The sequence below is a fragment of the Saccostrea cucullata genome, unplaced genomic scaffold, assembly GCF_032062105.1.
Source record: "Saccostrea cucullata isolate Sc308-1 unplaced genomic scaffold, CSIRO_AGI_Scuc_v1 ctg131, whole genome shotgun sequence".
NCBI classification, from domain to species: Eukaryota; Metazoa; Mollusca; class Bivalvia; order Ostreida; family Ostreidae; genus Saccostrea; species Saccostrea cuccullata.
In genome coordinates, this window is record NW_026930457.1 from 270,600 (window position 1) to 409,397 (window position 138,798).

The 138,798-nt window shown below is 34.0% G+C and overlaps 3 protein-coding genes across 5 annotated transcripts; all 3 read left to right on the top strand.

Moving 5' to 3' along the window:
- Positions 1–29,475: 29,475 nt before the first annotated feature.
- Positions 29,476–51,231, top strand: LOC134228667 (ski oncogene-like). Its single transcript, XM_062710348.1, has 7 exons — positions 29,476–30,466; positions 36,396–36,574; positions 37,225–37,314; positions 38,900–39,084; positions 39,514–39,707; positions 39,816–40,001; positions 46,623–51,231. The coding sequence occupies exons 1-7, from the start codon at positions 29,579–29,581 to the stop codon at positions 46,887–46,889; spliced, it is 1,989 nt and encodes a 662-aa protein (XP_062566332.1). The 5' UTR covers positions 29,476–29,578; the 3' UTR covers positions 46,890–51,231.
- Positions 51,232–59,008: 7,777 nt separating this feature from the next.
- Positions 59,009–86,276, top strand: LOC134228659 (nuclear pore complex protein Nup214-like). Its single transcript, XM_062710336.1, has 12 exons — positions 59,009–59,545; positions 59,742–59,927; positions 60,084–60,161; positions 62,018–62,086; positions 66,921–67,185; positions 70,213–70,313; positions 81,173–81,302; positions 81,442–81,549; positions 83,201–83,324; positions 83,443–83,862; positions 83,968–85,848; positions 86,137–86,276. Exons 1-12 carry the CDS (start codon positions 59,055–59,057, stop codon positions 86,274–86,276), a joined length of 3,993 nt encoding a protein of 1,330 aa, XP_062566320.1. The 5' UTR covers positions 59,009–59,054.
- Positions 86,277–89,915: 3,639 nt separating this feature from the next.
- Positions 89,916–100,887, top strand: LOC134228670 (uncharacterized). Of its 3 annotated transcripts, none has more exons than XM_062710352.1 (5): positions 89,916–90,350; positions 90,544–90,693; positions 95,474–96,472; positions 97,613–97,802; positions 98,405–100,887. In XM_062710352.1, exons 3-5 carry the CDS (start codon positions 95,720–95,722, stop codon positions 100,282–100,284), a joined length of 2,823 nt encoding a protein of 940 aa, XP_062566336.1. In that variant the 5' UTR covers positions 89,916–90,350; positions 90,544–90,693; positions 95,474–95,719; the 3' UTR covers positions 100,285–100,887. The 3 variants fall into 3 exon arrangements, with proteins under 3 accessions (XP_062566336.1, XP_062566334.1, XP_062566335.1); XM_062710350.1 differs by having other exon boundaries at positions 90,544–90,618; XM_062710351.1 differs by having other exon boundaries at positions 89,916–90,076; positions 90,544–90,618.
- The last annotated feature ends 37,911 nt before the right edge of the window (positions 100,888–138,798 follow it).

Consider the following 138,798-nt stretch of genomic DNA (forward strand, 5'->3'; position numbering starts at 1 on the left):
AATTCTATTTAACGTCACGTTTTGATAACCACTGACATTTAAAACAAATATTTTGTTTGTCTGTTTGCTTATAATTTTTTTTTATTTCTCACATAGTCAAAACTGTCTAGTGCGACACCAGTTCAGTCTGTTACAATGTGAATTCCAACGTGAAATTCCTTTCCCTTTTTACCATTTTCCCAGTTTTTACACTGTACAATCTAACACCCTGTCTTTATTCGACAGAACATTTGTCTCCTTACTTGTCGGATAATTAAGACAGGTTTCACTTTATTCAGACACCATTTTTCTCCGGTAAAGGACTGCAAATTTGGACCTGTACTCTGTACTCAGAGTTGAAAGGGATCTTTTTCATGTCAGCACCTATTGCGGCAATGGACATCGGTTTCCTCTGAAGGAGTGGTATCCATGCCAAGGGGTCATTTTGAAAGAAATTTCAAAATATTCACTTCCGAGGTTTTAAACAATATCTCAGATCTAAAGAATTTAGAATAATATTTTGAATGATTCAAATTAGAATGCTTAAAAGTTTTCTAGAGGTAGTTTAAATAAAACATCTACTTATAATTGTAATTGATAAAGTTAGATTATAAACTACCCTAAAATACTGTATAATAATAGGTTTGTGCTCAATAAAGTGTAAAATGTGTTAAATGAGATCTGTATTTTTGATATCATTTTTCATTACATTGAAACAGACATTAATAATTTCTACTTTTTCACTTTGATTCGTAAGAAATTACATAAAGGCATTCCTAAGAAATTTTTCTTTTTCAGGCAATAGCAAAATTAAACATCAGCCAAGTCCAGAAAACACTTTTTCTAAGTGTTTAGAGCTTCCTTAATATATGAGAGATGTGTAAGCAAATGTACGTTGAATATTTCATATAGTCATAAAGCAAACAGGAATTTTCCCCTAATTCTTTGTAAATTATGTAATTGAGAGGTCACATAATTAAAAAAATTAATAAATGTTTTAAGGTACAAAACAAAAATGCTTTCATAGAACTGTTGATTATGTAAAGATTTAAGAATAAACACCACCTCGTGTTTCTCTACAGAATCTTTTTTATAATTATTTATTATAGGAAATGCGTAATAAAACATTTATTACTATTTAAACTATTGGTCGCATCTACAAAATACAATTAAGTATATACATGTTAAATTATATTGGGCGTTTCTCATTATCAAAAGGATGTTAGGAAATTATTTTTGTCTCATTTTAAATTATCAAGTTTCATCAAATCAAAAGTCAAAATCAAATTAGTTCAAAAGGTCTGCCTTTTGAGTGCAGTTAAGATAAAATTGTTTTAGGTTTTACCTAGTACATGTGAAGTATAAGATATGACTTACTTCTAGTCAGGGTCCCTGCGTTATAAAGTATGTTTCCCTTTATAATCAAAATAAATTTACCTGTTCTCTATTTTTCATGATGGTATATTTCTGCCACTTACATGAAAGAAAATTATGTTAAGAAAAGTATGACAGCATGCAAGATGATTCTACCTATATCTTTAATAAAGATTTTTACATACAAGCTACAAATCTCTTTAGGAAACTTATTTTAATGTTGGTAAAATTACTTACTAAAGCCAGAATACGATATCATACAATCAAATTGTGACATAATTATGTTGACTTGCGACTTATGTATGTTAACGTGTAAGATAATTATTTAAAGAATATTGGACTTCGTCATTGACAACTTCTATGTAGCCTTTGGAGTCCAAGTCAGCTGTTGGAATCACGATGGAAACTAATTGTGCCCCACTGTTAGCCAGTCCTGTTCTTATATTTCTATGAAACTGTAGGCTTCAAATGTTGACATACATAAGTTGGATGTTGACATGAATAAGTTGCATGTTAACATAAAAAGGTAGCATGTCGGCATAATTATTTTGCATTTTGTTTGTGTGATGTCATCTACCGGCATTAGTTAGTAAGTTTACTGACATTAAAATAAGAGTTTTAAAAATGATTGCCAACTTACGCGTCAACATAATACCTATGCAAGTAGTCATAATTACCTTGCATGTTAACATTTTTTTAATTCTAATATGATTTGAAACATAATTTATCTTGCATGTAGAGGGGGAGGGGCAGAAATATGCCACCATAAGTTTCATGTTTTGCAGTGTCCAATTTCCTTAATTGTAAAATAATATTTCACTATTACCTTGCGTTTTAGTCTTCTAATTCATTCGATAATCAGGAGCAGGAATGGAGAATGGCAGTTGATTTTTAAAGCAAGGCTGATAAGTTATGTTATAAGGATTTAAACAACCACGTTTAAAGACAGCATTTCGTAAAATCTAAGGTGGTTTTATATATTGACCATAGATTATAAAAAAGTGAACTTGAATAGTTCTTTTTCCCTGTTGCTGCAACAAATAAATAACAGTATCTTAAAGTTTCCCGGCATCTTCAACACGTAAACAAATCATTGCATGAAAGCAAACGAACAAATTCCTCTACTTATGTACAGAGTGCAGAGGATGAGTTGAACATGCATGTCATGCTCAATAGTTTTACATAATATGTCACCAACCATCATTCATCACGGCAGTAAAATGAAATTTATAATGTATAAGTAGTTCGTTAAGAACCAGAGATAAGAAATGAAAGGTTGCTGATTGATGTTTGGATATTTCCCACAATTTTAAAGTAAACCCGTTATTCTATGTAGACCTATACAGCTGTATATACCATTATGTAGATTATCACTCACAAATAAAGGGCTTATATACATATGGAAACAAGCACATATTACACCTATTTTGAAAAAACAAATAACATTATAATTACAGACCACTTGTCTTGTTCTATATCTAAGCTAATGGGGAAAAAATACTTTTTAAATATATATGTTTAATCATATTAAGGAATATGACTTATTATATGAATACAACTTTATGTTCTTGACAACTTGCTTGAAATCTATGATAATATTATGTCAAACCTTAACAGAGGCAGAGATACTGTAGTATACGCTTTATATTTTGGGACATTTCTCAAGCTTTTGATGAGATACTCAGTATGTAAGGCTCATTGACAGCTGATTTTTTGTTATTTCTCGACCATGACAAGGAACACACGGCGGGTGACCGGTCGGCAGGGGATGCTCACTCCTCCATGGCAACTGATCCCACCACTGATGTTTTGGAGGTCCGTGTTTGCTCTGCTCTTATTTTGTATATTTTTATGGACTTTTGATCTTGAATACTGTTCGTCATCTCCATATGTTTCATTGTGTGAAGGATATGGAGATAACGAACAGTATTCAATATCAAATTCCATAAAACAATACAAACAAAATAGGAGCAGAGCAAACAAGGTGGGATCAGGTGCTATGGAAGAGTGAGCATCCCCTGCTTACCGCTCATTGTCATGATCGTGAAATAACGGAAAAATCCGTCGTCAATTCAGTGTATAAATAATGGACTAACAATTGGTATGAAAACCTCAGTCAGCATTTGACTCAATGATGAAGTGTATATGCTGACAAGGTCATAGTATCGACCATAGAACTTACGAAATGATGACTCTAAACGAGACTGCTGATATTCTTGTTTCGTCAATTTACTTGTCAATAATTTACCTCGTTTTAGAAAACTGTTCGTACGTAGAGCATGCTCTTGCGTATCGAATCAACTGAGATATATACATTCCGTATGCAGGTGATGAAGGTATATTGCTGCATAAGTAAGGGAAGATGACGATAGAAAAGTTAAAGTCGTCACGTTTATCATATACTAGTAACTTGGTTGTTAGGTTACCATTAACGTCTTTTTCAAGTAAAATATCTAAGTATGAAACAGATGTGTCAGAGTCTGTGGTATCTTTTATCTCAAGCTCTCCTGGATATATCGTATCGACGTAGGAATGGAAATTACCATTGTTGGCAATTGACTATAGGTAGTCGATATATCTGAAGGTCGAGTTGAAGGCCACAGCAAGTGTTTTCTTCTTTTCACGCATAAGATTTTGCATAAATTCTGCTTCATGAGAATACAGAAAAGGTCTGCTAATAACGGAGCGCAATTGGTTCCCATGCGAATTCCAATAGATTGTTGGAAGACCTGGTCTCCAAAAACCACATAGATATTGTCAATCAGAAACTCAAGCTTCTTCTGGATGTCAACTTTAGAGTACATGTGTGTGCAATCAGAATCTTTTTTAACAAAGTAATTTTGCAAATGACCAATGACCAGGTAAGTAAATTTACGAGTTCCATTTTTATTGAAAAAGCAGCTGTCCGTGATATCAAAAAGCCTGAATTTTAATTTATTGTGGGGAATGGTTGTGTATAAAGTTGAAAAGTCGTAAGTTTTTAAGCTGTTGATTTTGGTAAAATCTTGTGATTTCTAATTGTCCAAAAGTTCCTTGGAATTTTTTAGCATTCACATCTGATTCACACCACTTCTTGAATATATAGTTGCACAGTACTCTTGAAGTTGCTCCTTCTCTACTGTCAATATCTTAGTGAGGAGTAACGAAAGAGGCTTGGTTGAACATTTACTGGAACACGCAATGTACGAGGGTTGATCCAAAAGTAATGTCACTGTGTCAATATCCTTAATATTTGGCGTCATATTATCAAATATTTTATACCAAAAGATGCATAAAAAAAAAATCTAATCAAACTTGAAAGTTTCATTGAATAATGTTTAATTAAATTAATTTTATAGACGTTTAAAATATTAAACATAAGGGGTGTCGCCGCGTCACAAGTAAACGTCACGTTTTAAAGTGTAAATTCTTAGAATGAGAAAAGACAAACGCATTAAAAAGCATCTATAAAAGCATCTAATCGCCCAATATTTTTAAAAACCAAACTTTTTCGACATTTTCTAGCATTAAGTTAAAAATAAAATGACGTCATTGCTTTTTGATAATAAACATTGTTGTTTTAATCTGATGTATTGAACAAAGGAGATGTCGAAATGGAGAATAACCGCTGAAACGAGCTGTGATGCATTTGTGCTACAAAATGGGGAAATCGCCCGTAGAAACAGTTACGATGACTAATCAGACATACAGAGGAGATAATACAAATAAAAGACTTGTTTATAAATGGTTTCAGCGATTTTAGCGGGTCATGGGTCACTGAATGATCAGCAAAGGACAGAAAGACCGAATAAGGGAGGTCGGACGGAAACGTTCACTTGTGTCTGGCGGTGTCCAAAAATAAAGACGGTTAGACAGTTACAGCGATATGAGAAACTTTAAGTTTGTCTTATGGTACTATTCAAAAATTTTGACAGAAGACTAAATTATATATAGAATTAGTGTACAATGGGTGCCAATAATTCTTATGAAAAGATGTGTGAATGTGTTCATAAAGCTCAAATATTTGTATACGAAACAAAGGGTAAGCGTTCAAGTGTATGACGGCGCGTATCTGTCAAATGACGTTATTTAGGTGCGGCGACTACCGTAATTGCACTTTGTATATAATTCAATATTTTAAAAAGTATAAATCATTTTAATTTGAATTTTTCAAGACTGATTTGTTATAAATGTAGCTTCGATCATATATAATTTCGTTGATTTACGTCGTCTAGTAGAAATTTTATCGAAGTTGTGACATTACTTTTGGATCAACCCTCGTATCTTTGTTTGTAAGGATTCTTATGAAGTTTCAAAATCCAATATATATAAGATAGTTCAAATTCATTTTGGCTCTGTGGAATATTAAAATATTCAAAACTGACGTATGATTTTGAAGAATTCCTTCCTTAGAAAGGGAAGTATGAGTATAAGTAGGATTACCACTTGTAGAATTAAATCCAAGTCTTCTAGAATACAATTTATATAATGAGCCTTACAAACAAAGACAATGTTATTACCTGCTTTGTCTGCAGGGACCAGTACGTAATGATCATATAATCTATCTAATTCTTTTTTCACTTCTGGTTTATTGAACACAGAAGGATAGATGGTTTTCATATTGCCCCTCAATCTTTTAATAAGTGACTTTAACATGGATCTGATACTTTTAATCCATTCTGACAATATGTCAACGTCTTCCTTTTCATATCTGGCCCATCGTCTGGCGTAATTTTCAACAGAATCCATAATATTAATGAAATTCTGACGCCAGTTGAAGGATCGGGTTCCCTATATTTAGGACCTTTTAAAATAAGTGATATAAGGTCCTCATTATTATCTATATTTACGTCACTTGTAAAAACGTGTCCAGTTATAGTTATAGGGTGAAGAAGAACATGAATAGAGGATTATGTTTCAGATGCTCCGAATCCAGGCCATGTAAAGCTTTTACGTAATTGAAAAGTTTGGAAGCAATGTTCGATGTGTATTTGTAGGAAATACAAGGTGTATTCATTAACTTGAAATATGGTGGAATACAAGGCCGTAACTAGACCCAAAATTTTAGTGAGGCAAGGGTGCTGGGCATTCCTAGTCCCAGACGGGGCAAGGGTAGTACGTGATGGCCAGTGATGGGGATTTCCTCCACGGGGAGGGGATTCTGAAACCTTGGTGTTAGAAAATAAAAGATTCAATCTTATGCCCTGTTCACACGACGAGTTTAATTCGCAGTAAATTAATGCGAAGTAAACTAATGCGAATCAAAATAATGAGAATTAAATTGCGTTCACACGACAGCTGATGCGAAGTAAACTAATGCGAATTAAAATTCTACTTCTACGGCCAGGCGGCAGTAAGGCTATTATGACGTCCTTTGCAAATCACGTCACCTTATGCAGGAGCAGATGCATTTGACATAATGTTACAGTGTCTATACACACATTTTAGTGATTGACACAATTTTCCTTAGTTTTTCACTCAAAAATAGCACAAATAATTCAAGCTGACCACGGACATGTGTCATTTGACCTAATTTTGCCATTACGAATGCCTCAAAATTTAATTCGAATTAGCTTCGCTTAGCGTTCACACGGAGCTAATGCGAAGTAATTTAATGCGCAGTAAACTAATTCGAATTAAACTAATTCGCATTAAATTCTCCGTGTGAACGCTAAGCGAAGCTAATTCGCAGTAACTTTACGTTTAATTCGAATTAAACTCTCCGTGTGAACAGGGCATTAGAAAGGTTTTACATTTTGAATTGTAGCCCGCATGGCACAGTAGATAGAGCGTATGCTCTTAAATAGCGAAGTAAGGAGTCAATCCTTCACGTCGCGGGTTCGAATCCCACTGCAGGATATAGAGACCGATCCTTCAGATGAGACCGTAAAAAATGAGGTCCTATAAAGAATAAATGGTACACAAAAAGAACTATCTTCCGTGACCCTGAAAGCTCAGTACGGATTAAAAACTTGCAGCCTCCACTGGCAAGTACTGCTGTCTCAATATGAATGAGAAATTTTTAGAAGGGATATTAAACAATCAAACAATTTACAAAACAAACAATTTGATTTATATTTTACAGGCGTTCTTAACGAAAATGGGGCACCTACTGAGATGAAGCATTTACAGAAATTGAAACAAAAGTTAAAATATTACTTTAGCATGAAGACACTCATAATTCATAGATAGATTCGTAAAACGTTTTCACTTTTCAGAAAACTCTCAAAATTTAGTGAGGCATTTGCCTCACTTGCCTCAATGGTAGTTACGGCCTTGGAATACAAGGTTGGACCCTTTTGTAATTAAGAATATTACTTATATTAACCCCGTCAATTCCTTTAATGGCATATTGAAGTTTAAGGAAAAGGCGGATTGTTTTAGCTACATTTTCTTCTGCAAAACGTGCAGGTTTAAAAAGCCTGTGATATGCAATATCCACAATCCTACATCCGGGTCTATATTCTGGTGTCGAGAAATCAAAAATTGGACTTTCCTTGGCCTTTTCAAGAAGACTATTTAAAAATATCAAAGGAACAGAGTAAAGTTTAGTGCGAATATGATGTAGACCTAACTGTTGAATTACATAAGGTAGTAATGAATCAAAAGAGACGTCGTGTATTGCAGGTTTATTGTAAGACCGATGCCCATGACTTCGCTTACGTCTCTGTGTATGGTTAAAAAGTCCCATCATATTTACATTATTACATTGTGGACTGGAAAGATTTCGAACACTATCGACATTCTCATTACAACCATAGGGAAAGGCTGTCCCTAGTTTTGTAATCCAAAATTCGTCGCATTGTCTACGGGAAGGTGTACTCAGCGACGGACTTTTTGTGTGGTTATAAATCTTTTCGAGAATTCTAACATTCATAGACAAAATAGAATGATCAGGTAAATTAAAGTGTTTGCATGAAAGCTGCTGACCACCATGCTTTATTTGAAATCGATGACCTGATATTCTTCTATTAAGTGATCCCTTGATTTCACCAACATAAACAAGTTCACACATATTACATTCTATTCCATAGACAACATTAGCAGATTTGCAGTTCAGATTTTCGCAAGTTTGGTATAGAAGCTCTGTCCAGTAAGATTACTGGTGAAAGAAGTGTTAGTTATCAAAATGTCACAGGTTTTACAGTTTTTCACAAAACATTTTGAAAACAGAAGACATGGGATCGGAAAAGGAATTATCAAATATATGTGTAATGGAAACCTTACATTCTTTCAATTTTTTGTATGATGTATTGGTTTTATACCAAAACTGGGCAACTGAAGACTGTACATATGACATACGTTGAATATCCCTTATTCGAGGGGCACCAAATGAACTCCTTCAGTCTGTGTCCCTTATAGACTCAAAGGAGTGAAGCCTTTTTATACTGGGCGACGCGCCTGCCAGTATCGTTTCGTTATTCTGTGTACTCATGAATGAATCGGTACCTAACGACAAGTATACTCGGGGACAGACTGTCCACCAGCAGAGATGCATGTTCGGTGGTTAAAAGATGGATATGGAGATAACGAACAGTATTCAATATCAAAGTCCATAAAACAAAACAAAATAGGAGCAGAGCAAACACGTAACCTTGATCTACGTGATCATTCTATATCGATATAATAAATTATATTTTAGAAGAACTTGTTTTTAATTCTGCAAGTGGTAATCCAACTTATACTCATAGTTCCCTTTCTAAGGAAGACATTCTTCAAAATTACATGTCAGTTTTGAATATTTTTTTATATCCCAAACAACCAAAATGAATTTGAATTACCATATCTAAACTGGATTCCGAAACTTCATAAAAAAATCCTTATAAACAAAGATACAAAGCAAGTTCCAGTAAATGTTCAACCAAGCCACTTTCTGTACTCTTCACTAAGATATTAACAGTAGTGAAGGAGAAAATTTAAGAGAATAGATGTAAATCAGATGTTGATACGTAAAAATTCAAAGGAACTTCTGGAAAATTTGAAATCACAAGATTCTACAAAAATCAGCAGCTTAAAGACTTGCGACTTTTTAACTTTATATACACATCCATTCCCCAAGATAAATTAAAGTCTAGGCTTTTTTTTATATCATTGACATCTGCGTTTTCAATTAAAATTAGGAACTCGTAAATTTACGTACATTGTCATTGGTATTCTATAAAATTATTTTGTTAAAACATATTCTGATTGCACACACACATACTCTGAAGTTGGCACCAAAAAGATGCTTGAGTTTCTTATCGGCAATATTTATGTGGTTTTTATTTTAGAGCAACGTCTTCCAACAGACGTTATTTTGTTTCATATGAAGCAGAATTTGTCCATAATCTTATACGTGAAAGAAAATAACACTTCCTGTGGCCTTCATCTCGACATATAGATATATGGACGATATATTGTCCATTAACAATGGTTAATTTCCATTCTTTTGTCGATGTGATATATCCCAGTGCGCTTGAGATGAAAGACACAGAGTTTGACACATCTTTTTCGTATTTGGATATTTTACTAGAAAAAGACGTTAAAGGTAATCTTACAAACAAGCTATGTGATAAATGTGATGACTTGAACTTTTCAATCGTCAACTTCCCTTACTTATGCAGCAATATACCTTCATTACCTGCATACGGAGTTTATGTCTCAGCTGATTCGATACGCAAGAGCATGCTCAACGTATGAACAATTTCTAAACGAGGTAAATTAGAGACAAACAATTTGATGAAACAAGAATATCAGCATTCTCGTTTACAGTCCCCATTTTGTAAGTTCTATGGTCGATACAATGACCTTGTCAGCAAATACAATTTATCATTGAGTCAAATGCTAACTGGCGTTTTTCATACTAATTGTTAGTCCATTATTTATATACTGAATTGACGACTGACTTTTCCGTTATTCCCCGATCATAACAAGGAGCACACGAAGGACGTGACTGGTCGGCAAGAGATGCTCACTCCTCAATGGCACCTGATCCTTACTCTGATGTTTTGGAGGTCCGTGTTTGCTCTGCTCCTATTTTGTATTGTTTTATGGACTTTTGATCTTGAATACTGTTCGTCATCTCCATATGTTTCAGATAAAAGATACCACAGACTCTGACACATCTGTTTCATATTTAGATATTTTACTTGAAAAAGAAGTTAATGGTAATCTAACAACCAAACTCTATGATAAATGTGATGACTTTAACTTTTCAATCGTCAGCTTTCCTTATTTATGCAGCAATATACCTTCTTCATCACCTGCATACGAAGTTTTTCATCAGCATATAAAACTTAAGATACAGATACTGAGTCTGTATTAGGTCCCTTTTTATTTTTGTTAAACGTAAGTGCTAAAGCTAAAGATATATCAAGTAAAATTCGATTGTCTGCTAGTTATACTTCTTTTTTATATTACATGTATAGACTATGATATTATCAATTCAACAATGTCCCTTACTCAAGATACTGAAAAAATAAGAAAATGGTCCAAAGCTTGAAATATAGGTCTTAATAGTAAAAAATGTTGAGTTTAGAAGAAAATACATGTTATCCTGGCATTCAATTTGGATATGGAGGTAGGATTACAATTCCAAGCAGATGATTCTTGGATAAATCTTATGTTAAATATACATGTGTCTTTCACTAATTAACAATTTTCAATAGTCAATGAGTACATGACTAATTAAGTGATATCTCCCTTTCCTTGTTTGGCCTAAGGCGCTTCTTATCCTACTGGCTAGCAGTTGATAAGGGGAAATAACCTGAATTTGAAGAAAACAAAGATTAATGAAGGTTTACGACGTCCGTGCGGTTTTATTGCATATAGAAAAGTGTACAAAACAAAGCATTAATAAACTAGATATGGCTCAAGGCCCTTACAACAATGTCCCTAACCAACGTTATATAATCAAGATAAGAATAAAAAAAAACTTATTTTGAAAATAATTAAATTATAAATTAAATATTAAAAACAATTATATCTAACTTTGTAAATTTGTATGAAATATCAAACAAACCAAAAATTAAAAATCATTAAAAATTTGCATTATTACATAATCAAATTTTTTTCATGAACTTTAAAGATAGAGTGCAATAAGTACGGAACCTAATTTAACACAAAACGTATTTACAAAGAATTACAATCGGGTGTCCTCTACTGACAGACGCGCACCTGGCGCACATGACGAATATGTATAGATCTCGTGATTATAACGGATCTGAAATCTGACAGTTAAATTAAACAAAACTTGAATATCAAAAGTATATAATCGTGAGCTTACATGCACTTCAGACATAGTTAACATCAGCTATGATTAACAATCGATGCCTACAGTCTGCCGATAACAACTTTAGTAAACAAGTTAATACAAATTTAAAGCACACCGAGCCCGAGCGTAATTAACACTTAAAAAGACAAAAATTACTAATACATGACCATTACATTTAAAACTTAAATTTTATAAACAAAATGATTAAAAAGCAACATTTTTACAAAACCTACATAATAAAATGATTGACTCTTATGCCTATCTGAACATTATTACATAACTTCTTAATTTTACCTGATTTTGGTATTTTAACAACAGCAATAATTAATTTCATCAAAAAGAGCAAAATACACACAATCACTTTAAAATGCATATATCTTAATTTTGACAATTTCTTAAATCATACTTAATTACATTTTTAAATACTAAAGTTGTTAAAATAATAAAGTAAATATATTTACCTGAATTTGAAGAAAACAAAGATTAATGAAGGTTTACGACGTCCGTGCGGTTTTATTGCGTATAGAAAAGTGACCGACACGGGGACGCGTACCCTTAATCGTAAAAGTTCCGATTTATTTAAATGACCAATCAAATTGCGTTTTGTTAATTGATCTATTATTTTAATGTGCTAAAATTCGTAGTCCAGATGTGGCCATGCCATGTTCCTTTGATGATAGATAATTGCTGACATAATAATTGAGTAAAAGATTAACTTAATAGAAAGTCCTCTGCAAGGCTTAATCCCTAAACAAAAGACTATGGGTTTTGAGCAATAAAATGTAAACATGGACACTTACTTTTTCACCTGAGCAATTAACTAAAAGATTTGATGTAAATACAATTACTTACAATGAACAATAGGTGACATTCAATTCAATTCTTTATTGCAAAAGACATACGTCTTATAGCATTTATACAATATAAACAAAAGAAATAAAGGAAATAATGGCTGGTCAGTCTTGTAAACCCTTATGAAACATGCACATATATACATATAAACTCATTTTAACAGTCTTTACAGTTCATATGGAGAATGACATGTAATAAAGCAGATAAAATCATATCAATCATATAATAATATAGGAGTAACAAATCAGCAAATGACACACCATTACATTATTAAATCATTTCTAAGCGCGAGGGCTTTATAGATAAACTTCCCTAAATTACATAATTCTTTTACATTATTCACACTTAGCAACTGTATTAATTTGTACATAGATGGCCTATACCAATAATATTTTTTCAAAAACTTTGTACGCAATGTTGAATAAATTGGGCAAACAAGTAAAAAATGGTATTCATCTTCAATTTCTGTAGTACATATTTTACAGAATCTTTTGTCTCTTGTTATATTTTTATATGCCTACCAGTTTCAATAAACAGATTATGCGAAGACAACCTCATTTTAGAAATACATTTTTTGTACACCTTTGGTATCGATTTTTCTAAATAATATTGCAAGCAAAAATTGTCAATTAAATGTTTATAAATATAACATTTTGATTCTATTTGCATTTTTCTATATAGGGTCTGTATAGAGTGATCATTAAGTCTTTGACGAATGATTGGCAGACAGATCCGACTATTCAGATTCCTTTGGTCGTTCCACATATACCCAAGGCCCAAACAATGTAATTGCTCCTTGATAAATTTTGCCCAACTTTGATAATTTTGCTTATCATTTTCACAACTACAATAAGACCAATCATAAGCAGCTCTTAATATACAATTTTCAGACTGTAATAATTTAAACCAGAATTTAAACATTCGATAAATACGAATAAGGTACATGGGTAGACGTCCTGTCTCAAAGTACAACATGGACGTGTTTGTAGTTTTACGGACACCGAGTACATATCGTATAAACTCAAGATGAACCTTTTCAATGTCTTGGCCTTTGTGGGATCCCCAAACTTCACATCCATAGTTTAAGATACTACATACATAGGTATCAAAAATAGAAAACAAAGTACAATGATTTAAATAAAGCTGCTTCATTGTTGATTTAAGAGCGAACATAGCCTTGCGACCTTGTGCCGCTAATTGTTTTTGGGCATTAAGGAATTTACAGTTATAGTTAAACACAATGCCTAAATAGACAAACTGGTCCACTATTTCTATATTTTCACCATTATAAGTCCATTTTTCATTTGCGCGGACTTTCCCACCATTTCTAAAAACAACAACTTTAGTTTTTGATACATTTACATCTAGACCCCACTCGTGCGTATATATCTCTAGTGTATTTAACATGCTCTGTAATTCATCAATTGATTCTGAAAACAATACCATATCATCTGCATACATTAAAAGATAAAGGCTTAATAGCTGCAAATCAGTAGGCGTGTTACCCTGCTTTATGAACTCATTCTCAAGATCATTAACATATAATACAAACAGCATGGGCGATAAAACTTCCCCTTGTAAAAGACCAACATGACTTTCAAAAAAATTTGATATACGATCAGAGGATTTTACACAGCTTCTAATTCTAGAGTACATGGAACGAATAATTGTAAGAAGTTTCCCTTGTATACCATAATACTTCAGTTTTCTATATAATTTTTCCCTAATGATGGAGTCAAAAGCCTTCTTATAATCAACAAAACAACAATAAAACCGTTTTTTAGTTTGGATTGCTTTTGATACAAGACAATGTAGAGCAAATATTGCTTCTGTAGTACCTAACATAGGTTGAAAACCAAACTGTGCATCTGTAATAACACTATTAGATGATGCCCATGATATAAGCCTTCTATTCAGTATTGAGGTGAACAATTTACAAAAGCAACTAATAAGACTTATACCTCGATAATTATTGGGATCGTCTGGATCACCCTTCTTAAAAACTGGCACAATAATTGCATCAGACCATTGTGTTGGAAAATAACCAGATGTTAATACACGATTAAATATAATATGCAAACATGGTAAAAAAATACCCTTGAATTCTATAAAGTATTCATTCAAAATATAATCAAGGCCATGAGATTTTTCTCGTTTAAGACAATCTATAGCATCCGATATTTCTTTTTATGACATGAACATAAAAGAAAACCAATGTTAGAAGATGGAAAGGTGCTAAATATTTCCATTTGACAATTGTGAAATTCCGAAATTCAACTAAAACGAGAGTTTAGTTAATGTAAATATTTCCTACCAAAAACAGAAATTTTTATTTATTAAAATCAATTTTTTTAAAAAAAATAATTTATAAATGTTAAAAAAAAATTACTATCTTAATTTTTTTTTTTATATTTAATTAAAATAATTCTTAATGTAATTTGAAAACAAGTTTTCCTCATGACACATGAAAAAGCATGTAAAAGATTACTTAGGTTATTGAAACATAATATAGATAGTAATTCACTAATAAAATTTTACTTTTCTTTCATAAGACTATTTTTTTTTAGAATATTTAGACATTGTGTAGAATAATTGTACCTAAAGTAATTCAGAATTGCATGAAAAGTTCAGATAAAAGCTGCCAGAATTATTACTGGAATTAGAGCTAATTATTCCAGTATTTTCTTGTATAGTGAACTAAGATGGGAACCATTATATCTAATAAGAGAAAAACAAAACTTCCATTGATGTATAAAATGATAAAAGGTTCTGCACCATGATTATTTGTATGAATTGATTCAAACGTTTTTTTTTTTTCATTTCAACAAACATACAACCTAAGGCTAGGATATAAAAACTTGTGTTTACCAGTTTGTAAAACAATGTTGTACTATAACAGTTTTATTCCCTCGGCCATAAAACTTTCGAACAATCTAAGTAAGGATGTCAAAATACCTTCATTATAATTTTTCTTTAAGGACAGATGATACAAACAAACTTTTGTCAAAAATTTAAAAAAAAACAACTAGGGTCATGTTTTAATGAATAAAATGAATAAAGCATACCGCTTATTTTTTTTAATATTTTATTCAAAGTTCCACAAAAATGGAATTTGAAGTGAAAATATATGTCTAGAATAATAAGGATGGTTTCTGAAGGGTAGAATTTTGAAGGTCACAGAAGGTTTACAATTTCTTTATACTAGTGTTCTGGAAATTTATAATTTGCATCATTTGCAATAAAACTAGGTCAAAAATATATACCAATCCAGTCATTCATATTTTGTTTGTATAATCTGCCCTTAAAGCAAAGTTGAAAATTGGGGAACAACTAATAAATCTTAAAGGTATTTTAACTTTGGCAATAGAAAAGAAAATATTTTACATTATCAGTTGCAATACAAAGCTAGCAATCTTAATACATATTTTTTTTTTTTAAAAAAATCATTTTTATCAGATGTTCAATCATGCCAAAAATGTGGTTTTATACTGAGGACACTGGATATTAATCACCTTATCAACTGTCCATTGGCATCACATGTTGTTGAAAGAAACTTATTGGTAAAAAGAATGAATGATGTTGAAATTGTTTTTTGATACTCTAATAAGAACAAAATGTCAATACCCTGTATTCCTATCAAGCAAACTGTAAAATAAATATTTTCATATGTACATGAATTAATAAATCTACTAAGAGACTTAATTAAGAATACTGTAATATTAATTCTCTATTAGATTTTTATTTTTCTCTCAATATTTGTATTAAAGCTGAAACTGTATGTAATTAATTTGTATATAATTAGGGAGGCTGTCATCTTATTTTATAACACTTTTGATTAATACTTGATTGTGGATCTTTATTTTTCATTATTAGCTTATTGATTATCTTAAGGTATTCAATGTATAACGACTATATTTTGTATCTAATAAATGAATGATCTGATATTTTTAATCATGGTAGCATTTTGAAGATGTTATCAAATAAAAATGCTCCACCAAAAGAATTTACAAAATTTTGATTATTGTCCAATTAATTGCACCTTGAATTATACATTGAATTCTATGGGCAGCACATGTTTTTACCACATATTGAAAAAAGTAATTTGAATTTCAAACAAATCTCTTGGTGAAAATATGCATAAACCCTCTCTTTATTAAATTATGAAATAAAATGAATTATTTACTGCAGAAATTTTGAGAAATCAAAAATTTTCTTCTTTTCATCCAGGGCAGATAACTCTTCAAAAACTTTTAAAGTGCTAAATGTTCTGTCTCCTGACATGCTACCAGTCTTGTGAATTTGGTTCATTTCACTTGTATCGTTATCTAGCAATGTGTTTTTAACTAATTTAAAATTATTTAAAATCGTTCAAAATCCCTTCATTATACATTGAATACCTTAAACATGTATTATTATATAAAATAGCCCTTTGATGAGGTCGATCCATAAATATATCGACTTCACAGAAAAGCATATCAACCGAGCACGAAGTGCGAGGTCAATATGCTTTTCTGTGAAGTCGATTTATCTATGCATTGACCGAATTAAAGGGTTACATTTGTTATATTATTTTTTACATAGATTGACAAAACAAAATTTGAAAAAAATGGGAACAAGGCACATGTTTTCTCTCTTTAACACTTAGAGACTAGAGAACAAAACAAATTAAGCTGTTTAATGTTAATGTGTTTCCTTTATATTGATGGAGCAATTTAGAGGATTTACTTATTCAAAATACTTAATTAATTTGATGCTGTTTTGTATCAATTTTTGACAAACATATCCGACACGTTTTCATAAGAGTAGATTGGAATTCAAACCTTCAAGGTATTATTACGTCTCATCAGGAAAAAAATATTAATACACGTAGTAATTTTTTTTTTCAGAAACATCAAGTTATACTTTGTATTTAATTTTAATTGTGAAATCATTACTTTATTTGTTTTACAGAAAATTATCTCCATTTTAAGTACAGAAAATTAACTCCATTTTAAGAAACATCAAGTCGATATGCATTTCAGATTCTATAAATAGTAAATCCAGTCTTTATGCCGTTATATACTTAATCATGTGATCAAGTTTGAGCCAATCAGAGAGCTTGGAATAAATGATTAAAATAATATTAGTTAATATCTGTATCTTGGCCTATTTTACAAGGAGAGGGTGTGCCTAGGCATTGCCTGTTGTCCAATCCTTATTGGATTATTCAATAAAACATGTTTCAAAAAAAGGTTGTTGACATTGAATCAGTGTGGTTTTATGTGTATAAATTAGAACCTTCTTAGGAAATTTCTTATCAAAAATGGTAATAGAATGAAAAATAAATATTGGTTTACATTTCCAGGAGAAAAGGGATTGGACAAAAGGTAAAATTACTTATTCAAATCCTCATCCGACCTATCAAATTGCGTATATAAATTATAGCAGAATGTTGATATCTACTTCAGAAATAATACTGATATATTTTGAAAATATACTCGGACAGTTAAGTAATAAAACGTATTTCTTTTTTTCCTTTCATTTCAACTTTTTGTATGTTTCATTTACAAAATTTATAAATGTACAGTATCAAATATTTATATTTATAAAAATCATAAAACTAACATCAACTTCTTATTTCTTATGAAAACTACTTTTTTCTAATCACTTAAATCTGTTTACCTAAAACTAGTTATAATCAGATTTTCAAGACCTAGGCCTCCTATAGGAAGATTCCTCGGCACACGTTTAATATTGCAGTCCTTGAAGAAAAAAGTTGATCCAATAAAAGTTAAATACGTTTTATTTCCCTACCCATTTAATTAATCAGTCATTTGTTTTCTTGTTGTTTTTTTTCTTAATTTAAAGGACAAGTCAACCTTTTTTATTTTTAATTTTAAAAACAATCTCTATTTTTATAATAAATAACTATTATTTAAGTCTTGGGTCATTAAATAATATGATTCCAATCTCCTTTTTTTAAAGAAGCTATTTATATTTCCAAACCATTTTTAACATCATATAAATATGAAAAATAATCGACAAAAAAACGAAAACATTCATCGGAAGTACTTCAGCTGTAAACCGGAAGAAGTTAAAAAAATTATTAAGCTTTTTCTCTTAAATCTTTTGAAATGCTATTTTATGTGCAAATGTGTATGAGGCAAGGTGATGCCTTTTTGGAGTTTTTGCCTTCCGACCTCAATCGAATTTGACGTCTTTTAAAACAGTAGGAAATGTCCAAATCAAAACCGAAAGTTGTGAAACCTTTTATTGTGTCATTTTCAAGATTTTATTTTTTTTTTAGATTATAATCTCAAAAAATATTATTTTTTATGTCTGTTGGAAGAGCTAGACTGTAATTTTTTGTTTTGCAACGAGTATTCTTCCCTTTTTAAGTTTAAGCATAGTTTGTAATTTAGTATACCGATTTTATTTTTAGGAAACAATTGAATATTTCCAAAGCTTAGCTTCACTGTCCTTAAAATCACTGTTGGTCTTCTTTTTTTTTTTTTACATTCAACATTTTCTACAGACACCTTGATTTATTTAAAATATACAGTTTTTTAAGAGGAAATGAATTGTTTTGAATTAAGAATTTGAAACTAACATGCATATTGATAATAAGCAATAAAAGCAAAAATATTTCCGATGTAAAAATGATGCAGTCGAAAAATGAAGTTTACTAGTAATTCTTTAATATGATAATACACTCTGGTTAAAATCAGATCCTTTGATCCGCTTATTCTAACAATACCTAAATTTAGCTTAATTCCGAAAAATCATCCAAAAACAGTTTCGATTCTAACACTTCTGGGCGATAAGAAATCACTTCTGGTTCTGGCTACCTTGTGTAGCGATCTCGTGTGAGCGGTTCAAAGAGTCTGATTTTAATCAGATTGATAAGAATGCAAAGTATAATTTTAATTTGAGAAATAAAAGTTGGGTTTCATGTCCTACTATGTCAACCAGAAGTGATTTCTTATCGCCAAGAGGTGTTCTTCCTTTTTTTTTTTTTGCATTGTAGATTTATTTGTTGTTCATCACGTGTATATAAATGTGTTTTTCTTTGTTTGTGTTGGAGAGGACATTCTAAGTTGGAAAAACTTGTGTCTGATCCAATTGATTATATCAATAAAATATGTTTAAATGAAAAATGAATCGAAACCAGACGTTGTCTGAAAAGAATGCTTTTGAATGATCTTTTCTACATTACTTTCTACGTCCGCCGCAGGATCTACTTGTTTCTTTGCAATTAGCTCTCTTCTAGTTATTTTTTCTTACCAATTTTGTTCTAGTTCTCGTTGTTTTTGATTTTTGACTCTTAGGTCTCTCTAGATTATTTGCAGATGATACATCTGTGTCTAATATAAAAACTTGCAGGACTTAGAAAGAACTAACTATGATCTAGAACAGATTAATGAATGGTCAAAAAATTGGGTTGTAAAATTTAATCCTGATAAAACCAAAATATTAATATTTGGTTGTAAAGAAGACGAAGTATCCAATCTACGATTTAAGTTTGACAATCAAGAAATAGTCCCATCGTCTACTCATTGTCATCTTGGACTTACCTTTTCAAATTCTGGGGAGTGGACAAACCATATTGACAACATTATTAAAAAAACCTCAAAAGAAATTGCTGTTCTTCGGAAACTGAAATTAACGTTAAATCGTGACTTTTTAAATAAGATGTATATTACTTTTACAATATAGACCCCTATTTGAATATGCATCAGAAGTATGGGATAATATTACCGCAGCTGACTGTGATAGGCTGGAGAAATTACAATTAGAAGCTGCGCGTATTGTCACAGACCTTCCTATTTATGCTTCTCGTAAATCTCTATATTTCGAAATGGGATGGGAAACTCTTGCTTGTAGACGGGAAAGGAGAAAATTATGTTTAATGTATAAAATAAAACATGGCTCGCACCAGAAATCTATTACCCCCTGAAGTCTCTCAAACTACCCATTATGATCTACGAAATAGTAATAATATTGTTATTCCCCAATGTAGAACAAATTTATTAAAAAACTCATTTTTTCCATCTACAATATCAGCATGGAATGCATTGTCTACTGAGACTAGAAACCTTGACACTATAAATGCTTTTAAAAAGAGACTCTCTAAAGGTGATCCTCCCCCAAAATATCTTTCTTATGGCGACAAAAAACTGAATTCAATTTTAACCAGAATGAGACACAGTGTAAGCCTCCTTAAGTCAGATCTTTTTAAGTTTAGACTTTCAGACAATACCCAGTGTTCTTGTGGATATATCAATGAAAACACTGAGCATTTCATACTCTATTGTAAAAATTATACTGAAATAAGAAGAGAATTATTCCATACTATAAAAAATAACAAAGGAGAAATAGACCTTGATATAATTCTTTTTGGGGACCCAAACTTGGGTCAACAAAATAATATCAATATTGTTAAAGCCGTACATAAGTATATTAAAAATTCGAAAAGATTTTTTGAACAGTAAGCGTAACCATTCTGTATCCTTTACATCTCCTTCCTTCTTTCATCTTTCTTTGCACTCCTATTCCCTACCTTTCTTATCTCTCTGCACCCTTTTCTTCCTTTTTTTTTTTTTTTTTTTTTGCATTGTAGATTTATTTGTTGTTCATCACGTGTATATAAATTTGTTTTTCTTTGTGTTGGAGAGGACATTCTAAGTTGGAAAAACTTGTGTCTGATCCAATTGATTATATCAATAAAATATGTTTAAATGAAAAATGAATCGAAACCAGACGTTTTCTGAAAAGAATGCTTTTGAATGATCTCTTCTACATTACTTTCTACGTCCGCCGCAGGATCTACTTGTTTTTTTGCATTTAGCTCTCTTCTAGTTATTTTTTCTTACCAATTTTGTTCTAGTTCTCGTTGTTTTTGATTTTTGTTAAAAATTTTTATCCATGAAATAAACAGAGATCGGAGTATCGGAGCTCCATCAAACAATACAAACTGGAGCAGGGCAATTACGGACCTCCAAAAAATCAGAGGTAGGATCAGGTCCCATGAAGGAATGATCATCCCCTGACGACCGGTCACACCCGCGGTGCGCTCCTTTTTATGATCGTAAAATAACGGACAATTCAGTGTGTAATATATAAATATGAAAACCGTCAGTCAACATATTACTCAATGATAAATTGTATTTGCTGACAAGGCCCTCCTATCGACCATAGAACTTACAAAATAATGAATTTAAACTAGACTGATGATATTCTTGTCTCAACAACTTGCTTGCCAATAATTTGCCTCGTTTTAGAAATTGTACATATAGAACTTGATTTGGTGCATCGAATAAACTGAAAGATACAAATCCTGTGTGCTGTAAAGAAGGTATATTGCTCCATAAGTAAGGGAGGTTGACGATTGAACTGTTAAAGTCATCACATTTATCATAAAGCTTGGTTGTTAGATTATCATTAATGTCTTTCTGAAGTAAATATCCAAATAGATTGTCAGACTTAGTGATACCTTTTTTTTCAAGTTCACCGGGATATATTTATATCGTATCGACATAAGAATGGGAAAAACAATTGTTACAAGTAACAAATCGTCGATATTATTTTATGTATCAAAATGTCGAGTTGAAGGCTATAGCAAGTGTTTTTTTTACGTATAAGATTTTGGAAAAATTATGCTTCATATGAATACGAAAATAGGTGATAATCCTTCCTTAACCCTAATTCTCTCCGTGCCAGGAGGCACACAATTGGATTTTCTCCCTAATTTTTAATAATTATGTTATTTATTGTTTACGGATAGGCCTGAACATCAGTCTGTCTTCCAATGGGGCCGGTCTGAGGCTGTGCTGCGTTCCTTGTTCCAAGAGTTCCTGTCTGTATTATTTCGCTCTACGTCCACCATTTGTCACCATATTGTCTTTGGGCGGCCTCGCTTACTTCTCCCCTCGGGTGTCCACCCGACAACCACAACACAGTCATCTGGTGGATCCTTTGTAAGTACATGGCCGATGCCAACGCCTCCTCCTCACCTCGCCAGTGATGCTTTCTACTTCTGCCATCTCCAGGATTGTCTTGTTTGGGATAAGTTGTTGCCATCTGACCTTAACAATCCTTCTGAGGCACTGGATCAGAAATGAATCGATCTTCTTATCCTCTGTGTCGGCAAGCTTCCAAGTCTCACATCCGTATAACAATACAGAGAGAACAAGACTCCTGAAGAGGGACACTCTTATCTTTCTACTAATACTTGTGGTGTTCCAGATGTTAACTAGCTTCCAGAATGATGCACTGGTCATTGGTCTTCCTGATGTCAGCGGTACCTCCTCCATCCTTGGTGACGTCGCCGAGGTACGTGAAGATGTCCACCTCGCTAACTTCACTGTCTCAGACTTTCAAGCTTGCTTCACTCTTGCCGTGTTTCTTCATTACTGTGCACTTCTTGACATTCAGCTTTTGTTGAGTTTTCTGCTAGTCTTGTTGTTTTGGAATGAAGATCGTTCTGATAATAACGGGACAAAATTGGTACACATTGGAATTTCAAATAGGTTGTTAGACGACCTGGTCTCCAAAAACCACATAGATAATGTCAATCAGATTTTAAACTCGCACATCTTTTTATTAACAAATTCAGAGTACTTGTGTGTACAATTAAAATGTTTAACAAAATAATATAATTTTACAAAAGACCAATGACAAGTTCAGTAAATTTACGAGCTGTAAATGTCAGATATCAAAAATCCTGCATGCGTTTCTGCTGATTTTTAGTTCGTTCAACTTAATTGGATGAATGTTTTGGTTGTAACAGATTTAATTGTATATTTCCAATTTTACGAGCTGTAAATGTCAGATATTAATGTTCGGCGGTCTTAATTTTCTCCCCTAATTTTTAATAATTATGTTATTTATTGTTTACGGATAGGTAGAATTTGTGACAAATCGTATTAAAATCTAGAAAACGCGTACATGCATGCACATGTGCTTATGTCTGACTGGTTAATATTCAAACGGTTATACAGTGTACTGGGTTTTTTTTTCGATAAATAGTGTACATACTAGTACCAAATATAAAATTACCCGTTTTGCCTGGTTTAATGAGGATTGAATGGAATCGGGTACTACAATTACAAGTGAGTATAGGGTCATTTTGAGAACATCTGCTCCCGTTGCAATATAAAGACTTGTTTTTAATTATGTAAAATGTCAACTATGTTTACAAGTCAACCATTCTGAGTATGCAGGTATGTATCATTCGCCCACTCACAATATTGAATGATAAAGATAAAAAATATCATTAAATGGCATGTCTCTAATAGATGTCTGACTGTTGAACAAATCAGCTTAGAACCTAACCCGCTTTTTCCTCCAATCAGCAGCTGCTAAATTTTCTATTAAGTTGATCACTTAATTGTTAAGATTTTATGTCTATGCAGTAACACCGCGCGCTGACTTATTAGCCAATGAAAATAGGTTCTAAGTAAGTTATATCATATTAAGTAAAATTTTAGTGGTTAAGAAGGGCTCGGTCGCTTCGCTCCCTCCGCCCCTTCTTAACCACTAAAATTTTACTTAATATGATCTAACTATTACATAGAGGCTGATAATTAATACCATCTATAAATTTGCTTGATATTCAAAATGTCACAGTGAATCACTTCAAAATTTGACTTCAACCGACTTGGCCACAAAATGCAAGAAAAGAAGCAAAGTAAGTTATCGTGATATGTTGCGCCTTGCTGTTTTCGTCATTTAAAATTGTTGACTTTTCTTTGTCTTTGGTTTTGATGAACGGATATACAAGTACTTGATTGCATCGATATTATCAGTTAGTATGATATTGATATGCAACTGACTTCAGACACTCTTTTGAGCTATCGTGCATTAACCAATCTTTATTTTCTTTCCTTCCTTGTATGTTATTAGAATTTTTTAAAAATCATATTTTTATTCATTTATTCTTTTATTTTATTTGCTTCACATCAGTTAGGTATTTTTGAACAACAAAAGCGTTAATAAATTGTGCAATAAGGTGAGGTTCCAGCCCTTTGATTTATTTGTTGAAAACTGTATTTTTCTTTAGAATGAAAAAAAGTTTCTTTTGTATGGGGCACAATCATTACGGCAAAATGGGATGTAGCATCATGTAGGTCAAATTTGGTTCCTTTTTTATCATAATTGAACATTTACCTAGATTGACATATTAGGCCTATATTAATGTGCACTGTGCGACCTGTGATCTCCTGTCAGTTCGCCGTGGTTAAGAGGGTTATTGTATATCATCGAAAAATTAAGCAAGTTCACAGTGTGGTTGAATTCCCCACTTCGCGGAATATTGGAATAATCTGATCGTGACGAGACAGGTAGCGGGGCGTATGTTTCCATTCAAGTGTAGAATTACTATAGTCTGTATCATAAACTTAACGCTTCTGAGAAATTCTATCATCTAGAAAAAATATTCCTCTATTAATTATTTGAGTGCATTTCATGGATCTTTTCATATTTGGGTAAATCGATCATCATTTGAGCATCTATCTATACATGCATTTGCTGCCCAAACTTTGTAATTATAGCTGAAGTCGACCGGATCCATTGAGTGATATTAAAATAAAAATTTATGTTACTCAAACGAACTTGTAACAAGGTTTAACCGAGAAATACACAACAATTTGGGAAAAATGGAGTTTTGAGATACAACATATACTGGGTTGAATTATTCTCAAAAATATGAACAAAAATCATTGCAGACAACATATCTCTCACAAATTTGATCATTGACTTATAAAATATTGATACAAAAGAATAACGGCAATAAAGGCAAACTGTGGTTATAGATAAGAAAAAAATTCTGTTCAGATTTTTGTGATATGGGATTAAGAATATGTTAAAATTTATTTTAAAAATAAAATACAGGAGAAATTCGGAGTGCAATAATTGATAAGTTAATAACTCAAAGTCTCATTGTTTGTAACCGCAAAACCATTCCTTTTACATGATAATATTTCCTTGTTAAAAGAGTTTTTATTGCGTATTATATTTTGTTGATAAAAATGGATATGAAAAAAAAATTAAGATATTTTGCGTGAAATACTTAGGGGCAACTACATGTATGGCATGAAAAGTAGATCCATGCAGTAAATCACAAGTCGTTAATAAACTAGGTGTTCGTCCATCTTATCGGCGGGATTCTTTTGCATCTGAGAAAAGGTCATCTTTAAGTCTTTATCAACATGAAATAAATCAAAGCTGAAATTTTACTCAAGGTGTCTAGTCCCTACGAGAATTTTTTTCAACTTATATTGAAATGACATACTTGCCTGTGGGTCTGCATATTGAATCTTGTACACGTCACTCAAGCATTGCAGTAAAGGATCTTTTTCGTGCCAGCATCTACTGCAACAGTCGGGACTCGGTTTAAAATCGGTCTCATCCACAGGCCGGTCTACATGTTCCTCAATGGGGTTTGAACCACGACGTGAAGATCAACTCCTTACTCCAGGAATCAAGCAAACGACTTATCTCTGCGCCTCGTGGCTTCTTTTCCTGAAGCTGCTCTCTAGTTAAGAAAATTAGGACAGAAAAAAAGAGAGCTACAGATCAAAGCCTTATTTTTGTTTGTCCTATACTCAGTACATGTACTTACGGCCATTGAGTAGCGAGGGATCTTTTTCGTGCCAGGACCTTCTGCGACACGGGACTTCGGTTTATGCGGTCTCATCCGAAGGACTGGTCTCCTTGTCCCACGGTGGGATTCGAACCCGCGACCACAGGCACTTGTTTCGGTAATAATTTTTTAAACCATAGTATAATAATAGAGCATTATTATTATTATTCTATGGGTTAAAATTCTATTACCAAAACATCTCAAATCTATTGTCTTTGCCCACGACGTACATGTAAGGATCAACTCCTTTCTTTGATCGCGACTCTATATAGCAGACGCTCTAACCACTGCGCCACGCGGGCGACTCCAAGCCTTTGTTTTTGTTTGTTTGTTTGTTATTGTTTGCTTTGTTTTTGTTCATTTGTTTTTGGCTTTACTTCTTGTATTATATGCGTTCCCCTGTCGCCCGCGTGGCACAGTGTTCAGAGCGTCTGCTCTAGAATCGCAAAGTAAAAAGTCGATTCTTACGTCGCGGGTTCGAATCCCACTGTGGGACGTGGAGACCGGTCTTTCGGATGAGACAGTATTTAAGCAGAGGTCCCATGTCCCGGTAGGTGCTGGCACGAAATTTAAGATCCCTCGTTGCTCAACGCCCAGAGTGCCGAGTATAGGACAAAATTTGTAGCTCTCCACCGGCAAGTGGTGGTGTCTCCATATGAGTGAAAAATTCTCGAGAGGGACATCATACAATCAATCAATCAATCTCTGCTTTGTCTGTCCGAATTTTCTCAACCAGAGAGGTACAGGTGTGCAGCTACCCCTTTGATTTTATTAATCTAAAATAAAACTAAATTTAATATCTGTCACGTCAGTTGACACCAATTAAGACCCCGATTTTCACCAGCTGGTATGTTATATTGCATATATATCAATGGGCAATTTTAAAAATTTTAGCATTAAAAACTCATTATGAAATGCCATCCTCTTGGATAAAACCAAAAATATAATTGTGATGACCTATTTAGGATGTTGTCTATTCGGACGTAGAAAGTGCTCAGATATGTTGTCTATATGGATCCGAACAAACCAAACCGTGTGAGATAAACGTATATGTACAAAGCTTAGTACTAAGGGTGCAAGTAATGGCAAATAATGACTCTACATGTAATGAGCCTTCATTTTGACCTAAAATTTGTGTTTGATAATTTATTAGAAACGAACTAATTTTTTAATATTTCATAATTGATATAAATAGATAGTATTCTAGGTTTCTTATTTTTCATATTGGTCCAGTGTTCTTTCTTCCTTTAATTGTTTTTTATAATAATAATTATTATTTTTTAGCTATTTTTATTTTATTTTTTTTCACATCTCTGTATACAATATTATACATTGAATTAATACATGATGTATTTTTTTAATAGAAAGAGGTAGAAAGAGGAATAAAGCAGAGTGAGAGAAAAGAGAGGGGAGAGAGAGAGAGGGAGAGAGAGAGAGAGTTTAAGAAAAAGTTGGTTCCAACTGTTCCACTGGGCATCAAATTTTTCTTTTCCACTATTTCTGTAAGAGATAAATTTGTGTGTTTCGTAATAAAACTTCATTTGTGATATTGCAGCACATAAATTCAAAGGTTTCTTAGTACATCTTGATGTGTAAACATAATATTTCAGCCAAAGGATAATAGTATTTTGAATATCAGTATTATTCTCGATGTAACCTAAAATAAAAGTTCTCTTCGTAATATTGATGACTAGACTAGTCTTATCTTCAAGAAAAAGTACAAATTCCTCTAGAAATGATTGTGTATATTCACATTCCCATAAAAAGTGTTCTATTGTTTCTTCTTCCGAGTGGCAAAAATTACAGTACTTAGAGTCATTTTTGTTAATTTTGAATAAAAATAAATTTGTTGCTAATATTCTGTTTATAATTCTATACTGAAACCATTAGAGTTTACTGTCTTTTGTCACTCTGAAGGGTATTTTGTGGAATTTTTTCCATTCTTTATTGTCAACCTGTAAAATATCTCACTCCACTTTGTTTTATCTATTGACACAGAAGAGTTTTGATTAAGACTTTCATAAAAACATTTGGATTTGTGACATTTCATCACCTTTAAATATTTCTCATAATTAATGGGTTTTCTAGCTTTTTGATAGATATATCAGGGCCAGAATTCTTTATCCAAGACTTGATAGCATGAATAATACTACTATATTCTAAAAAAAATTGATCTTAATCATGGGATAAGTATTACAAAATGATTCAAAACTTGAAAAAGAACCATCTTCGTTCATGATATCATTAACCCGTCTAATGTTGCTGTCAAACATTTGTTTATTATAAAAAGATTTCCCCCAATACGAAGAATTGGGTTATAAAACAAAGGTGAGTCGCCAGCAACTTCAGACGCTATCTCTTGATTTTGTAGTGTTATCCAGGATTTGAAAACGTCTATCCAAAATTTATTTTTCAAAGTTTTCAGATAAGTTGCGACATAGTCAATTCCACAGTTTAATAATTTGTCTAAGTTAAAATTTGGGATGAGATGTTCCATATCCCTATTTGTAAAAATGAGCTAGCTTATCCAAAATAATTTCATAGAAGATATAAAAGACTTTAGGTTTAACATTTTCAACCCCCCATCTTCATAATTTTTAACAATAATTTTAACCCTATGAATTGAATTACTCCATAGAAATGAGAAGAATATATTTTCTAATTCTTTGCAGTATAATTCAGTGGGATTTGGTATTGACATTAAAATGTGATTTAATAAAGGTAAAACTAATGTCTTAATGACTGTAATTTTCCCTATTGGAGTTAGGTACCTTTTCTCCCATTGTTTAAGTATTGATTTAATCAGTACTAGCTTTTTAGGTATTTTTAAATTAGTATGTTTATTTTCATTATCTGTCTTGTTGCTGTTGTTATCAGTTATTTTTATTCAATAATCTGGATATTTAAAAAATGCTTATTCATTGATTAATTTGTTTAAAAATTGATATAGACTATAGTCTAATAAATATAGACACCGTGACGTTGCCTGTGACGTCACAGTCGTCTCGACAAGTATCCGAGAGAACATACTCCGGTAAACGTCTCTATAAATCCTGGTGCATATCCAGAGAGAAAAACAGTCAAGAAACAAATTAAATAATCAGTAAAATAATGTTGAGAAAATAATCCTGATTCGAAGAGCAAGAATTTTTAACGACTAATTTATAGTGAGGGCAGACAGTTTACTGGGGAGGTTAATACACTGGCGACATGAAACCCAAATATACATGGATTGGTCTAGACGGAAGACTCCATTTATTTTCGTATTTTGGTGTAAAGTTTTTAATATATTTGTCAAAATGCATAAATATGAATTAAAATATGACAATTTCATTAAACTGTGTCGATTAATTCATAAAATTTTATCTTTGAGCAATATTTGACGTTGTATTTTTTTTTGCAGAGCAATTGATAGAACAGCCAAGTATTTTCCCCTAACAGTATGCTGATAGACGCGATACACAACGGAGCGAAAACACGTGAATGTTGGGACAACGGAACCCGAGGGAGATTCTGTTTTCATGGAACATCTTAGTATACAGGGGGGTAACCCTCATCTCCAAAGGGTCTTGAAAAGCTATCAGACTGCTGCTATGAGAAGTTTGCAAGGACCAGGGCCTACTGTTTTTCCTACATTACTCTCCGACATGGCCGAGTTAGAGCGATATAGAAAGGCATTGGTTAAAAAACTGCCGACTGTAGACAAAATGGAATTTGGAGCTTTACGCGCCCCTCCGCCGTTTCCTATTCAGCATTTCGGACCTGTATTTACTCCTATGGACTCTGGTAAAAGTGAAAAATTGGACACTTTCCTAGAGGAAGAGAGGATAGCTTGCTTTAGTGTTGGGGGAGAGAAACGGTTGTGCTTACCCCAGATATTAAACACAGTGTTGAGAGAGTTTAGTTTGCAACAAATAAACGCAGTGTGCGACGAGTTGCATATTTTCTGCTCTAGATGCAATCCAGAGCAGCTAGAATTATTAAAAGTGACTGGTATTTTACCCCTCAGTGCACCCAGTTGTGGCTTGATCACAAAAACTGATGCTGAACGCCTGTGTAATGCATTACTTCACAGGTCTCCTGAGAGATACTCAAAACCACCTTCTCGTGAAAGTTTCAAAGTGTATCATGAATGCTTTGGAAAATGTAAGGGTATTTTTTACCCGGAGAACTACATGTCTGCAAATGACAAGTGCATTCTGTGTTGTGACTGTTCAGGACTTTTTAGTCCACAGAAGTTTGTGCGACACTCACACAAGGCAGAGAATAATGTATGTCACTGGGGGTTCGACTCCTCCAAATGGAGGTCCTATCTCCTCCTAGCAAAAGATCAGGAGGAGAAAGACAAGTTACAGAAGGAACTTGAGAAAATGAAAGCAAAATTCGATACAAATCGCAAGAGGAAACAGGTAACTACTTTTTCAGTATCTTAATTAAATGCAGTATTTTACAATTAAAATTACACAATATATTGCAATTAATGTTAGAATGTAGTGTTTTTGCATGCATTGTAAAGTATGGAATTATGTTATAGGCCTACATATCTTGGAGTGTTTTGTAAAAGTGGAAAGTTTGTTTCATAAATGTCTCATGAAATAAATGAGTCTTTCACCTGTCTGTCAGAGTAACATCAAACAAATGACTATTTGACTGCATGTTAAAGGAGAATTTCGAAATACCAACTGGTATGCATTATGAAAGGCACACAAATGTGAAACACTTGCATGTTAATACACATAAATGTTTCAGTGAACTTATTTTGATGCATTCCTTTTTTATCCTTTTCAAAATTTTATTATATGTTATAGTACTGCTACACTAGTGAAACGTTGTACATTTTGATCTGATCATGTTCAATCAAAGGTTTTATTACATCCTAATGCTAATTAGGCATCTCTCTGCTGAATATCTGATTAGGATATATGTATGTTTTGTCATTGAGTTAACACTATCAGGTGAATGACACTGGTCTTTTGATTTCGTGGAAAGTGACCATTACATTTCCTTGTCAGGATGGTCTTTATGAGGCATTCACCTCTACTCTGACCAGGAGCAAAAACTGTGTCTATAATAAAAAGTATAAACTCATGTGTCATCTAGGCTAGTATCAAATTATTTTCCATATGTACTAAATTGAAGTTAAGGGAGTCTAAAAATAAACTGCAATTTGAATAGATATTTGTCTGCTTCCAACGCCTAGATTGGAATTATAAACAGTTTACAATGTGGAGGAAGTATTTTGTAATGTTCAGGAATGGGAAGTTTCAGAGGATCAGTTCAAAAGAGAGAGAGAATGTTGTCCGTTGGAAAAGAGTTTAACATGTGCAAACTTTTTGTCTATTTATTAATCACTTTAGAAATATTTTATCTTAATTGATTAAATATTTAATAATTGTATTCAACATTGAACATGTGCATACAAAATTATCTGAGTACTATCAACTTTTTTCGATATTATGTGTAGTACATTTATCATCTAGTTTATATGGAAAACTTTCAAAAGTACTTACCGGTATATATTTTGTTGGTTTTATGATAAAAGGATGTGTTAATGAACTTTTTAACAGGTTATCTTTAATATTTACTGATGTGCATGACATAAAATGTGAATTAAGAGATTAAGAGCAGAGAACATGTGCAGCATGCATGTAACATATATTTATGTGGTCCTATAAATGTTCACTAAATAAAATTCCCGAAAATGTTTTTTTTTTTTAAAAGTCGTAATTGCATGAATTTCAATTTGATGTTTTTAAAAAGAAATTATTCTTTAAAAGTTTTGTTGTTATCTTGTAGCCTCCAAATTCAGCTTTATTTTTTATAAAAATTGAAATGTGGATTAGTAAAATAGGTTTTCTTTAGTTTTTGTTCATATACTCTTAAATTTGGCAATAACTTTTTAGCCATAAGGCAGATGAGGGTTAAACTTCAAGTTGAAGACAAAATGACCACTACCACAGAGAAGTTATGTCACCCAAAACAATGAGGTACCTCAACCCATGATCAAAGCAATCAGACAGTGTGGTTCTAGTCTTACAAAATGTTTGTGTATTGAAAGAGAGTACAGGATTACAGCTATTCTAAGATATAAAAAGCTTTCGAAAGATGTACCTGTTTTTGAAAGTATCAATGTACATAGTGTAAAGGGCAACTCCTTTTGCGTACAATTCCAACATTCATAGTTGTGCAAGATAGTTATACTTGCAAGTTAATGCAATCTTAAACAGTACCATCTCCAGTTCATCGGGTATTTGAAAATTTACAAAGTCTGCAAGGCCTTCAACAGGATTAGAAACAGGTGATATTGCAAGGTCTTTTACAAAATATTATGTGGAAGCAATTTCAAAATTGTTTTTTTTCTCCATCAAATTTTTTGACCAGTTCAGTCATGAATTCAGTCAGGTAAAGGTACAGAGTACTGACATATTTTGAAAGGTCCAAGTGCGTAACTATGATATATATGTGATAAACGTATAATTTGTACTTCTTCTGCATAACACAAAACAAGACACAAAATTTGAAGATTTTCTTAGCAAATGAAAAAAAATGATGGAGCTTTTGCAATGTTTGAACTAAAAATAACTGCAGAGACCAGCAGGAAAACAGAATCTTGCCTTTAAGTTGTGCATAAATTTGGAATTTAAAACCACACAGCTGTATGCAATTAAAATGCACACCTGTCCTGGGCTATCAAGCATGGAACTCTTCAGACAAGTTTTAACAGACAAGAATGTTATCCTCATGTACATATGCTTAACTTCAAGATTATTTAATATTTTTTTGGTGCAAGTACATGATAATACCAATGTGCTTATTGCAGCCACAAGTACTTGGTACGACCAAAGCTACAGCCTGCCGCCCTTTCCCAGTCAGTGACTGCAGTTTATTGACTGGTTTAGCTGTAAAGGTCAGATTGACTGTCCAATTAGGATGGAAGATGGTCATTGAATCTTGGTCTAGTTACATAATAGTTAATACAGGCAAGGTGTTAAGGGAGAATTATAGATTGTAAAACTGTCTGCCAGGTATTATTATGTGTGTGGTAGGAGCCTTAGGTAAAAATTTGCAAAAACTCGGTCAGCCAGATTACATTGGCATTCAGCCAAATCAATAGTAGATCTAGTATACTGTGTACTGGAGTAGCGGGAGAAAAAAAACTGTTTATATAGTCTTTTGGACTTTAAAGGATTGCATTGACTAGGGGGGGTCACAATGCTTTGGGCTTACAATTGACATATTTGATGTTTAAGCTGTATAAAATCTTTATTAAGCACAGGAAAAACTGATTATGTAGACTTAGAGACAGAATTGATCCAATATTTTGCAATATCCTATCCATGGTATTGTTATATATATATTCATATGTCTATACGACTACTGTATATGTATGGGACATTGGTCAAATTTCTGGGTTTTATGTTCTACATATTTGATAAGATTCATCGTTCTGTATAAATTACTTCCTTTACCATACAAGTTTAATTAAAAAATTCTTACCTATTTGGATTGCTGAAAAAATAATATAATACTATCAACAATTAATATACCCTGCAAGGTTTGTTTCTAAAAAAAGACAAGGGACATTAAAAAAGTATAAGGGGCTCACTCCCGGCTCAGGGGTTCCTCCATTAAAAGGGTGTTGTTGGTGAATGCCAGAATAACCGAGAGATTATGTTATTATAGTTGGGTATTGGGTAAAGTCCCTGACCCCCTGGGTCCTAGGGACAACAATGACCCTGATGACAAAGGTGATCCATAATATGTATATTAATAAAGATTTTTATGATATATTTGAATAAATGTAGAAAACAAGAATTATTTTAGTGACATTGATCTAGAATTCCTGGTTATAAGGCCACACCAAAAAAATTTTTTTGTTCGTCGAACCACGCGCTCCTATTCAAACTAAACTAAACAAATAATATTAATTTGAAATTCCCGCACCATGGGAATTCTGTGCTGTTTTTTGTTCCATTTCCCCTCTATTTATCATACTTTCAATCTATTTACTTTGCAAAGCAGAAAAAATATAATTTTCTGCTCAAATTTTTTCACGCCCGCCTAAACATTTGCCCACAAAAAAGTAATATTATTATTATTTAACCGCTAGCCCGCTCATACTTTTTTCATCAAATGTCCGACGAACAAGAAATTAAATTGGTGTGGCCTAAATTGAATATTTAGAGACAGTATATTCATTTGGCAGTAAAATATTTTAGTTTGAAGATATTTTGTCTTAGTTCCAGATGAGCATGAAATTAAATTTCAGAGAACACAGTTGTGCAACAGATCTGATCATCAAAATAGTTTTTCTTTCAAGAAATAAAGTAACAATTTTTAATTTAGTTCAAAGGTTGGGTTGGTTTATTATAATATTTAACCAACTGGTTATATACTCTCTGGAGTATAAATTAAAAAACAATGTTTTTTGAAATTATCTTTTCATCTTTTCATAAGAATACCACCAATTCAATTTCGTAAAATAATTGTGAAACTTAAAAATATAAAGCAACTATATTTTCATTCTACTATTTTATTTGGTATGGCATTGCATACATGTATTTATAATTTTGAAATAAATGATATTTCATGGTAATTTAAAAATAGTTAAAATTTTTAATAGATTATGGTTTTTACATGTACAGTATGATGCTATATACATGCATTTTATTGTGCTAGTTTCAACCATGTAGTTCTATTATTAAGATTTTTATATAACAAATATATTTATGACCACCTGTCTAATTTAGGTGAATGATCATTGCATAATTGAACTCTTGAACTTTATACACTCTTGGGGTAACTAAAGGTCATGCATATTATATCAAGTTTATATGTATCCTGAGGCACAACATGGCATATTATGTACTAGAATATTTAGGAGTGTTGCATAATCACATCAAATATAGGTCACATGCAAGGTTATTAGCCCAAATACACAACTGGTAATCATACTCCATGTTAAAGTCTTGATCACATATGACGCAATGTTATGTAATATGATAATCACGTGTGTATGATATGAATGTGTGAACTTAAGATTATCCCCACCCAGTATCATGGCCAAACAAGTTCAATGTTTAGCACCAGGTGTTAATGATCATTGTCAAAATTTTTATTTTACACCAAATAAGAAAAGAGTTCATAAACTACATCCTCTCTGTAAGCCTGTGCATTGTTATCTGGGGCTAAATATAGAATCTTGTCATTTGTGAGGAAAGGGGGGCATGCTGAGATTGAACAACAACATTCCTCCTTGCACTAAGCAACCTTGAACATGTTTACAAAGCTGGCTCGGCTAAATGAACTTGAAATTGGATCTTATCTTTTGTACAACTAGAAATTGTGTCATGATGTTTAAAAGTTCTATTGATTTTTTGAAAGACGTACATTCTGTTTCAAGATGGCCATAAAATTGTTTTCAAGTCTCTCTCCCCTGATTTGATAAGGTGTCTGTCGTGTCCCACTTTTTAACTCTTGGAATTTTTTTTGAGCAGTGAATTTTTTTCCCAAAACTTTTAGCTACTTTTATTATGACATTCTAGTTTTTAACTGAATTAATCATTGAAGTGCCTAATGAATTTTTAGAGATGTATGAACTAGGTAGGGCTGTATGAAAGAAATCGGTAATGTGTGTGATGTCCCGGTTCACATGAAAACGTTCCCACCAGTAGGGAAGAGAAGAATCCTGTCTATTTTAGTGTGAGCTGCATGTAGTTTGGGTTAAATTTGTTAAAAGTAATTCTTGGCACAGACAGTAGAATAATGATTGTCGTAATTGCTCACAAAGTCTACCGTCGAACCACTGTGGGGGTGATATTTTCTGGGTGTCCAATCTTTGATCTGAAAATTGTAAAGTTACTTTGATGTTATGCATATGGTCTTTATACAGTTATCAAAGCCGTTTATGAGCATGATTTCAAAAGGTTCCATTGATTTTTATTTCGAAGAATAGTTTAGTCTCGGGACACAATAAGGTTGATATGTATATATAAGGCTTTGGATTTGAAATAAGGAGAAAAATGCAGCTCATTATTTTGTGGAAGGAATTCTTGAAGCAAATTTAAGTATGCTAACAGTGATAACAAGCAAAGGGCAAATTAGTACTGTTACAATGATCAAACAGTAATGATCCTATCTTAAACTTTGAGTAACGGTTATGTCTTTTAAAGTTGGGATATCTTTTAATTTATTGTCAAAGGTATCTGGTCATGAAATCTTTGACAATTGGAATAAGATGTCATAGAGGGGATTAGTTTCGTCACAGACTCTGTGCAAGTTAATCCACTGCATTATTATGTCGGGTTTAAGAAGATTAAAATCTCATCTTTTTTGTAGGTTACTGACTCCTTGAGTGATCTGAAGAGGTCAAAGAGTGAGGATGGGGACTACAGCTCCTGGGGTGAGGCCTCAAGGCAGGGAGGGGGTTCAGCATTCAGACCCTGGTCTCCGGGAATGATCAGTGCGATGAAGGACAGCAAAGGGCTTCCCGAGCCTCCCTCAATCATGAGAGATGTGTAGGTGTCACTGCTTGTTGTAAAAATAACCCCAAGTGACAAAAGGGCTTTGTTAAAATTCAGTGCAGAAAAGAGAATGTTGTGGGCCTTGTGGTTGAAGTTGTTTGTAGAACAGTTTTAAACACAAGCACTTCATATACAGAATTCCTCTTTCTATTGTCCAGACACAAATAGTTTGGGTAAACTTAAAAAATATATTGCAGTACCATTGAATTATACACAAAAGTACACTGCCTTGAAAATGAAAGGTCAGAATCCTCTGTGGAAGGTCTGCGGAGTTGTGTAAGGTGATGATTAGCAAGAGAGGAGCCAGGAATTAATTAACTGGTGTCAAAATTTTCTCACAACTGTTATTACTTTGGTTTTTTGACCAGTCATTGCTAAACATTTGTCTGATCACAGTTTTGTGGTCATGCATTAGTTGTTTGACACTTTAGCACTTGCATATATATATAACTACAGGTAAAGTTTTCTGCAAGCTTGAAATGAAATAATTGCCTAGAGAAACATATGGAACAAATTAAATAAAAAGAATTTCATTATAGTTTTTTCCTTCAAGATTTATTAGAAATCATATCATTGTTCAATATGTGACTTTGTAGCTATAGATATTCATTATTGATTAGCTATTTATTGTTTTATTTTTGTAGGTCTAGTGAGGCCACACCTTCTTATTTACACAGGGGTCCTCCAGTACTGCTCAACCCAGAAAGAGTTGTCACAGATGCCGATACAAAATCGTAAGAGAAATTTCACTTCTTATTCATATAGTCGGTGTTAGAATTCTCATACAATCCGAGGCTGAATGGAAAATGTTTGATTTTTAAATGTTTTGTTTCTTTTGATTGATGATTAAGCATTTTATAAAGGGTGTAAGTAAGTCGGCACAGGTGACGAGAAAATTTTTTGATATTACTCATACCAAGGCTTCCTAATAATTCACTCTAATACAAAACAGACAAGCCACGGAGAGAAGTATTGTCAGCCCTTCATTATCAGCCGTTTATAAGATATCACCTTTCTGCTTATTGTTCCACCCAATTTACTCAATGTTTTAATTGCTGTCAGTCTGTAAGCAAAAATTTTGTTTGACAATAGCAGTGCTTTCTCTGATCTTGAGCCCTTGAATTGAAGTGTCTGAGTAGGTAAAGGCTAGGGGGTGAAAGTATACCATTTCACATGTCACGACGGGTATAGTCCTCTGGCCTGCACTGAGTAGATCAAATACCGCACCCCTAATCATACTCTCAATAGCAAAAACAGTAATGAACATTATTTCTGAAGGTGGGACACACAGGCAGATAATCCCCGTATCCTTTATTTAAGTAGAAGACAGTTGTGTTCTCAAAGGAGGGTCAATGAATACACGTATTGTGTAACAGAGCTGTTTTGTGTCGGGAACCTGATAAAAGCTTGACCCCTAACCCTCGTCAATTGTTTAAAGGAGTACTAGATTACAGTGATATAGCTGCACGACATGGCAGACGTTCAAGGTCAGGGCCCTGCTTTACTTAGAGTTTGTGTAACTTGTAAATACAGAACCGCACCAGATCTGGGAGATTCCAGTCTTAATAGGCCCCTGATTAGATAAATAAATAGCAGCAGACCCCTGTCTGTCATTACATAAATATGATTTGTCTGCCAGACTCGGCTAATCAAGATCCTTTCTTTGATACCAAACTATTTCCAAATACAAACATTTCTATTTTTAATTTCTTTTTTCTCTAATGCACAGACACAATGTGCATTCCTGTGTGCCATTTAATGCCTCGGTACGTGAAGGTTGTCATCATCTGTTGACATTTGTCATAGTCTGATGCACATTTCATTGGCCCCTTATAAATACAAAATCATTAATGTGGCGCCACAAAGCACTTTGAAAATATAAATGCATATGTAGTAAGTCGCACACTTTTTTCAACTGCAAAAACAGATTTTAAATGGAAGTTTAATACTGCATAGATTAGAATATGGATCACATGACTAATAATTGCCATTATAAACAGATGTATTGTGTTGCACATATTGCAGTCACTTAGTACACGAAGGGCAATATCCTGAGCGCTGCACTAAGCATTTTTACAAAAAAAGATAGATAAGGAACATTAATTACATAAAACATGTGGAACGATTTTACAACAGTAAAATAGATCTATTATAAGATCTCCCCCTGCAGTTTCCTTAAAGGCATTGAACTTAATGCAAAAATTCTCAGGACAATTTTTACTTATTGTTATTAATTTGTTTAATTTATTTATAAAGATCTGTTAATTATATTCCCTTTTTAAAATGAATTCTATAGTTTTGATTTTTTAATATTAATAGGTATGAGAGAGGTTTTGCCCCCAATGTATCCCTGGCACCCCATCAGCCTAAAATTAACGTGGATGACATCAGTGAGGATGAGGGGGATATTGAGCCTATTTCTCCTGTGGCCAGCTGCAGTAAGCCGGAGTACAAGGAATGGGACCTGCCCAGTGAATCGGATGACTCATCTCAAACCTCTGATGGTAGGCCAGCTTATTTATGGAGTACTACTGAATGTTTATAGGTCCTCTGGGTGCCATATCTGATTTCAGACATGTAGATAGCCAGACATTTATATATGGACTGATTTTGAATAGATATATAGATAATAAGTCATGTTTTTGGCTTGGGTTATGAATGTAGAGTTGGCATTTTATGTAAAAATGCAATATTTTGTCAATAGAGAGAAGACAAAGTAAAGATTTAAAATGTAGAAATTTGAAGGAAAAAAATCCAAACTTTTCTTTTTTAAAAATATATAATTTTTGTAATTCTCATTATGTGAGATTGTGATCTATGAAGTAGGCGATCCAGTTGGTCATGTACATGTGTACTGACATTGACATAGTATCCAGCTATAATTAGGAAATTCAGAAGACATTTTATTTGAAATTCTTAATTGTTCTAATTAGGTGAAGAGTCTAAATCACAGGAGACATTCTGTACACTGGAAAAGGAAATTGAGCTGATTCACAAAGCATTAGATGGAAAGGTGGGCTCATCAAAGGAAGAAAAAGACGCATTCCTTCATGAGTTTTCCAGACTTCGTGTTACAAGTCAAGAACAGCTCAATACAGCCCAGCAAGAGAAAAGAAGACTCAAGCAGGTACATACTGTCTTTAAAGCAAAGTCCTACCAAGAAGTTTTTTTAAAAAAAATGTTGGTAAGGGACTTCAATTTTCAATTAATTTTTTTTATGTCTTTGCAATGGCAGGAACTTGCCTCATTGAAAGCTTCTAGTAAAGAAAAGATGCAGAAGTTGACGGAGCAGTGTGCTAGTCTGGAAAAAGATGTGGAGCGAGTGCGGATTGAGTCTGAGTGTCGGCTGGAGGAAGCGCTCGAGGACAAAGACACGCTCCGCAAGGAAATCAAACGCCTACAAGACCAGGAAGAAGCAGAGGTAAACAAAGAATGTCTGAGCTATAAATGACAAAGATCTTTCGGTGCATGTACTCATTGTTGGAGCTGTGTTGTTAGTATTGTGATTGTTGTCCTCTGTATCAAGTTCTGTCACTAATTGTTAATAATTGATAAATTGTTGGCAGGGAAAGGTCACAGTTTCTTCCAGTGTTTTCGAGATTGTGGGACACTGATAGGGAAGACATTGATTTTTTATGCCCCCCTTCGAAGAAGGGAGGGCATATTGCTTTGCTGCTGTCTGTCGGTCGGTCTGTCGGTCCGTCGGTCTGTCGGTCCACTTAGTTTCCATTCATTTTCTTCGCAACCGTTGCACATACTGAAATGAAATTTGGTATACAGATATATCACATGAATATCTAGGCCAAGTTTTGTTTTGGGTACGATCGCACCATTTTTGACAGAGTTATGCCCCTTGGACTTAGAAAAATTTCATTATTTGCAGTTTCCGTTCATTTTCTTTACAACCGTTGCACATACTTAGATAAAATTTAGTATGCAGATATATCACATGAATATCTAGGTCAAGTTCTGTTTTGGTTATGATCGCGCCATTTTTGACAGAGTTATGCCCCTTGGACTTAGAAAAATTTCAATTATTTGCAGTTTCCGTTCATTTTCTTTGCAACCGTTGTACATACTGAAATGAAATTTTTCATACAGATATATCACATAAAAATCTAGGTCAAGTTCTGGTTTAGGCATGATTGCACCATTTTTGACAGAGTTATACCCCTTGAACTTAGAAAAATTCCATTTATTTGCAGTTTCCGTTCATTTTCTTCACAACTGTGCACATGCTGAGATGAAATGTAGTATACAGATTTATCAGATGAATATCTAGGTAAAATTCTTTTATGGGTACAATTGTGCCATTTTTGACAGAGTTTTGCCCCTTGGAATTGGAAAAATTCCAATTTGGGGGGAGGGGGGCATAAGTGTTTTACAAACATCTCTTGTTTTCTTTTAAGTCTTTAGAACAAAAGTAGCGAAAATGGAGGGTATAAATATGCACACAATGAGTTCTCGAGCTCAATGAACATAAGCAGTTTCCTTCTTAAGTTGTGAGAACAATGGATATGTTTTAAATGCAGTCCAAGGAAATATCTTGCACATCGGCAGAAATGTTCAGAATTAAAGGCAGGAATATTTTTACAAGTTATAGTGTGATATTCTTCATATGTACTAAGATATGCATTAGTTCTATCCAAAATTTAATAGAACTTTGAGAATGACCAAACATATTGTAAACTTAAGGCAGGACTGGGTTCAGAAAATAGCATTCTCTTTTTTACAACCTCTCTGACAAACACACACATATACTTCAATGAAAAAAAAAATTATATGGAGTCGTCGGACAACTGAGTATGAAATAATTTGCTTCCAGGATTCTTTAAGTGGGAACTAGTTACTTCAAATCATTGCTCATTTTCTTCTAAAATAGCTGCCAAATTTTTAGATGGAGATGATGAAGTTTCTTGGCCAATTTGAAAGAATTCTTGAGAGAGAAAAAAGTATAATTTCCCATTGGAATGTTTGTTGCTTGATTCATTGCCAAAAATGTCACTTTCTCCAGAGCTTGCATTAGTGTCAGTTCCGCAGAAAATCAAGGTCAATGCAGCCACAGAAAAATAGCTTAGAAAAGAGCTTACTGAACTCTTAATGCAGGGGGAGAAAAGACCTCAAATTGGCGTCAGTTTTAAATGCTAGCTTTTGCATGAAATACCCAACATGTCTACGCTAATCTTGATTTGCTCATTTAATATTTGTATTCATTCACAACAGTTAATCTTGCAGTATGAGAACTGAATGACCAATCCCTAAATTTTCTTTTTTTACATTTGAGAAATGGTTAAATAGCATAAGGACATCTTGACCTCAGGTAAAAACTCTTGGTTGAATTCATCAGTTTTAACATGTCTCATATTTAAATGTCACCAAGACTTATTAAAGGTCTGGGCAGGGAAGAACTAATCCAACCTAATTAAAGAAAAATTGCATTTTTTGTTTTGGCATGAACAAAATCTCTCTATAATATGATGACCTGTTTTCTGGACTGCAAATACAATCACAGTAATATAGGTTCAGATTTCTGGTGTACACTATTTCCAAATTTCTTCAAACATACGTGTATTTTCCATTTCATTTTATGCTAGGCTGAGTTTAAAGTAAAAAAAAAAAATTCATTGTTTATTTATCTAGTAAGTTTTACCTATGAATTTTGTTTAAAGGTACTATCTTTGATGTACTTTGGATTAAACTGTCTTGATGTTATATAATACATAGAAATGGGATGGAACTATGAAAAATATTTTTTCTGCCATTTTCATTTCTTTCAGTCATTAAATGGCAAGATAGATGATTTAGGTGAATTGAGCAGATTTGGTTTAATGTTGTTTCTTCATTAATCATTTCTGGTTTTGTAATCCCAGTTTACTAAATAAGAGGGGTGTTATAATTGACCATTTGATTTATCTTTTTAACTATTTGCCTCCAAATATTGAACTCATGAAATATTCATGATATGTTAAGACCCAAAAAATGAAAAATTCATGATTTACTTTATATATATATATATATGTTTTCAGCAGCCTTATGAAATAGATCCTGGGATTGGGAATTTTATAGTTTATGTTTTTTTTATTTATTTTTTTTTTTTGAATACTAGTATTTCAACATATTCACAAACACTGCCCTAATTATTATTTAAATGAGGAGATTGAGGTATGACCCATTTCACTTATTGAGAAAACATTCCTGTCCCTCAGCTGCATAATAACTGGAGAGATCAGACTGACCATGTATCTGGATGTCAGTCTAGTCGGCTAGTTTGGCTGTCTGCCAAGTCTGTATTTGTTGGTTTTATTTACTCAGTAATGTCCAGCTTGGTGTGTAGACTGTCAGAATTAACATTATATGGTCACTAGCCAAGATGGGGCCCCAGAAGGGGAAATCCTAGGTTAAACCATTTTTAGCTAAATTCTTATTTAGAATTAATGCTTCTGTTTTCACAATTAACAGCATAGGAATTTAAAAATAATAAAATTAAGGGCAGTGATTTATTTTCTTAGTCAATACTCAAAAGGAAATGATTTCCATGAAGAACCCCCTTTTTGCTCTCCTAAGAGCCTTCCATTCATTACACTGAGAAATGTCATTTTAGCCTGACCCAGCATGAATTACTGGCTATAAGCTTGTAACTAAGGTCTGTTGACTCCCAGTTGGAAAAATCGCCAGTACTGTTCTTGGCAGGTTCTAATTCAGATCAAAATCAATACTCATTTTACCAAATGCCTTTCCAGAGAAACAATTTTAAGACATTGAATGTACAATAAATTCTTGCAGAGCTTGCTCACCATTAGAACATAATTCTTTATCCTGTAGAAATTTATGTCATAAAAAATCCTTTTCATTTCGCTCTTGAAGCAAGAATGTTTTTTTCTTGGATTATGCAACAAAGTAATGGAGGCATCTTCTTTTCCCAAATAGAAAAATGGTGGTTCTTTGTAGATAATCTTGACATCAGAATTGCCTCAGTACATACTGGAAGTGTTAAAAGATTTATTAAAGCATTTCATCCTGCATCAGGTGGGAGGGTTGGTTCTTTTTATATACTAAAGTACAAACAAAATTTTGTACTATGGAAATCCCTTCATCTCTTGATTGCCGCTCTGTTTTCTTTGGGGTCTGCCCTTGGATCAAATATTTCCTAAGTGGGCTCAGAAATATCACCTGGCTTTAGGGGAAATTAATGTGTCTGGTTCATCTCGTCCATAATTCTTTGGTTGGAAATGGAAAGTACAAAAAAAAAAAAATTGTAAATGGAGCAGTATAAGTCAAAGCAGTATTTAATTACTTACAGCCTATACTAGTGATAAAGGTCACCCATCACCTTACCTCTTACCCCCCCCCCCCCCCCCTTTCAAAAAAAGGTGTACTTGATGAGCTGTATTGCCATTAGGGAGTGTCTAGATATCATCATTCAAGGTCTGTCATTTGTAAATATATTTAGTGCTAATTGCTGTCTGGAGCATTATCTGGAGTGGAAATGGTTGTCTCCTGAGTACCAAAAAAATCTAGAACTTTTTTTTTAAAGATAATGGATGGTTTTACAGAAAATATTTGAAGAGTTCAGAAATTTTTTTGAGACAGATAGGAGTCATTAGAAAATTCAGAAGATGTAGAGAGATGATTTGTAGCAATTTTTACTGTGATTGCACTAATTCCATCATACTGTAAGTCGTTTTAATTCCACAGTGTTAAAATTTCACGATATCTCAAAAAGTACCAATTGCGATGGTTTTAATTTCACGCTGCAAGAAATTAATTTAAAATTTCGTATAATCATTTAAACGGTTTAAAAACAAATAATAAAATTTACGATGGGTTTAAATTCGCGGAAAATTAATAAATCACGAACATAGCGAAATTAAAACCATTGTGAATATTTGCCAATCTACAGTACCTACTACGTGACAAAATGTATATCTCAAATTCTCCTTGTCACCCCCACCCATCCCACCCCTCCAGGGTCTCTCCCTCTCTCTCTCTTTCTTTCAGTCTCACACAGAAGTAAAGTACTGAGTTTTGCAGAAAACCTATTTTAATTACTAATTCTGCTTGAAGATTGTTAGACATGTATGTATGTCTAGAGCATAAACCACAGGCCAGAACACTGTGGAGAAGACGATGACTATCTGTTGTGCAGTGGCGACTGGAAGCAATGTTTTAGGGCGACTCCTTGTCTGATACTGCTAGCAAATAAGTTCAAAGCAGTTTTAAGCAGAAAACATCAGTCCTCCACTCTGTTATTACATGCAATAATACCAGAGCCAGCCCTCACATTTTTTTTTTCTTTGCTGCATTTGTATAGAAGATATTGGATTTTACCAAGGAGTAGCAATGCTATTTGTTTTTTTATTTTGAGTCTTTAATGAAAAATTGTGTCTGCTTTCAAACGGGAAGAAAACTTACAGGATGAGGAGATTTACGGCTGCAGTATCTTTCTCTTTGAATTAATTACGGATCACAGAATAAATATTCTTTGGAAACCCTATACTCTCAGGATAACACATGTAGACTATCTCTCTAAATTAACAGGCAATTATCTTGGCAAGCTAAAAATAGCATCAAAACGTGAGAATGTTCTGTACCAATGTTATATACAGAAAAGAATATTTATGGGCAGCCAAATGCAAACAGGTAGTGGATAAAAATTATCTCTATATAATAACATTCTGTGATAAATTCAAAGACTGGTCAGATTTCCTGGGGAAGGAAATGTGTGGGATCAGGGAAGCATGCTTACAAGTTGTGTGTCCTTCTAGGCAGTGGCACAGACTGGGTGCCAAAGTCATATTAATTGTACCAGATGACAGAGTTAGTCATTGGCCTGGCCTCAAGACCATGAACAGAGGACAGACTGATGTCAAAACTTAGTCTGAACCAATATTATATATATGTATAACTTAGGAAATAAAATTTTGATCTTTAGTTTGAATTTTAAATGTTATTAATACAAAATTGTTAATGTTATAAGCAAATACATTAAATCAAACTCAAAATATTAAAAAAAAAAAATCAAAATGTTGACTAAAGTCTCAACATCTAACTTTATGGTCATGAGGCCTGGAAGCTCTATAAAGCTTAATTGACAAGTACTGGTTACTTCTTGTGAACTTCTCAGCTGTTATCCTAACAAGACAATCATCATATGTACATCCCAATTCCATTTGTAAGTCTGCACGAGTTAAATGTTTAATTTTATCTTTAGTTTATTTTATTTTCAATGGCACTACATGTATATCAAAGTTATTTTTACTTATCTACAAAATGGACAGTGCTAGTCAAGATTTAACCATGGGAGTGGTTGTTATGAGCGGTAATTTTAAGTAATGCTGCTGTATATAAACTGTATATATACAAAAAAGTTCATGATCAGGAAGGTGAGTACTCTGTCAGTGGCACTGGCCATGAACTGTTACAACACACAAACAGCAGCACTGTTACAGGGGGGTCAATGTCTGCATACCGGGGGATTAGAGGGAATGATGCAAGCCAGGCAGACAAGGGCCATATACACATCTGTTATCTTCCCCCCCCCAATAATCCACAGTGATACTACTGACTCTGTGGCATTTTGAGAATAATTCTACATCACGACATGTATGACTTAAAAATGCCTTACTTTTCAACAGAAATTGATTTAAGTGTGTGGTTAAAGCTCAGTGAATTTTATGCGATTCTGTCAATTTTTGATTGTATCTATGATTTTTTTTTAAATGTGCCATTAAAGAATTATATGGATATTTCAATAAGATACAGAGAAAACAAATCACTTTGATATCCTCAGTTTATTTCAATGTAGTTATGATGTTGTTTACTACTGGTGAATAAATATCACTGGGTGGTCTAAATGTATACATGTTTGTTCAGTTGTTAAATGTATCAAAGCATTTGAACGATAAAGACTAATAAACCTGCTCCTTAGTAAACACATTTGATCTACAATTTTATGCACATGATTTAATCTGAAGAATGCTTTTCATACTTGATGCAGGCTTGTTATCATCCAAGCATTAATGATAGAACTCGTATGTTGTAGGCATCCAAGTACCTGACAGTGAATCGCGAACTTCAAACACGCCTCCGGCAGTACGAAGTGGCGTACGAACAGCTGTACTATGACTGCTTGTACTTCCAAGAGGAGCTAAAAAGAAACAGTATCATCATTCCTGATGTCATGGCCAAAAAGTTCAATGAACAGTTAGCACCGCTCTCAAAAGTGGCCCCCCAGTACTCACCCTCCCAAAGGAACTCACTTTCTCCTGAGGGCAGGACAGGTGGAATCAAGAAGGAAAGAGACACGTAGCAGAATTGTTTTAATGCTACATCTTTATTTTGAAAATAAACGACTGCCAGAATTAAAGCAACTTCAGAAGAAGAAATGGGTACAGTTATCTAAAAGATATATTTCTTATCCTTGCATGGAGCATTTGTTTTGCTTAGATATTGATTTGGAGACTGTGGCCCAAATTTCATTAAAGGCAAATCAGACGAGGAGAAACTAACATTTTTAAAGCTATAATTGTTTCTTGTTGGAAGTTTCTAGTTTTAATTTGATTATAGATTAGATACCATGCTCATTGCCAAACCTAAAATGAAATCAAATTCGATTAACTGTCGCCGCTCACTGTGGTAGAGACAGCAAGGTTCCCTATGTCTTTGTGGGTGTTTGCAGAATTTCGCATTACATAATCTTTTTTTAATTGATTTTTCTGGGATGGTTCTTTCTTCAAGGCATTTTTCTTCCCGCAATTGCATTATATGAATCATCCAGTGTTATTTCTTTCGATTCATGGCTGATTACTTTATTTCCATATCAAGTAAATAGTCTCAATTCTGTAGGGGTAAATATTTTGTAAAAATTGCAGTTTCTTCTCTGGCATTTTAGCATATTTTCCATCAGTTGTAACTTTGTTGTTAATGGTGACATATTAATTTTATTTTTTTCAACTGATCAGAGGGTGTTAAACAGAAAGTTAATGTTTTCTTTTTCTTTTTTTCAAATTGTGCTTAAATCAGTTTTAGTGCTTTTAGTGATTAGTTGATTTTTTTTAAAATCATGTTTGAATTTTTATTCAAGTGCTATATTTATGCTGAATGGAAAAAGATGGATTTTTTCATTGATGAAAAGGAAGTTGTTTTAACTCTGGACAAGAATAGACAACCATAATGTGTAGTGCTGTAAAAGTGTAATAATGATAACTGTGTATCAGTATTGCTAAAAATGGGATCACATAAATAGGTCAAGGACACCTTTGGATGTCAAGGCTACACTGTCACTGATAAGAGATGAAAATGTATATAAATATGTGTGTGTTTGTTATGGCATATACTGTATTCTTATGGAAAAGGGTTGCATTATTTCTGATAAGAAAATCTGCCAAAAAACACATCTCATCCAGTGTTATGTGAAATATACGTGTTGAAAACATCTGATTAGCTAGTGCTTTGGCATATATATTTATGATTCCCAAACTAACTGCCATGTTTAAACATGCATATTGTGCATCATAAATGCTTTTTTTTTTGTTGTGAAGATGTAGTTTCTTCACAGGTAAAGGGGTTCAAATACCCCTTTAATTGTATGGTACAATATGTATGTAATATATTTATTAATTGATGTAATTGACATTTTTAATGCACTTACTTAAGTTTTCCTTTTTTCCCTTCCTGAAATAATCTTATCATTAATTATATGTAGTAATGTTACATATTTCATTGGCATTGACTAATTTACATTCTATGTAAATGATTCATAAGTAGGGAGAGCTCAAGATTTTATTTTCAGAGTGAAGGGAAAATAAGAAACTTAATTTGGCGTATTATTAAACGAAAAAGATAAATGGCAATTGGCGACCTCTATTTTATTGAGCTGACTATTGTAAATCTATTGTGTTTGTACATTACGGGTCCCCTTATATCTTTGTAGTTGTCAAGCTTTTTTTGTGGTGCTATCATTCAACTACACATTTTCATTAAAAAAATACATTTCCAATACACAATAACATGAAATAAGGGCTGTAGCTGAGCAGGGTTTTTATAAGGTATTCATTTTAGGCGGGTATTGACTGATTATATGTACAATTATATATTTTAATTTTTTTTGTGCAACGCATTTGAGATCTATTGGTAGATCAGTGGTCAATGGTTGTCGGGTACCGGTGATATGTGTCAGAGATGTAAGCAGTGTTGTCATTGGACAGATTTGTGACCCTGTGCAATCCCTTTAGGTCTGGCTGTGTTGTCTTCCACCCCTGTAAATCAAAATATCATCAATTCAATTGCATACATTTTTAAATCATTTTTTGTTTCCTCTCAAAGCTATCATTGTATCAAAATATATCAGAAACTCATCTTTAACACACTGCATTCACGAGCCTTCATACATTGTCTATTGGTGTCATTATTCTTAATGTGACAAAAAACAGAATTATAACAGGAAGTACAGGAGTTAACTCCCTTTTGGCAGCAGCAACTAAGGCAAATTAATGCTCCTTCCAATAGAGGCAGCATATATTATCTGCTGTAAAATCAGAAGACAAGAAATATATACACAGGAAGAGCTGCATTTATTATTCAGATGTTTTGTATATATTGGAGAAAAACTACATCTTTGATAAATGGTTCATTCTGTGATGTGCATCATCCTAGATTTCCTTTATGGAATTATAGCTGATGTTGATCACATGATGAAATATTTAACATCAAAAGGTGCTCATCAAAGTGCAATCTGACTTTTAGGAGTGACTTAGGTTCTCCTCTAAGTTAGACAGAGGCCTGTACTACACTAAGGGCAACAACTCTTGTGATATATAGATATTTCATCAGTGGTTAGTTTGCTCATCTCTTCATTAGTCTATTTTTTGAATTGTAAAAGTACTTCATATTTGTGGAATGTAGAGTGGTTGTATGTATATTTGTACACTTTGTCACATCTTTTGATGATTGAATCTTTGCTTACGTATGAATATGTAGAGGGTATTGAAGAATGAACTCTGGCCAGTACTGAAACTCTCTTATCAATGAAGCATGTAAAAGTCAATATTCAAATCCCTGGGTACAGAAATTATGTATATTTTTTGTGAAAATATCAATTTATCTTGTATTACATGATCCAATATTTAGTTAACAAAATTTTATTTGCTGTTAACTTTTCAATGTTGTCTTAGGATGTACAAGTTGTACTCTCTCTCTCTGTTGTCAAGTGATTATGGTAACCACTGCTATATCTTAAATATTTTCTTTAAATCTGTATCTTATAAAGTAGAAATGATGTCATTGCTGATACACAGCATATGTCTTTTTTTTGTTTTTCACAACAGTATATTGTTTACGTTGACATAGCCTGTGTATTCTTACGTGTGTGTTTAAGGTATCTGAGCATTTATTCAGTAGATAGAAAATCACTGTTCTGTACAGCTACAAGACCCCCCTATTTTTCTGGGGGGAGTTAAGTCACTATGTATTATTATTATTATACTTATGTTATTTACTCTCCCTTTGTTTCCCGTGCTGTAATTGGCCAGTGTACTCTATGAACAAAGAAACGGGATCTCTGTTCAGTTGTTATATGATACAGAGAACCTTATTTTGATGACTATTTGGCTGTGTACACTTGCTGCAGCTCTGCAGTTGGAAGTGATTTTTTGCTTCATTAATTTTCTTTTTTGTACATATACAAAAACTATTACCATATCACACTTTAGGGGGCATTTCATAATGGCATACCTCATCAAGTTGTATATAGTATTAGAACATGAAATTTGTCTTCATTTTACATAACATTTTCTGAAGTACTGAAAGAAAGATTTTTTTTTCACGTCAATCAGTAGCTCATTGACTGAGTGCAAGGTTGTGATTTTGATCAAATGTCATTCAAACATGAGGCAGATTCTGGCAGAAAAGACCTTGTGTTATAGAAGCACTATTTTCTATATCTAGGCTGCAGTTATGTTGTAAAAATTGTCTGCGCTGTTATAATGCGGAATAATACAAGGTGTGCACTGAATTTTTTTCTTTGTTCCAATCTGTTGTGAAGACTAAGCATAGGGTTTTCCCTAATTTTTTTTTAATAGGAAATGAAACACTGTTAATGGCTTTTTGTTTTCCCGGTGTAAAACATAATAATGGCAAACAGTACAAGGATAGGCTTGTATTTTCTTTCTTTCAAACATTTCTGAGACTACTTTTAGAAGTTTTACCTCATTCAAAGTTCAAGCTGCAATAATGTAGCCCTTTCTAATTTTTTCATCTATATCTTCTGGAGACAAAAAAGGGGAGAGGGCTACATTATGACAGCTAACAAAGTTCAAAAGTTGTGCAAGGAAAAATTGTTCATTTATAAACTTTGATTCAGTAGCTTACAACTTTTTACATGGTTTTAGAAGCATTAAGGCTAATTATTTATTTTTTTAAATATATGTATCAGTGGTCTTCTGTGTTTATTAATTGTTTAGGGCAGATTTTGAATGTAATTTCTTCTAGAGCATGTTGACTTTGGTGTATCTGATTATACTACAATGTTATATTAGTTGTTCAGACCTGCCTTTTGCTTTTTAGAGGAGCACTACTCTTGTTCACCAGGTTTTTATTTTTGTTGACAGTTCATTACCATGACTGAGCAATTAAAATGTCTGTTATATTGTGAATACTGTGTTTTTGTTTTTAATTTTATTCAGGGAAATTCTGGTTAATGAGTGCTAAGGCACAACAGGAAGCGACGACCCAGAAGTAATATATCAAGAGAGATAACTCAAGGGTTCAAATGTATGAAATGAATTTACTGAAATGTAGTGGTGTTAGCATATAAACTTACCTAGTTGACGTTTATTTCTGAAAAATGACGTTGCCTGACTTTTTTTCCTCAAAACTGACGAAAACATATGAAACTTGGAGTTAATCAATTTTAGAGATAGCAAGTTGAAACATTCAGACATGCATTGGGACAAACAGAAGAATTGAAATCTTGGTACTTTATAATTAATAGCTGAAGAAGTCCGTATAGATACGGCAAAAATGTTTGCATCAAAAACACCTAAATTCCTTTGTTTTTTTTTTTAACGGCACTTGCAGGCACATACACATGTATCTTTGTAGTCATTTTTTAGCGAAGTTCTCGACTATTTTTTTCTGGTCGTCCCAATCAAATACATGTACGATACTACATATGTCAGATTTTCATGCGATTAACATTTTTGGACAAGGGGCATCAAAATTTAAGGTTTAATCGTGAATATTTTTAACACATATTATCCTGTTCATTTGCAAACGTCGTCAGAATCCCACGTTTAAAATAGAATACATGTACACTTATCAAAATGTGCACAATCCTTGGTCACCAAGTGATATGAGGAAATTGCAGATCTTTGTGGTTTAGAAGTGAAGTTTAAGAAAGAATTCACGTGTATCCATGTAACACAATATTTCATACCATCGCATTTTTTACGGATTCTCGCCATGTTGTGCAAGATTTGAACTTAATTTTTGTTCAAGAAAAAAGTACTGGCTGCACTGTTGTGTATTAAGTTCTGGTTTATCAAGTACATGTAGTTACATGTGGAAACAACAACAGTTTAATATACATGTTCTTCACTTAGCCACGAACGTGTAAAGAACTACGTACTCTAACTCTTGATTCCCGCCTACATTTTGCACCCATTAAATTCAATTTTAATGGCAATTTGGCCATTAAATCTTTGTTTAATACAAAGAAGAGTTCTATGGTAATTGATTAATCATTTTAATTCCAGCGCTAGATAGTAAATTATCATTAATTTCAGCTCTCGAAAAAAGGGGGGTACACGATATTTTCTAGTGAAATCGAACTTTCAAAAACCACCATATTTTGAAATAGTCTTAAATATGATAAAATGTATCTCATATCTTTTCTTATGTTTTACGCAAATAAATAAAACATATATAAATTAATAAAATACAATTATTTAGTTGTAAATAGCTTTAAAATTGGTGAAAAATCTGCATTTTTTTTCGTTTTTTGTCCATAAACATATGTTCCCCCCCCCCCCGTGAAACACAAAAAGCTTTGGCATAAATTTGTAAAATGACAGTCTATAATACCTGAAAAAAGGAATTTTTGTTTCACGGGGGGAAAGATGTTTTAAAAATATTTTCTGTTTTCCATTGATTTCTAAGTTTTACCAAAATTATAAAGTTATCTCTCTTTGGTATCCCAAAAAAGTAACGTTTTATTAAAATTCATATAAATATCTATAAAAATTTTGAAAATCATTCGAATATGTTAACTTTTGAGAATTGACTTAGAGGTAGGCGGGAGAACAATACTATCGTTCGTGGTTCTTACTGATGTGCAAACATACACAAAAATTTTCACCCTTCGTTGCAAGCCATCAGTTAGTCTTGCAGACAATTATGTTCTATTTTCCACAGGCACCCGACGTTACTTATTTTTCTTTTAATAAAAGAAATATACACATACCTAATAATAAACAAGAGGCCCATGGGCCTTGTAGGTCACCTGAGTATCATGTAACAACTTTCCAACAATTGAATTTGGTTTGTGTTTTAAACCAGAGGCCATGAAATTCACAATTTTGAAAGAAACACTATTGCTTATTACAAATATATACTTAGCATGCTTACTCTAGTTACTTAATACCAAGAGGTAGATCAGAGTAACAAAGAGAAAATTCACTTCCACTTTATACCAGCTATGTACTCCACCCCACAGAAACCACTGACCCTGGGGCCACAAATTTCAAAATTTTGGCAATTTTATCATAAATTTTATTTCATCATAAATGGTTGATTAATACTGAAGAGCAGATTTCAAAGCATTAATTTATTTTCAGACTATATACCCTCCCCCCCCCCCCGATACCCTTGACCCAGGGGGCATGAAAATAGCCATTTTGCTAGATGCACCTTTCTTCTTCATAAATATATATATACTTAGATCATTGGCATAATACCCAGGAGCAAAGGAAAAGATTTTCAAAGAATTAATGTATTTTCACTATACATGTATAATCAATAGAGCCCCACCCTAACACCAGAACCCCTGACCCTGGGGCCATAAAATTCACAATTTTGGAGGAGGCACTCTTGCTCATCATAACTATGTACTTAGTTTATTCAATACCCAGGAGCAGAGAAGAAGATTTTCAAAGAATTTATGTATTTTCACTATAATAATCAATAGAGCCCCGCCCTAACACCAGAACCCCTGACCCTCTGCCATAAAATTCACAGTTCTGGAAGAGGCACTCTTGCTCATCATAACTATGTTTTAGTTAGTTTGTTCAATACCGAGGAGCAGAGAAGAAGACTCTCAAAGAATTAATGTATTTTCACTATAATAATCAATAGAGCCCCGCCCTAACACCAGAACCCCTGACCCCGAGGCCATAACATTCACAAGTTACTAAGTTATTTTATTTAGTACCCAGGAGCAGAGAAGATTTTCAAAGAAAAAATGCATTTTCACTATATAATCTGATCCTGGGGCCATGAATTTCACAATTTTGGTAGAGGACTCAATGCTCATTACATTCATGCCAACAGTTTGACTGCTTGATGTGCAGGAGTAAAGAAGATTTTTAAAGATTTCATTAATTTTAGTGGTTTTGGCCCCACCCCTCAGGCCCCAGGGGGGGGGGACCATAAAATTCACAATTTTTGTTCCCCTTCACCCATAGATGCTGTATACAAAATTTGATTGAAATTGGTTCAGTGGGTTTCAGAGAAGAAGCTGAAAATTTTCAAATGTTAACACACGATACACAACACACGACGCACGACGACGGATGAAAACGGATAGCTGAGTGACCTAACAAGGTTTATTATTAGGTACATGTATGTGTACATTTTTTTATGAAAAGAAAAATAAGTAACGTCAGGTGCCTGTGCTATTTTCATATACATGTACATTTGTACATCAAATGGGGATGATGGAATAGGGGAAGGTAACAAATATTTAAGAATTCACTGTTTATTTGCATGTTGTTAAACGTCCCTCTCGAGAATTTTTCACTGTCTCAAATGGAGACGCCGCCACTTGCCGGTGTCATGGAGAACTACAAATTTTGTCCTGTACTCGGCACTGAAGGCCATTGAGCAGTGAGGGATCTTTTTCGTGCCAGCACCTACTGCAACACGGGACTTCGATTTATACGGTCTCGAAGGACCGGTCTCCACGTCCCACGGTGGGATTCGAAACCGCAACGTAAGGATTTAAAAACCACTGCGCCACTCGGGCGACGCGCGATATAAGACATGGAAGTAGCTATTTTGAATTGATAAAACTTGCTAAATGTCGAGTGTAAGGCCACGGTAAATGGTTGTTGCTTTTCGTGTAGCTAGACGTGTTTCATAAGAATATAAACACATGTCGGCTTATCTCCGGATCCTTTAGAAATTCCAAAGAATTACTTGCAAGAACCAGTATCCAGAGACAACATGGATGTTGCAAATAATGAAATCTGGCATTAAAATTAACCTTATATAGTACTTATATGGAGAAGCAGAGAAGATTTTTTTTATTGATGATGATTGATTGATTATTGTTGTTTTACGCCGAGTCAGCAATGTTTCAACAATAATTCGGCGGTATAAATTTAGATATTGTATACTAGTAAACGATTTGGAAAGTGTTGGGGTTTCTCTGGCAGACTTAATGCACTTCCTCCTTTTTGAAAAGCCAGAAAAACGATTATTAGATTATTATTAGAAAATTAAACGACAGGTTTTTTCACACAAAAAAAATTGAATTTGAAAAATATACAATTTTCAAGGCCTAGATAATAATGCATAGTTTTTCAGTTTACGGTCTTTAAAAATTGTTTTGATGATACGTATATAAAAAAAAGTTGACTATGTTTTTGTGTTTTAAAAATAGTTAAAGGAATAAGTCAATGAAATTTGACAGTTATATCTAACCTGGCTTTTTTGAAAATCAAGGTTTAAGTAGTTCATTGATTAAAAATTTTCTCTCCTTGTAAACAGCTAAAGGGGGTAACTTTTGGAATTTCTTGTCCAAAAACCACTCGAACGATTTTGTCCAAAATGTGCATACATGCAGTAGATATAGTCATGTACTAAATATACAAAAATAACGAAAATTAAACGACAGGAATTTTTTGAGATAGGTGTGTTGTACATCCTTAAGCATACCAAGGGTGTTGCAATTCCCATTCAACGTCGCATCCGAAAGTTCGGAGTTGGCTGATGTTTTTCTATACCGAATTAAATATTTTTGTGATGAGTAAAGATTCACTGTAGAGATGAAGGTTTGATAGAGCAGAAATTGCTCTCTTTGTAAAAATTCTTATGAACTTTAGAAATCCATAATAGAGTATATAAAGTAGATTGAACCCTATTTTGTTACACTGGGATGTTAAAAAATTAAAGAATGAAAAGTGATTTTTGAAGAATTCCATATCACTAGCAAGTAAAATGCGTATAAAACATTGGAAATACACATGGAAAATTGGCATTTTATCATTTTATTACAAAAAAGTGGTATTGATTAGGCATTTCCTGTTTTCAACCTATCTTTGCACTGTTATTGCCATTGTTAACGTCTCTTTTGCCGTTTTCTCTGGTTCCCCTTTTTTCGTGATGTGTGATTCCCCGCAATCCCTCATGATGTTTTAGTGTCTCTTTTGAGCATCTCATCATAGCAGTGGCCGTCGCTGATAGACTCGGTCGAGTGTTTGTTAACTTATTTTTCCTTTTTAGCTTTTTTTTATTCTCAAGCTTTCATTTCTTAATTTATTAGTGGGCTCGTGATCATTAGGTGTTCGATTCTCTGACTCACTTCCCAATATCTATTAAGTGCATCTTCTTCTCAAAAACAATTGGGTAAAAATGAAACTTATGTGGAATTTAAGCATCCTCGGGTAGTTTATATACGTAGAATAAAATGTGTTCAAATCATAACCGCTGCGGGGTCAGGGTTAGGACCATGATGGTTTGGGGGGACCATGCAGGTCTTCCAACAATCTGGGTATCAATTCCGCTCCGTTATTAGCAGACCATTTTTATATTCATATGAAGCAGAATCTTATGCGTGAAAAAAAGAAATACTAGCTGTGGCGCTCAACTCGATATTTAGATATATCGATGACGTACAATCAATTAACAATTGGTAATTTCAATTCGTGTCGATACGATATATCCTGGGGAGCTTGAGACAAAAGATACCACAGAGTCTGACACATTTGTTTCATACTTAGATATTTTACTTGAAAAAAGACATTAATGGAAATTTAACAACCAAGTACTATGATAAACGTGATGACGTTAACTTTTCTATCGTCAACTTGTAATATATTACTTTCATCACCTGCATAGAGAGTTTATATATCTCAGTGGAGCATGCTTTACGTATGAACAATTTCTAAAACGAGGTAAATTACTGACAAACAAGTTGATAAAACAAGAATATCAGTTCTAAAACGAGGTAAATTATTGAGAAACAAGTTGATGAAACAAGAATATCAGTAGTCTCGTTTAAAGTCATCATTTCTCTATTGTCGATATTATGACCTTGTCAGCAATACGATTTATCATTGAGTCAAATGCCGACTGACGTTTTTCATACTAATTATTATCCATTATTTATACACTGAATTGACGTCGGATTTTCCCGATATTTCCCGATCATAACAAGGACGGCGGGTGTGACCGGTCGGCAGGGGATGCTCACTCCTTCATGGCACCTATCCAACCTCTGATGTTTTGGAGGTCCGTGTTTGCTCTGCTCCTGTTTTGTATTGTTTTACAGACTTTTAATCTTGAATACTGTTATCTCCATATGTTTCATTGATCACATTTGAATATATAGGAATACAAAGGGAAGATCTTTCAAAAATCTTTTTAAGAACAGCAAAGCCTTCGTTGACCATATTCATATAAAAAGATCCTCATGTAGTGCAGATTCAAGTTCGTTCATATTATGACCCCCGATGATATGGAAAGCCCTGAATGAGCGATCAAAGGAATAAATAGGAAAAATACATGTAACAATGTATTTAAAAATCTGATTAGTCTTATTAATTCAGAAACACTCTCAGGTACTTACTCATTCAAGTTTTTTTTTTCAAATCACTACTCCCCCTTTTATATTTAAACCTTTCCATACTAAACTTATTTAAACTGTTTTTCCTGGTCACAGTAACAAGGTGAGCGATGTGGTCAACAGACCTCTTGCTGTCGCATTTTGATGAGGAATTTTGAAATTGTGAGATACTGCAATTTGTTTACTACAAATGGTTGATATTTTTACTCGCACAATTTTATTTTAATTAGCTTAAAGCTTAAACTTGTTAAGCTTTTAAGATCACCATATATAGAGGATAAAACTTGCAGGAAATTGCAAAAATGTTAGCAAAACTGTATATAATTATAGAAACGAATAATACTTGATGCAGTTATTAGTTCAATTGCTAATACATTATCTATAAATGATTTTGAAAACAATTTAAAAACCTGAGTATTTAGAGAATATACTTTTCATTACATTAGTAATATCCATGGCCGTAGGAACCGGAGGAGGGGGGGGGGGGCACGGAGAGTCTGAGAACGTGACTCCCAATAATTTTGCCGATACACATGTACACTGCAGGATGTCTCACTCTTTTTATTATTATTCTTATAAATTTTTTTGCTTGTCAAAGAATTTTTTGGTAGTTGATAGTATCCCAAAATAAGATATATGGCTGCCCCCCCCCCTCAAAAAAAAAAAAAAAAAAAAAAACTGAAATCCTACGGGTCTGATAACAAAGAAAAATGTAATGGAAAATTATAATTTTAATCTAAACAAGATTGAAATTCAACCATTTTTTTTTCATTTCCAAGAATATTCCATCTTTTTTTTGTTTGACTCTTTATAAATTAAGTGTCCACAAATTACAGATAGAGGTTGGCAGATATTGTAATCCAGCTATACCAAGAGATAAAAGATTATATTAATTGTCAAACTGTTGTTGAAGATGAACATCAATTTTTATTTTTAAACATGTCCTCAGAGTTTTATAAACAACTTCGAAGTGAATATTGTACACTTTTTAACAATACGTGTAAATCTTAGGAAATTTTAATCCAGCAGATGTTATATCAATATAAAAATATTTGTAACTTCATACGTGGTTCATTTAATATTAGAGAAATTTCATGTGACTATATATTTGTTTATATACCATGTATATTACTTGCGCCACATGTTGTGTAAAATTGTCAAAATGAATAAATTAAAATATATAGAGAGGGGCCTATAGTCTATAGGAAAATATTTTAAAATTCCTTTTCTCAAGAACAGCAAATCTATGGAGAATCAAAGCATCCTCTGGCAGTGCAGTTTATATTTGTTCAAATGCCAGCTGGGGCCATAAATTATAATAAAGTCGGGTTCGATATTTCTCGAAACAGTTATACCGGATATCAGAATTTAATCTCGACGAAACCGCGTGAAAATGAAATACGTCTGAAAATAATGTTTGATTTTAGAGTGGTTTTAATCATACCATTCCTTTTAATTGTAGTTTTCATCAATTTGGTGGCTTTTAGAACTTTTATTTTTACATCGATATCCATTTTATGTGCGAGTGTATTGTTCGAAAGATGGTCGTCGAGTGGTTGGATTCGCGCGGATAAGAGAAAGCAAAAGAAGCAAAAAGGTCCTGGTGGCGAAAAGGAAAGATTAGCAGTAACAAATGGTGGTTTTTTAAACATGTTTTTAAACAGGTCATTCCAAGATAAATCAAAAGTGAGCAAATCAACTGTTAGATCGCCATGGAAATTTGGTTCAAATTCACCGCCACTGGAGAACAGAATTCGAAGTCGCAATGCCGTTTCAAGAAACCATTCGTTTGCTGGTAGGAGGTCTGATTTTAATAATTCAAGGATCACGGACAGTCGCTTAACATCCATTCCTTTTCTACCTACCGTCAGAAAAGCTCTTGGTCTCGATAATGTATCTAGAAGGTATTGACTATTGTACATGTGTCATGCATACACTGTAAATAAATATTTGAAAAATTTATTGAATCTTACTGTCAACATCAAGAAATTTCAACAATTGATAAAAAAGAAAACTTTTGGGATTTTTACCAATTCAATTCAAGCTGATTTTCTAGCAAAAATTTTAAAAGGTTAGATCATAATTTTATGTTCCTTTCAGCCCTCTTACAAAAACTCCAGAAGTTGCAGCAGCCTATCCAGAGAGGCCAATGGCTGGCTTTTTACCTGCAGTCAGACTGGGAAGACGAGAACGACCCGTGTTTTCTCCAAGCTCCAGAACGATAGGGAAAAGTCCAAACACTGTGAAGATTGCTCCTCCTGATTCAAGAAGAATTAATAACACAAGGTCAAAAGTGTTCCTGTTTTAGCAGATATATTAATCTTATAAAAAGTTATTTGTTACACACTCTCTGTTTGCATTGAAATGTGAAGTTCAATTTTTCCACATAGTTCTTGCAAGTATAAAGCAGTGGTATTAAACTGATTATGACACATATTTCAGATTATTCCAAGTGAAAAATGAAAATGTAAAGACTACACCTAACACACAAGCAGTATTATCTGCCTTAAAAGAGAAAAGGTAAGATGCAAAGTGTTGTCCAATGTCACATTAGTTACTGTAAACCAAGTATTATACGCTTTCGATAAATATCCGCGAGTTCTGCGAGTAACCTCTGCTCGCGGATATTTATCGTCGCGAACCAGTTGTTCATTTTTCCATGTTATGATCGGAGTTATTTGCCCTTTTTTTGAATACCGATCCCGACGGTTCAATAAGTAATTACGGAAGAACTTTAGTGTTCTAGAAGCAGTTGAAATTTGATATTACAAACATTCAGAAAAAATATCTAAAGGAATGGCAAGTCTAAAACTATTTGTCTAAAAATTATTAAAATGTCAATAATTATTTCAGATTGTGTTATTATTGTCACAGACGAGTTAGGTTAATTACGACTAATTATGGCCAGCCCTGCTCTGTCCCAACCATTTGTAATAATTGCCCTTTGGCTATGTAGATCTTATAAAGCGTCAATTACCCAATTTGCATGAGGTACTTTTACACTTGAGAGTTTGAAATCAACTTTAATCTCCTCGATTTTTTCCCCGATTTTCATTCGAGCTTCGTGAATAATGCGTAAGAAGTATACTCCTGGCAACATTTTACCTACTTTAGGTGCGGATATAAGATTTTAAATGGACGCAATGCACAGAATGTCTTGAATGATAATGCGTAAGCAGTACTCACGGTAGCATTTTACCTAGTTTATGGGCGGATATAAATTTTTGATTTGATACAAAAAAATACTTGTGGAAATAAAAAAAAATATGACCACTTGATCGCGGAAATAAATCGTCGCGGATTAGTTCTCTAGCGGTCAGTCGCGAATAAAAAATGACGCATATAATAATTGGTTTACAGTATTGCCTCAATCATTAAAAACTTAATCGGATGAAGTAAAGTCACTCACGTATGAAGTGCATAATTTTTTGACAATTGTAACTTGATTTTTCACCCCAGGTTGTAAGTTATTCTCTAATAATTCAATTTGAATAAGCTTTACAACCAGGGGTGTGCAATTACAAAAATTAGTTACTAGCCGGTCGGGCTAGTGGCAGTAGCCGAATGTTGCCAGTCACTGGCCCATTTAATTACCGAAGAAAATACATAAATACATGAAAAGGTTAAAAAACATTTAAGTTGCAATAAATAAAACAAATAATAGTTTGAGCTTTGTAATTGTCACGTACTTCTCCCTATTTTTATGGACTGTATAATTGTCACTGATACAATTGGCGATAGCAATGCAATACATATACATGTAAGTTAAAATAAATGAAAATTTTGATTTTACAAAAGTTAATTTTTTACATCAATTCAGTCGACGTAAATATATGTTTACTTTCATTTTAGATTTACTAGCCCGACAGGCTAACGCAGTGTAGATTTACGATAGCCAGACCTGTAAAATTGGTAGTCAGAGGCGTCGGGCTATGGCAGTTGCACACCCCTGACAACCATTTTTTATAGGATCAAAATACACAACATTATATGATAAAAGTGTAGTACTAGTATCTAATGTAGAATATAGGTACTTAAGTAAATTAATATGCATTATATGCAGTTTTGTTAAGGTAAACATGAAGTTCTTTATTAATTTATTGACTGTTTCCCATTTCTAATTAATGTATAGACTTATTGAAAATTACATTAGTTTCAATATAAATGCAATCAAAAAGGATGGTACTGATATTTAATGCATTTTTAAATGAAACTGTGCAGCTTTGATTTTTCAGAAATTCATAAAAAGGACCCAAGTAAACCTTGAACTACATTGTTGATGATCATTTAACTTTGTTGTTTAACAGTTTGTGTTAACTTAAGTTTTTGCTTGAGTAGATGTATTTCAATCATTTATTTTTCAAATAAAATTTTAGTAGGAAAAGAACCATGGAGGGAATGGATGTCACCATATCGGATGTTCAGGGGCAAATGGCAAAGCGAAGGTATGAAGTTGGAATTTAAGAGAGTTGCAGTTCAAACTTAAACCCAAAGTTTATGATGACAAAACCTCCATATTGAAGAATTTTCTAATTATAGGGAAACTTATAGCATTTGTGCATTTGTGAAACATTTAAAAAAGTATTTAAGGACAGACGAGACGTTCCTCAATAATAGATAAATTTTTCAAAGATTTTGTCATTGAAGTATTGCACCTTAAACATGTTTACTCACAAAAAATTGAGGTACCTTACCAGGCATTTCTGCAAGATACCAGGGATAGTTTTCCTTATATAATCCTTTTAATTTTCCAAATTCAAATTTTTAAGTGTTTGGATTTTTAAAAAAACGTTTAGAAACTGGTTTAGAAATTAGAATGTTATTAAGATTTTGAATATTTTTCATACATTATGAAAATATACAAAACAGATGTTGAGGAACGTCTCGTCTGACCTTAAAAATTGCCCTGAGATGAACCCATATCCATAAGTTGAAATGTCATTTCTCTCCAGCAGACAAAATGAGAGAAGTTTTTAGCTCACCTGAGCTGAAAGCTCAAGTGAGCTTTTCTGATCACCCGGTGTCCGTCGTCCGTCCGTCCGTCCGTCCGTCTGTCTGTCCGTCCGTCCGTCCGTCTGTAAACTTTTCACATTTTCAACTTCTTCTCAAGAACCACTGGGCCAATTTTAACCAAACTTGGTACAAAGCATTCTTGGGTTAAGGGGAATTTAAATTGTTAAAATCAAGGGCCAAGACCCCTTCCAAGGGGAGATAATCAAGAAAATACGAAAATAGGGTGGGGTCATTAAAAAATCTTCTTCTCAAGAACCACTGGGCCAGAAAAGCTGAAATTTATGTGGAAGCATTCTGGGGTAGTGTAGATATTAAATTGTTAAAATCATGACCCCCGGGGGTAGGGTGGGGCCACAATAGGGAATCCAAGTTTTACATAGAAATATATAGACCAAATCTTTAAAAATCTTCTTCTCAAGAACCACTGGGCCAGAAAAGCTGAAACTTAAATGGAAGCATGCTTGGGTAGTGCAGATTCTAAATTGTTCAAATCATGACCCCCGGGGATAGGGCGGGGCCACAATAGGGAATCCAAGTTTTACGTAGAAATATATAGAACAAATCTTTAAAAATCTTCTTCTCAAGAACCACTGGGCCAGGAAAGCTGAAACTTATGTGGGATCATCCTTGGGTAGTGTAGATATTAAATTGTTCAAATCATGACCCCCGGGGGTAGGGCGGGGCCACAATGGGGAATCCAAGTTTTACATAGAAATATATAGAACAAATCTTTAAAAATCTTCTTCTCAAGAACCACTGGGCCAGGAGAGCTGAAACATATGTGGGAGCATCCTTTGGTAGTGTAAATATTAAATTGTTAAAATCATGACCCCCGGGGGTAGGGCGGGGCCACAATAGGGAATCCAAGTTTTACATAGAAATATATAGAACAAATCTTTAAAAATCTTCTTCTCAAGAACCACTGGGCCAGGAAAGCTGAAATTTATGTGGAAGCATCCTGGGGTAGTGTTGATATTAAACTGTAAAAATTATGACCCCCGAGGGTAGGGCAGGGCCACAATAGGGAATCCAAGTTTTACATAGAAATATATAGAACAAATCTTTAAAAATCTTCTTTTCAAGAACCACTGGACTAGAAAAGCTGAAACTTATGTGGAAGCATCCTTGGGTAGTGTAGATATTAAATTGTAAAAATCATGACCCCCGGGGATAGGGCGGGGCCACAACAGGGAATCCAAGTTTTACATAGAAATATATAGAACAAATCTTTGAAAATCTTCTTCTCAAGAACCACTTGGCCAGGAAAGCTGAAACTTATGTGGGAGCATCCTTGGGTAGTGTAGATATTAAATAGTTAAAATTATGACCCTCGGGGGTAGGGCGGGGTCACAATGGGGAATCCCAAGTTTTACATAGAAATATATATAGAACAAATCTTTTAAAAAGATCTGCATCACCCAAGTTACTCAGGTGAGCGATGTGGCCCATGGGCCTCTTGTTAAAAATTCTAGGGAGACTTTTCAAGGCTAATAACTATATACTGTAAATGTATTATATTTAGGGTGTACGATATTTGGTGCAAATTAGATTTTGAACAAGTTAGTGTGGATTTGATTTAGCACATATCTTAATGTTCTTCTTTATAGATATATATGTGAGACATTTAGTGGTGTACTTGAATTAGCGGATATTTCTTTCCGCCAAAAACGCTAAAAAGAATACACAGTCAAATATAATACGTTTACAGTATATTTTATGTTCCATTTACAAGGCATATATAAATATATATCTAAACATGTAAAGAAACTTGAACTAAAATCTGTGAACTGGTAGACTTATATTGTAGGTTTATAGAAGTCATTTCATTACTGACATTTTTCACTGAATGCTCTCAAATTTGAAGATCTTGAATTTATTTTACACCCATTTTGATATCGAAGGACTTTTATGATGCATGAATTCAAGTTTGATTAAGTCATGATGCGAGGGTTGTTCGATATGTATTGTGTATTGTACAATATCTCAAAAGCATTCGATTCAAATAGTCAAATGGACATTACATCCCTTCAAAGTATTCTCCATGATTTGAAATATACAATTTTAATCTCTGAATCCATTTCTGAAATGCGTCACGGTAAGCCGATTTAGGTATACCTCTGAGGCACTGACTGACGGGTGAGCCAAGGGCCTGTCGGGACTTGTATCGACGACCAGATAAGAACTTTTTAAGTTTTGGAAAAAGGAAAAAGTCGCATGGTGCTAGATCCGGAGAGTATGGTGGGTGTGGCAAGACGGTAACCTTCTCAGACTTCAAAAATTGCTCCACAAGCTCAGATGTTTGTGATGGAGCATTATTATGAAGAAGGCGAACATGCCTAAATCCCGACACAGGACGTCGTTTCTGATAATATTTCTTGAGCTTTTTCAGTACAACATCTCAGTAATACCGACCTGTAACAAATTGTCCTTCGGCACCGGAATTTGTGCGGCTAAACCATCACAAGAGAAGAATATATATGCAATAAAGAACCTTCTTTGTGCTCATTGTCCTTTTGGCAACTACAGGCCTTCTACCGTGTTTGGTTAGCCATAATTTGTTTCCAACTTTTCTTACTGGTTCGAAATAGTGAACCCATGTTTCGTCACCAGTAACTATGTTTGCAAAATGTCTTTGATTGAAGTTTCGAAACATATTTAGTAGTCGCTTAGCGGTTTGTATTCGTACCTTTTTTTGGTCATCTGTCAATATATGGGGTATCCATCTGGCAGAAATCTTTCGTACTTTCAAAATACACTTCAAAATGAAATGCACCCGCGATAGCAATGTGCCAACAGCTTTGGCAATATCACGAATCGTGTACCTGCCATCACTTTCAATTATTTCCTTGACTTTTGAGACATTTGTCTTGCCTGATACAGTCACAGGTCGACCCGATTTTGCTGCATCTTTGACGGACTCTGTGCCAGTCAGAAATTTCTGTCTCCACCTACGAACTGTCTCATAAGATACCCTATCAGACCCATAAACAGAGCTGTGGAAAACTGCCGGTCATGCCGGCAAGACCGGCAAAAAATGCCCGTGACCGGTAAAAATGCTATCGATGTCGGTCCAAATGACCGACCTCTTTCTTTATTAAAGGTTTTTGTTTTTTCATTTTTAATTCAGGCCTATCATAGGCGCACTTCCCAGCTTAATTATTGTACCTTATATACGATTGCGCAATACTTTTTCTTTGCACGAGATCGAGGCTAGATCTATAGGAAATGAAAGCGAAACCAATATTGTCTCGCGTGACCTTTTAAATTTACAAATAGGACAGAATTAGGTAGAAAACATAAAAAAAGATGAAGGCAGGCTAAATACCTGGGTATGTAAAACATTTCTAAAGAAAAAATTCAAACACAGTTAAGTAAAGCAGTATACCTAGTACCTCCGCCGTTCCCGACCGTCCCAGATTTCGTTTTTTTTTCCATCGATTTCATGATGGTGGTATCTTAATTTAATCACAGAATTTATTAGACTCATTTTCGAGGTAAAATCTAATTCGCAAATGCATTAATGTTTTAAAAAATATTACGTTTACTATGCAGAATTATCATTGACACCTGCCCAAAAGTGATGAAATCTAGTATTGTAATAAATGCAAAAAACGAAAACGGAGGAGGACTTGGAAATGGAGACTGAATGTTATTATTAAGTAAAGTGTAATTAAGAAAATAATGGTATGCTTTTCTTTTTAATTTTGCAACTTACTATTTCGGACCGGCAAAAATCACTTCGGACCGACATATTTTGTCTTCTCGCCAGTCCGAATGACTGGCTATCTGAAAAAGTTTTCCACAGCTCTGCATAAACTTCCCCAATTCAGTAAAAATCTGCTTTACCGAATTACCGAGTTTTGTGCGAACTTTTATATAAGCTCTAATTTCTTCAATATTCTCAACCTTTTCCCAACTATTTTTACAACAGTGGTCAACGACTGGCTCTATTGAAATGACGATTATTTTATAACCATGTGTAGATGAAGGCTCGTGTTTATACTATTGGCAAGGTATTAAATAGAGTTATCCAGGCGCATAAATATCGACGAAATCGTGCAAGGCGTTATCGCGCTATGGTACAATACACAATACATATCGAACAACCCTCATACCTAAGGAATGGGGTTGGGATACAATATGGGCTCAGTATTTTTCATGGGAAAACGAGAAGAAAAACATCTCTTTAAAATTTTCTGAGAAAAAGAAGAACCAGTGTTGCTCAGGTGAGTGTTGTGGTCAATGGTCCTCTTGTTTATTTTGTAGGAGACAAGAAAGCCAGCAGTCTAATGCCTCCACCTCTTCTCTCCCCTCCCTGCCGGACAATCTTCCTGACCTCTCCACCCAAGGCTACACTATTCCTCGTCTGAAGACCCCCACCCTCAAACGCACTCTGAATATGACCAATCTATCAGAGACAGACTGGGAGGATAGTGAACGAGAAAACAGCCAGAAGCGACCTCGTCGAGAAGCTCAGTATAATTCTATTGCTAGTTCACTCAGTTCCATGCGAAGGATTAAAGAGAGACAGGTATGGGCCATTTTGGTCAAGGTAATTGTTTAAAATTTGTAGCTTGTGAAAACAATGTTAGGACTTCTTTAAGTAATCACTGTCCATTTAACATTCTGTCAATCCCCATTTTTAGATCACCTGAGTAAACTCAGGTGACCTATTCTACCCATTTTCGTCTTGAAGTGTGTTGACATTTAAACATTTTCAGCTTCTCCTTTGCAACTCCTCAACCAGTTTCAACCAATTTTGGCATATAGCATCTATGGTTGAAGGAGAAGAAAAATTGTGAATTTCACATTCCCTCCCTCCGTGGATGCTTAACTCTTTACCCCTTAATGCCACGATTTGACGCACTGGCCATATCCTTAGAGTGTTTGCCTGGCTGCCCCTAAAGCGTTTTAGATGAATTGGAGTGCAGTTTAAAACTGAACTAATAAGGGTCAATATATTTCATTTATACTATGTATTATATATCATTAGATTCGTAATAAATTAAATTTTTCAAATCTTTTTACATAATTTCGATCAGAATTTTCTGTTTAAAAATAATTCAGGTGAAACAGGTGTAAATAGAAAAATAGATATTTTCAACATGTAAAACGGCTTTAATAAGCAAAAGTTGTCTGTAAAAATAATAAAAACCATGTGTGATGATATTATTGATGGTTAAATTATTATTTATTATCAATTTTATAAGTTTAATAACTCAGAAATCAATAAATTGTAGTGCATCTTCAATGTCAATCTCGCCGACAAGTTTTCAGACTTGCGTCCTAAAACTTGATTTCTGAACGTTTTTGGATACTTTAATGATCCAATTCTGTTAAAATAATTATTTTCTACACCTTTATATTTATGAATATGTGTAAAATGGAAGGTATCTTTTGAATTTGTGAGAAACAGGTAACGAAATCGGCACTGCGTGGTCCCAAACTTCACAAAATTTTCGTAACTTATGTTGACATATATTACACATACAGATCATTATAATTTTCAAACCTTTCAAAAAATAGGTAGTTTACTGCTTGAATTTCATGTAATGCTTTACTGGATGAGAAAATATTGCGTATTTACTGAGTTATATGCTCAAAAAACATCGTATGTAACAGTCCGCCATTTTGAATTTTGGTGGGACTTTCCAAGATTCTATTGTTTGTTTACACAGGTAAATCACTTGATTTCTAACTGTAGTATGATGCAATCATCTATTGTTAACCTGCAGGTGGCCACCTGTGCTCTGATAATTTGTAAACAAGCGGTAATTTCAAGTCAAATCAACAATGAAATACACGTGCGTCAAAAGTCGTCATTAAGGGTTGGGGGCTAGGCGTCAAAAGTCGTCATTAAGGGGTAAAGGAGGGAAAGGTCTAAGGGAAAAAGAGTTAAGGGATGGGGAAAAAAAACACTAAAATTAATGCAATAATCTTTATAAATCTTTTTCTTTACTCCTGGACATCAAGCAGTCAAACTATTGGCATGAATTTAATTAGCATTTAGTCTTATTTAGTCTTCTACGGTACCAAATTGTGAAATTCATTGCTCCAGGGTTAGGGGTTCTTGTGCTAGGATGGGGCAATATAGATTATATAATGAAAATTCATTATTCCTAATTATTAATTATTAAACAAATAAATTTGATGTATAGTTATAAAGAGGAAGAGTGTCTTTTCCAAAATTGTGAATTTCATGGCCCCAGGGTGGGTTCTGGTGTTAGGACGGGGCTCTTTTGATTACATAAGGTGATCAAAATTTTATAAAATGAATACATGTATAAATAAAAATCTTTAAAAATCTTCTTTTCTGGAACAGAAAGACAGGGTTAGTCATATTTACATGGAAGCATCCTCAGTCAGTGTAAATTCAAGTTCAAATTTTGACCCCCTGAAGGTAGGATTGGGCAACTATGGGGATCAAAGCTATACATAGAGGATATTCAATGTTTTGTAGTTGAATATGGAATTTATTTCACGAGTGGGACAGGATTTTTGATATTTTCACGAGTGCGAAGCACGAGTGAAAATATCAAAAAATCCTGTCTCACTCGTGAAATAAATTCCATATTCAACTACAAAACATTGAATTTTCTGTTTATTACATTTTTAACAAAAATTCTTTGATTTTTCCTTTGCCTCTGTCTCTTTTGTAATACATTCATGGACTCGTGACGTCATAGTTGAGCGGTTGAGACGTCATAGCTAAGTGAGGTGAAAACACTGTAAACATGAATTTGACAACATATTTTTGGTAATTTAACAGTTTAATTCGCTGTCAGAATGGTTTATTTATTTCCATCTATCTTATATATGGTCAAGGAAGATATTTTTACAACAATTTTCGTTACAAGAAAGGAAATCGAGAGTTTTCCCGCACTTTTGATATTCGTCACACTGTGACAGGATATCATTTTGATATCCTTTCACACTGTGACAGGATATCATTTTTTATTCAATGAATAAATTACAGTATTTCACGGGTAAAAATGTAATAAATAGGAGTACGTAAATAGAAAGCAGAAATCTTTCAAAATTGACCCTTTCTCAAAAATCATTTTCAAAAGGTTAACAAAGCCCCAAGCTATTCATGCTTGAAATATGGAACTATTCCTATTAGGTAATATAGATTTAGTTTATTCACATTAATATATAGGGGTAAGATGGGGCCACATTATCAATTAAAAGTTTTTCATTTGAATATTGGGGGAAATTTAAAATGAAAAAAATAAAACTATTGAAATGAGCTAGCAGCAGTGACTCAGTTGAGAGTCTTGGCCATTGCACCTCTTGTTATAATTTCTGCAGGATTGTTCTGCATTGTGATAATATAATAGATGCTTCTTTTTTGATGGATTATGTTTGACACTGTGATATTCACATTGTTAAAAATTATTTCTTTTAAGAATCTGATAAAATTAAAAAAAAAAATACATATATATAGAAAAAATTTGAAACTTCCTCATTTTTCAAAAGCTACATGACTGTATTTATTGATTCAAAAGAGAAAAAAAAGACTGCTCTGTTGGAGATTAAATATAATAATTGTCTGCAGGCTGCAATGAAAAGGAAAAATGATTCCAAAGAAAACTCTGCTTTGGTAGAAGACAGATCAGGCCAGAATTCACCTGTCACCAAGAAGCCATCTTTACAGAGGTAGGTTGGCAGAGAGGTAGTGAAATTTAGATCTGCAAAAGAAACTTCTGAATGTGTTCAAGCTTTAATGTTTAGACGAGAAAGCTCATCTTAGATTAATATGCTACTTATGATAAACATTATACAATTGAGTTTGTGTCCTGCTCTTCTTTGAAAATGACATGTACCTGTATGTAGGTCGAGAGCATGAGAATGCTTTGAAATGGAAAATTCACTGATGTGGCTTTCAGGACTCTGGTTTTCTGGAATCCTCCCAAGAAGAGGAGTAAATGCTACAAGTTTCTGATATTTTTGTTATGTAGTGTAGTTTCATATTTATCATCATTGCTCTTTCAACCAAGTGTCTGGCTAATAATTTTTATGAGAAGTTGTGTCTAATTGTCCATAGCCATATTCGATTTATGCAGTAATTGCCCATGACTTCTTCATTTATTATGGTATTTAGTGCAGTCGTACAGTACTTGCAAAAAGAAATTGAAAAATCTAGTTAAAAAAATAGTACGTATCAATTTCTGTTTGTTCATAAACAATTGATTAAAGATAGACAGTTTCCTGGATAATTTAGAAAAGTTGCTAATGAACTTAAACCTGAGTAAATAATTAGCTAATTTAATTAACAGTCTAGGATAAAGACCTCCGACCAATCCTTTAGAATAGGAAATTCCATTTAGCAATATTAAGTCTTCAGTAAGATTCTTACATTTGGTGATAATTAGTCTGTCTCTACCACTGGCTCGAACCAGATTTGTTCATCCAGATACAGAAATTTTGAATTCAGTGAAATGTCAGTTATTGAATTGAGGGCACTGAAAACGTCATACATGTATTTACTTATTTTTAGTGCATGAACTGTAAATTGTGTGGGATAAGTATAGAGGAATTTTGGTAACTTTTTAACATTTAGATTTGTGGACTTGGAAATTACAAGTTTATAAATGTAGAAAAATTATGAGATTATTGGACCTTTTCTGAGTAGTTGTAATGCAACATGTATGTTTTATTTCTGTAATTTTAACATGTTAATTGTTCACCATGTTTCTTTAGTTTCTCTGAATATCACAAATCTGCTGAAAATTAAAAAAAAATTATTCCTGCAGCTCTGACTCATTGAATATGGTGGGAAAATATTTCAGTACGTGCACAGAGCATTTTTAGCTCACCTGAACCGAAAGCTCAAGTAAGCTTGTCTGATCATAAATTTGTCCGTTGTCTGTCATCGTGGTAAAGTTTTCACATTTTTTGTTCTTCTCAAGAACCGCTGGGCAGATTTTAACCAAAACTGGCACAGACTTTTGTTGGGTGATTGGAATTCAAATTTTTTATTCTATTGAAGGGTCACACCCTCTTCCAAGAGGAGATCACCAAGAAATACTGTAAAACGAGAATATTTGGTGCACTGCTAATTTTAGCGCCTTTGGAGCAAGATCCCCATAACGTTAAAATTTATTGTGCGCTAACGATTTCTAAATATTTTTTGTGTTTGTGTTCAAAGCTTTCAAATAAGTTCATATAAACCGGAATGCGCAATTACGTAATGAATTTTATATACGTACTAGAGTGAACATGGTAGGATCGATCGAGAAAGTTCTGCCAAATTATAATTTAATGAAATTATTGTTAGTTGTTACCCGATAATTATCATTAGAACCTTAAAAGTTTGGCTTCTCGGCATGTCAATCATCTATCGCCTCGAGGTAAACAATGCAATCAAGCATGGCGATTGAGCTTGCAGACAATACCTGATTATGATATCCGTTTATCCAAGTAACTTTCATTCGATGCATGCCTTGTTTGAATATGAATAAAATGCGTAAATACTCCATTTCTTTTATTTAAAATAAAATTTAACATTGTGCCACGTCCATGTAATTGCAACACTACGGTTAAGTTGACGAATGTTTACTTATATACGGGAGTGCTATTGTGATTCTGTGTTTGACTAACCAAAAAGTCAAATACGGGCGTGGATAAAAAATATTGACATTCATATAATTCAATGACAAGTGCAAGCGCTAAAATTTATTTGCGCCAATGTATTCCCATCTGCGTTTGCGCTAAAATACGTATGCGCCAAATTTTCTCGTTTTACAGTAGTGAAAAATGGGTGTGTGTAAATATAAAAATCTCTTCTCAAGAACCACTGGGGTAGAAAAGATGAAACTTGTGTGAAAACTTTCTGACACAATGTAAATTCGAATTTGTACAAATCATAACCTCTGGGGTTAGGTGGGCCCATAGTGGGTGATCAAAGTTTTACATAGAAATATAGGAAAAATAAAAAAAATAATACTTACTGTATAATCCCTATTATCCTGCCTCTGATAAAAATCGTGAAATTTCATTGGTCGAGAAGAATACTGCATGAAATGATATTATGCTGTCTACCCACCTCATATTACTAATGTGCCCCCTCCATGTGACCTACCCACCACACATCAAATCAGTATGCTCCCCTCCACGTGCCATACTGCACAGATCATATATTCAGTTGAGCACGCCGAATAGCTAACGTCATATAAACATTAAACGACGTCACAATGTAAACAATTGTTATGGAATGGTTTGCTAACTCTGAAAAGGTGTGAACTTTATTCAGAAATCTTCGACAGGATAAATTCGTTATGTAGACACTTAGAGGGGTAATAGGGAAATATGTGGGATCCTTGAAAAAATACATATTGGGGTATTGGCCTCTTGTTTAATGGATATCTTTTTAAATTGCAGGAAAGGCAACATCAGATTTACTTTTCATAGGTCATAGTTACATGTACATGAGTTTGTAATCACAAAATGTTCATCCAGTTTCATAGACCACTGTAGTTGGGTTATTAGGATTTCTTGAAACTCCATGTGAGATCAAGGACACCCCCCTTTTTTAGCTCACCTCAACGAAGTTGGGGGAGCTTATGTAATACCCTCGGTGTCGGCGTCTGCGTCGGTGTCGGTGTCGGCGTCCCAGGTTAAGTTTTTTGGAGCAGTTTTCTTTTTAAGTACTTCTATGTCCTATATTGATTAGACATGCATGGAAGATGCTTCTAGTGTGTTTCATTGTACCAGTCAAAGTTTCAGATGCTGCAATTTCAGCAGAGGAATGACCAGGTTAATGTTTTTGGAGCAGGTTAACATTTTTGGTGCACTTTTTGGTGTAGGTCTCATTTCCAAGGAATTATAAGCCCTATGTTGACCAAACTTGCATGGATGATACATCTGAGGATGCACACTACCGGGCTTGCTTCGGATGCTGAATCTGACCTACATTTTCCGGTTGAGTGAACAGGTTAAAGTTTTTGGTGCATATTTCATTTCCAAGTAACTATAAGCCCTATGTTGACCAAACTTGCATGGATGATACATCTAAGGATGCATACTACCAGGCTTGCTTCAGATGCTGAATCTGACCTACATTTTCTGGTTGAGTGAACTTGTTAAAGTTTTTGGTGCAGGTTTATTTCCAAGTAACTATAAGCCCTATGTTGTCCAAACTTGCATGGATGATACATCTAAGGATGCATACTACCAGGCTTGCTTCGGATGCTGAATCTGAGCTACGTTTTCCGGTTGAGTAAACAGGTTAAAGTTTTTGGTGCAGGTCTCATTTCTAATATACTATGAGCCCTATAATGACTTAACTTGCATGGATGATATGTCTAAGGATGCATACTACCAGGCTTGCTTCAGATGCTGAATCTGACCTACATTTTCTGGTTGAGCGAACATGTTAAAGTTTTTGGTGCATTATTCATTTCCAAGTAACTATAAGCCTATGTTGACCAAACTTGCATGGATGATACATCTAAGGATGCATACTACCAGGCTTGCTTCGGATGCTGAATCTGAGCTACGTTTTCCGGTTGAGTAAACAGGTTAAAGTTTTTGGTGCAGGTCTCATTTCTAATATACTATGAGCCCTATAATGACTTAACTTGCATGGATGATATGTCTAAGGATGCATACTACCAGGCTTGCTTCAGATGCTGAATCTGACCTACGTTTTCTGGTTGAGTGAACAGGTTAAAGTTTTTGGTGCATTATTCATTTCCAAGTAACTATGAGTTCTTTAATGACCAAACTTGCATGGATGATATATCTTACGATGCACACTAATGGACTTGCTTCGGATGCTGAATTCAACATACATTTTTCAGATAATGGACCAGGTAAAAGTTATGGGTGCAGGTCTATTACCAAAAAGCTATAAGGCTTATATATAACATTGTATAAACCAAACTTGCACAAATGATGCATCAAGGGATGAAAACTCTCAAATTTGCTTCAGATGCTGGATTTTAATTACATTTTCATGAAGAACTAGTTTGAATTTTTTATATTATAGGTCTATTTCAAAGTATCAGACCAAAATTGCATGAATATTTTCATTTTTGGAATGTACACTTTTTGTTGGTTAATTATGTGACTTTGCCTTATTTAAAGACAACATTCGTTGAGGTGAGCTCTGTAATCTCTGATTACCTATGTTTTTAAATTAATATGTGTCAGTGCATGTTTTTCTGTCTAATGTTAGTCATACATTTGTTAAACCCCCAGCAAAGGAAGTTTGGGGGGGGGGGGGTATATTGGAATCACCATGTCCGTCTGTCTACAGACGAGATTTTGTCTGGACCATTACTCAGAAACTATTGGAAGTATTTGTCTGCAAATTTGTACACATATTATTCACCATATGAAGGCGTGCACTTGGTATTTTCATCTCAATTGTATTATTATTTTGAATTTTACAGTTGATTTTTTTTTTTTCATTTTTATTAGGTCACCTGAGTAAACTCAGGTGACCTATTGCTATCCGCTTTCGTGTGTCGTGTGTTAACATTTGAACATTTTCAGCTTCTTCTCTGCAACCACTGAACCAATTTCAACCAAATTTGGCACAAAGCATCTATGGGTGAAGGGGAACAAAAATTGTGAATTTCATGATCCCTGCCCCCCTGGGGCCTGAGGGGTGGGACCAAAACCACTAAAATTAATGCAATCTTTAAAAATCTTCTTCTTTACTCCTGGACATCAAGCAGTCAAACTATTTGCATGATTGTAATCAGCATTGAGTCCTCTACCAAAATTATGAAATTCATGGCCCTGGGGTCAGGGGTTCTAGTGCTAGGGCGGGGCTAAATATTAAGTATATAGTGAAAATGCATTATTTCTTTGAAAATCTTCTTCTCTGCTCCTGGGTATTAAATAAACCAACTAAGTACATAGTTATGATGAGCAAGAGTGCCTCTACCAACATTGTGAATTTTATGGCCCCAGGGTCAGGGGTTCTGGTGTTAGGGTGGGGCTCTATTGATTGTATAGTAAAAATACATGATTTCTTTGAAAATCTTCTTCTCTGCCCCTGGGTATTAAATAAACCAAGTAAGTAAATAGTTATGATGAGCAAGAGTGCCTCTACCAAAATTGTGAATTTTATGGCCCCAGGGTCAAGGGTTCTGGTGTTGGGGGGGCTCTATTGATTATATAGTGAAATTACATGAATTCTTTTAAAATCTTCTTCTCTGCTCCTAGGTATTAAATAAACTAACTAAGTGCATAGTTATGATGAGCAAGAGTGCCTCTACAAAAATTGTGAATTTTATGGCCCCAGCATCAATGGTTCTGGTGGGGGGGGGCCTTATTCTTTATAAAGTGAAAATACATGAATTCTTTGAAAATCTTCTTCTCTGCTCCTAGGTATTAAATAAACTAACTAAGTACATAGTTATGATAAGCAAGTGTTCCTCAACCAAGATTGTGAATTTTATGGCCCTATCATCAAGGGTTCTGGTGTTGGGGGGGGGGGGGCTCTCTTGATTATATAGTGAAAATACATGAATTCTTTGAAACTCTTCTTCTCTGCTCCTAAGTATTAAATAGACTAACTACGTGCATAGTTATGATGAGCAAGAGTGCCTCTACCAACATTGTGAATTTTATGGCCCCAGGGTCAATGGTTCTGGTGGGGGGGGGGGGGGGGCTCTATTGATTATAAAGTGAAAATACATGAATTCTTTGAAAATCTTCTTCTCTGCTCCTAGGTACTAAATAAACTAAGTGAGTGCATAGTTATGATGAGCAAGAATGCCTCTTCTAAAATTATGAATTTCATTGCCCCAGGGTCTGGGGTTCTGGTGTTAGGGTGGGGCTCTATTGATTATATAGTGAAAATACATTAAATCTTTGAAAATTTTCTTCTCTGTCTCTGGGTATGAAGCAGATGAACTACCTATATAGTTATGATGAGCAGGGCCCTAATCTTGCAGAATTGTGAATTTCAAGGCCCCAGGGTCAAGGGGGGGGGGGGGGCTCTACTTATATACTGAAAATGAATTAATTGTTTGAAATCTGGTCCTTTGTATTTATAAAACATTTATTTACTTTTTGATAGGCAATTTTAAGGGTGCCTTTTAAAAATTTGTGCAACCTAGGGTCAGGGGTTTATGTCAGAGTGTTAGGGGCACTACTGATTATTGATGAATATTACTGATTAGTTGGAGTGCATTTTTGTTCCCCTACCCTGCGTATGGGTATTCAGTAACCAAGCTAAGCAACTGCTAAGTTTATTTATTGTTATGATGATCAATGGTGCCTTTTCAAAATTGTGAATGCCATATAGCATCTGGCTTAAAACATGAATCAAATTCAATACACTGTAACTGGAAAGTTGTTGCATAATGCTCAGGTGACCTATAAGGCCTGTGGGCCTCTTGTTATTTTGTGGTCTTGTACAGATCATTTCTCAGAAACTATTGCAAGTATTTTTCTGAAAATTTGTACACTTATTATTGACCATCTGAAGGTGTGCACCTGGAATTTTCAACTTTATTTGTTCATTTTTCTGCATTTTAAGGGTTTTTTAAAAATTTAATTGACATGTTCATTTTGGGATCATGTGTAAGGTTTGAGACATAGAATCTAGAATATCTGTACAAAAATGTGAACTACAGCTTAAAACTACTCATTAAAACTAAAAAAAAAGAAAGACACATCATCAAGTGTTAAAAACAGTTTTTACATTGCACAGAAGATAATGTCAGTTCATTTGTCTCTTAGGAATAATGACTGGACATGGATCCATTTAAAGATAAATTAATGAGTTTGGTGTAGGAAGGTGTTAAGACATCTCTTTTCAAGCATGTGTTATCTTCTGGGAATTTGGCTGCTGGCACAAGAATTAAAGATCTCTCTTCTCTAATTCTCTTAATTGTAATTTATTGTCGGTCAAAGCACTTCATTACTGGATGACCAGCTCTTTATTTTCAAAATGAATTTAATATAAAGTTATCAAGATTAATTTGATTTTGTATGTTTTTTTTTTTCAACAATCAGTTTGAAGAGTGTCATGACATATAATTCCAATATGTTACAATGGAATTACAATGTATTAGTATTGATGTTTTATTTGGTTGCACCTTTGTTTCATTCATTAAGAGAGCAATTATATTTTTCACTGCAAATTTTTGTAAGAAAAATGTGAACACCTCTAGATCTTTAAAGTATTTGTGAATTGGCACCTTCTCTGAAAAATCCAACGGGGGTATTTGTCCCTATTGGACAGTTCTAGTTTATATAAAATATTAGAAGGAGATAAACAGACAAACATGCATTTATGGTTTGAAAAGGGGAAAGTGTTCCTTTTAACATGTTTTCCCTGTATTGTAAGCTAGTATTCAGACTTGTGGAATTCACAAATGTTTTTCAACTTCAGGTATTAAGGCCATAATAAATAAATTGCTAGATTCTCATCCGAATTTTTTTAAAAATCGAGGCGGGTGGGCGGCTTTTATTTTATATTTTTTATTTTTTCAAATTTGCAGATTTTTTATTGACCTGGTCAATCGGTGTAATTTTATCTACAATAACCAAATAAAAGTCATAATAAGGCCATAATAAAAATATTCCTAGATTCTCATCCACGCCTGCCCCAATTTTTTACCCCCGCCTCGATTTTTTAGCTCTACTGGTCAGAGACCAGAAGAGCTTATGCGATAGTAATGCGTCCGTCCGTCTGTCCGTCTGTCTGTCTAGCTGTCCGTCTGTCTGTAAACAATTTTTCAAAATGCTACTCCTCCTACAGTTTTGGTCTAATTTCAATATAACTTGGCACACAAGTAAACTACACTAAGATACATAATTCTGTGTATCGGTTTTTGATTTCGATGAACGGTGTTGCCGTGGTTACTAAAAATAGAAATTTCTGTGAAATTCTTTCAAAATGCTACTCCTCCTACAGTTTTGGTCTGATTTCAGTATAACTTGGCACACAAGTAGACTACATTAAGATACATAATTCTGTATATCAGTTTTTGATATCGATGAACGGTGTTGCCATGGTTACTAAAAATAGAAATTTCTGTGAAATTCTTTCAAAATGCTACTCCTCCTACAGTTTTGATCTGATTTCAGTATAAGTTGGCAAACAAGTAGAATACACTAAGATACATAATTCTGTGTATCGGTTTTTGATTTCAATGAACGGTGTTGCCTTGGTTACTAAAAATAGAAATTTCTATGAAATTGTTTCAAAATGCTACTCCTCCTACAGTTTTGGTCTGATTTCAGTATAACTTGGAACACAAGTAGAATACACTAAGTTACATAATTCAGTCTATTGGTTTTTGATTTCGATGAACGGTGTTGCCGTGGTTACTAAAAATAGAAATTTCTGTAAAATTGTTTCAAAATGCTACTCCTCCTACAGTTTTGGTCTGATTTCAGTATAACTTGGCACACAAGTAGAATACACTAAGATACATAATTCTGTGCATCGGTTTTTGATTTCGATGAACGGTGTTGCCGTGGTTACTAAAAATAGGAAGTTCAAACCAGTAGAGCTTCAGTCTCGACAGAGACTTCTGGTTTTATTTCTGTTTTTCTTCGTCTTAATTCTGATCGGGATCGGTATTCATCTACCATTCTACTTTTGGTTGAAAAAGATTGGTGATGATGTGAAGTAAGAGATAATTGATCTTTTACTGTGACTTTTATTCGGGTATTGTAGATAAAATTACACCGATTGACCAGGTCGATAAAAAATCTGCTGTAAAAAATATAAAATAAAAGCCGCCCGCCCGCTTCGATTTTTAAAAAAATTCGGATGAGAATCTAGCAATTTATTTATTATGGCCTAAAGGTTCAATTATCTCGTACTTCACATCATCACCAATCTTTTTCAATGACCCTTGTTTAAAATATATACGCATGTATTACAGCAATTCCCATCTTTTCAGCTGTCAAAATCATGTCAACTTTCGCGGGATTTAAAACAAAAGTAGAATGGTAGATGAATACCGATCCCAATCAGAATTAAGACGAGGAAAAACAGAAATAAAAAAAAATTGAGGCAGGGGTATAAAATCGGGGCGGGCGGGGATGTGAATCTAGGAATATTTTCATTATGGCCTAAACTATGAATAATCTCATCACATCACCTGATACGTAGCATGTGTTTTGACTGTTTTGTGCTTAATCTTCTGAGCTACAAGGAAATAGCATGTGAACATGTTAAATTGCTAATAGGGATGGCAATTGATTGCAGAATTGCGAATCGGTTAAGCGCAAAATCTTTCAACCGATTAACTGGTTAGTCGTATCAAGATATACATTTGGCATTTTCTTTTCATATTCACAAAAAGGCTAAAAAAGACATTTAGAAGTTACGTTCTGTTTATTATTTTGATTGGGGAATTTTATGAACATAAGAGTATACATATTTTATTTCAATTTCAATAGACAAGAAAAATTAAGAAAACCTTGAATCTTGCTTGAGGAATCAGACAGGGATAAATTTCCAACACAGATGATAAAGAAGTTAATTCTGTATTGTCACCATAATCAGAACTAGTCTATGTCTGAACTCGCACTTTATTTACAATTTACAAGGTTCTTCATAATAAAATAATTTAATAGATAATGGCAAAAGATAGACATACTATAAGTAAAAGTGCTTAGCGGTTTTAATAACATTAAAAAAAAACACAGGACTATTTGGGTAATGGCATGATGTTATAAATACAGTAATTAACACTTTACGTATTGACCAATTACCCTGCGATCTCAGTCTGGAGAACTATAATTACATCCAAATATTCTTATAAGATGTGTAAAAACACTAAATAAAAATCTATGCATTGCTTTCCTTTCTTTAAAAAATAAAAAGGGGGGATTTTAAGGAAACTGCGCTCAAATTTACATATATTTTATTTTGTAGACTAACCGATTACAGATTCTCTAACCAATTAGCATTGTTCTGATGGATTAATCGATTAACCAGTTACAAATTGCCATCCCTAATTGTTAGGCATCAATTGTGTTTGAGCTTGTTAAATTAAGCTTCAATTTACAATTATCTACATCTACTTCATTCACTTGCCTTTATTTTGAAACCTTTGTAAAAACACACACTTTACAAAAGAAAAAAAAAAAAACGTATTTTATGATATTATACTTTCATGTAAATGGGTTTAATCTGATTCGTCGAGAAACATTTGTTAAAAAACACAATTACCCGCTAAATAATGAAGCCACGCCTTCCAGCATAGCAACAGTCAAAATTGCTTGATGACAAGTGATAGTTCAAAAAATGTTGACTCGCAGAATTTATGTGCGCAAGGTTCACTGTAATAAAGATTGCATGTAGTTGAGTGTAACAAAAATTTTAACCCCAAAAAACCATCGTCAACCGAGGCTGCGAATTTACAATAATATTCGGCATTCAGATTATAGTCTGTTTTGAAATATTTAGTTAGATTTTGCTGGCCTAGTACAAAAGTTATTAGTCTAGTTCAAGTTTATATACAATGACAAGATGAACTAATTTTAAAATTCTGTGTAGATGATTGTTTACCTGATTAGTATTTGTTTTACAGTATGGAAACTGTCCTGTTGCCAGAAAACAAAGATACACCTGTCACAAAATCTCAGAAGACAGAAGATGCTTCAAAGAGTCAGCTGTCAGATTTGGAAACATCAGTTGCAGAGTTTCTTGGACAATCGGGGGTATTTACCAACAAAAAAACAAACAACAATTGTTGAAATTAATGTTTTTGTGAATTTCACGATATTTATCATAACCCATTGCTCACTTGATTGAGAGAATGCTTTAAATCTTATAGTTATTTTTCTCTGTTTCTTGTAGACACACAAGTCTGTTAGAACACCCAAACGAGTAGCTTTATCAGACAAAGTATCGGCCAGAAAAAGAGACATGTCCCTATATGCAGGCCTAAATAAAACATATGAAAATGTAAGTAAATCTGCATTTATAACTTCCTGTGGCTCTGCATCTTTAGCTTCAATAATGTAGCCCTCTCCTTTTTTTTTTTTTTTTTTTTTTCTGGGAGAGGGCTACAACTCCTTAGGATCTCCGTAATGGTGCAGCTGCGGAAACCATTCGCTCCCGTACGGATTTCGGCTCAAATTGTCAGCAAATGGCTATTTTATTAACATTTCTTACCTTGACTCCAAAAATGTAGTTATCCAAGACATAAATCAGTCCAAAAATATACAGAACAATCCATATATCAGTTATTTTTCGTGTATGTCAACATCACAGCTTAAAGAAGAAGGTTTGGTTTTAGCTTTATTGCGCCCTAAAAATGTAATGACATCAAAAAGTTTTGAAACTGGCTTAAATATTAGTTAAATAAATGACTCTCATAAATCAGGAAAAAATATGGCATGAAGGTTTACCATTCTGCAAATATGACGTCATTAATGTGAAGCATTTATCTATTTTCAACAGAAAAAGCCTCAAAATTGAACATTTCAAGGGTGATTTTCCTTTAGAAAACAGTGTCCACAGCCATCGCCCACGTTAATTTTTTGATATTTTGTGCAAAATTCAATAACAAATCACATATCTCAAGATCTTTGTGGACGATGCCTGTGGACCATGTTATCTGAAAGAAAATTCCATTGAAAATTGGTGTCTTCTGCAACTTTTTAAGAAAATACGGGAAAATGCACATCTTTATGACGTCATAATTAGCATTTAAAACCACATGTGAGAAAAATGACCTGTCTGATTTTTCTGCATTGATTTCAATTATTTAAAAAGCATGAGTTTTCAACTTTTACACCAGTTTCATTTTTTAGAAAATCACAGGGCAAAATTTGTATGGAAACCATACCTTCTTCTTTATCCGCCATGTTTACTGACCTTGACAGATTTTATTTTGGGACAGCCAATGAGATTAAAGATCTATAGGGAGCGGATTTCTTTGGAATAACCTTATTTTAAGCCTAAATAGAGCTTTTTACGATAAAATGACACATGGTATGATTTTATTTATCGATGTTTAGTGATACTATTCATCACATTTTTTTTATAAACACCGACACCTGCTTTATTTAGTTATTCTAAATTTCAAGCGCAAGTCTCGGTACGTCACGCGTTGAACTGTCATGGCTGTGGAAGATCAACACAAGATTTATTTTACATGGTTTTCGCGTTTAACGGGCTATGTTGTCGACAGTGAATAAAAATCTCGTCTTATTAGAAGTAAGTTGAATGTAAAAACTACTTTTTCTATCTGCAGTTGTCAGTATTTAAAAAAATATTTTTGCACCATTACAGAGATGCTGTGGAATTGTAGCCCTCTCCAGAAAACATCAGATAAAATAAATCGGAGAGGGCTACATTATTGCAGCTACTGCATCATATGCATGTAACACTCAAACATCACCCACTGATGTGTCTCTAAATACAAGTGTTATGTCATGGAGCATGTATTAAACCTAAACATAAATTCAGATCAAAATAATTTTATCAGTATAAATGTAATTATTGATTGCTATTTGAGTTAGACTTAACAGTCAGTTTAAGAGCTCTATAGAGCTTATGTTGACTGTAATGAACAAAATTCCAGTTTACAATAAAATTGACTTACTAACAGGTTCCACAAGCTAATGTAATAGCTAAGATAGAAGATTATGACAAGGACAGAGAAGAAGAGGAAAAGAGAGTACAGGAGATGATGGCCGAGATAGGAGAACCCGAGAAAGAAGTTACGGCAGCAGGTGATAAACAGTTCCCACAAAAAAATCATTTGATTTTGTTGTGATGCTGCATAATACGTTTTATATTTTTCACAATTTTCTTTAACTTGGGTTTTTCTTTTAATTTTATCATTTATAGAGACTACTAGCTCCAGTAATGTCTCAACAGCTGCAGCTCCAGCCTTAACGTCAACTATTTCTCCATTGGTTAACATCTCCACCCCTGTAACTCTGGGATCCACCACACCTATTTCTGTGACCAGCTCTTTACCAGTTTCTAGTACAACAGCTTCATCTAAAGCCTCTCCAACTCTGTTCTCTGTTAATACCACCACATCTTCTAGCTCTGTCTCACCAGCCAGCAAACCTTTGGTGACAACTGGATTCTCATTTGGTGGTTCTCCAAGTGGAGTTGGTGGAGTTGACAAGTCTAGTGCCATGGCCAGTCTGTCTAGTAGTACAACCACAGTTACTAGTGCCTCAGGAGCTATAGCCAGTGCTGCTCCCTTCAGTTTACCAACAGCAGCTTCATCCACAACAAAAACTAGCTCTGTGACAGGTAATACTTTTAAAGTTGTAAAAAAAATTGTGATTCTCTGGCAAACTAAGAAAAAAATTAGTCTTTATTGTTGAGTGGTAAAACGGTTGAATATTTATATTGCAGGTTTTCAGTTTGGACAATCACTAGCCACAGCAGCTGTCTCCCCAACCTCTATTCCAGCTTCAACCAATATATCAGGAATACTCTCTAGTGGACCAAGCTCTACCACGACAGCTCTGCCTCCTGTATTTGGTGGACAGACAAATGCACTTGTGACATCATCCAGTGGTCCGGGAACTTTTAAAACTGGTGAGAAGGTTTTAGCAACTACCAGTGCTGTATCTGCATTGCCCACCATGGTTGCACCATCAGGATTTAGCTTTGGAACCCAAAGTTCCGGTGCTTCAGCAACAGTTACACCGACCACTACATCAAGTGTTGGAGGATTTAGCTTTGGAGGTCAAAATTCAAGTGTAGTATCACCAGTAAGCAGTGTAACAACAACCGCATCAACAACAGGAGGTTTTACTTTTGGTGGAACCACTACTACTGCTTCTTCATTGTCAAATGGTTTTAGCTTTGGAAGTCAGACTATGGCCCTATCAACAGCGACAACTGCTGGAGGAGTTTCTTTTAATAGTCCAGCAGCTACCAATACAGTGACTGCATCTGCCCCCGGAGGGTTTAATTTCAAAGCTACACCTGCTACCCAAGCAAATCCTCTAGGTGCCTTTAATTTTGAAGCAGGGAAGGGGACTGTTGCTGCTACCACAACCTCAGGCACATTTGTCTTTGGAGGTAATTCTGCTCCATCAGTGGGTGTTAATGCTGGAGCTTCTACTACATCTGCTACTGGAGGTTTTAATTTTGGTACAGTAACAGCCAATCCTACAAGTGTACCTACTGCTACAGGAGGTTTTAACTTTGGGACTCAGAATCAAGCTCCCACACCTTCAACATCTATAGCTGCAGGGGTGTTTTCATTTGGAGGACAAAATGTTTCATCTACAACTTCCTCAGCAAGTGGTGGATTTAACTTTGGAGGTGGTTCAAATTCTACAGCTGGAGGTTTTAATTTTGGCAAAAGTAATACATCTACTACAGCAGCAGGGCTATTTGGTGCTACTAATACATCAAGATCAGACCTACCAAAGCCAACCTTTGCCTTTGGAGCCGTTACTCAGAACTCGACAACTTCATCCAGCTCATTTGGACAACAGCCAGCTGGGTCTCAATCAAGTTCAACATTTGCATTTGGACAGACCACCACAGCTTCCAGCAGTGTATTTGGGCAGCCATCTGCTCCCCAGTCTAGTTCTGTTTTTGGACAATTTCAGCCACCTGGTCAGACTTCTCAATCCCAGCCTCCAGCATTTGGAAGCAATACTTCGAACAGTACTTTTGGACAATCCAGCAACACACAAGCAGTGTTTGGACAACCAGCAGGATCTCAAACAACCTCTGGATTTGGGCAAGCTGCACAGGGAACCTCTGGTTTTGGACAAAGTGCAAGTAATCCTGGTTTTGGACAGTCATCCACTCAGCCATCCTTCAGCTTTGGACAGCAGAATCCAAACACTCAGTCTGGGTCAGGGTTTGGACAGCAAACAGCTCCGCAGTCATCTTTTGCATTTGGACAGACACCTTCCACCCAACAGACTACATTTGGACAGCAGCAGCCAAGTTTTGGACAGCAACCAGGCCCTGCTTTTGGACAGCCTCAAAATCCTCCTGCTTTTGGGCAGTCAACAGGTGCCCCAGGATTCACCAAATCTGCCAGTTCACCAAACTTTGGAGCTTCTAATATGAATGGTAGTGGCACAGGGTTTAACTTTGGCATGGCAACACCATTGAAAAACTCACAAAGTTCAGCAGGATCTTCAACTTTTAATTTTGGAACACCTCAAAATAACAGTGCTACTCCAAACCAGTCCACTCCTGCAAATCCAAGCAAAGGATTTGACTTTTCTCAATCATTAGGTCCAGGAGCATTTAACTTTGGAGGTATGTACTTAGTCTAACACACACACACACACACACACCCATCCCCATTCAAATAGATACGGAAAATGATGTAAAATGAATTAAAAAGCATTTTTATGTTTAGGGTTTCCCCACTGGGGAATTTCTGGAAATGAAACCATACAGAATGATATGTTTACCAGATAATACCAGAAATTGAAAAATGTATTATAATTTATCCAAACACACATTTGATGTGCTTTTGATACTAGTTAACATTTAATAATTCTGAGTGTCAACGATATAAATTTTTTAATCTTGTGTTTTCAGCAGGGGGAGGTAATTCCTCATTTGGAACCCCAAGTGGAGGGGCCATCCCACAGCCTAACTTTGGAACCCCTTCATTCAGTGTGGGATCTGGAAATCAGGCCAAGCCTCGTCCAATCAGGAAACCCACACGAGAAGGATAGATCAGGAAGAAGGAAACCGATACGGAGAATGAGAAGATAGATCGGGAAAATGATATGAAGACGAGATGATAGATCGGGAAAATGATATGGAGAACGAGAAGATAGATGTAAAGCAGACAAATCCTACCTGTCTTTCATATTTAGATTTGTTTACATTTGACAGTTAATACTCAACTTTAAATGATATCTGTTTTATAAATCTGTCAGTGATAAACAATCTGGAAATATCATTGCTTGAAATTTGGTATTTCACAAGATCTACGTCACAAGAACATTCATTTGGAGAAATGTATTGGTGCAAGTACCACAAACAAGGATTTAATTATAATTTTCAAGTGAGAAACAGAAATGCAGAAGAATTGGATAATGAGAAAATTGTTGTCAACCTCATTGTAATACCTGAACTTTTTGATTGATGCCTGATTATAAGAAAAAGAAATAGGCAATCCATGCATTTTTTCTGGAGTTGCTTTACAACATGTTACTTTTTGTCAGTATACATGTATTAATGTGTATGTTGAAATACATTTGGAGTTTCAAATAAGAAGAACATATTTCTAGATATTTAGAAGTACACTGTACTTAAGTCCTAAAGAAAATGTACTCTGTTTGTGAATAGAAATATGGTAGTTTAGACTTATTTGAAGCTTCAAAATCAATTGTGATATTACATTTTGCTGTTGAAGGTGATAAAACTTATGTTTTAGAATTCTACAACATGTGATTTGATGGTCAACTCAAAATAAGTTTAATGAAATTATGCTTTTTGTGCATGTTTTATTAAAATTGTTCACAAATTTTTCCAATGTGGATTTTTCCATAAGAAAAAAAGGTGCTTTAATTATTTAAGAAATAACTTATTTTGATTTTGTACCAATGTGTCTTTTGTAATGTTATACTGTTCTCTCTGACACATTAATTTTTGTGATGGTGCCAAATTTATTATAAACTCATGTTAGGGTGTGAAGTTCTAACATGAGTGTTCTTTCCACTGTCAAACAGTGATCCATATTTAATTTGTATTTGTAATATATTGTTATTTACCTCACAATTTCACAAAAGTTAGTGTTCAGAACCATCTTCATTAAGATGGATTTCTTTTATTATTTTGTAAATAAATCTTTATTATTATTATCATATACAAGCTGTAAATATTAAAAAAAGCACATGCAGTGATGTGCATTTTTGATCTTAAGTTTATAATACATCTCAATTCCAATGCTACAGTGTACATGTATAACGTTTTTCATATCTAGCTTTGGAAAATTGACCACATACTTTTACATTGTAGTACAGTGGAGTCATGTTAATCCAGACACCATTGATCCAAAATTTAGGAATGAATTCTTCTAGGAACAGTATTAATAATTATTACTGTGTATAATAAAAGACTATTTCAGTTATGTGGATATTTTTATTAAACTGGGAAATTTCCTTGGGAAACAGGCATCTGGATTAACTAGGCTCAACTGTTTTAAGTAACTTAATGAATCACTTATGCTCTGTATACCTCAAGAAGATCCATTGCAGTTTGTTAAAATTCCATTAGTAATCACATTATAAAAATTTGAATTTAATGCTCAAAATTGAACAATTGCTGCATAAGTTTCCAGTCGATAGAGCTTTGAGAGAGATTTAATATACATGTATGTCATTGTCAGTGTGTGAGTCTGTGTCAGAGAAAATAGTCTGTTACCTGAAGTGGAGGAAACATCATTAAAAGGGGGAACATGGGGACAAATTCAACATGATGTTAAATAAATACTAACTGTGTCAATATTACAATAGTTTGTTCGTTTTTATCAAGATTTCGACAAATTTGAACTCGCTTCAACTGAGGATGCTTTCATATTTTAAAAAAAAATGATTTCTCATTGCTTTGCTGTTCTTGGGAAAATGAACTTGAACAACTTTTTCAGTAAAATCCTATGTAAAACTTTGATTCACTATTGTGACCCCACCCTACCTCTAGGAAGTAATTATTTGATGAAAGCCAATCTACACTACCTTTATCTCAAGAACAGCCATGGATAATGCTTTATAAAGAAGCATCTTCAGTGTAGATACAACTTTGCTCAAACCATGACCCCTTGGATAAGTTGAAGTAATGAAAAAGTTTTACTTGAAAATGTTTAGTAAAAATCATCCTACATGTATGAACAATAATGCATTTATTTAAGCATCCTCACATACGTGTAATTCAAATCATGGCACCTGAGAGTAGGGTGAGACTGCAATATGAGAACATTTACATACATGTAGGAATTTAGAGGAGAAAAGAACAGGAGCGCAATAGTGCCGTGGGTGAGCTTTGTAGCCCATGGGCATTGTAGAAACGCATCCAGGTCACCAAAGAACGTGGGCATATAAGAGAAAAAAAATACCGTGATACGAAAACAAGAATACTAAGTATTCAAACTCGAGTAACTTTATTTGAGTGTATACTGATAAGTATTGGTATCTAAGGCTCGATTCAAGAAAATCTTACTTCTCTAAAAATGCATTTATTTTTTTCCTTGTATGAGGTACAAATGTCAACTTTTTATAAAACCTTTTCTAAGACTTCAATAAACCTTGAGTAATATAAAGATGAATAAAATAAAAATTGTTGCATGCAAAGATTTCATTTTCAAGCCTTAAATTGACGCTTTTTGAATTAAATATTAATTTTTGGAGTTATCCTTCTTGGCTGATATCCTTAAGTTGTTAATACTTTCATTTAACTAAAGAATAGATCTTTCTACGAGAAAAAAGTATATTCTTTGAATGACATCATTTTCATGACTTTAAAGTTTGTGTTTTATATTTTGGATTGTGTGTTTTTTGCGAATAGGTGTGTATGTTTTGCTAAACAGAAAAAACTTGGAATGGCATTCCGAAAAGACAGCTTTCAAAGATGGATTCCTCCGTCTGAGAAACTTTTTTTTCGATACACGCCTTCACTCTTGAATATCTCAGGATAGTAGTTGTTTAATTGTTAAAGTGGTTGCATACAGTCTTCTGTACTTAAATTGTTTTCCTAACGATAACAGTTATTAATACGCATCATGGAATGCATGCGCAATTAAAAAAAAAAAAACATTGAAAGTTTAATACAGTAGTTAAAAGTCAACATACAAGACTTGTCGGCTTGGGCGAGGGACCGTCATTAGATTTGATTATCAGGATCAAATATCATAAAATTAAATTGCTTTTACGTTTTGCTCTGATATTCTATTGCACATTTCTTTTAAACTATGTGTACAACAATGCCTAATGGTTGCTTGTCGGTTAATAATAGAGAAAAAACCACGTCCCGCTTTTTTATCGCATTTCTTCATCTATATACCGAAAGTTTTCAAATTATCCGATTGAACACGAAATAATGAGGAATAAAAGTACGAGTATACACACAAAATCAATTTGTTTTTGGTAGTTTTTTTTCTTTAGGTACAGTGTTTTTAAGCCACAAAGGACTCGCCAAATCCTTGATTTAAATCCAGAATTTAATGAATATTTATATTATCCCTTTAATTTTGTTGATGGATTGCGTTCTCCCATCAGATCAAGTGTGACGAAGGATCAATAAATTTAGTTTGACAAAGTGCAGTAATTGGAATCTTTATTTTGTTCAAGGAGATTTTTTTCTTCATCGATAACCCTTTCAGAGAAGAAAACGTATGTTCCGTTTTCATTGTTAAACACGTGTTGCAGTGTTTGTCAGAAATCGATGTCGAAGAAAAAATGACATGCGCATCTCTGTAGAGAGAGAGAGAACAACACCCTGAACTATGGCTGGGTCCATGTGTTACCTTACACAGGTAAGCTAATTAAGACCTCACTCGCCCACATAGGAGAACAGAAGTGACCCGTTCCCAGGGCACGGTGTCGAAATGCTTGGATAATCTTTGATTTTGATCGTACAAAAGCGAGTATTATTGCGATAAAACTGAATAAGCCATTGTGAGTTATCCAGTGTTTGACGATACGTTAGAAGACACCTGCTCCTAGGACGGGGGACTTCAGTAACAAAGAAATGATAGAACTTTGTATAATAAGTAAATTCAAGGATGTTCATAATCACAACTCAGACAGGTACTATCTCTCTCTCTCTCTCTCTCTCTCTCTCTCTCTCTCTCTCTCTCTCTCTCTCTCTCTCTCTCTCGTTTCCTTATTCTTTGTTCATGTATTGTTATGATTTTGTTCCTATTGAATCGAAAGGATCATTTTGATACGCTCATGCCAACACTAAATATTTCCTGCACGAAATATAATTTTCTGATTGTAGAAAAAAATTTGATCAAATTTCCATGGCAACTTGAATTTACCTGGGATTCACCTGTTGTGATCATTGATTTCTAAGGTAACACGATTTACTCCCATCCACTGTTGTTAGATATAAGGCTATTATCTATGGATGAACATGCTCTGACATTAGGTAAATATATAACAAACACGCCACTTGTAGCAATGATAATCCCGTAAAAGCTTTACATATTCATTGTTATGTATCGATTAGGATTAAATAATTCATGTTGGTTTGTCCGTTAAAGTCCATCAAGTGGTTCAATGACATAGCCAAAGTAGCTACAATTCACCTTCTTACCTATAATATGTGTATTGCATACCGGCATTTCATTTTTGCCTTGTTTAAAAAAAAAGAAGAATGCAATCAATAGTGTAAAGGTATATATGGTTTATTTTATGACAATAATCAATTATTTTTTATAAATCGCAAAACATGAATCATTAAAATATTAAAAGGAAGCTTATTTATCAAGTTTTTATCCTGTGCTGAATCATGGTCACATCTGCTTGTGAAATATCTATAAGTGTCCCCGAGGCTTTTCCTTTAGTTTTTTATTCAAATTAATTTCGTCCCTCGCACGTATTTAAGCTAATAAAACATGTAGACCGTACATTAATGGTGTTAAATGCTTGTAAACCCGCAATATTTCGTTCGTTATAGGATATCTATATAACAGAGAATTATTTCTGTTGATGTTTGTCACAATGTAAGTTGTTACATTTACAAATCTCTCGCGCACGATTTTGTTAACAAGACTCGAAAAGAAAATCATATTTCTTACTTGTCCCTCCCCCTTTTTTTGACGGACCTGAGCTGAAAGTTCTGATTGCATTTTGTCTGTAGTCTGTCGGTCCGTAATGTTGTTTTGTTTAACATGGGTTTACTTAAGTATAGACCAGTTGAAACATACGTGTACTTTGATTTAAGGTTGGGGATTAATACATTGGGAAATGGACAAGAGAAATATTTCAACCTAGTTTAGAACCAATAACTGCTAATGATTGTGTTCATACAAACTCACAAAAATCTGAAAACTCATATTTTCGACCCGAACCCCAAAACTTCACTCCTCTCTAAAAAAGAAAATGAGTAATGATTTTAAGAAATTTTAAATTTTTTAAATTTCATATAATAATTTTTTTTTGCAAAATCACATTAATCCAAAGAAAATCGAGGAAATAATGGTGAAAAATGTAGTTATATCTATTATACAAGGTATTATCGGCAAGTTTGCGATACTGCCGGAAAAAAGAAATCAAACCCAAACAAAAATAAATAAATAAATTATAAAAATGAAAACAAACAAGGGAACAAAAATGAAATCTTCGAATGAAAAAAAAAATAAGACTCGTTTTTATTGGAAGAAATTAACAAATCGATCAACATGCTTCGATTTTCTACTCCAGTTTCGTGAACAAAATTACATCGCTTGACAGTTTTTATTAAGCTACTGTTCATGACTATGAAATTGAAAATCCAGTATATTGCCTGTTTACGTCCTGTTTCCCCTAACTCAGTCCATAAAACGGGCATACTGCAGAATATTATCGATATAGCTGGTATGAAATATTTCTTTTTTACACTTCAATAACTTTTGGTATCCATTATTTATGTTAAATGTAATTTCCTGTCTAGAGCAATACTTTTGTTATCATACTTTGATTGTATGGTTATTTACTCTATCTATACACGTATATCCTGCTAATTAATTACCAAAAATATCAATATCATGGATGGCAATTGTACTGAAGACTTGGGTATACATCCAGGAAAGGATCTTTTATTCCATGTAGATTCACCTATATTGCATATTATATTATTTAAAAAAGTATCATATGATAATATCCCTGACTGTACAGGTGAGCTACAAGCCTGCATCCACATGCACGATTACGTAGAGACTGAATTCTGATAGGCTTATCTGCAGCTGGTTTTGTTAAGAATGCTTAAAAGTGAAATCCTATGTCATTATGTCGAGGAAATATAATTTATAATAATTTCCGTTCCTATTATGCAGCTTCAGTGTTGTAACCAGGTTTTGTTTTTCAATAACGTAAATGAACGAAACACACCTATAGTTTGGCGTGACTTCCTCCTCATACAATACATCTGTAAATAATGAATTAAGCACACACCAGACTTATCAATCATAAATTGTAATGTTGATACTTCAGGTAAACATAACGCGCCATTCAAAAGGTTGAACATATTTTGGTAGAGATTATTTCATACGATTACAATCATCGAGATTTGGTTGCATGGTTAATAGTTGTCCCCCCTTTTTTTTGAGTAGACAGAATCTTATTGATATTCTCTTTCATTATATAAAAGCGTAAAAAATTAGCTTCAATTGTAATAATTTTCCTAAACAATTAAAATTTAATAATCGTTTCATTTTTGACTCGTCGATTATATGAACTGTACACAGTCACATACTCCCATTACGTGTACGATGTCTTTTTGTCAGGCCATATTATATAGTCTACCCGACCATCTGCCTGTCTTTTTATCTCTAAACTATTGATGTTCACATTAGATCTATGTCCTTCACACGTCAAACTTTGTCATTTGATGCATATTTATGACTAAGAATTTAGTAATCTATCCTGCAAGCTGAGACTTACTACGACCATCAAACCTTATTAGTAGATAGGGCATTTGGGTGTTTTACGTCCCAAAAGTTTACTGTGAAAACATTTTTGAAATTTTTGTTGGTATCCTTAATCAAATAGTGTCTGGCTAAATCTATCACATCTCTTGTGATCTTGTGCTGCTTAAGACAATCATTTTTGAAGCATCTTTAGGTCGTTTGAATATAGAGGGTTTTTTTTTTCTCATATAGTTATAACCTTGACTTCTTTTTGGCATTAAACAGCTATACATGTATATATATTGCACATTATAATAGAACTTTAGGTATTTTACAGAAAATCTATTCCAGTGTAGTTTCATGAGCATCTGATCATATGATCACAGCTTGCAACTTCGAATTTGCATCAACAGATTTTCACATGTATGTGGTTTCAGATTGTTTTATCAAGTACCCTACTGCTCAATAAACTGCATTCTGTACAATATTCAGGGAGAATTTAATGTAAGCCCCCTGCAAATTTGTCAGTATGCTTTTCTCTAAATAACATCATCCAATTACTTGGATGGCACCGAGTTTCTCTCTTTCTCTAAGTAAGTTAGAAGAGTCACGTCTGCATTAGAGTAGACAGAAGCTGGGATTCTCTGGAGGTGAAACAGATTTATCACTGTAATCCGGGAACTGTCAGTGCGCACTGTCGACTGAGAAAACCCTGATATAGAAGCAATCACACCATAATCGAAAGGGCGGGAAAATAAATGACCCATCTATAACAACTAAATAAATCAAAATGCTAATGAATTTATCAGTTCTATTGCCTTGTTAGCGAGAGAGCAAATGAAAACCGTATTTGAATACTAAAGCGCCAGAAATCTTCGTCCAACGTTTTGTTCATCTGCAGTTGCTGCAAAGGAAGGACATAACAACTTGAGCTATTCAATCGTCAAAAAGAAGAAACGAAATCAAAACAAGTTGGAGCATTTTTGACATGATTTTTAAAAATAAAATCTTTATATCATTCAATTGAAATCCAGCCTCAACTTTTAACTATTTTGCCAATAAAAATAAAGTCTAAGGGTTTTTTTTGTAACATGCAATAACTCCAAACTCTGCCTTTGACTTGGTTTATTGAGACAGTTTCCATTTCTACTGACGCACTGTCCTGTCCAGTGTTTACATATTTCTAAACATGTCCGCGAATAATTGGACCGGAAGTGAGTTATCTGACAGGGTAATTGGATATTGTCGGGGAAGAATGGTGGGAGTAAAACAATGTGATAATGATTATCCTACATACCGAGCCCACTGTCTATCAGTTTTTCTTTCGAGGACAAATAGATCGATTTGTCGGAGGAAGAGAAAACCCATTCGACACGCCCAATGGAGCTGTCAAGTGTTCCGTGGCACTTTACAAGCAGTGAAATCAGCTTCAAAATCAATGCATTTCTCTTTTATAGACTTTGATTTTTTAACGAAGTCTTTCATTTAAAATAATAAAGAATTATAGTGTTTTTTTAAATCGTTCTTCAGCATTGTATTTTTATTTTAATTACAATGGACAGATAGATACATGTATGTACATATATGGCACAAAGGCTTTAGTTACATTTAGTTTTGGGTTATTTGTTTGTTTGTTTTTGTATCTATTTAATGTACATGTAATAAAATATTTTACACAAGTTTATATTTATTTTGAAATACATATACCTCAATTAGTTTGATAAGTTAAGTAGTACACCTTGAGGATATACATGTACATGTACGATCGACGTGCGGTTGCATATTTCGTTTTACAAGGACATTCATTTTATGATTCTGTTCAAACCCTCAGCAAGCCTTTACATAACTGTTTAAATCAGAACCAATGTCTTACAATTAAGGCTCACATTTTGTAGCTTTTTACCATATATCTACATGCCTTGTAATATAAGCAAACAACGTGTGAAAGCAACAGCCCTTCTTGTTGAGATAAAAATCAGACAGCCATCTTGAAGTGTGATAAGATCAGGTCTTGATCCTGAAGCAATGTAGAAAACATCTATTGTACGATTTTCGTTTTCTTTTTAAAAGAGTCGTTACAAGAGTCTCAAAGATGTATAAGAAATGAAGTAAGGGGGGATGTTGCACTATTTCCGTTGCGATAGAATATGTAGAATGAAAAAGAAAGGAGGAAGAGACGCCTTCATTGTAGTAAATTTCTGCAATTTATTTTACTCTTAACAAGTTTTGGAGAGGCTATTCTTTTCTCGTGATCAATCAATACTGCCGATATTGCATGGTATTCATTCATGTAATCAAGACCTAATTATTTACTTTCAGAAGAAGACAACTCTGTGAACCCATGGCTTGGCCCAAAGGATGAAGCAGCTTAGCAGCACAACACCCGGATCCAATGAACAATTAGCAGCATGCTTAATTATCTTGTACCAGACCCTAACTTTACGGGCTCTCTACGGAAACTTATTCAGCGATTAGCGGACACTTTAATTCCATCAGAGGTTCATGGCTTCGGGATCGATCTAGAAGCCATTACCGCGTGAGGACTGTGCGTTTTTGACCCGGAATATGTCTACGGGTCCGCTGCCATGGATCGTACTCACACCTGTGGCGGTTCTTACAGATTTATTTTCAGTTACTATTTTGTGTCACTATCGCCGTCATTTTCATGGGACCGATGTTGTTTTCATTTCCATTCTCGTCTGTATGGTGCTTAACGCCTTGGTGATCCCTTTTATTCCCGCGCTGTTGAATATTACCAACACGGAATGGAACGAAAGCTTGTGTAATTTCTTTGTGTGGACTGCATTGACCACACGAATGGTCCAGGTGTCAAATCTGGCACTTTTATCTTTCCATTGGTCAAAAATACTCAGAACTTCAACAAAACGGATCAAAATCAGTACCACAACTACTGTGAAGATTATTGTTCCTATTTTCTGGGGCGTGGCCGCAGTTGTCGGACTGTTGCCTGTTATTGGAGCGGTTCCTGATAATTTTAAAACCAAAAATGACTGTTTCTTTTTGCTTTCAGACCTGGGCTTGGGTTTCCTTATATTTATGATAGTGTTCATTTTAACCATGGCTTGTATCTCCCTCGTGTGTTCATTCGATTCTATTGCTCTCATTCACTATGCAAAGAAGATTGCATTTATCAAATACGGAGCAGGGAGATTTTACTTACCGAGGAAAAATGATGGTTTAGCTGAAAATTACACGGTTCACGAGCGTTACGGACAGCTGAACTTTGCTGCCGATCTCTGTCGTCTGGTGACGATTGTGACTTGTTTTAGTCTCATTGTTAATCATATACCATGTGTTGTAAGTATACCTAATAATGTATGCACATATCTGCATAGAAAATAAGCATAATCCCCCTTGATCTATGCCTTGTCCTGTCTTTTAGACTGGACATTCTAAGTCCACCCACATTTACTGGAATATATAAAATTAAATAGATGTTACACTCAGAATTTAGGACCGATTACAGCTCTGCGGAGTATTTTCCGTCCTATGTAAAATTAAAAAATCCCCACAAGATGCCCTAGCAGAAATTATAAATTTGCAATTGGAGATTCATATTTCGATGATTATTCCTCATTCTATATCCCCAGGCCACCAGAACTAACTCCTAGTGTTTCTCGAATAATGATATTAATGTCAAAGCCACCGAAAATCAGTGACAATTATCGTCGTGATACAAATTTTGTGGATATTACAAAGGGTAATGACATTCCCCAGCCATTAGGCTCTACTCTATCGAAGTCTTTGACCGGAATTAGACAGACCTCTTTTGGGAGTCGCGTGGCTTTGGGAGGAAATTTACCCCTACCATTAGATTCATTTGTATAATATTCTCTAATAATTGTATTATTCCTACAAAGGATTTCAAATGTCGTTTCAGATAGCATAAAGCGATTAAGAGAGCGTGGATAAGGGCAAAATCAATGGGTGTTAGAAAGCAATATGGATAAAAAAAAATAAGGATGTTGAAAATCATCACCATATGTTTTGTTTATGAGCAGTAGATTCTCAAGTAACCAAAAAATCCCAAGTAGATAAAATTTTAAAATTTTCTGGAAATGTTATAGTACTTAAGAAAAAAATTAAGATGATGGAACGAAAGCTTAATTCCAATAAATGACAATATTCATCAATTGTAATTTTTTTTTGCTATATTTGGATTTCGTTATATCATGCTAGCTGCTATCATACATTAACATCAAGGTGTTGCCCTGAACAGCTTATTGACATTGGACCTTATCCCGTAATAGCATCATCAGTGTGACATCTCGACGGAATTCACCTTTGTTGTGTTGCATTATCAAAAGCAAAATTGAATTAAAATGCTTCCTTAATGTTTCAGAACTTTGTGCAAACAATTTTTTCAAACTATTTACATAAATTTGACATAGTTTTGTTATCATACTGATGTATATACATGTGTATTTCTCTCTGTAGGTCATTGAATTTCTATATATGAGCATCGGAACAGATAGGGGATTATCAGAAGACTTGGTCACGTGGTTATCTCTGATCGAGGCTCTGGTGCTACCCCACTTCCTGTGGTTTGGGAGCAGACGGTATAAACACGCAATTACTTACGTCTTCAAAGTGCATATCTTACGTCGTAACCATGACAACGAAGAAAGTGAGTTGTATTCAGTCTCTGATAACAAATGCATCACTACAAATCTATTACTCAGGAATCATGAAATAACGAAATCAGGTCCCTGTATTATCTTGTGCAGTAACTAATTACTTTTTCCGACCAGACACTGCAAATACTGGTAATCCTAAGCTTTTTCTCAATCAACAGAGCGACTACTTTATGTTCTACTTCTACATCAATGTCCAGTCATTAATTTATATTAAGTGTCTTTTACATAACTGCTATCAGAAATATGGTTGAATGGGTAAGCTAATTTATTGATTGTGATGGGACACTGAGAGAAGTTGATCCCTTAGTTAGTATATGTAGTTTGCTTTGCGCTGCTTTATGATTAATTTACATAACCAATCTGCTCAGCTGTTGTAGTATTTGCCCACAAACATCATTCCTATCTGCTGGGGATATAAAATAAATAAAAGGTCCTGTTTTGACTAATTAATCTCATGTTATTTATCTTTACATTTCATGGTGTGTTGTAATCTTTTTTATATAACAATGTCAATATCGCTCTTGTGTTTAATTGAATAATGATTAAACGAGGTCACTTGTAATTTTATCAATACATATAATTTGAATTTCAGATCCCGACTCATGCACATTGCAGTCTTTTACAAGAAAAATCAAAGATGTTCAAACATTGCCACGCAAAGTTCACATTCCTAACAATCTATCGCCATCTGAAAGAACAAGCCGAAATTCGTCCACTAGGGGGCGCCCAGGAGAGTCCTCAACGGAGTTTAACATTCAAAGCAAAGTTAGAGCTAGTAATTCAAGCAAAGTCAACGTTGATGTACATAGTAATGGCGGGTCAATGGATTCAAGAGATATGAGTCAGTTTGTCAGATCTGGGTCCTCGGGCTCACGAAACGACCAAGCTAGAAAGAAACATCTTCCATCTATATTTATTAATGACACGCTTAAGAGTGCATCACCAAAGCGTATGAATACCGAGACACAAAACGAAATGGTTAAAGTCCAAAAATCTGAATCAAGTAATTCTATGTATTACATGTCTAGTGATTATCACCCAGACTGTTTAAATACTGATAGCTTACCCAGAATTCCATGTAAGGGACATCCTGAATCGTACAGTAACCCCACTACAATCACTGACGGACGGATATACCTTGAAAGATACGGTTCGAATTCCTTTCCTCGATTGTACGAAGAATCCACAGGCGTCTACTCTGGTTCATTTGGTAGTATTCCCAGAAAGAAGCCACCTAAAATGGGACTGCGAAGTAATTCTGGAAGTTCGTCAAGTCTCTATCAAACGCACTCACGGTCCTCAAGTGGAAATGTCTACATCTATGGTCATTCAAGATCAGCAAGTGGAACAATTTTTAAATCCTCTAATATTACCTTACCTTCTGCACACCAAACCCAAGGGAGGGGTCGTTTGGTTCCGCGACAATCAAGTGAGAGAAGCGAAAGCGAGGGAGTGGCTGGCCAATACTGTGAAAGCGACATCGACAACGTTTTGCAGAATATTTCAATGGACTCTGAAGAAATACAGAATAAGCCTGTTGAAATTCACTCAGTGACTTTCATTGAAAGACCACAGGTATTTTACGAAGGCGAGAAATTACGGAGACCATTGACACGACAAGAACAGTTTTATCCACATCAGAAAGATAAAGAGCAATTATCGGACGAGAACGATTCCGGATGTATGGCAAACTGTGCAGAAGAACATTTTGAGTGCAACTTCAATATTCATAAACAATCAAAGTCACTTGCAACAATTACACGTGAAAGTTCTGATGCAGAGCTTGATGGATTTACAACAAGCGAACTTTTATCTTCTAAACCTTATTCATATTTAACAAATAACACCAAAAATGTAAGACAAATCCAAAACCCTGGTATACACCATAAATCCCGTTTGCCTTGGATAAATCCTGATTTACCTGACAGTGTCCCGAATTTGTTTGATAGGGAGAAATCGGTGGAATATGCATTTTTTAATAATCACTTTTTAACTTCACTAGAGACTACGGGTATATCTGCTTCACCAAGATTCGACGAAAATACGGATCGCGGTTTTGAAGAAGCTTTAAATGCAAGTTACAATAGCAGGGAAAGCCTTTGTAGCTTTAATGGTGCTTATGTTGAGTCTGTCTCAGAATGTACGGACATGGGAGAATTCTTTGATAACCAACAGTGTGATGATAGTTATGAGTTCAAAACACAGGCCATTGTCTCTAGAATATCTCCGGCAACTCTTAAAGATCCATTTCCCGAGCCCGACGACTCGGTTTTCACAAAATCAAAAGTATCAGAAACTGGACAATACTTTCCAAAAGACGGGAAAGAAGGGAATTGGCCAAATTCATCTCCATGGCCAAAGTCCACAAGAAATTCCAACTCTGTTGATCTTTCCTTTGAATCCAATTTTTCTAACGAGCGACAGGTACCAGAAGGTGGTCCATACCAAGACATAGAGGCTGTCTATTTTTAAAGAAAAAAAATTGAACGATGACATTGTCGACTTTGAGCTATAAATGAATACAGAACAAAAAGAGTTTAAGATCACCAAATCACACTTAATTCTGTCTGTTTTACATTCCCATTTTTTCTATTTTCATTTTTTTGTATTTTTTCCCCTTCGTTTTAAACAACAAGTGAGAACTTTTGTCCTTTAAGGATCTATGGTTAACAAACTGATATATTGCTAATTTTCTATCATACACTTCTAAAAACTGTCTTTCAGCTGAAATAGTTATAATATATTTATAGCAACAAATTTTCTTTAAGAGTTTTTGTATGTTTAATAAGGAAAAAAATATATGCATGTATACTGTTCAAAAAAGTGGTGTCTTTACAACTGTCTCTCAGTATAAATTTTCATTAATTGAAATACTCAGTGCAGGTATATCTATGTTATATCTTTTTATATTGTTACAACATTCAGAGGTGTTCAGGTTTGCTTAAACTCCCTTGTATTACTTGCAGAGTAAATTATAAATCACTATATATACATGTACTTGAATGCAACTATTGACAATCATCAACACTGTCTTGTATTATCATATTGTGATTTTTTTTTTCATGTTATAATTCATTAAAACTTTGATCATTTCAATATGTACTTGTTTGGTATACATAGTATGGAAGATTGATATACCTTGGTCATATTCAAGCGGATAGTTGGCTGAAAAAAAATGCATGATTAAATGAGACCTAGGCATAAAAGTTGAACAAATTCCTCACCACGAACACGCTTCAAAATCATACTCTAGAACGCACGCGACTCCTTATTTAGAACAACCTGTTTTTCGCAGAAAAATTAATTTTGCTTGCAAGCTTAACATTACTTTCCCGAAAATGAGAGAAGAAAACTCACTGACAAACACGGTTTTATTAAAATATTTCTTACCAGTTATGTAATTTCACAGCCAAGAGTTTGTAGTATTAGATATAGGTCTATATATACACACATCTCATTTCTATCTGATAAATTTCAGTCAACCAAAATTTCTCAGAACAAATCCTTGTGTATAATGATGAATTCTTCATTTACCTAGTATAATTTTTATGACTCCTACAACTGTTTCTTTGTTGCATATTAAAAGAGCAACTCCAAAAATTTTCTTGCTTTCTCAAGAGAACCATGATTTACCTTATGATAACCTTTGTTTTAACCTTAATTTGAAAAACCTTGTGTAATGAGGAAAATATGTCCTAGAAAAGAGTGTAAAACATGAAACACAAATGTCTGTGTCAACATTCTATATCCCGTCTGATTGATGATTTTTCATTCAAAGTCGATTCATCATTCAACATTCATAATTATAATAAAATGCTTCTTAATAAACCGTTACATTAAAGTGCATTGTATATTTACAATACAGGTTTTTACACCTGTTTTTAACATGCTCAGTTTTATCATAAATATGACATTTCGTATTCAAGCTTATTCATTTGTTTAAAAGGAACGGCTGAAAGTCACTAAATAAATTTTCTTATGCCTGCAATTTAATTTCAAAGACTTAATAAGTTTCATGAAATTATAAACTTAAAATTGTTAAAAACATTACTATGATGATGAATTTTTTGTTAAAATTCTATTAGAAATTCATAATAATGAACATTTATTTATGAAGTGATATATGGTTGGTGACTGTTTTTTTGTCAATGCAGTTTTAAAAAAAAAATGAAGACATAATTGAACAAAAAATTTAAATGACTTTATCAAGAAAAAATTTAAGTAACGTCCTTTATTTTGACAAGTGCACCGATTTATCAAATGTGACACAAAAATGTAGGTAAACAAAAACGCAAATATTTATTTTTAAAATACTTCAGATGACAAATACACATCCTCTGGTCGAAAGAGAAACTTGTACAACCTCATTTTCCCGATCACTTTATACCTGTTGTTAATTTTATTGATATCTACATTTCTTTAAAAATAAATCGTCCTTTCTATGTTATTAAATATGCTACAGCTTTCAAGATCACCAAACTGTATTTTTTTTTTAACATTTAGATTATTTTTGCATGAAATCCTTGCAACGGATTTTTTTTTTAAACATTTATTTCCAATAACATACAAAAAATTTTGAGGCAAAACTTCCTCAGAAGCCCTCGGTTAATACCTCACCTGGGGTGCCAGGAGCTCCCTGGATCGGTATATTTTTCAATATTCAATTTACAAAAGTTTACACAATAGAGAAAAACATGGTTATTTATCATTACTAATATTTCATTTTCACAAAAAGACAAATATTTCATTGAAAAACATTTCATATTAAATACATATATAGATAAAATATCAATTTAATTACAACGCATATAGAAAAATAAAAATTATAGTTCGTCAGCTAGCTTTTTTAAAAGATAGTAATTAGATTTAACACTTTTTGCACTCTTTGCTATTACATGTGTACTGAAATACAAAGAGGAGTAGTATTTCAAAAAAATTAACATTGCATTTGCATTTACTATTTCGTTTTGCAAAAACCGATATTTTATATTTATATATTTTGTGTCCCACAATTATATGACATTATTAAAAATCATAGCTGTGTTACAACGGCAAACTCATTATCAAATCTTACAGAACAATATGTGTGTGCCAAGTTATATTAAAATTCAATACTGTGAGATATAATTTCACAGAAATTTTTATTTTTAGTCTGTACATTCAAAAATTAAGTGTTTAATATATTCTACTGTGTCCGCAAAACTGTACAAGTTTTTTGCCACCTCTTTAATCCATTTACTAACATGATAATAACAATTCAGTTGGTTGTGTAAAAGTTTAAAACTGAATTCTGCTATCTGTTTATTAAAAATATTAAGTATCTTAGCTGTATAGATATTTTTCCATTGACCATTCATTATATTGAATTCTTTTGACCATTTAGTTTCTACGGCGCCGCTGGAGGGCCAGGTAAAAAAATATTTTTATTTGTTCGGACAAATTAGAAATTCGTTCGGACGAATTAGTTATTTGTTCGGACGAATTAGATATTCGTTCGGAAATTTGTTCGGACAAATAAGTTATTTGTTCGGACAAATAAGTTATTTGTTCGGACAAATTAGATATTTGTTCAGACAAATTAGAAATTTGTTCGGACGAATTAGTTGTTTGTTTAGAATAAGATATTTGCGGACAAATTAGAAATTCGTTCGGACAAATTAGTTATTTGTTCGGATGAATTAGAAATTCGTTCGGACGAATTAGAAATTTGTTCGGACAAATAAGTTATTCGTTCGGACGAATTAGATATTTGTTCGGACGAATTAGTTATTTGTTCGGACGAAAAAAATATTCGTTCGGACGAATTAGAAATTTGTTCGGACAAATTAGTTATTTGTTCGGACGGAATAGATATTTGTTTGGATAAATTAGATGTTTGCACAAATTATCTTGTAAAGAGAGATATACAATTTGTCTATTCAGGAGGATTCATCCCTTTTTAATACATAAATAGCTCTTTGGACCATGACATACACACGTTGCAACTAGACATGTGCAATTAAAGTCGGGTATGTTGATTGTAAATATTCGGAAATAATGGTTCTATACCGGTATATATTATAGGCCTAAAGTCTGCCATTCTGAAAGTATATTATCTGAGAGCCCACTAGTAAATTCAAAGGGTCAGTTACTTCTTATCAAACATCCTTTCACTCCCATCCCTGACACACTCATAAGATTTGTCATAAATAAACACCATCTGGTTCTACCAGACCAACTTTTGCTGGTGGTGTTAAATTGGTAACACTGGGGTGCCAGTGGTCAGTTAACGCTTCTTTGAAAAGATGAGATCCACTCCTTAAGGTTTTATTCGGCAATTGGTAAAAATTGGCATTGAGAAAGTAAGTCCCCCCCAAAGAAATAGGACTGTCAACTTTGGGCAACTTTTCCTGTGTCCCTTTTTTTTTTTTTGCTTGTCAACTTTTCAGGTAAGGTTTTTTTCTCAGACTCCCCCCCCCCCCACTTTCAAAAACGCTGCTACGTGGCTGTATTGTATTATATCAAATAAACTTCGGACTCAAAATATGAAGCCTTTCATTCGATGGGTCTTAATTTTTTAAGGTGGGACTTACTCGCTAAAACATTTGTAGTACCGCTTCTATACATGTACCGCTGTTCCCACATTTAAGTATTTTGAGATAAATGAACAAAAAAGAGGGAATCTCATAAGTCCATCTGCAATGGATTCTTTGTAAGATCGTTAAAAACTATTATTAAGTATCTATATAAATTTTATTTTATATTTAAATATCAGAAAAGTGCATGAATTAAAACATGCAGGTATAATATTGACCAAATTAAACACACGTCCCTTTCCGGGAAAAGGATTAAAAAAATAGATGAATACATGTACGTTCCTTGAAAGTGCAGTAAAATTTAAAAACACATCATAATTAAATGCAAGTTAAGCTTCTCAATGATTAAGACAATCGATCGTTTTTAAATTAGGTAATGACTAGAAGATATGACGTAAAAGAAGTCGAACATGAGTTATCGTTCATATAATGAGTTATCGTTCATAAGATGCGTAATACGTCATCACTAGAGACCTATTCACTCGTACATGGAATATTCCACATGCATTAAAATAAACACAAATAAAATAAATATTCTTTAATAATATATAATACATATTCGGTTGGTAATTTATTTCTTATTTCATCTGTAATTTACAATGGGGTTATTATATATAAATCCGAATGCTGGAAAATGGAAATGTCAGTAAATATAAACAATTTATCAATATAAATTATGGATAAATTATAGACTAGCGTGGATTGATTTTAATGAAAAATAAAAGGAGTTGAGGTATAGTGCTTGATATATTTTCCTTTTATATATTTATTTGTATTTCGGTTAATGCAGTTAGGTACTGTGTATTGTGAATGGAGAATGCACGTGTGGGGGGGGGGGTATTACCTACTGGAGACAGGCATCTATCGTTAAATGTGGTCCTGTAAGAAACGAAAACCAAACGTGTTTAAATGCTGCAATAAGTTCCTCGCTCCAATTTTTCACTCATGGGAACACTAACAATTGCCGTTGGAAAGCTGCTCGACACTCTGGGTCACTGAACAGTGAAGGACCTTTTTCGTGCCAGCACCAACAGCGACAGGGAGGGGTGGAGCGGTTGTTTGTCAGAATTAATGAGCCCACAACCACACTAAAATTATTGAATTATTAAATCTTATGCTTATATTGTAAAGAAAAGGGGGCCCTGGTCCCCTGCACAGTGAGGGATCTTTTTCATGCCAGCGACAAGGGACCCCGGTTTATACGGTCTCATTGGAGGACCGGTCTCCACGTCCTTCAGATAGATTCAAACCTGCAACACAATGATTATCTCCTTAATCAGCGACTTGAAAGCAGACTTTCTTATTACTGTTTCCCACGGCGACGCAGATTTCAGTGGAGAATCCATGAATCTTGAAAGGGGAAAAGGGGGGGGGATGCTGTTGTTTATCAGAGTTAAGAGTTTGTCAGTGTTAAAACATACAGAAATATAATAAATATTTTTGATAATATTTATTCGATTGGTAAATTACATTTTATTAAAATTAAAAATTATTGAATTATTAAATCATATGTATATATTCGACAGAAAAAGGGGACCGGGGTGGGGGGGGGGGGGGGTGCACTAACCTCTAAACTAATCCGCCAGTGTAATTGAATGACTATTATACTGAGGTTGTGAGATAGAAATAATTATTTTCTTATTCTAATTAGAAACTTATACCTATACAACAACCACTAATAAGAAATCTGGTATTGTTTCACAGGAATATCCAGCTTAGCGATAAGACTTAATTTCTCACAAAACTCAAGATTTTTCCCCCACGAGGCATATCCTAACGCAATAGAGCAAGGGATACGTAAATCTACAAATCCTACATTTCTCGCTATTCGGCAGTTACTACTTTTCTGGGTCTGGTATAACTGATATTTCACACTAGATAATTCGAGTGAATTTTTTTTCTCATGTGATCCAAAGTACAAATATATGACATTGTGCTTACTTTATTTATATTTCTTCACTTAGGGCAGTGATGTTTGTTTAATACTTGTTGTAAAATAGATTGAAATAGAAAAAAAAATTAATTAAACTAATTATAAAGTCCAAATTACTAGATTTCATTTCTTATCTAATGACCATGTATTGAAGGGCAGCCCCGCGAGAATTCCGAAGCATTTAGGTGATAATGTATAGCGACCATTTTACGTACCTAATAAATGAATGGTCTGATAGTTTAAATCTTGATAAAATTTTGAAGATGGTATCAAATAATGCTTCACTGAGAATTGTACAAAACTTTGATTTTTGTCCAATTAATTGCACCTTGAATTTTACATTAATTGAAGTTCTATGGGCTGCACATGTTTTTATTTAAGATATTGTAAAAAAAGTTATTTGATTTGCAAACAAATATCTTTGTAAATATTTGAATAAACTATATCTTTATTAAGTTAAGATACTTTGAGAAATAATAAATTTTCTTCTTTTCATCAATTGCAGATAACTCTTCATAAACCTTTAAGGTGGAATGTCACACCGACTTTTTATTTTAAAGATCTTTGAGTCATCCTTTTTAAACAATTGTTTCAGCACTGAAAGGCTGATATTAGCTCTTGATTATTTATATTAATTTTTTGCAGTTTGACCCATTTGTCATGAAAATTATAAACTTTTACTTTGGCCATATCTTTTGAACAGTAGATGCCAAGACATTTATACTTCACATATGTAATCTTTTTTGAATGACCTTTCATTTGATACCAACAGCCTTGATCCTTTGACCTTGAACTTGTAGATTTCCGTACTTGTGAAGAAACTTTAACCTTGGCTATAACTTTTGAACGGTAGGGGATAGGACTTTCATACTTCAAATACTTCAAATACTTGATCTTTGTGAGAAGTTACTTCATTGGATACCGAGAATTTTGACCCTTTGACCTTTAAGATTGACCTACTTTAAAAAAGCAAACATTGACCATAACTTTTTAAGTATTATGGCTAGTGCTTTCATACTTAACATATTTAATCCTTGTGAGAAGTTACTTCATTGGATACCAAGAACATTGACCCTTTGACCTTGACGTTGGAGTTTGACCTTCTTTTTAATAAATAACCTAGGTCATAACTTCTGACCGGTTAGGGTTAGGGCTTTCATACTCTATATAAGAATTCTATGTGGCAAGACCTTTCATTTTGATACCAATTACATTGACATTTTTGCCTTGACCTTAGAGATTTTTGTACTTATAAAAAAAAACCTTTAACATTTTCACAAATTTCACAATTGTTTTCCGTTGAGAATACCTTATTTTTGGTAACTATTAATTAAATTTGCATTTAAAAAAGCTTAATATTTGCTGTGTTGCCATATGGGGGCATCAGTGCTACACAAACACATCTTGTTTATTAGGTATTCATATGATGCATTCATTTACAGCAAATTATTTTAAAAGAAAGCATCTAATTTGGATGTAAATAATCATAATCCTACATGTCATTCATTGCTGATGATTTATTTTAGATTGAAATTATTACCATGATCTTAAAAGGGTTTTCCTACCTACCTGTAGCTTGTACCAGCTAATAATTCGACATCGAACTCGGCAACTCCTTCCCTTTTACGGAAATTAAAAAGATCAGTTTAACCTGAAGATATGTCCCCGATCTCAGAGCTTTCTATCACCTACCTGTACCTTGTACCAGATAAGAATACGACAAAATATTCGTCTTATTCCAACCTGTCTGTCATAGATTCTAATTTATTTTATACTGAAATTATTACCCTGATCTTACTTGGCAACTCCTTATCTGTTATGGAGATTCAAAAGATAGTTTTAACATGAAGATATGTCCCTGATCTCCGAGCTTTCTCTCACCTACCTGTACCTTGTATCAGATAAGAATACGGCCAAAATATTGGTCATATTCCTACGTGTCTTTCATAGATGCTGATTAATTTTATACTGAATTTCTTACCCTGATCTTACTAGGCAACTCCTCACCTTTTATGGACATTTAAAGGATAGGTTAAACATGAAGATATGTCCCTGATCTCAGAGCTTTCTCTCACCTACCTGTACCTTGTACCAGATTAGAATACGACAAAATATTCGTCTTATTCCAACCTGTCTTTCATAGATTCTGATTTACTTTATACAGAAATTATTACCCTGGTCTTACTCGGCAACTCCTTACCTGTTATGGAGATTCAAAAGATAGGTTTTACATGAAGATATGTCCCTGATCTCAGAGCTTTCTCTCACCTACCTGTACCTTGTACCAGATAAGAATACGGCCAAAATATTCGTCTTATTCCAACCTGTCTTCCATAGATTCTGATTTATTTTATACAGAAATTATTACCCTGGTCTTACCCGGCAACTCCTTACCTGTTATGGAGATACAAATAATCGATTTAACATGTAGATATTCCCCTGATCTCAGAGCTTTCTCTCACCTACTTGTACCTTGTACCAGATAAGAATACGACAAAATATTCGTCATATTCCTACCTGTCTTTCATAGATACTGATTAATTTTATACTGAAATTCTTACCCTGATCTTACTAGGCAACTCCTTACCTTTTATGGAGATTCAAAAGATAGGTTTTACATGAAGATATGTCCCTGATCTCAGAGCTTTCTCTCACCTACCTGTACCTTGTACCAGTTATGAAGCCGACAAAATATTCGTCTTATTCCAACCTGTCTTTCATAGATTCTGATTTATTTTATACAGAAATTATTACCCTGGTCTTACTCGGCAACTCCTTACCAGTTATGGAGATTCATAAGATAGCTTTTACATGTGGATATGTCCCTGATCTCAGAGCTATCTCTCACCTACCTGTACCTTGTACCAGATAAGAATACGGCCAAAATATTCGTCTTAATCCAACCTGTCTTCCATAGTCTCTGATTTATTTTATACAGAAATTATTACCCTGGTCTTACCCGGCAACTCCTTACCAGTTATGGAGATTCAAAAGATAGGTTAAACATGAAGGTATGTCCCTGATCTCAGAGCTATCTCTCACCTACCTGTACCTTGTACTAGATAAGAATACGGCCAAAATATTCGTCATATTCCTACCTGTCTTTCATAGATACTGATTAATTTTATACTGAATTTCTTACCCTGATCTTACTTGGCAACTCCTCACCTTCTACGGATATTAAAAAGATAGGTTTTACATGAAGATATGTCCCTGATCTCAGAGCTTTCTCTCACCTACCTGTACCTTGTACCAGTTATGAAACCGACAAAATATTCGTCTTATTCCAACCTGTCTTTCATAGATTCTGATTTATTTTATACAGAAATTATTACCCTGGTCTTACTCGGCAACTCCTTACCAGTTATGGAGATTCATAAGATAGCTTTTACATGTGGATATGTCCCTGATCTCAGAGCTTTCTCTCACCTACCTGTACCTTGTACCAGATAAGAATACGGCCAAAATATTCGTCTTATTCCAACCTGTCTTCCATAGTTTCTGATTTATTTTATACAGAAATTATTACCCTGGTCTTACCCGGCAACTCCTTACCTGTTTTGGAGATTCAAAAGATAGGTTAAACATGAAGGTATGTCCCTGATCTCAGAGCTATCTCTCACCTACCTGTACCTTGTACTAGATAAGAATACGGCCAAAATATTCGTCATATTCCTACCTGTCTTTCATAGATACTGATTAATTTTATACTGAATTTCTTACCCTGGTCTTACTCGGCAACTCCTTACCAGTTATGGAGATTCATAAGATAGGTTTTACATGTGGATATGTCCCTGATCTCAGAGCTTTCTCTCACCTACCTGTACCTTGTACCAGATAAGAATACGGCCAAAATATTCGTCTTATTTCAACCTGTCTTTCCTAGATGCTGATTTATTTTATACTGAAATTATTACCCTGGTCTTACTCAGCAACTCCTCACCTTCTATGAATATTCAAAAGATAAGTTTTACATGAAGATATGGTCCTGATCTCAGAGCTTCCTCTCACTTACCTGTACTTTGTACCAGATAAGAATACGATCAAATATTTGTCAATATATAACTAGTGCTAATTGTAACGGGGACCGTTACAGATGTTCCCCAAACGCTCCCCAAATCTCTTTTTGTGCCATATTGTCTGTAAGCTTCATTAAATAAGACAAACTCTATGTTTTTGAGACTTTAACATTTACCTGGAAGTGTACGAAGTTCATTCAAATTTTAGCATTGCATGCGTGCGCATGCGAATGCCTGTGCGTAATGACCATTTTGTCTACACAATCCATATATTTTAATAAACTAAAAATTAAGTTTTTAATCCAAAAGTAATAAAATATATATATCATATATATTTTTATTTTATATATATATCATATATATATATATATATATATATATATACCATATATTCTTGTAGAAGATCATTACATCTATCTATGTTCTAAATCCCACCCCATATGGTTGAAAAGCAAGGGCGTTATACCTGTTAAAAGTTTCAGCCAATTAGATTGCAGCGCACGTACACGCACGTGTGCATGTGCATGGTGACCATACCTTTCTTGTAGTAGTCCATTATATCTATCTATGTTCCAAATCCCATCCTGTATGGTTGGAAACCAAGGGAGTTATAGCTGTTTAAAGTTTCAGCCAATCAGATTGCAGCGCACGTGCATGCACGTGTTTTCATGATAATTGCTATATATCATATTGTAGGATATCCTAATGCATGGCTATAATCAAAATTTCAAAGCATTTTGTCAAAAGACAAAAAAGATATTGAGATTCTTGTTTCAGCCAATCAGAGTGCAGCGCATGTGCATGCGCGTGAGATCTTGCTATTTTGACCATGTCATATTGTCTATACTTCTAATGTATCCTTATATTATGAGTTCTAAAGCATTTCATCAAAAATTTAAAAAGTTACATCTATATCAATGTAATCGCTCATTTATCATGTTGCACGTGCGCGCTCTTGCAAGCACGTGCGCGCAAAATGACCTTCGTTCCGCAAATCTACATTACATGTCTACTGACCCTAAAAACATTTCACCTTAGTCTGATGTGTAGTTTACAAGACTACTCGCGGACAAAATTTTCCCAGGAAGAAAAATAAGAATAATAACTAGAGCAAAGCTCGTTGCAGAGCAACGAGTAGGTCTTCCGTCCTGTTTGACCGGAAGTAGCTTTGATTTTTAACAAAAATGAGAAATAACGCCCAAAAATGCTTTAAATCCTCTAAGACTAAGTTAATTAATGCAAAAATAAGCCATTTTTCTACTTCCGGTTTCACCGGAAGTAACGCCGACGGATGGAAAATTAATTTTTAAGCTCCCAGAGACATTTGTTAACCAAAAACTTGTCAAGAACGGCAAAAATACGGCTTTTTCGACTACTTCCGGTTTGGCCGGAAGTGACGACGCCGGACGTTTTTTGACGACTCCAATGCTTGTTATTTCTTTCAGGTTGACATTTTTGTTATGTTTTAACCATCTTTTTATGATAGTGTTCGAATGGGATAAAGTGATTTTTAATATTCATTCTCCAGCGGACGCTCTAACTGAAAAAGTAAATTTTTGTACATTGTAATACATAGCAATTCCATGTATTAGATTACTGAGATTGAGTCCGCCATTCATATTGTGTACCTCGCAAATTTGCTTCTGTCTGCAGCTTTCCTTTTGATTTTTAAACATTAATCAGTGTTACTTTTTATATATATTTTTTCCTCAGCGGTGAGGGAAGCATTTTTTGTGTTCAATTTAATGCCTATCTGATTGCTTTGTTATTGGCTGTTTGTTATTTTGTTTTCCCACCTTTTTTGATGGCAGGCAGCAGTTTTGAGCATTTTGTATATGTCTTCGGAACTTATGATGTTTATAAGGGGGTCAACTTGAAATACATGTATATTGTAATTTGTGAAAGATTACAGGGTTTGAATTCTTATTCTAGTCTGGTTGACCCCCCTTTTGCCTATGTACATCATGTTACAATGTCATTATGGTTCTGGGGGTCAGATTGTTTTATATTTTGACTAACATGTGTAATACTCTATATTTGAGTCCTCCTTTTAATGACCCCAATTTTATTAACTATGTTTACCTTTCCGTCATTTACAATAATAAATGACATATTTTACTTCTACTTGATGTTATTTGTTTTTGCCTGCTTTTAACAAAAAAAAAAAGCTCAGTCATTTGGCAGGAGAACTAAGGAACATAAAATTAATAATATTGATTTTACAATTATAGCTAATAGGGTATATGATTTAACATTTCTGAAAAAAGCATTTACTTCAACCTGTATTTAAATTTGTAATGTTCTGAAACTGATAAGATGTAACAATGACCTGAATTATGATCTACTTAATATTAGAACATACATGTATTGAATATTTTTATCAATATTGATACAAAACATAAACAAAAAAATTTACATTTGCATTGTTGGATAGACAGCATTAAAGGGATTATATATATAATATATATAGTAAACCATTTCAATGATTGAACTTTAGCATGCTATTTACCTAAATTAATGATTGATAAGTATCTGTGATCAATGGCCTTGATAAGGCATAGGAGGAAATGGAAGTAAGTCTGAAATAGATGCAGAAAAATGTGAAATGAACCATGTGGCATATCTGAAAGATAAAAAATAAAAATACACCATCAAGTGCATGTAGATTTACCTGATATTTGTTATTTATGTTCCAATTCAATTTTTCAGTGATTTTGAACTGTTCTATAGTTTAATTGACTTTACACTGTGGCTTATATTTAAATGCGGAGTAGGAAATTAAAAAGGGTATTGTTTCAAATACTTATGAAAATCGATTCATCTAAATTGAAAAATTTATGGGAAAGTCCTATCTTGATATATATTAACATGCATGCAAAACCAGTGCAAAAACATTTCTTAAATTCAGTTGATTTGAACTTATCAAAACTATGCCATAAATTACTTTCGAAAAGAGTTACACATAAGTGTCATAAATTTGTTGAAGTCATTGGAGGAGAGTATATGTAATTAGAATTGAGTATTTCATTATAGATTAGAGATTTGATTTAAAATATACTATATTCATTGAATTTGAATGAATAGCAGACATAAATGTCCATGATTGTTCTCTCCATAGACTCGAGATTTACATGATGTAATGGTAAGGAAAAAATTTATGGCTGGTCTAGGAATCTAACTCTGAACCCTTGCATCACTTAATACAAGTGCTCTACCGACTTGCTGTTCAGGCCAATATCCAAGACGCAGGCTATTTCATGTGATAAAAGGCACTTGACAAATACATTTTGACAATGTTTTGGTACCTATTGGAAATATTTTCAATAATATTCCCATCTTTCTTGCTGTAGTTCAGTTGACAATAGCCAAGTACTAGTTAGAGGTAGAAATAGTATCACCTCTTACAGGTAGGTATTTTAAAATCAGACACCTGTCGGAGTTAGGAGGCTTAAAATACTAGAAGTACATTGTATACATATCTGGTACCTGTAAGAGTTAGGTGTGTTTAACTTAGGTATATATAAGAGGACTGATGGTTCAAGGACTAGATTTTGATTGTATACTGTATATATCTTATACTTGTTGAAGGAAGTTGAACTAAAGTATGGTACATGTTTCAGGTAGTAGTGTTCTTATCAAGTATTTTTTGACAGGTAGGTTAGTTAAAGTACCAGAATATGGTATGTGGCCTTTTATAGGTGTGAGAAGTAAATTCTGATATCTATTATAAGTGTATTATATTCTAATGTGTCTAAAGGGTAGGGTGGTAATAATACTAAAATTGATTAGAGGTAAGTGAACTGAAACCTGGTTCTAATTTCGTCCTGGATTACAAGCTAGTACAAGATACAGGCAGGTTAGAGGAACCCTCCAACATAAGGGTAATTATGATATAAAATAAATCAACATCTATGAAACACAGGAAGGAATATAACGAAAATATAGGTAGGTATTCTTATCTGGTACAAGGTACAGGTAGGTAAAAGAAAGCTTTGAGATCAGGGACATATCTTTAGGTTAAACCTATGTTTTGAATCTCCATAACAGGTAAGGAGTTGCCTAGTAAGATCAGGGTAAGAATTTCAGTATAAAATAAATCAGCATCCATGAATGATAGGTAGGATTATGACAAATATTTTAATGTATTCAAATCTGGTACAGGGTACAGGTAGGTGAGAGAAAGCTCTGAGATCAAGGACATATCTTCATGTTAAACCTATCTTTTGAATCTATATAAAAGGTAAGGAATTGCTTAGTAAGACCTGGGTAAGAATTTCAGCATAAAATAAATCAGCATCTATGAAACACAGGAAGGAATATAGCGATAATTTTGTCGTATTCCTATCTGGTACAAGGTACAGGTAGGTGAGAGAAAGCTCTGATATCAGGGACATATCTTTATGTTAAACATAACTTTTGAATCTCCATAAAAGGTAAGGAGATGCCTAGTAAGATCAGGGTAAGAATTTCAGTATAAAATAAATCAGCATCTATGAAACACAGGAAGGAAAATAAATCGAATATACGACCGTATTCTTATCTGGTACGAGGTACAGGTAGGTGAGAGAAAGTTCTGAAATCAGGGACATATCTTCATGTTAAACTTATCTTTTAAGTCTAAATAAAAGGTAAGGTGTTGCCTAGTAAGACCAGGGTAAGAATTTCAGTATAAAATAAATCAACAACTTTAAATGATAGGTAGGAATATGACAATATTTTAATATATTCAAATCTGGTACAAGGTACAGGTAGGTGAGAGAAAGCTCTGAGATCAAGGACATATCTTCATGTTAAACCTATCTTTTGAATCTATATAAAAGGTAATGACTTGCTTAGCAAGAGCAGGGTAAGAATTTCAGCATAAATCAGCATCTATGAAACACAGGAAGGAATATAGCGATAATTTTGTCGTATTCCTATCTGGTACAAGGTACAGGTAGGTGAGAGAAAGCTTTGATATCAGGGACATATCTTTATGTTAAACATAACTTTTGAATCTCCATAAAAGGTAAGGAGATGCCTAGAGTAAGATCAGGGTAAGAATTTCAGTATAAAATAAATCAGAATCTATGAAAGACAGGTTGGAATAAGACGAATATTTTGGCCGTATTCTTATCTAGTACAAGGCACAGGTAGGTGAGAGAAAGCTCTGAGATCAGGGACATATCCACATGTAAAACCTATCTTATGAATCTCCATCACTGGTAAGGAGTTGCCGAATAAGACCAGGGTAATAATTTTAGTATATAATAAATCAGAATCTATGAAAGACAGGTTGAAATAAGACGAATATTTTGTCGGTTTCATAACTGGTACAAGATACAGGTAGGTGAGATGAAGCTCTGAGAACGGGGATATATCTCCTTGTTAAACCTATTGTTTAAATATCCATAAAAGGTAAGGAGTTGCCGAGTAAGACCAGGGTAATAATTTCAGTATAAAATAAATCAGAATCTATGAAAGACAGGTTGGAATAAGACGAATATTTTGTCGTATTCTAATCTGGTACAAGGTACAGGTAGGTGAGAGAAAGCTCTGAGATCAGGGACATATCTTCATGTTTAACCTATCCTTTAAATGTCCATAAAAGGTGAGGAGTTGCCTAGTAAGATCAGGGTAAGAATTTCAGTATAAAATAAATCAGAATCTATGAAAGACAGGTTGGTATAAGACGAATATTTTGTCGTATTCTTATCTGATACAAGGTACAGGTAGGTGAGAAGAAGCTCGAAGATCAGGGACATATCTTCAGGTTAAACCTATCGTTTAAATGTCCATAAAAGGTGAGGAGTTGCCTAGTAAGATCAGGGTAAGAATTTCAGTATAAAATAAATCAGAATCTATGAAAGACAGGTTGGAATAAGACGAATATTTTGTCGTATTCTTATCTGGTACAAGGTACAGGTAGGTGAGAGGAAGCTCTGAGATCAGGGACATATCTCCATGTTAAACCTATCGTTTAAATATCCATAAAAGGTAAGGAGCTGCCGAGTAAGACCAGGGTAATAATTTCAGTATAAAATAAATCAGAATCTATGAAAGACAGGTTGGAATAAGACGAATATTTTGTCGATCTGGTACAAGGTACAGGTAGGTGAGAGAAAGCTCGAGATCAGGGACATATCTTCACATGTAAAACCTATCTTTGAATCCATAAAAGGTAAGGAGTTGCCGAGTAAGACCAGGGTAATAATTTCTGTATAAAGTAAATCAGAATCTATGAAAGACAGGTTGGAATAAGACGAATATTTTTTCGTATTCTAATCTGGTACAAGGTACAGGTAGGTGAGAGAAAGCTCTGAGATCAGGGACATATCTTCATGTTTAACCTATCCTTTAAATCTCAATAAAAGGTGTGGTTTTGCCAAGTAAGATGAGGGTAAGAATATCAGTATAAAATAAATCAGCATCTATGAAAGAAAGGTAGGAATATGACGAATATTTTGTCGTATTCTTGTCTGGTACAAGGTGCAGGTAGGTGAGAGAAAGCTCTGAAATAACGGACATATCTTCATGTTAAACGTAACTTTTGAATCTCCATAACAGGTAAGGAGTTGCCTAGTAAGACCTGAGTAAGAATTTCAGTATAAAATAAATCAGCATCTATGAAATACAGGTAGGAATATGACGAATATTTTCGTATTCTTATCTGGTACAAGGTACAGGTAGGTGAGAGAAAGCTCTGAGATCAGGGACATATCTCCACATTAAACCTATCTTTAAATCTCCATAAAAGGTAAGGAGTTGCCTAGTAAGACCAGGGTAATAATTTCAGTATAAAATAAATCAGAATCTATGAAAGACAGGTTGGAATAAGACGAATATTTTGTCGTATTCTTATCTGGTACAAGGTACAGGTAGGTGAGAGAAAGCTCTGAGATCAGGGACATATCTTCATGTAAAACCTATCTTTTGAATCTCCATAAAAGGTAAGGAGTTGCCTAGTAAGACCAGGGTAATAATTTCAGTATAAAATAAATCAGAATCTATGAAAGACAGGTTGGAATAAGACGAATATTTTGTCGTATTCTTATCTGGTACAAGGTACAGGTAGGTGAGAGAAAGCTCTGAGATCAGGGACATATCTTCATGTTTAACCTATCCTTTAAATGTCCATAAAAGGTGAGGAGTTGCCTAGTAAGATCAGGGTAAGAATTTCAGTATAAAATTAATCAGCATCTATGAAAGACAGCTTGGAATAAGACGAATTTTTTGTCGTATTCTTATCTGGTACAAGGTACAGGTAGGTGAGAGAAAGCTCTGAGATCAGGGAAATATCTACATGTTGAACCGATCATTTGATTCTCCATAACAGGTAAGGAGTTGCCGGGTAAGACCAGGGTAATAATTTCTAAATAAAATAAATAAGAATCTATGGAAGACAGGTTGGAATAAGAGGAATATTTTGGCCGTATTCTTATCTGGTACAAGGTACAGGTAGGTGAGAGAAAGCTCTGAGATCAGGGACATATCTTCATGTAAAACCTATCTTTTGAATCTCCAGGGTAATAAAGTATAAAATAAATCAGAATCTATGAAAGACAGGTTGAAAGAAGACGAATATTTTGTCGGTTTCATAACTGGTACAAGGTACAGGTAGGTGAGAGAAAGCTCTGAGATCAGGGACATATCTTCATTTTTAACCTATGTTTTTAATCTCCATAAAAGGTTAGGAGTTGCCTAGTAAGATCAGGGTAAGAAATTCAGTATAAAATTAATCAGTATCTATGAAAGACAGGTAGGAATATGACGAATATTTTGGCCGTATTCTTATCTAGTACAAGGTACAGGTAGGTGTGAGAAAGCTCTGAGATCAGGGACATATCTACATGTAAAACCTATCTTTTTAATATTCATAACAGGTAAGGAGTTGCCGGGTAAGACCAGGGTAATAATTTCTGTATAAAATAAATCAGAAACTATGGAAGACAGGTTGGAATAAGACGAATATTTTGGCCGTATTCTTATCTGGTACAAGGTACAGGTAGGTGAGAGAAAGCTCTGAGATCAGGGACATATCCACATGTAAAAGCTATCTTATGAATCTCCATAACTGGTAAGGAGTTGCCGAGTAAGACCAGGGTAATAATTTCTGTATAAAATAAATCAGAATCTATGAAAGACAGGTTGAAATAAGACGAATATTTTGTCGATTTCATAACTGGTACAAGGTACAGGTAGGTGAGAGAAAGCTCTGAGATCAGGGACATATCTTCAGGTAAAACCTATCCTTTAAATGTCCATAAAAGGTGAGGAGTTGCCTAGTAAGATCAGGGTAAGAAATTCAGTATAAAATTAATCAGTATCTATGAAAGACAGGTAGGAATATGACGAATATTTTGTCGTATTCTTATCTAGTACAAGGTACAAGTAGGTGAGAGAAAGCTCTGAGATCAGGGGAATATCTACATGTTAAACCAATCATTTGATTCTCCATAACAGGTAAGGAGATGCCGGGTAAGACCAGGGTAATAATTTCTGTATAAAATAAATCAGAATCTATGGAAGACAGGTTGGAATAAGACGAATATTTTGGCCGTATTCTTATCTGGTACAAGGTACAGGTAGGTGAGAGAAAGCTCTGAGATCAGGGACATATCTTCATGTAAAACCTATCTTTTGAATCTCCATAACAGGTAAGGAGTTGCCGAGTAAGACCAGGGTAATAATTTCTGTATAAAGTAAATCAGAATCTATGAAAGACAGGTTGGAATAAGACGAATATTTTGTCGTATTCTAATCTGGTACAAGGTACAGGTAGGTGAGAGAAAGCTCTGAGATCAGGGACATATCTTCATGTTTAACCTATCCTTTAAATGTCCATAAAAGGTGAGGAGTTGCCTAGTAAGATCAGGGTAAGAAATTCAGTATAAAATTAATCAGCATCTATGAAAGACACGTAGGAATATGACCAATATTTTGGCCGTATTCTTATCTGATACAAGGTACAGGTAGGTGAGAGAAAGCTCGGAGATCAGGGACATATCTTCATGTTAAACCTATCTTTTGAATCTCCATAACAGGTAAGGAGTTGCCAAGTAAGATCAGGGTAATAATTTCAGTATAAAATAAATTAGAATCTATGACAGACAGGTTGGAATAAGACGAATATTTTGTCGTATTCTTATCTGGTACAAGGTACAGGTAGGTGATAGAAAGCTCTGAGATCGGGGACATATCTTCAGGTTAAACTGATCTTTTTAATTTCCGTAAAAGGGAAGGAGTTGCCGAGTTCGATGTCGAATTATTAGCTGGTACAAGCTACAGGTAGGTAGGAAAACCCTTTTAAGATCATGGTAATAATTTCAATCTAAAATAAATCATCAGCAATGAATGACATGTAGGATTATGATTATTTACATCCAAATTAGATGCTTTCTTTTAAAATAATTTGCTGTAAATGAATGCATCATATGAATACCTAATAAACAAGATGTGTTTGTGTAGCACTGATGCCCCCATATGGCAACATAGCAAATATTAAGCTTTTTTTAAATGCAAATTTAATTAATAGTTACCAAAAATAAGGTATTCTCAACGGAAAACAATTGTGAAATTTGTGAAAATATTAAATGTTTTTTTATAAGTACAAAAATCTCTAAGGTCAAGGCAAAAATGTCAATGTAATTGGTATCAAAATGAAAGGTCTTGCCACATAGAATTCTTATATAGAGTATGAAAGCCCTAACCCTAACCGGTCAGAAGTTATGACCTAGGTTATTTATTAAAAAGAAGGTCAAACTCCAACGTCAAGGTCAAAGGGTCAATGTTCTTGGTATCCAATGAAGTAACTTCTCACAAGGATTAAATATGTTAAGTATGAAAGCACTAGCCATAATACTTAAAAAGTTATGGTCAATGTTTGCTTTTTTAAAGTAGGTCAATCTTAAAGGTCAAAGGGTCAAAATTCTCGGTATCCAATGAAGTAACTTCTCACAAAGATCAAGTATTTGAAGTATTTGAAGTATGAAAGTCCTATCCCCTACCGTTCAAAAGTTATAGCCAAGGTTAAAGTTTCTTCACAAGTACGGAAATCTACAAGTTCAAGGTCAAAGGATCAAGGCTGTTGGTATCAAATGAAAGGTCATTCAAAAAAGATTACATATGTGAAGTATAAATGTCTTGGCATCTACTGTTCAAAAGATATGGCCAAAGTAAAAGTTTATAATTTTCATGACAAATGGGTCAAACTGCAAAAAATTAATATAAATAATCAAGAGCTAATATCAGCCTTTCAGTGCTGAAACAATTGTTTAAAAAGGATGACTCAAAGATCTTTAAAATAAAAAGTCGGTGTGACATTCCACCTTAAAGGTTTATGAAGAGTTATCTGCAATTGATGAAAAGAAGAAAATTTATTATTTCTCAAAGTATCTTAACTTAATAAAGATATAGTTTATTCAAATATTTACAAAGATATTTGTTTGCAAATCAAATAACTTTTTTACAATATCTTAAATAAAAACATGTGCAGCCCATAGAACTTCAATTAATGTAAAATTCAAGGTGCAATTAATTGGACAAAAATCAAAGTTTTGTACAATTCTCAGTGAAGCATTATTTGATACCATCTTCAAAATTTTATCAAGATTTAAACTATCAGACCATTCATTTATTAGGTACGTAAAATGGTCGCTATACATTATAACCTAAATGCTTCGGAATTCTCGCGGGGCTGCCCTTCAATACATGGTCATTAGATAAGAAATGAAATCTAGTAATTTGGACTTTATAATTAGTTTAATTAATTTTTTTTTTATATTTCAATCATATTTTACAACAAGTATTAAACAAACATCACTGCCCTAAGTGAAGAAATATAAATAAAGTAAGCACAATGTCATATATTTGTACTTTGGATCACATGAGAAAAAAAATTCACTCGAATTATCTAGTGTGAAATATCAGGTATACCAGACCCAGAAAAGTAGTAACTGCCGAATAGCGAGAAATGTAGGATTTGTAGATTTACGTATCCCTTGCTCTATTGCGTTAGGATATGCCTCGTGGGGGAAAAATCTTGAGTTTTGTGAGAAATTAAGTCTTATCGCTAAGCTGGATATTCCTGTGAAACAATACCAGATTTCTTATTAGTGGTTGTTGTATAGGTATAAGTTTCTAATTAGAATAAGAAAATAATTATTTCTATCTCACAACCTCAGTATAATAGTCATTCAATTACACTGGCGGATTAGTTTAGAGGTTAGTGCACCCCCCCCCCCCCCACCCACCCACACCGGTCCCCTTTTTCTGTCGAATATATACATATGATTTAATAATTCAATAATTTTTAATTTTAATAAAATGTAATTTACCAATCGAATAAATATTATCAAAAATATTTATTATATTTCTGTATGTTTTAACACTGACAAACTCTTAACTCTGATAAACAACAGCATCCCCCCCCTTTTCCCCTTTCAAGATTCATGGATTCTCCACTGAAATCTGCGTCGCCGTGTGAAACAGTAATAAGAAAGTCTGCTTTCAAGTCGCTGATTAAGGAGATAATCATTGTGTTGCAGGTTTGAATCCATCTGAAGGACGTGGAGACCGGTCCTCCAATGAGACCGTATAAACCGAGGTCCCTTGTCGCTGGCACGAAAAAGATCCCTCACTGTGCAGGGGACCAGGGCCCCCTTTTCTTTACAATATAAGCATAAGATTTAATAATTCAATAATTTTAGTGTGGTTGTGGGCTCCTTAACTCTGACAAACAACCGCTCCACCCCTCCCTGTCGCTGTTGGTGCTGGCACGAAAAAGGTCCTTCACTGTTCAGTGACCCAGAGTGTCGAGCAGCTTTCCAACGGCAATTGTTAGTGTTCCCATGAGTGAAAAATTGGAGCGAGGAACTTATTGCAGCATTTAAACACGTTTGGTTTTCGTTTCTTACAGGACCACATTTAACGATAGATGCCTGTCTCCAGTAGGTAATACCCCCCCCCCCACACACACACACACACGTGCATTCTCCATTCACAATACACAGTACCAAACTGCATTAACCGAAATACAAATAAATATATAAAAGGAAAATATATCAAGCACTATACCTCAACTCCTTTTATTTTTCATTAAAATCAATCCACGCTAGTCTATAATTTATCCATAATTTATATTGATAAATTGTTTATATTTACTGACATTTCCATTTTCCAGCATACGGATTTATATATAATAACCCCATTGTAAATTACAGATGAAATAAGAAATAAATTACCAACCGAATATGTATTATATATTATTAAAGAATATTTATTTTATTTCTGTTTATTTTAATGCATGTGGAATATTCCATGTACGAGTGAATAGGTCTCTAGTGATGACGTATTACGCATCTTATGAACGATAACTCATTATATGAACGATAACTCATGTAGTCGAAGGGGGGGGGGTTTGTTACTTGAAAATATTTTGACATTCATTCATTCATGATTTATTTTCCCCATAAAAGGGGTTGGTTTCATAATTCCCCTTTCTAGTGAGTCATTGGCCTGTCAAACCTTCGCACTGGTATTCAACTGTAAAAGCGTATAAACAAAATTAAGAAATGCTGAAAGTGAAATTAAATAGTTTGTTCGACTACATGTACCTCTCCAATAAGGGGAGGGCATATCTTCTAGTCATTCTCTAATTTGTCCGAACAAATAACTAATTCGTTCGAACGAATTTCTAATTCGTCCGTACAAATAACTAATTTGTCCGAAGAATTTCTAATTTGTCCGAACAAATATCTAATTCGTCCGAACAAATAACTAATTCGTCCGAACGAATTTCTAATTTGTCCGAACAAATAAAAATATTATTTTTATCTGGCCCTCCAGCGGCGCCGTACTTTCCCGTAAAGTGTCTCCAAAATGTTATATTTATCGATAAATGTTTAAGAAAAAAGTGTTCATTGTAAGTTAGGATGTCCTAACTTAAGATGTTCCTCAGTCACCGTCGAGATACATCTTATGATATGTCCTAAGTTGATCTTAGGATGTTCCTAAATTTCTTCCTAAGTCATATCTTAGGAATAATCTTAGGACAAATCTTAAGAAAGTTTCCTGAACATGCCTGCAGGTGTTGAAAAACATTCCCTGTCGTTCGGCTTATTTGCGACATTTCTTATTTACAGCAGTCAATGTTTTCGTGAGGAATGAAGAAAGGGCTATGTAGAGCACTTGCTGGACCCGGCAATGTATGTTTGTATGTAAGGGTTTTTAAGAAGTTTAGGAATCAAATACATGTATAGGTATTGTAGCTCGAATTCAACATTGTTATCTAATATGTTTAAAATAAACTAGGACCAAAATGTGATGTTGAAGATTTTCATTCGTACAAAATAAATTGTAGTTAAAAGATAGATCTGCAGAGGAAAAATAACAAGAGGCCCAGGGGCCACAGCGCTCACCTGAGAACATCAGCTAGGAAAAAGCACATATCAGATCAGAACTGAAAGATTACTGAGGGGTGGGGGCTAACCCCTGGGGGTCATGATTTGAACAAACTAGAATCTTCACTACCTGAGGATGATTCCATATAAATGTCATTAATCATGGCTTTGAAGTACTTGAAAAGAAGGTTTTAAAAGGTTTCCCTATATTTGCCTATATAAAACTTTGGTCGGCCATTGTGGTACCGCCCTACCCTCGGGGATCATGATTTGAACAAAGTTGAATCTACACTACCTGAGGATGATACCACTTGAGTTTCATCTTTCCTGGCGCAGTGGTTCTTGAGAAGACGATTTTTAAAGATTTTTCCCTTATATTCCTATGTAAAACTTTTAATGGCCATTATGGCCCCACCCTAGCCCCGGGGGTCATGATTTAAAGAAACTTGAATCTATATTACCTGAGGATGATTTCACATGAGTTTCATCTTTCCTGTCTCAATGGTTCTTGAGAAGAAGATTTTCAAAGATTCTTCCTATTCCTATGTAAAACTTTAATCGGCCACTTTGCCCCCCCCCCCCGCCCCCGGGGGTTATGATTTGAAGAAAGTTGAATCTACACTACCTGAGGATGATTCCACATGAATTTCATCTTTCCTGGCCCAATGGTTCTTGAGAACAAGATTTTTAAAAGATTTTTCCTGTATATTCCTATGTAAAACTTTTAACGGCCATTATGGCCCCACCCTACCCCCGGGGGTCATGATTTGAACAAATTTGAATCTACACTACTTAATGATGATTTTACATGAGTTTTATCTTTTCTGTCTCAATGGTTCTTGAGAAGAAGATTTTTCCTATATATTCCTATGCAAAACTTTGATCGGCCATTTTGGCCCCACCCTACCCCCGGGGGTCATGACTTGAACAAACTTGAATCTACACTACCTAAGGATGGTTCCACATGAGTTTCATTTTTCGTGACCCAGCGGTTCTTGAAAAGAAGATTTTTTAAAAATGCCATTAATTTTTCTCTAATTCATAATTATCCCCCTTGGCAAAGGGCGTGGCCCTTCATTTGAAAAACTTGAATCCCTTTTACCCAGGGATACTTTGTAGCAAGTTTGGTTGAAATTGGCCCAGTGGTTCTTGAGAAGAAGATGAAAATGTGAAAAGTTTACAACGACGACGACAACGACGACAGACAACGGACAAAGAAGATGGGCGCATTTGGCGGTTGATCTGCAGGAATCATTTGTACGAAACATTTATGGTTTAAATGTCCATGATTTGGTTGGCTGAACATACCTGGTCAGATTCTACAAACACGTATGGTTTTTTTATTTAGTTTGAAAGACATTGTGAAATTGTAACATTTATGTCCATTTTTTTCTAGGGGGTACTATAACATAGTAATATTTCACAAAAAATAAAACCTAAAATACTGTATATTTAATGCATAGATGCATGATACGTGTACATGTACATTATAAAATAGAAGATTAGAATTGATTTCGCTTGAGAACCAAACTGAACCAAAATTTATCTAATTCAAAATTTTAATACATCAGTACATAAAACGAAACTGACAAAATAAATGGTTGCTTGCCTGAATAAAAAACTAGAGGTACTGTGAGCAATGAGCTCACTAAATGATACCCCCCGCCTCCCATAATGTCGATGTGTTGCTTTATATTGTTTACGGTAATGTGTAAAGAGGAATAACTCGTCCTATGAAATTTTATCCAGAAGCTTCTATTATGTGACGTCATAGGTAAACAAAAAATGGCAATGTGCATGTTTTGCTCTGGGAAACCTAAAATACGTGTCGAATAAAAATTTAAAATAGGAGGTGCACAATGGCAATATGTAATAAAGATTCTGTGAAAGTTTCATTAAATTTCACTCAGTAGTATAAGAGGAGTTGCGGATAAGAGAAAAAGCGTAACAGACGGACGGACGGACGTACGGACCCACGAAATGCAGGTTATGTGACTGACAAATTTATGTGACTTTTTCCAAAAAAATTATGTGGCGCAAAACATGATACATGGGGTAAGGGAGGTAAATCTCAAAACCTTTTGACGGACGTCCATATACGGACAATATTGTCCGTATTTTTTTATGTGACACTTCTTTAGAATGTTTTTTTAAGTCACATAACACCCATTTCTGCTAAAAAAAAATCAAATTTGTATGTGACAGTCACATAAAAACAAAAGAGTCACATAAATCTTAAATGGGCACAAAAACTGTCACTTAACCATTATTTCGTGAGAACGGACGGACGTACAGACGGACGGACAGACGGACGGACGGACGGAAATCCCGATCACTATATACCCTCCCGCTTTTCAAGCGGGGGGTATAAAAATAACGCCCCATGCCAGGCTCGAACCAAAAACTTTTCGCTTTGAGTGCACTGAACATGTTGCCTATCTTTCTGAGCTATCACCGCTACACATGAACAAATGTCTTTAAAAGGACAAAGACGCACCACATTGACACATTTGGAGTTTTTTGGGAAAAGTTCATTTTTCGTGGTGTCTGGGTCTTCTCTCCAATTTTAAAAAAGTGTAATCGTTTCTTTGAATTAAAATACACACAAATAACGTTTCAAAATCATGGAGAGAAGACCCAGACATAGAAATTTTTTAGAAAAATGTGTTTCAAAATGTACAATTTTGTACCAAATGTCTGATATGGCCAATTTTCAAGTTATTTTTTAGCAAATCAAAGCTCAATTTCGGGAAAATATTTTCCGTTCCTGTTGCACAGGAACCCGATAAATTAAAAAAATGTTAAAATTACATGTGACATGTCAATAAAATTTTCACTTTTCAATTACGCCCAAGTTCCTGCCGAATGCCAATCAAAAGCGCCCTCGTTCTTTTGATCAGAAAAGCTCACTCGAGCCTTTGGCTCAAGTGAGCAAAAAAAAAAAAAGATGAGTTTGTGAAACACTGATGCCCCCGTATGGCAGCTTATGATGAGGGTTAAATTTTCTCAAATGCATGTCAAACTCCATAGGTCAAGGTCAAAAGTATCCAAAGGAAGGCCGTCTTGTTACAAGGAATACACCTGTGAAATATGATTTCAAGTCCTAGTTCTAACTGTTCAAAAGTTGTGGCAAAGGTTAAAGTATTCTTAAAGATATATATGCCGTATTAGTGTTTTATTTTTAAAGAAACTAGAGGTACTGTGAGCAATGAGCTCACTAAATGATACCCCCCGCCTCCCATATGAATAAAATGGCAGTGTCCATGTTTTGCTCTAGAAAATCCAAAATATATGTCATATCAAAAAGTAAAATAGGAGGTGCACAATGGCAATATGTAATAAAGAATCTGTGAAAGTTTCATCAAATTTCATTGAGTGGTATGAGAGGAGTTGCGGATAAGAGATGGGTACCCCAAAGCGTAACAGACGGACGGACGGACAGACAGACGGACGGACGGACGGACAGACGTACAGACGGACGGAAATCCCGATTACTATATACCCTCCCACTTTTCCAGCCGGGGGTATAATAAATATATTTGGTATCTCATCAAGTAATGTAAGTTATATACTTTCTGCAAATAAGACAATCCCACTACATCACTTTAAAAAGTTATGAAATATTATTTGGTAAAAATTATTTTCTCGCCGAGTCGGATGTTAAACCGCCTCTTATTGAAATATTCATGCTCACAGCAAACAATGGTCCAATCTCGTGAATGAGCCGAAAAGCATGATGGTTTACTACATGTTTTTTTTACTACAAACACGTGGGTTAGGGAAATTTAGGATGCGATTTCAAATGACTGCTGGAAAGCCAATTTATAATGTTTTAAAATGTGTTTGAGAAAAATAGGAAGAATAAATACTAATCAAGAATTCCCATGCTCACATTAAAAAACAAATTCGGTTTTCCTTGTTAAAAAGTACTTTGAAATACCGCTCACAAAGTCTCCACAAGTAATTAGGACTGCAGTTTTTAAACTTGATATTCGTAAATTTGCAATGTAACTGGTTGAATTAGTTGTTGCTCAGTTTTTTGTTGCTAAAAATTTAAAGTTCATGCATTCAATGAGCTCATTAAATGATACCTCCCGCCTCCCATAATGTCCATGTGTTGCTATATATTGTTTTACGGTAATGTGTAAAGAGGAATAACTCGTCCTATCAAATGTTATCCAGAAACTTCTAAATGTGACGTCATAGGTAAACATATAATGGCATTGTCCATGTTTTGCTATGGCAAACCTAAAATACTGTCGAATAAAAAAGTAAAATGGGAGGTGCACAATGGCAATATGTATCAAAGATTCTGTGAAAGTTTCATTCAATTTCACTCAGTAGTATAAGAGGAGTTGCGGATAAGAGATAAAGCATAACAGACGGACGGACGGAAATCCCGCTTACTATATACCCTCCCACTTTTCAAGCGGGGGGTATAAAAATCCCCCTCTGTATTAATTCTCATGTGCATTGATCGTAGAACATGTAATGAGTAGCATACTTGTCTGTGTGTTTCGAAGTTGTATACCTTGTAAACATTGTCAAAACGTGAGCACATCTCAGAGTTGGTTGCTTTTTGTACCTAAGAATAGTCACGTGAAATTGACCTTTCTCTGACAATAGATCACGGGGAAAGCTGTTAACAAACGGACTTGTACAATGGAGTGGGGAAAACCCTAATTTTTATCATTGTAAATCATGTGTCTGTGTATGTGAGCATGGGATTAGTAGATAATAATGTACATAATGCATTAAGCGTGTAAAAAGCTTGGAAAAATGCATCACGTCTTTCCGAGAGCGATTTAAAAAACTAGCCTTTTCGAAAAACACCTGTAGTATTTTATGTAGTAACCTATAATTCAACTCATTGAAAATAGTTTCCTCGACCTGATGATTCTCGTGATACTTTTCCCGCGCACTTGCACATATCCAGCATAAACGTCAATCCTTCATAAATATGCATTAGAATATCATGTTCTTTTCCTGACAAGTGCTTTGTTAATAACGAATAATATTTCGTCGAATTTGCAAGAATGCTTCATTTTTTATAGCTTATCATATTTCAGAAATTTTTGTTTGGTTTCAGCCGTGCAAAAATACTGTTTAGCACAGTATACAATCTTTAAACAGTGGGTCAAACTCTAGGGCCAAGGTCAAAAATATTTATATCCACTGAAAGGTCTTACTAGTATCACAATGAGTACAAATCTAACGTATGAAATTAAAGCCCTAGCTTAAACAGTTCAAAAAGTGTGAGCAGGGTAAAAGTGTGTTAACTAAAATTATGTTCCCCAAACAAAGTTGGGGAACATATTGTTAGTTTTTTACTTTGTTTCTTCTTATTATTACTAGTATTTTTCTTCTTCTTCTTCTTCTTCTTCTTCTTCTTCTTCTTCTTCCTGGGTACTTTTTTTTTGTCCGGGAGTGATCCTGTAAACTATACATCCGACTTAGGTAAAGGTCTCAAATGCATAGAGTTTGTCGTATTTAATGAAGCTTACAGGGAATGTGGCACCAAAAGGGAGGTGGGGAGCGTTTGGGGAACATCTGTAACGGACCCCATTACAATTAGCACTAGTTAAAGATTGTGAATGTAATATTTCTAATTCTTTTACCAACTCCTACTGATTTGATGAAAATCTTTCTCGCCGACTGGATAAATCGTTCTAGACAAATTTAAAGTTAACATTTGAATTGTGATCTGATGATATATTTGACTATAAAATAAATATTTCACCTTCATTTGAACTCTTTCAGAATCAAAGAGCAGAGCTATGTATACTCAAAGAAAGTAATGTCTTCTTTTACAACAAGGATTCAAATTTGACTTCATTACGAAATGTTGTTTGTGAACCATTAAAAATACTTAATATATGCATTAAAAAAACAAACAAAAAAACAAACAAACTTGAATTTCACATATCACAAAGGAAGTTGGAGTCAAAATGTTAAGTTTTTTGTTTGTGTGTATGTTTTTAACGTCCCTCTTGAGAATTTTTCACTTACATGGATACGCCACCAGTTTTCGGTGGAGAGCTGCAAATTTTGTCCTATATTCGGCACGTACGGCCATTGAGCAGGGTGGTATCTTTTTCGTGCCGGCACATAAGTACTGCGACACGGGACCTCGGTTTATACGGTTTCTCCCGAGGACAGTTCTTTATATCTCACATTGGGATTCGAACCCGCGACGTAAGAATTAACTCCTTACTCCGCGACTGTAGAGCGGACACTATAACCACTGCGCCAAAAGGGCGCCAAATTTATTGCTACCCAGTAAATTCAAAAACTACAAAATGATAGAAAGGAACAAATGAAAACATGTTTGTGTTCTTCTGCAATGAAAAAAAAAATATTGGGTTGTGTAACTGTCTGGTTGGTGCGATGTCTTAACCACATACGGAAGTCTAGCACTTAAGGACTATAGCAGCCCACGTTTCAAACTGTCGTTGACGTCCCTGGCATGTGGGTGGACCTGCCCACAGTTTCAACTTATCGGAAAAAAACCCTTCATTATCAGAAAAAGGGATCGAAATCATCCACATTCGAAAAAATTATTTTGTGGGGATGGGGTAGGTTCCTACTTTCAGTACTAAATTCTTCACTCACACATTACATTACCCTTATACATGTATTATCTTTATTTAACCATACTGAAACTAAAAGGCAGCAGTGTCCTTCTCCCCGACCCCGGATGCTACTTGTCTGACATTTATATGTGATTGGGACTTAAAATTAAATTTTAAAAAATTCAGTTATACCCTCACATTGAAACAAAGAAAGATGCATGAGATAGAGATATGTTTGAAGATTCCTTTCCCAATCCCATGTTTTCTATTTTAAAATCTGCGAAAAACTGTAAAACGTGTAACATTTTGATAACTAACACTCCTTCCACCCGTAATCTTACTGGGCATAGCTTCTTGACCAGTGAACTACAAATCTAATGTGTCTACGAAATAAAATCTTTGTTGACGTATTTATATTGATGAAACCAAGGAATCACATAATAAAAGAATATCAGTTCATATATTTCAAAGATATAATGAAATTCAGAAGTGTTTATACAAACATTTAATTTACCTGATCATTCTATTTTGTCAAAAGTTCTAACCTCGATTTCTCAGCCATTTCTAAACTCTGAACGTTCAAATTTTGCAGATTTTAAGTTATAAATTTTGCCAACCTAATAATGTAAAAGCAGTCCGAATTTTCGCGGAACTTTACAAAATACAAATAATAAAAATTTAAAAAGATTTATTTTATCACAACACAAACAGTCCATCACTGAATGAACCTTTCCTTAGATAACGAGAAGAATTTTGGATAAGAAAACTAGGGACAGCCTTTCCTTATGGCTGTATATACATAAGGTCGATAGTGTTGGAAATCCTCTGAAAGTTTTAAAAAGTCTTCTTAAAAGGCCAAGGGAAGCCCATTTTTTGATTCCTCGACATAAAAATATAGGCCCGGATCTGTGATGATGAAGAAGAAGGTATGGTTTTAGCTTTATTGCGCCCTAAAAATGTAATGACATCAAAAAGTTTTGAAGCTGGCTTAAATATTACTTAAATAGATGACTATGATAAATCAGGAAAGAATATGGCATGAAGGTTAACCATACTGCAAATATGACGTCATTCATGCGAGGCATTTCTCTATTTTGAACAGAAAAAGCCTTAAAATCGCACATTTCAAGGGTTATTTCCCTACATAAAACAGTGTCCACAGCCGTCGCCCACGTTAATTTTTTGATATTTTGTGCAAAATTCAATAACAAATCACATATCTCAAGATCTTTGTGGGCGATGCCTGTGGACAATGTTATCTGAAAGAAAATTCCATTGAAAATTGGTGTCTTCTGCAACTTTTTAAGAAAATACGGGAAAATGTACATGTTTATGACGTCATAATTAGCATTTAAAAACACATGCGAGAAAAATTACTTGTATGATTTTTCTGCATTGAATTTCAATTATTTGAAAAGCATGAGTTTTCAACTTTTACACGAGTTTCATTTTTTAGAAAATCACAGGGCAAAATTTGTATGGAAACCATACCTTCTTCTTTGCAAAATGAAGATAACACAGCTAAAATAATCCGTTTTTTATCCCTCAAACTTCAATATGAAAACAAAGGAATTAACACGGTAAAAATAAGTAATATTCTTAAAATCACAAAAGGGCCCAGTCTTGTATTTCACCATTTTTAAACACTGCAAAAAATAACTAATTAAAGTCACTAAGAAGACTAGTAAATTTACTGTCCATTTACTTCTTCTCATAGTTCGCTTTCTAAGGAAAAATTCTTCAAAATCATATGTCAATTTTTAATATTTTTATATTCCAAACAACCAAAATGAATTTTAATTACCATATTTATATTGGATTCCTACAAAGCTACATAGCCAGTTCCAGTAAATTTTCAACCAAGCCCCTTTCTTCACTCCTCACCAAGATATTAACAGTAGTGAGGGGGAAACTTCATGAGTACTGTGTAACAATATATTCGATAAGTGGCGTAAATTGAATGTGGATACAGGTACTTAAAGATTCCAACTTTTTGAAAATTTGAAATCACAAGATTTCACCAAAATCAACAGCATTAAAACTGATGATTTATATAAAACCACCGACGATAAATTAAAGTCTAGGTTTTTTAATATCATTGACTCCTTTTTCAATAAAAAGCAAATTGGAACTCGTAAATTTGCTTACCTTGTCATTGGTCATTTGCAAGTTCAATACATTTTGAATCCCCACTATGTATAAGGCCATGCAGGTCAGAAGCAAAAAATGCAGAAGTTTTATGATATACTCATTCGCAATATAATCAAGGATACAAAAAAAAAAAAAAAAAAAAAAAAAAAAATCGGGATATGTCTCATTCTCTCTCTTTCTCGAAATGTAGTGAGCCCTGTCTAAATCCGCGCTGGTCGCGTTCTACATTTATTCTATACTTTAAACAGATACTTTTTATTACTGTTATAGTCATCATCCCCTTTCTTTTCTGTTTTTAACAAATTATTTCAACTCATATTTTCAAAGTGAAATTACAGATCCATGATTTATCGCTGGGTACAATTTATAACTACCGGTATAACCGAGTTCCCACTAATTTCAGACGTATCCCTAAAATTGAATTTTGTGTTTACTTGTATGCTGTGTTTTGAGTGAAATTGGAATCGGTGATCAGCCCCCCCCCCCCCAACGAAAAAATAAAATTCTTAAATCAGCGTCAACGCCTGGGGCTGGCATGGAGGTGTTAATTTGGAGTTTACATAGAGATAATTATTTTCTTTAATGCATAATATGAATAGAGGAATCTTTTAACATCGAAAGTCAACATTAAATAATTCTAAATATATGTACAAGAAAGTTAAGATATACTTAAGTCACCTCTACCGGCCGCCTAAGTTTTGCTAAGATTGGCAAATCTAAGTACGCTTCTAGTTACGGTCTTAAGTTTTAGACTGTACTTAAGTCCTACTTAAGCACGGTCTTAAATTTAAGTAGCCTTTATGTTACGACCCCCTGGTGAACACTGGTGAAGGACCCGACGAAGCCGCGGAATAGCAAAACTGACAATTGCTATTCGGGTTTCATGTAATCTTGAAAGAACAAGTAAATATTGAAACTGTAAAAATTTGTTTTATTAATTCGAAATACGACCATTGCTGTTGATATCAAGTAAATTACCTGTAAAATACGATTGAAAACGTGCAATTACTTTATTTACTTATACTTCCGGTATCTATAAAAGTAAAACATCCATGATCGGAACTAAAAATTCCGCATTTTATTGACTTTTTTTCTCTCGAACCCTTCGATCTCTCGAACTTTTCTCGCGGTCACTTGAACTTCCAGAGATCGAGAGTCACCTGTATTTCATTGACATGCGTATATTAGGTTCCTGACATTTCACTTGAAGAAATGTACATGCAGCATGAATTATTGAGAAATTAATTCACTTATCCATATAGAAAAACCATATAGAAATATAAATGCAGTATTTACCCCCCTTCCTTACACACACCACCACACACACCCTGCCTTTCAATTAGCCTCCCTTTTGAATTTGCTTCCGAAGCTTATGATATGTTGCTATATATTTGTTTGAAAATGTAAGACACGAACAAAAAGGTACATAAAAGCTTAAACAATCATACATTTGTAGTTAACAGTGTTATAAAACTAGTTCGAATCCAGTAGTATGATATGAAAGATCCAAAATAATTGCGCTCGATCGAATTGCAACTTTTAAAAAAAGTTTAAAGTGTGGATGAGGAAACTGTTTTACTTTAGAAGCACAATAAAGAAACTTGCCTTGAAAAAAAGATACTAGTAAAAGAGAAATAGTTATTGCCCTTAGCAATATTTTTTAGATCGAACAATTGATTAGAAAAGGAAAAAAAAATCTATAAATATATATTTTCAATCCCTTTCTTAACAATACTATTCATTACACCTACTGAGAAACATTATTATTTCCTATTGAGCATGGATTTAAGTTTTTGCAAAAAAACTGTGACAACACAGGAGGATGGAAATACTTTAAATGGAATGTTGGTTCGGTTTTGTTTAATGCATTTAAATTTTTGTTTGTCAAATGGTAGTATGTGCCCAATGGTCCCTCCAGGGGAAAATATTGTGTGTTTTTCATGCTTCTCACTTCTTTTTTTTCAAATACTAAATCAAAAAATATATAGAGTTATAAAGAGTATATAGAGTAACGTTAGGAAAAATAAATTGGAAAATCTCCACTAGAGCATATTTGGCCTTATACAATGTAGTTGTTCTTCCTCAATATTTGAAATTCAGAAACCATCCTCCCTATTCCGACTATATAGAGTACTGCAGACAGAAAGTACTAACACCAAACTCTAACATTGTCCACAGAATACTGTATATTAAAATTAAAATATTTTGACTATTTATGTCTACAGTATATAGCATCATAAAACAGACAGATTTGAGGGTTTTGCGTGCTGACTAATTCCAGCACAATTTCGAGTCACTCTCGAACCATGAATATCTACCTTGAAAGAAATTATATATGTTAAAAGAAAGATAAATCGTACAATTAATTCAAACAGTAATGCAATTTAAGCTGTTTGTAGTGTTTCGAATGATTTCATAATGCTGCTGCAAACAAAAAAGAACTCGATCTAACAAAGTAATAACCGCACGAGTGTTTGCCTTTAGAGGAACTAATTCCTCTTTAATTTGGATAACTATAGGAAAGAAGACACAATAGCTAAATATGCTAGAATTTTATATACATGTATATATATATTAAATTCGCTACCAACTGAAATTTTATGAAATGCAAATTCTCATTACAAAGACATTTTGGAAAGGGTTTTTTAATGTTAAAAATCAAAGTACTCAGAAGTACAGAGAGCCGGGCTCATTTACAGAGTAGAATGGATTTCTTACATGAATCACGTTTATATTCTGATGAAAAAAATATTTTAAAACTATCAGTATAAATGATAAGACACTGACAGTGAGTTTTTTAATCCTAATACCACGGTCCGCTTTTGTCAGAACCAGAATTAATCTGGTACCGCAGCTGAATGTAAACAAACAGGCCAGTCTGGTTCCCTCTCCTTTCTCTAACTCGTATGTGTAGAGAATTACGGTAACACTGATTATCAAAAATCCTTATGCTAATGAACTATGTTCTTTGACTTATGAAGTTTTCAAAGTCATTACTACTAATGTTCATTTTATATAAATAAAAACTTCGTTTTATTTTTGTTGCTTTATTTAGCGTTTGTATTATCTCAAAAGCGGTTGAGAGTAAGAACTATATTTTTGCACGTAACTTTAAAATGGCGACTATGGGGTTAACATCCTGTCTTGAACAGGATCACATAAGCCGGCAATTGCTCTTTGAGCAATAAGCCCGGCTAATGATTTGTGAACTTTAGACTTCTAGTCCTTCCATAGGATGAATTCCAAGTGCTTATGGCACATTTAAAGTCCCTAAATTATATTCAAGAAATGTTTGAATACTGCTTTAATTCCAAGAAGAGTTCTGGGATAACGGACCGGATTTTATATAGATAAACATTATTTCTCGGCTTCTCATAGGCCTACAAGATAAAAATGAATATTAATTGTAATATTTTTAAAGGATACCATCGGTTAATTGAGCTACCAAACTCGTGGAAGCAGGTTTTTGTAGAAATAACACCGGTTTTTGATCCTGAACTGCTCTCCTGAATACACTGTAAAATGAAAATTCATTAACCTTATTACCCATCTGATTTTCGGACACCACTTTTAATATTCCAAAAGATATTCCAAAAGATAAATTAGCTGCTTCAAAATGTAAGAGGTGTATAGGGGATATGAATTTTGCAGAAAAGGTTTTTTGACTACCAATAGGCCTGAGAGTAAGTAAAATGAAGATTTCGAAACTTTGATACTGTACATCTATACTAGTTATTAACTTCAAACATATAAATTGGCTACCGTGTAGTTATCGGAAGCAGGCTTTTGTAGAAAATGGTACAAATAAAACATTTGAACCCTTTTTGTAAATGTACAACACACCCCAACATTGGTGGGTAGAAAGCGTATCAGGTGGACTATAACCAAACCTTCCTCGGAAATTAAGAATGTCTTCTCTCTGCTGTTCTTCCCTTTAATGGCTGTTGGTCCAATTCTTTCCAGAATTTTTTCTTCCTAATATATTTGCGATGTTTGTTATGGGCTCCAATAGATACAGCAAAATTTCTCATAAATTTTAAGTTTTCTGGTATTTCATATATGCATCACAAAGCTTGTAATTCTTTTGTGGTATTTTATGCCATTTTATAATCAAAAAAGTAAATAAGTTTTTTTCAATATTGTTTCTATTCAAACGGATCTAATGCATGTATTATAAAGTATAAGTTTGAGATATTACTAACCATAGGCCTAGGCGGTATTAGTTACTGTGCATTAATTTTCATGAATCAATGCCAATTATTTTTAACTTGTAGGATATACTAAGTATACCTTTTAGTATTTTATAACCCCATCAACTTACTTCCTGCTTCTTTATCTAGTTTTAGTATTAAGTTTCAGACTTAGATGATAAGATCCTAATTCAAAGTAATAAAACTACTATGAATTTTAATGTATTATAATGCATCGGTCTCTATCTTAAAGTTGCCAACATTATCTGTGGTAAAATTTTAACAATAATTTTAATCTTAACAGGGAATAATATACATGTACATTGTAATGCAAAAAAAATTGCAATAGTATTCTACAAAATACTTTTGAAAATACTTTTCCTATGTAGCTGAAATAAATGCTTTTTTATTTAATTATCAAGTAAAAGACTGTAGATACTAGATAGCAATTAAACAAATTAGGAGAAAATTGATTAAATTCATTCAATTCCCTGACTGAATTTTAAAGGAAAAAATATATTTGCTACATATCTTAGGTCTGCAGAAAAGATTGAAAGAGATTGGCCAGAGACAAATATTTATCTATCGCCGTGAATTGTATGACATTAGTACCAGCTGTTACCTATGAGTCACGAGGGTCTCCGATAAAGCCTCCAGCTCTCCCGGATCTCTAGGTCTACATATACACAGTTATATATCTACCGTGAATTAAAAACGGTTTAAACTATATTTAAAAGGAACAAAATTGGTGCAATGAATCGTGAACCTAAGACATCCGGAAACCTTCTTACTGGTTATACTAGTATATGTGCATGACTGACCTAGTGGGACAATAGTGCAGACCTTGGTTTTACTGTAATTGCGAATACACTGAACAGTAAAGGGGACAATTTATTAACCGCCATAAAGATATAAGATTACTGCGTGTTAACATCGGAATCGGACAAATCCACCACAGAAAATAAAATACATTGCGCAAGATGAAAAAAGACTGCCACGGTTAAGGTATGTATTCAAAAGTAAAATATTTCATTGACAAGTGTACTTTAAAACCGGATTTAAGGGGAAATTTAAATCAAGCAAGCTTGTTTATGTTTTGCTCCGTTTGGTACATTTTCTTAAATCCCCCATGTATACACGTATCAGAACAGGAATACACTTTTAAGTTATGAACTTGGATTTGTGTGTCAAATATCCAGGTTAAGGAAGGTGTATGCTCTCTTTCTTTTGTATTCCGATTGCTTACTGCGGACACCTTGACATGTGTTATTTTCCACTATTCGCAATCTTTTTCCTACATTGTATGAAACAAGGGGATATATAACATGTATAAAGCAAAATTGATTATTTTGCACAGTTTCATGTTCACTTGGAGATAAATTTTAAACTTGATTTTTTATTACATAATCAAAATCAGGAGATACTGTGCATGACAGACGCATCCAATCGCTAATAGGACCCAGAGAATACCTGATTGACATAAGTTTACAACAGGCGAAAAACCCACGTATAGATACATGGAGTCAATCACCGCTAATACTCTACTTCTCAAAAACTTTTTTTTAATGTTGCATTTTTTTTTCATTTGTTATCATCTTATCCGACCTAGCTTACGTTTTCATCGCTTCTGAAAATTGAGCACATCCCAAAATAAGTCATTTTCAACATGAATAAACGGGCAGGAGAAGATTGATAAAAAAATTGTAGAATGAATGTAAGGATATGCGATAATGACGTGGGAGATATTGCGTTTTTGTTATTATAATAATTATTTTAATTACCCAACTACAAAAGATTCCTTTATGGGGGTTGATAAATAAGCAATTGCAATGTTCAAGTAAAGGAAGTGAAAATAAGAAAAATATCGGATTAAGTATAGTGCATCTATAGGTTTATTGTAAATGAAACAGCGCAGAGCATAGGAAGACGTACATGTACTTCAAGTCCAGCCTCAGGTATTTGTGAAATATTATACGTGTGTGCGAGTTTTATTTCTAATTTCAGGTATGACAACAGTTCCCTTAATTAGAAATATATAATTTTTTAAAAAGAATTTTGATTAAGGAATTGCTTCTTTAAAAAGTTTCCTCATAAAAATTGGGAGTATTAATTTATCACGGAACATGCGCAACATTCAAAAAAGTGGTATATATATTTCCTATTTGAA

Excerpts from the sequence above, each read along its gene's own strand:
- LOC134228667 (XM_062710348.1), top strand. The coding sequence starts at position 29,579 with ATGGAACATCTTAGTATACAGGGGGGTAACCCTCATCTCCAAAGGGTC. Across the intron at positions 37,315-38,899 it reads ACAGATGCCGATACAAAATC|GTATGAGAGAGGTTTTGCCC; the intron begins GTAAGAGAAATT and ends TAATATTAATAG. Across the intron at positions 39,708-39,815 it reads AGAAAAGAAGACTCAAGCAG|GAACTTGCCTCATTGAAAGC; the intron begins GTACATACTGTC and ends TTGCAATGGCAG.
- LOC134228659 (XM_062710336.1), top strand. The coding sequence starts at position 59,055 with ATGTTTGATTTTAGAGTGGTTTTAATCATACCATTCCTTTTAATTGTA. Across the intron at positions 62,087-66,920 it reads GGGCAAATGGCAAAGCGAAG|GAGACAAGAAAGCCAGCAGT; the intron begins GTATGAAGTTGG and ends TTTATTTTGTAG. Across the intron at positions 83,863-83,967 it reads AAAAACTAGCTCTGTGACAG|GTTTTCAGTTTGGACAATCA; the intron begins GTAATACTTTTA and ends TTTATATTGCAG.
- LOC134228670 (XM_062710352.1), top strand. The coding sequence starts at position 95,720 with ATGTCTACGGGTCCGCTGCCATGGATCGTACTCACACCTGTGGCGGTT. Across the intron at positions 96,473-97,612 it reads TTAATCATATACCATGTGTT|GTCATTGAATTTCTATATAT; the intron begins GTAAGTATACCT and ends TTCTCTCTGTAG. Across the intron at positions 97,803-98,404 it reads TAACCATGACAACGAAGAAA|ATCCCGACTCATGCACATTG; the intron begins GTGAGTTGTATT and ends TTTGAATTTCAG.